Here is a 144,179-nt window from a genome sequence, read left to right as displayed (position 1 = left end):
GGTATAGTAGAAACATACATATATTTGATTGTGTTAATATTAATTGGTGGTCTGTTGTGATTTCAAAAGTTGTTTGTCTAGGCTCATCAGTTCATGTGCCTAATGATCCTTGCATTAAGGAGATGGTTGGCAGTCACATCTTTAATTAGGTCATGTGTAGTAAAATTTAAGAAAAAAGTTAATGAATTTGAAATAATATAAGTTGAAAAATAAAAATATTACTTTGACCTAAGAAAATTGCATGAAATACGAATGACATCCACAATCTAAAATTTAAGATAAAAAAAATTAAACAAATGACATTAAAAAACTAATTAAGTAATCATCATAATGTTGAAACTTTCAGTGAAGCCTATGTTGGGTTGTATTATCGCATTAGACTAAGTGAAAACACACAAATAAAATTGACATCACATTTTCATCCAATATCTTGGTACATGTTTGTTGCTCATCTCACTTATATGTTATTCAACATATACATCATATTTGACGTTAACATCTGTCTCACAAGTTGTCTAACTAATGTGCAACTCTCTGCAACTGTAATCATGTGATATTGTCGAAATAAGGTTAAATAAATGCACAACATGGTCAAAAGGTGGGTTGGTGGTGATTTTAGCGTTTGTAGAAAGAGTTATAGATTTTTGGTCGATTAATTTACCAACAAATTAGACTTAATTTATTAAAATACCTCAACATATAAAAATTATAATAAACACATATTTGCCAACTCATCATCATACACACAAAAATTATATCGTTAAATCCCAATAAAAAGTGAAGGAATTTGAAATAATACATATTGAATAAAAAATGTCGCATGAAATCAAACGACATTCAAAAACTTATATAAAAAAAATGAAACAAATGACATCCAAAACATTTCATCACAATGTTCAGACTTCCGGGGGAGCAAAGAATGAGTTGGATCATCACATTAGACTAAGAGCGACCAAAAAAGTGAGATTGACGCCATATCATCTCCCAAAATCTTAAGACATTATGTAGATTGGTCATTTCACTAATATGTTTCTCAACATGTATTTTTGCGTTCAATGTAGAACTTTAAGTCACAATTGACAAATTAACACATCTCCCATAAGTCAGAAACTCTCAGCGTCTGTGATATGATGACACATACAAACAGGGTTAGACAAAGGCACAACAAAGTTAAAAAGGTTGGTTAATGATGGTTTCATGGTGGAGATTTATGTTTCAATCTTTCACGAAAACAGAGAAAGAAATATAGGAAAAAAAAAATTGAAAAGGAAATTTGAACATAACAGAAATGATTAGAACAAAAATTAGTGGGTATTTTGTCCGATTTATGAGTAATTATTTCAGAAGAAAAAAAGACTCAATAAAAAACGTCACTTCATTTAAAATATCTAATAAGCATGTACTTTGTCAATTCAACATAACACATCTGCATATTTTCATTGTCGGATCCCACCAAAGACAAAACTTAAAGGTATTTGAATCAATAGAAGTTGTATAAAATAAATTACATGAAAGAGAATGACATCAAAAACTTATATTTAACATAAAAGAATTAAGCAAATGACATCCAAAAAGAAAATAAAAAAGTGTTCATCATAATGTTATGAAGGAACCTACAATAGATTTGATCATCACATTTGACTAAAAGAAACATCACAAGTGAGATCAACACCACTTCTTCATCCAAAACCTCAGCATATTAGGTATATTGGCCATCTCACATATATTTTTCTCAGTATACTCTTGCATTTAATGTAAAAATTTAACTCACACATGACACATTAACATTTTCTCTTAAGGGTGAGACTCTCTGGCAAACACTTATTTTTTGAATGTGAATTTGCAAGTCAACTTTGGTATTGAATTACTTCCATTTCCAAATAATGATAAATTTGCAAGATAAAACAATAAATTTTTTTAAGGAAGATAAACAAATAATATTGAAGTTGTTTGTTCACATATTGTTAATTATTTGAAGAAAAAATTCAATGTAAACTAATTTTATAATAACATTCAACAAAAGTATGGTATTTGATTTAAAAATAAATGGATACGAAATATGTCTATATAGCATGATGATGAATTATCATTGAATAATCGTGTAAAAATATTTTACACCATAAGAATCTAACAAACATTTGTATTTTGAATGTGACTTTGCAGGTCAACTTCGGGTTGGATTACTTTCATTTTTAATATGTAGATGAACACCAGTAATGTGCATATTGTGATTAAAACTTGTAATAAATCTTGATCACCGTAATATAAAGTGGGTGTCATTGCAACCATTATCAATGTGATTAATACGATATGGTATTGTAGAAACATACATATATTTGATTGTGTCAATATTAATTGGTGGACTGCTGTGATTTCAAAAGTTGTTTGTCTAGGCTCATCAGTTCATGTTCCTAATGATCCTTGCATTAAGGAGATGGTTGGCAGTCCCATCTTTAATTAGGTCATGTGTAGTATATATGGTACTGCAAAGGATTGTACAAGTAGTGCAATTTGTGGATCAATTTTTAGAGATAAAATTCTAATTGTTTAGGTGGATATGTGGTCGATATATAATACAACTACTACTTTTCAAGCTGAGCTTCATGGAGTTACGAATACTATTGAGATGACATCTAAGAAGAAATGGAGTAGACTTTGGTTAGAGACCGACTCCTAGCTAGTTATCATGACTTTATGAAATTTTAGTATTGTTCCTTGGCACATGTTTATGCCTAAAAATATTTATCTTGTTAGTTGGACTTGGCAAATAGGAGATTGAACAACTAGGCGAGGAGGCCCTTCAACCAAGTGAAGAATAAGTGATGCTTGAGTAGCAGAGCGAGAGAGCTGATTCTTTCCCAAGGCCACTAACCTAGAACGTGGATCGTCAAAGACTTAAAACTGAGTCAAAAGCACGGTGAGATTGGACAATGAAGTATCACCCACGATCTCTTCTCTCAATGCCAATAACCGCTCTAAGGAATTTGGGAGTTGTGCATAAAAGAACATTATTGACAAATCAAGTCAAGGAGACGAGACTGAAGCCGAATGTGGGGCATCACCATCCCATCACCAAGGGAGTTATCACGCAACATCCTCAAAAATCAGCCGAATATGGGCTACACACCGGAGGCAACACTGTTTGGCCAATAGGTAATATACACATCCAATCAAACAAGCTTATTATCACAAATTTATCTTTTTATATTTGTGCTTTTATTTATGCATTTCTTATTGTAACATAAACCCAAAACAATTGTACCTAAAACTCCACTGGAGTAGTTAGATAACCCACAACCGAAGGACAAAGTTCATCCCTCAACATGATCGCTTGAAGTAAAGAGAATCACAGTTGAGAAAATTCAGCCAACCTTAATTAATTTCAGTTTCCAGCAATAACACCTAAGAAATATATGGTTGAATTGTATGTAGCTAATGAAAAAAATGTAGTTTTGCATTTCTCACAATTTTAGATAGGACAACCAGTGTGCAAACAAAATTACTTCTATTGGCCTCTAACATGATAGACTGCTTTGAATGGATTCTACTACGATGTGCATTTTTTATTGTATAAATGATAATAGATTAGAGTTTACTAAATTTAGATATTTTGTTAACTTTGATCTTTGTCAATTGTTCTCTTCATTGTTATTTATATTGTTTGCTCTGTACTCTTTTTTCCTTGTCAATTTCATCTCTTTGTATTTTCTTGGGAAAGATTTTAATGAGACATATGTTGATTTTTCCTTGTTATTCTATCTTTGGTTTTTGTCTAGTTTGTATCTTTAGTTTTTATTTTAATAATATTTTTAGAGTGATTCAAATGATAGATGGCGACTAAAGAGTGCCAACATTGTCATTAAATCATAAAAGATGGTGCTTGCAATTCACTTTCGATCACATATTTTTCAACACTCTCTTTTATTTGGTGAAACTAATACGAGTCTTTTCTCATCATGTGTCGTATATACGATTGAATAGATTCCATGTAAATTTTAACCAGTAAAAGAATGTTCCCTTTAAAAACTAAACTAATAAAAGAATGTTAAAAAGTGTATATGCAAGATTAGTATTATTAAAAAATGAAACAGTGTGGACAAAGAGCTGACCTAATTTATAAAAAAAAATTACAGCTTGCAGTGTCGGAGATCAACTCGATTAAACTTTTTATTATAAGAAATACAATATGAAATACATGTAAAAATTATCTTCATTTATCCTTTCCATTTATTTTCTCTATTATTATAGTTTTTAAATGTTTTAAGATGTGTGATAAAAATTTAGACATATTTCATATCACACTTTTGAATTTATATTTCTAAAACCATAAAAACACCGTGTGGCATGGAAAGAAAGAACCGCCCAATCACAAGTTTGTCATACAATTTCGGTGGACGCGTTTCTGATCATTTTTGTAAAAACCAGAAGGGGTCCCACGGTTTCAAATTTTAGTTGTCTTCTTGAATGTTTTGTTACCGTTACTGCTGGAGGGTATTCAAATATAAAGGGCAATTATGAACTGTACGCGGAGAAGTCCTTTTTAACCCACACACTAATCAAGGTTTTATCCCTAGTAAGGTACCTACAAATTAGAATCTTAGACTCTTTAAAAGTTGATAGCAAAATATATCATACATTATTCCAACTAACTGATTTAAGTTCACGGGACGTCATCAACTCTTATAGCAATATATTGGTATGAACAAGTTTTATCTCCTAATCCTTCATAAAATAAAATAAAAAAATTATCTTAAAGATCCTTTTTTTTTTGTGCGGATTTAGTTAATAATTTCTCTGTGGTAAATAATAATAACCGCTCGAATAAGGAAATTAATACTTTTTTTTACTAAAGAAATTGAATGATAGTTTTTACCGAAAGGCTTAGTTAAGATAAAAAAAAATAATGCTCTAAGTGAACAATATTGAATATTTGGGATATTACTAGTATAAGGTTTTTACCCGTTACCAAAGGCTTAGTTAAGATTAATTTCTTTCTTTCCTTCCCTTGCTTCCTATATTTCCATAGCCCAAGACTTTATCTTTATAAAATAAATGAATTATACAACATCTTATTAATGTCCTTGTATGTTTTCAATCTTTTATCGTTTATTTTGACCAACTTAAATGCTTCATACCTTCAAAGTAGGCCAAAATCAGATTTTCTTTGACTCTCTATCGTATGTCCATTTGCCAAGTTAATGAATGAGTCAAAGGTAGCCTTCATTTTATTATGTTCATGAATTTGTTTCTCTTCAATTAGGCTTCAATAAATAGAATAGAATAATCTATAAAAAAAAAAATATATATAATAAATAATAATGTAAAAAAAGTTAATGAAAAAGGGGGAGGTCTAATCAATATCGACATATATTTTTCTTGAAAAACAATACAAGGACAATATTGTAAATCCAAATTACTTTATTTAATATATAAAGCCTAGATTCTAGAGAGAGGAGAACAGAGAAAAACAGAGTACAAGAAACAAAATTTGAAAACAAAAGCTCAAAGTTCTAAGAAACATGGGAGAAGTTGTTTTGTTGGTTGATGATTTGAAATCAATATCTGGATTTTCTCGTTGTAGAATATGCCATGAAGAAGAATTTGAAAGCTTCAAAAGCTTAGAAGCTCCTTGTGCATGTTCTGGTACAGTTAAGGTAAAACCATAAATTCTTTAAGCTTTTTTTGACTTCTCTTTTTTCATTATGATTTTGGAAATTTTCTCATGATCATATATATATATATATTTGTGTAGTTTGCTCATAGAGATTGCATTCAAACATGGTGCAATGAAAAAGGAAATACAACTTGTGAAATTTGTCTACAGGTATGGAATGTTAATTATACAATAAAACTTGTTAAATTTAAATTCTTCTTTAATTTTTTGTTGGTAAAAATGTTAAATTCTTTCTGCTTCTGGAATGCTTATTTGTTTCTCCAAAAGACAAAACTAGTTTTCATTTTAATTCGTTTCAATCTCTATTTCCATTTTATATTTCAGGAACATGGGGTCTATGGAATAATAATAATAATATTATTAATATAATTATTTTTATTATTAAACATGATGTACCCTTTTCATTATCCTAAGGGATGAGTAATATATTTGATAAGCAAAAACTAATTAATTTTTTTTATCAATATATTATTGTTTTTGCAGCAATATGAACCTGGATATACAACACCCCCACCAAAGAAATCACTAAAACCTGAAGAAGCAATGACCATTGGCATTAGGTGATTCCCCGTTATAGTATAGTCAAATATATGTCACATGCTTAAGTTGAATGTAATGTAACGCAATTTTAATTTTCTTGGGTGCAAATTTCTCAATATTACTCAACATTCCAACGTGGAATTCAATCAAAGTGAAGTCATGTGGCTTGCAATTAATTATTTAGCCTTGACTATTCCTTAATTCTAAAATGTAACACCTTTACTAAGCTAACGGGCACTTTTTTTTTGCTTAAATTAAATTTTTGGTAACACATGTTTATAATTATAATTAATTTTTGAATGGTTAAGAAATAGTATTAATATTAAATTTGAGTGTGAATGAATATACATTACAGAGATAGCCTTGAAATATCAAGGAGGGAGGAAGAAGAGTTAAACAGAAGAATAGTTGGTATAGTTGAAGGTGTAACAAGACAAAACAATTACTCTCAATGCACCTATGCTGCAGATAGAAGTGCCTCTTGCTGCAGATCACTGGCTTTAGCAGTAAGCATTTTCTTTTAATTTAATCCGTCTACACCGTTAAATATTTTTACACATACATTCGATCAAAGCATTACGTGTTAATACTAATTGAGATATTTTAAGAACTAACCTATGAAAATGGTACTATGATATATAATTCGATTAGATGCAAATATAAACTTTTGTTTTTCCCGATACACGCTCACCACTATTACGAACAATTTTAAGAGAATTGATTAGCATTGTGGTACGGTATATGCCGTTTTGTGATATTAAAATGAAAACGTAGGAGTAATTATATACTAGTTTGGAGTTGGAAAAGAATTTATGGGTCAAAGAAACCAATGTTGATTGCAATTATTGCCTTGCCAATTCAATGGATTTGGGATTTGGATTCTCTGTAGTGTAGAAATTAATTTAACCTAGCTTCTTTTGGTTATGCAGTTTACTCTCATATTGCTTCTAAGACATCTTTTTGCTTTGCTTACAAATGGAATGGAAGATTATCCATTTACAATTCTTACAGTAAGTACTGCTTAATTGGCTTCTAGTTGCCTTGTAAATCATTGATTGATTTTCTAACTTTATGATGTATTTTGTTTGTAGATCTTTATACTAAGGGCCAGTGGAATTATTATACCTATGTGCATAATTATTAGGACTATGGGAGCCATTCATAAAAGTATCCAGCGTCATTATCATCAGGTTCATCTAGTTTTATTTGGACAGATTAATACTTAGATTTTGAGTTTGATTTGCAATTTCAACCATAAAACTAATCAATGATTTGTTGCTCTATATATCAGTATTCTGAAGATGACTCATTGATGTCTGATGGAGATGATGAAGAAAATGGGACACCACATATTGCAATTTTAAGACATTCACATTATTAGTTTTGTTTATAAGAGCATTATGCTGATGCTCTATCAAATTCCAACATTTTGAGTATAAATTTATTTGTTATTATTAAAAATGAATGGAATTTACATTGAAATGCATATATTCCCTTGCCGTATTAATGATAGTGTGTCCCCTATCTACCACACAATAACCCAAATAGATGGAACAACTAACTTCATCTATATGTATTCACTTGTACATTATCATGTCAATCCAAAACATGTACAATGTGACAACCTTAAATTTTTTAGTACTAGAATTAAAGGATTATATTTATTGTACATTAGCATGGCTTTAAAGCATTATCAATGCTTTTTAAAAGAATAGATTCGTGGAATTTTAGTCATGTTAAAAAAACTATTTTCGAGTATAGAAAAAACATGATAGTAACTAATTTAAGTTAAATGCATATAGTCAGTTACGGATCCAGAAATTTCAATCGATAAGGCAAGATTTTATATTGTAATTTTTTTTTATTAAAAACACATTAGTGTGTAAGTGTTAAAAATAATAGCATAATTATTACAAAGCAAAATTTAGACTAAGAAATTTATGCTATTTTATATCTAAAAAATTAAAGACATCTAAATATCTATGAAATATAATTCTCTCCATGTATTTATATTTTAAAATTATTTTATAATTTTTTTTTTTATTTTCAGCACTATCAAATACATTTTTTGTAATCATGTAACCAAATAATCATTGAACTCTTTACAACAATATCTATAAATAAGTGTTTTCAAGTTCAGCACCATCCAATTTTCCACTCAGCAAAATGTCTCTCTTTAATTTGGGGAGGAGGCTTAGATAAGAATAAGGTAAGTTGGTGTAAATTAAGAAAAGGCGCTGCTAGAAAAAGAAAAATTAGCGACATAAAAAACGAATTTTCTCATCACAAAATTTAACAATAGAATAGAGAGGGATTTCACGTTTTCCCTCTCTAAAATTCCCTAGCTATTTTTTTTAGTACATACTATAAGAAAAAGGGCTTGGAGTGAAAAATATGAAAATATTCAAGTTGAATATTTTGATTTTGGGTTTCTCATACGAAACTTTTATTTTATTTTATTAGCATCTTAATGATAGTGTGATTGGCTAAGAATATATAACCAACAGCCATGAAGAGCGAAAATGAGCAGCAAATATCAGCGGCAAGTCGGAAGGAGCAGCGACTGGACGGTGGGAAATCGTTGGGACGCGGTGGTGGTCATGAGTTGGTTGGGAATGAGAGAGAGCGGGGGGGGGGGGGGGGGGGGGGGGGGATACGGTACAACCACATCTACCATAAACTAGCTCTCATACAGTAGGCGATATGTAACAATTGTGCACCCTAGAGGACGTCATATTGTGATGCGTACATTTGTAATATTATGTTCTAAATAACACTCAAAGAAATTTTGTTAGAAAATAAAATACATCAGAATCACAATTGATCTTTGTTGTAATAAGCTTGTTGTCATTAAAACATCTAAAACAGAATTTTGTGATTTTCCTCAACAATCTCTCCTTTTTCGATGATGACAAAATTATTAAATTGAGGATCATATTTTAGATTTTGATCTTATCTCTCAATATATTCCGTAATTATTTTTTAAAATTTTCGAAATATCCCCCTCAATTTAGGCATGTATGCAATATTAAATTGAGATAAAAGATAAACAATTATTAATTGAAGGCCAAATGCACATTGCGATCCTTTAAGTCTTACGTTTGTGCCAAATTATTCCTTTACGTTTTTTTAATACCAAATTGGTCTTTGAAGTCATACGACCTTTGCATCGTTACCCTTTTCCATCCAATTACGTTAAAGGATGCTTACATGACAATTAAACGTTGATATGGTAAGTAACACCAGAAAAAAAAAAATTACTTTTTATTTAAAAAAAAACTCAATTTTTTTTTTCATATCTTCACCCTCTCTACTTTCAACCCTAAAACGAAAATTAAAAACTCAAACTTATAAAAAAATAAAAACCAACGTCGAATTTTTTTTTCCTTCTCATTCCACCCCATCTCCCCCTCCCACAATCTCTCTACATCATGTTCTCGTTTCAACTCTTCATATCTACATATTTAACAAATCAATTAAGAAATTCTTTATCATTAATAAAGTTTAGCCTTGGCATGTATGCATGGATTGAATGGAATATTTGAGCACTGAGATTGATAAACTCCTTGGTCTTAGAAGACATTCTTTGATGTAGCTTAAAATGCCCTTTCGAGAGAGGTCGTAATTCATTGTCTTTTCTCAAACCACACATTTGTATTAAAGGAATGCTAGCAACACTCACTTTTCAACACTCTTTTTAGCACTCACTCTTTTATTGGATGAAATCAAGTTAGTTTTATTCATAACAACATGATGCATTCAAATTCTCCGGAGTATAACATGCATTCTATCTTTGTGTTGTTCTCCAAGTACATTTGGATGGTGCTTATAATTTTTATAATGGCTCTTCGACTCATAGAAGTATTTTTAGAGATTATGATTGAGCTTTCATAAAATATTTCTTCAGCAAAGGTGACTTCTAGCAATAGTCCCTTAGAAGTGGTATCGTTCTTGCTCGCGACCTTCGTCTCTTGAAAGTAGTGTTTGAAATTGTTTCGGACCGGCTATAAAGCCCAAATCAGACTAGCTCACGACGGCGATGGAGCATGTCAAGCTCCGCGTGGAACACCGCACTAGAGCACGCTTCAGCCCATCTGAGTTGTTAAGGTCATCTTTAGCCGTCTCCTACAGAGGCGCCACATTTTATAAGGGCGACACTTCGTCGCCTCCAAGGTGATTTACTTTTACCCCATTTCGCACATATCCACCTCATTTCTCTCACTAACTTGGGCGTCAAAGTGCTAACGCGCTTGCAGACATAATTCTCTTCGGTCGTGAAGACGACCGTAGAAGATCAATGTCCACTGCAACGAAACGTCAAACACAGCTGTATTATTTCTCGATCTTCATTGGACAGATCTGAAACCGACTTCCTTGTGTTATTTAATATGGTTAAGAAAGATCATACTGAGTTCGCTCCTCTCTAATTGCTTCTCAGGGAAATCATGTCCCTTATTCATCGTAATGATTGGACAAATTCTCTTCTTTCTTTTTTGCTAAATAATCTTCTATGTTTGATGTAGGAAGTTTCAATTCTCAGCTAGCTTTCGTTTTAGTTAATGCAATCTTTATTCATAAGAAAAAAAATATGTTTATTTGATAAGATTTTTTTTTTGAAAAATATTATCATTTTAAATAAGATATGATAGTAATCTTATATCTTTCAAAAAAAACAAAAAGTACATAAAGAAATAATAAAATAAATAAATATATATTAACTTTAAAACAAATCAAATTACAAGAAAAATGCTATTTTTTATGATGTAAGACTGTATCTTTAAAAAAAATGATGTAAGACTATCTATTACCATAAAATAAATTCTCCCTTTAAGACCAGTATCACATGACGACGCTGTATTCATTCCGTTCTTATATTAAGTAAAATTTAATTTTTTTACTTATATTTTATCAACTTTTTTTAAAACCGGTGTACACAATTATGAAGACAAATTTATGAAGACTAATTTCGACTCTTGTCAAACCAAAATGAACAACAAATCTAAAATTAACGTTGTTATATCTTATATGTTTAAGTTTCGAGTTGAACCTTGAACCTATTTCTATCAATTCTAATCAGGACGGTTTAAATTATAAATATCAAATTTCTTCAAAAAAAAAATTATAAATATCAATGAATCAATCAAACATTGATAGTCAACCGAGATATATAATTTCCCTAAAAAAAAACCAATATTTATAATCGACTTCATTATAAATTGTATACTCTAATCAGGTGGCGTTCACTTATAGCTACCATGATTGGTGGAATCACCCCATTCTTTGAATGGGTGTTCTTCTGTAGTTTATTTTTTGCTTTTGGATTGCTGCTTTTTGGGGGCACAATGATCTTGTAAATACTTTATTCTTGGTTTCGGTGTTCCTTCTTTGCACACCTTGTACGGGAGGATTCATCGTTGGTTAATATATCTCATTTCGATTTGTTCAAAAAAAATTATGAATTGTATACTAGTATACAAAGATGAATTTGTTTAGTTTTATCAACAAAAAAAAAATGAATTTGTTTAGCGTGCACATGCATCATACATATTTTTTATCATTAGATTAGAAAGTCATATCACACTTCATATTTAATGGTAAGACCACTCTTTAACACTGAAATCATATGAACATTCTATTATGGTATTATGGCCATTAAATATGGTGTTATATCACCATTTTAAATTTTAATATCTCCAAATGTGAATATAGTATTTCAACCACTTAAATATGGTGCTACCACCATTTTAATATCTAACTTCTGCAGGAATTGAAAAAAAAAATTTAAGATCATTCTTATTATACCAAAAAAAGGATTATGATCTTAAAATATTATTTATTTCGAAGGGACATAATTCATAAAAGCGACTATGCTCTTAACATCATTCTTAATTTCGAATGGACATCTAAAAAGTCTCTATGATCTTAAGAACACTCTTAATTCTGAAGAGATAAAAAAAAGTAGATGAAGAGAAGAGATTAATTCTGAAGGGATAAAAAAAGGAGATGTAAAGAAGAGAAACTTGTCAACCCAAGTCAAATGGGGGAAGAAGAAGAAAATCATTCGAAATTTCAGAATACTTTTTTGTTGTGTAGCATAAACTATGTGAGCTCTGGCATTTATAGAGAAAATTCACAACTAATATGTGAGAAAATATCTCAAATAGAGTACCAAAATATATCATATTGTATAGAAAAATATATTATTGAGTACAAAAATATATTATTGAGTGTCAAAATATATTTCAGATCACGTGCCAAAATATATTAGACTGCATACCAAAATATTTTAGATTGTGCACCAAAATATTTCAGTAAAATGTATCATATAGTGTAGAAAAATGTTATTGTACAAAAATATATGATTGAGTGTCAAAATATATTTCAGATCATGTACTAAAATATATTAGATTGCATACCAAAATATTTCAGATTAAGTTCCAAAATATTTTACCAAAATATTATTTAATTTAACATTTCCACTAGTGCTTTCTGTTCACATAATTTATGCACCCCCTTAGACGCATGTCTCCCCTATATAAACACTATTAATGTGTGTGATCAAACTTCTATTTTTTTTCAATTCACCCTACACTAGTTTTATCCAATATAAAAATTTGTTTTAGTCTTTTTCAAATATATATATATATATATATATATATATATGTATGTATGTATGTATGTACCCTTTATTGTGGTTTTCCTACCAAGTTTTTGAGTTTGGCTCATATAAAATGAGTAGTTAGTAAAGTAATATGTCAATTGACATTTTATTCACCTATAATATATTGTTATGCATCTACATATAATATCAAAATTTTGGAAAATTTATTAGTTCTTTTTTTTTAATGCAAAAGGGCTAAAACTTAAAGGCAAAAAGAAAAAAGAAGTTAAAAAAAAAAAATCAGAGAGCTATTAAGCCATGTAGGGATTGACACCTCGAAGAGCCTACTCATAGCAAATCAAAGATTTGATAAATTTGAGTTGAAACAGGGTGTGCTGGTTTTCTAGTCTATTTATAGAAATAAAAAAACCAGTAGTACTTTAATAAAAAGGAAACAAGTATTTTTTTCTATTGTAAACAAAAAAAAAAGGCAATTTTTTTTTTTTAGAAGAAGGTAATCCTTTAAATGCACACATGTAAAGTAACATAATATTTATATGACTTCTAATTTTTTATTTATTTATTTCTTTTAATAATTTTTCTTTTTTGTGCTGAAAAAAAGTGATAAATCTCGGAATCGTGAAAATCACGGAAACACGCATCTCGGAATCGCGAAAATCACGGAAACACACGTGTAAGACTTTCAAAACAAACGAGGAAATTCTGAGTTAATAATTTAAATGGCTTTGACGCAACACATAGGTCAACGGCTAATGAAATTTTTTTCGTTTTGCTTATTGATGGTATCTTTCAATATATCAGGCAATTTCCATCGCAATATGTAATGATAACATGCGACAGGAATTTATACGAGAATTATAATGAAACATGTGTGTCAGACTTTCAAAACAAATGAGGAAATTTTGAGTTAATTTCAAGGTTTTGACGCAACATACATGTCAACGACTAATGATATTTTTTTTTTTGTTTTTCTTAGTGATAATATCTTTCGCTATATCAAGCAATTTCGATTGCAATATGTAACGATAATCTACAATAGTTATATACGGGAATTATAACTTGCTTGAATTTATTGCGCGTTTGATAAAATGACCATGAACTACCGTGATTTTACAAAAATTAGATTTAAAATGTTAACAATATCATAGTATCACTTTAGTTTCAAAGATAAACTAGTTCAAACTTTAGAAAAAAGAATTTAGCTAATTTGGAGAAAAAAACCAGAAATTCAAAACCGCACACTGTTTTATTTAAAAAGAAAAAGAATAATGAAATGTGCTTAAGAGAAAAGTAAAAAGGCATGGGTGTTAAACACTACTTATCGACAATAAAATCGAGCAGATGAATTTTTTCTATGCTCATTGTGTGCATTTTTCATATGATATAAGAGATTGCATTGTTTTTTTTGTTTTTTTGACAAAAGAGATTACATTGTTATACAGTTCATTATTTCATAGATTGACATCTATTGCAATTTCAGGTTGATAAATCATTTGCGCCAACAAATTAATATTAGTTTCATGTATAATTTTAATTGTTTTCATTTTTATTTGATTAGATGATATATAGAATATATGTTTTTTTTCCACTAATCTTGAAACCAGAAACACAATATCTGTTGATCTTCTTCCTTGGCTCATATATTCATAATTTTTTTATTATGTATTTAAATATTGTTATATCAAGGGAAATTTTGAAGTTACGATAATATTAGTAAATATCAAATGAAATTGTATTATTTTTTGGTAGATGTGAGTAATGAACAAGATTGAGTTCTGATTTTGTCAAAAAAAAAAAAAAAATATTGAGTTCTGATTATGAAGAATATATGGGCAAAGAAAATCAAATATTATCTTAGAGATATTTTCTCCTAATGCCTCGCCTTGTATAATTATGATATAGATATGCATAAAAAATAAAACTATACACTGCAATTTTTGTTGTGAAGAGTATTTTGGACAAAAATTCTCTATATCTCTCTATTTGTTCTTTCTCTCATCTTTCTCTCTTCATTCTAAACCCATGTTATCATAATTTGACCTAAAATTACTATAAATTTTGCAGTCCAAGGGTAGACAACCCTAAATCCTATAGTATTTTCACTATTATTCAATATATGAACTTGATTTTATGGAGTTTCCAATGCAGAAATATTACAAAGATCAAGTTGATTATCACATCCAGCATACTCAATGAATACTGGTTTATCAATGGCATTACTTCGACCTTCATCTTTCATGATTTTGCTGGTACGTCTTTATATGTATACATACGTTCATGCTATTTTTTTTCATGTTCCTCAGCACTCTTTATTTTCTTTGATTTGATTTGTAACAAAGATTAAGAAACAATTGAGATTTGTTATTGATGTCTTCAACTAGAAGTATACATAGCTACACATAAATTTACGATATTATTTGTTGTGTTATTGTAGGCATATGGTGCATTAATTGTCCTTGCTTCTTTGACACCATGCTGGTATCTCATGGTCACACATATTGAGAAAAGTGTGAATTTGCACTCAGCAAATATTGTGTCACAATTGCAATCAGAAATTGAGTACTCAGCTGAACTATTGCATCCAATGAAATCATCATCAACAAATTTATCTACATTATTGAGCTCAACCCTTAATTCTACTAATATCACCTTCTCTGATGTTCACACCAAGGTATACCCACTTCTTGTATAATTTCCCTTCAAAACCATATATATTTTGTTTGATTATTTTTTATTGCCCAACTGTCGTGGTCGAAGTGGTAAGTAGTTCGAGATCGCGAAGGAAATTCACTTTTTTGGAGCGAAAACTCTTAAATGTACTCCAGATTTGCGAAGGAATTAATTAAGTTTTCGCGCCAGCGCGAAAAGAAAAAAAAAATCTTTGTAGCTTTAATGGTTTAATTTATTTGCGTTTTGCAGGTGGCTCCGTTATTATTTCAAGCTTTGAAGACAATTCCTCACTTGACACAAATCTCATACATAGGAATGGAAGGTCTTTTTTTCACACACTACAATGATGGTGATCAAGTTCTAGCAATGTACTCTAACTCATCAAGTGGGGGTGCTTCAAATAAAACCTTATACTATATCCAACATGTGAACCATGACACTGGAATGGTTTTTGGGGAAGCCATAATATCTAACAACACTATCAATATTGATGCAAGTTGGATAAATGGAACAAATAATAATATTTCACATGAATTTGCATCATTGGGAACAAAGTTGAACAATGTTAGTGATCTTTTGTTCATGAATTCAGCTAGAATCAACAAAATAGGAGGGATCTCTCTTGGATTTTCGACGAAAGTAATAACCGATTATATCACTCGCATTGTCGATCGTCAAGGGACAAAATCATATTTGGCTACCAAAGATGGAAAAGTTATTGTAAAAGGAATTCAAAATATTCGTTTGATGATTTTTAATGATAGTGTTTCAATACAAGCTGTTAATGGTAATGGAGATCTAATAAGGAATGAGGGAGCTGTATCTTGCAAGGATCAAGCTGTTGGTTCAAGTTTGAATATTCATGATACTCCATATTTGATTCATTGCTACCCCATTGATATTATGGGAATAGAATCGGTACGTTTTTATATTTTTTGCATATTAGTTTGTTTGATTATGGTGCAATTTTTTTCAATTGATTCCAATAGTATATTAACTAACTAAGAAAAAAAGACTGTACTTTTGTACCTGAAAATACCAAATAGTACATTGTACCCAAAAAATAATATTACTACTTTCACAATACAATTTGCATTAGTAGCATATGACTCACTTTAATATTTTTATACTATTTTCACAAAATTTCTCTCTTGGTCTTGTATCTTATAATTGTTTTCTAATTTTATTTTTTATGCTACATTTTTCTCACTCTATTTCATTATTTATTTAAATACACACCGTTTATAAACACATTCCATAAAATAAATAAAAAATCAAATACACATTGTTTAAAACATTTATTTTAGATAAGTGTTAGCAACATTATTTCTAACTCATACGTGAAATTGATGTGGTTTCATAATTTGAAAATTTAACACATATGAAGTGGTGATAACCACATGAATTTCACTCAATAAGAAAATGAACATTGTGTTTTTATTGTCGAACATAACCTTAATAGTTTTAATTCAAAGAAGAAGAAAAAAATCTAGTAATAATGACTTGAATTAACATGTGTTTAATTATCCAAATATGTTGACAAATGTCATGTATGTATCAATTAACATGTAACTGAATATTTTTCTTATCTCTAACTAATTTTATTAAATATCAGGTGCATGTGTTAGCTGTCCCACAAAATGGATCTCTCATCTTTAATCCAAGTCATAAAGGAAAGGGATTGACACTCTTGATTGTAATGATGGTGATGATATTTATTGCTATCTTGAGTTTTCTATTCTTGAATCTTGGAGTGACAAAGAGAGAAATGCATTTGTGTGCATCACTCATGCAACAAAAGGAAGCCACAGAACAAGCTGAGAGAAAGAATACCAATAAGAGCCTTGCTTTTGCTACTGCTAGCCATGATCTTCGTGCTTATCTTGCTGGCCTTATTGGTTTGATTGAAATGTCTTCTAAATTAGTTGTTACTAATTCAAAATTGGAGACCAATTTGAAACCAAGTTCAGAATTGGAGACCAATTTAAAACAAATGGATAATTGTGCCCAAGATTTGCTTGGTAAATCATCATAGGTTCATGCTACCAATGTTGTTACAAATGGTTTGATTGATTTTTGTCTATAATTTATGGTATCATTAACTCATTTTTTATTTTGTTACAATCTTAGGACTGTTAAATTCTATACTGGACACAAGCAAGATTGAGGCAGGAAAAATGCAACTAGAGGAAGAGGAATTTGATTTATCCAATCTCCTTGAGGATGTAGTTGATTTGTACCATCCAATGGCAATGAAGAAAGGTGTAGAAGTTGTATTGGACTCTTGTAATGGCTCAGTGATCAAACATTCACGTGTGAAAGGTGATAGGAGAAAATTGAAGCAAGTTTTGTGTAACTTGCTAAGCAATGCTGTTAAATTTACTGATGAAGGGCACATAACAGTTAGGGCATGGACTCAGAAGGCCAAATTGCAGAACTCAAAAACCAAGACTAACCACAAGAGTGTTATGAAACATTTGTCTTGGTTGTTTAATAAGAAAGACAAAGAATGTGAAGACATAGAAGCTGTGAATTTAGCCCAACAAGATCCATGTCTTATGGATTTTGTATTTGAAGTGGATGATACAGGGAAAGGAATTCCTAAAGAGAATCACAAGTCAGTGTTTGAGAATTATGTTCAAGTCAAAGAGAATTCTGTTGGTCAAGTAGGAACTGGCTTGGGACTTGGGATTGTGCAGTCATTGGTAAGCATATTTTTTTTTATCTATTATTCTAAAATAATTGTGAGAAAATTGAGTTTATAGTTCACTTAGTTGTCAATTCATTTAGAGGTTTTACTAAATTGAATACAATATGTTAGAGAGCCCGAGGAGAGTCGGGAGCATTATTGGGTGAATGTTTTAGGACCATAAGAGAGAGACGTCACATCTCGATATATGTATCACATCTCTTATATATCAAACATTTTACCTATTTATAGACGATGAGAGTCTTAACCACTCACACATGTTACCTATTTATAGGTGACGTGAGACTTAACAACTCACACTTAAAACCCAACAATCTCTCCCTCAAGCGAGTTCCCACCTCCTATACTTGATACAAACACTAGAAAAATCACACTTCCACTCTTGCACCGAGTCGAAGCAGGACATTGATACCACTTGTTGGGTAGCCTGGGGGAGCCCCATAAAAGCCAACATTCTCCACCTCAAGCGAGTTTCCACCTCCTATATACTTAATCCAAACACTAGAATCACACTTCCACTCTTCCACCAAGTTGAACTAGGGCACTGGTACCACTTATTGGGAGAGTCTTGGGGAGCGTCGGGAACAACATGACCAATGTTCCACGACCACAGGAGACTCAAGACACCACATCTCCACCTAAAACCTTAAGACATTCTCCACCTCAAGTGAGTTCCCACCTCCTATATACTTAATCCAAACACTAGAATCACACTTCCACAGGGCACCGGTACCACTTATTGGGAGAGTCTTGGGGAGCGTCGGGAACAACATGACCAATATTCCACGACCACAGGAGACTCAAACACCACATCTCCACCTAAAACCTTAAGACATTCTCCACCTCAAGTGAGTTCCCACCTCCTATATACTTAATCCAAACACTAGAATCACACTTCCACTCTTCCACCAAGTTGAACTAGGGCACCGGTACCACTTATTGGGAGTCTTGGGGAGCGTCGGGAACAACATGACCAATGTTCCACGACCAAAGGAGACTCAGACACCACATCTCCACCTAAAACCTTAAGACATTAGGTATATGGGACACCTCTTTTATATATATATATATATTCAACATTTAACCTATTCATAAGCGATGTGGGACTTCATCACTCCTACCAGAAACCCAACACAATCAATATGATTATCTAATATGTATCTGTTTGAATATTGAATCTCAATTTATTATGATGAACATGATGAACCTTGATTCATTCTAATGAATCATTACTAAACTTAATGTAGTCAACCACTTTTTGGTCAAATTTGTACAAACCTAAGACTCGATTCACATTTCGAAAACAATATCTTCCAATTCATGATTTGAATCTTAATAGTTTGCATACATTAGTCCTCCCTTTTAGTTTGAAAAATTTCATTTAATAAAAATGTTAAATGATTTTCTCTAGGTTCGTTTGATGCATGGAGACATTGGTATTGTGGACAAGGAAGTTGGCAAAAGAGGAACATGCTTCAAGTTCAATGTGCTTCTCACCTTATGTGAGAATGAGACAGTGAATTATGAGTATGGATCAACCGCAGGTGACAAAAGCCAAACTCTAGAGAAAAAGTTAACAATTCGCACTGCTAGTTCTGGTTCAAGCATTTGTTCTTTGAGTCCAAAACTCCATGTTAGCCCCTCTCAGAGGCCCGAGCCTTCACATGTCATTCTTTACATTACTGATGAGGAAAGAAGAAGAACTTCGCAGTTGTTCATAGAAAGCTTAGGGATTAAAGTCAAGGTTGTGAAGAGTAGAAACCATCTAGTTCATACTCTCAAGAAGATCAAAAAAGAAAAGGGTGACCATCTCAGTGATCAAAGTTCACCGGAGTCTTCGGAGATGAGTTCTAGGTGTACATCTTATAGCTCTTCTTGTAGTAGAAGAGTTCCTTTCAAAGCTATGGATCATGGAAATGAATATCTATCTTCGATGTTCAAGAAAAACAATGGAGCTGCACCAAGTTTTGTTCTGATTATCATTGATGCAAATGCAGGACCATTTTCTAAGCTTTGTAAGATTGTGTCAAACTTCAAGAAAGATCTTCTCAATCCTAGTAAAGTTGTTTGGTTGGAAAAGCCTTTTGAGAGTAGTGTTGATTACCAAGCAATTGATCAAGATGATAATGTGATATCAAAACCATTTCATGGTAGTAGATTGTTCCAAGTTATTAAGCTTCTTCCTGAGTTTGGTGGTAGTTGGATAAGCAATTCTAGTAAACCAAGAAATGAATTGAGATCACAAGAACCAACCAATGATGAAAGTGTGTGTCTAAGTGTGGGACAATGCTGGAAGGGAACACAAAAATCCTATGTTAAAATGGGAAGAAAAGGTTCTGTTCATCAAGGTGAAATAGAAGAATCTGGAGGAGAATCAAGCAATCCTGAACCATTAAGTGGAAAGAAGTTTTTGGTTGTTGATGATAGTCCTATGCTGAGAAAGATTTGTATGGCTACTTTGAGATCTCTTGGTGTGACTACTATTGACCAATGTGAGAATGGTGAAGAGGCTGTGAGAACTGTTCAAGAGGGTTTAACCAAGGATTTTACTAATCCTCCTTATGATTATATCTTAATGGATTGTCAGGTAATTAATGATTATACAATATGGTTTCCACTTCTCATTAGTCATTTTACTAATCCTCCTTATGATAATTTATTTTTCATTGTAATATAACTTTAGCTTTATTTTTTGGTCAATGTGCTTAACTTAATCCACAATGAATTGGACAGATGCCAGTGAAGGATGGGTTTGAGGCAACAAGGGAGATAAGAGAGATGGAGAAACAGTATGGTCTTCACATTTCTATCATTGCATTATCTGCTGAAATTGACAAGCTGACCACAGAGACTGGAATGGACTTCCACATTACCAAACCTATCAAGAAAGAGCATTTACTTAAAGCTATTACATACATAGAGAATAGTGACATATTGTAAGGTTTTTTTTTTTATACTCTAGGATAAAGGAAGCCTTTTAACCATTTTGGTTTTCTTCTTTTTTTTTTTTTTTTTAATAAGGAAGGCTTTCCTTTGTAAAACTGCAGAATTAGGATGATTTATTATTACAAAGTTACAATGATGACTTCCAATTCATCAATTATGAATTATAGAAATAAATTCTACTATTATGATTATCATATGATAATATATAAATCTAATTACTATGGATTGAGTCTAATGGAGTTAGATTTCCACAACCCAACATACCAAGATTCAATCTTAGCATGGAGATGTGTTCACAATTAAAATCTAAGAGTAGCTTCAATAGAAGGAACCTGTGAAAAAAAAAAATGTATAAATCAATTAAAACCATATATAAGTTTGATGGATTGAATTTTTTTTTTTAGAACAAAGTTTGATGGATTGAATTGACCTTTTGACAAAAAGTTGACATTAAGCGTAAGAAATAAAAGTATACGATGATAGGATCATAATGTTCAACAAACAAATCATCAATTAAGGCTTAAATATGGAAATGGTCCCTGCAAATATTTGATATTTTAGTTTTAGTCCTTATAAAATATTTTTTTTGATTTTAGTCTTTGCAAATATAGAATATTTGGTTTTAGTCCTTGGTATTTTGTTAAAACAAAATACCAAGGATCAAAACCAAATTTTTTATATTTGCAGGGACTAAAACCAAAAAAATATTTTTACAGGGACTAAAAGCAAAATGTCAGATATTTCCGGGGACTATTTTCACATTTAAGCTCTACAATTAACAACAACAAAAAAAAACAAAGAGTATTTTATCATAAAAAAAATAAAGAGAAATTTTATTAACATGGTGTCAACACAAAATTTTAACATCAGATTCCACAATAAATTAGTATGTTACTATTGCAATTTTTTGGTCAAAAAAAAAAACTATTGCAATTTAAATATATGGTTAAAGCACTTTGGATTAGGGATGGCAATTGGACCCAGACTCTATGGGCACCCGCAAAAAATACCCGCTATGGGTAGGGTAAAACCCCGCTTTCATGGGTCCGGACTTGGGTATGGGTAATTACTCGCAAATTTATATGGGTATGGGCACGGGTATGGGCACTGTTCTACCCAGCCCCGCAACCCGATTTATATAATATTATAAATATTTTTTTTATAATTAATTAATAAATTTAACTATTTAAGCCTAACCTTAAACCTAAAACAGATTAATAAAAACTTTAGTAACAATTTATTATGATTTTAACATGCAACTACAACTTTTTAACGTATAACTGATGTAAGATATCTATTTTTTTTTCTTTCCAGGAATAATTTGGATGTTTTTTTATTTGGTTAAATATTACGATTCATATTATTTTGTAAGTTGATTTAAAAAAATTTGGATCATAGTTTTATTTCATGTGTGGTGATTTTTATTATCTTTCCATGGCTAAAGTGCGGGTAATGGGTGCGGGTATGGGCACTTAAGTGCCCATAGGGTATGGGGAAGGGCACTAAAGTTGTTGCCCACGAGAGTACGGACTCGGGTACGGGCATTTTTTACAAACGTGGGTATGGCGATGGATACTATAGTACCCTATCCATTGGGTACCCATTGCCATCCCTAGTTTGGATGATGATTAGTGAATATAAAAGGATGTCCCAATTCATTAATTATCTACCGTAGACAATTAAGCACGATTTTGAATGTCAATGACCATGATTTTTAAGTATACTTCATCCGTCTTAAAATATAAGCAAAAAAATTTCATTTTTTTGTCTCAAAATATAAGCAAAAAAGACCAACTTTTATGCTATTTTTATGTTTTTTCAAATAAATCATATTTTCCAATGTAAAATTAAATGCAAGTTGCATTTAATTTATTCTCCTTTTTATTTTCTCCATAATTTTTAACCAATAAGAATTATTTTTACATCTTTCCATGAAACTTATTTCAAGAAGAACACAAAAAATTATACATCAAATCACCAAGTGTTAGTTTTCTTAATAAATGTGAATTAGTGTTTTTTTGCTTATAAATTAGGACGGAGGGAGTATATCAGAACACATATCGTGGTTGATAAATATTTAAATACCCAAAAATCATGAATATTTGAACATAATTTTGATGATTTATAAATATGTATACATTGAAACACTTTTTTTTTACCTGTGTATACTAAAACAGTTAAAAGAATATTTGAAAATAAAATTGTCAATATTTAAAAAAAACTTTAAAAATATTTGAACATAATTCAGATTTTTTTTAAAAGAAAAAACTTTAAAAATTAAAATTTTCGAAAACTTATTTTTTTGATAAAAAAAACTGTTAAATTAAATTTTTTGAAAATTAAAATTTTTTAATTTAAAAATGATATATTAATTTTTTTTAGAATACTGACAATTATATTGTCAAAAGTTATGATTGTTGAGATTATATAATTTTTAAAAAATTTCTTATCATATTTTAATTTTCAAAATTTTATTTCTAGATTTTTAAAAAATACTAATTTCAATTTTTTTCCATATTTTAAACAAAATATATATTTTAAAATTATATGATCGAAAAAAATATTTGGAATTTTTTATGATTTTTTTAATTTATTTTTAGTTTTTTTATTTTTAAAAACTATTTTCAAAATTTAAATAATATTTTTTATGTTTTTTTATTATGAGGCATGCCATGTCATTGCCACGTGGCAAAAGTTGCACAGTCAGCAACTGCCACGTGGGTAAAACCATGCCAACTCAATGATGAAGTGTGGCCAGGGACCTTTTTCAAACAAAAAAATTTTTGCAGGGATGTATTTCAAAGTTTTTTTTTTACAGGGACGAAAATCAAAATTGGACCAAATTACAGGGATAATTATCATATGGCTAAAATATGGTTTTGGTCCCTGCAAAATGCCTCGTTTTGGTTTTAGTCCCTATAAAAAAAATTGTTGTTTTTGGTCCCTGCAAGATATTTTGTTTTTGAAAATAGTCCCTCCAGGGACTATTTTCAAAAGTAAAATATTTTGCAGGGACTATTTTTCTAATAAATGGGTTCGGTCATCATGTGTCACGAGTGCAAATCATCACAAAAGTGGGGCCATGGACGAAAATCAAAACGAGACATATTTGCAGGGACCAAAACCATATTTTAACCTTATCATATTTAAGCCTAAATTTAATATTGAATTTTGTCAACCATCTAATGCATTTTCAAAATTTAATATTAAATTTATGTCAAAAATAACACAATCTTAATAAATATATCATGTGTTATACTTCTCATGTACAATTAACTAAGAAAAGAACAATGATATAATCATATATATATACGTTAAAATAAGTCATATAAATACGTTATAATTCATAAAATTAAAAAATATATCGTGAACAATTAATCAAGGAAAGTTCCCCTCAAGAAAAATTAATCAAGAAAAGTTCCCCTCAAGAAAAATTAATCAAGAAAAGTTACACAACATTAACTAATTAAGAACAATGATTCTTTTGAGGATTTAAGAAAAGTGATATATCCGTTTACACATAGATTTTTTTTTTTTTGGTAAACACAGAATATTTTCTATATCAAAACACAAAAATTTTAAAACTAAAAGGCACGCATTGTTTAAAAAAAAAAAAAAAAAACTAAAAGGCACACATGAGACGAATTTAATAACTCAGGTTATTTAAAATCCATATTTGGTGATTATTCCAATGTGTTTTTTCAGTACAAATCTTAGAATCACAATATGATAGATTTTATCTCTATTTTCTTTTGTTAGCTTTAACTATTTTCCTATTAGTGTCTTAAAAAGGAAACATTTTGGGACTCTCAATACAATGAGTTATTACAATAGTCTCTCACTGTATTAAAATTCGAAAACAATTCATGATTATGCAATACGTTGGTCAAAATGATCTCTGAAGTTACAATGTTCCGCTGTCATATCAGTCCCTTAATATATTTACTGTCATTTCAGCCACTGTAAATACTTACTGTCGTATTAGTCCGTATAAAAAATATTTACTATCAGGACTAATTTGAAATGATTTTTTGTAAACATGTATAAATTATTATAACAATCTCACCAGCAAAAAGTTGAAACTTTATAGCTAAAGATAAATTAAATATGAATTGTTATGCTGCAAATGCTTTTTTTTCATATTTAATTCATCACTTGTTAAAAACATCTAAAATTTTGAGAGATTTATGTAATGTCATAAACAAGACTGCAGAAAATCATTCAAAGATTAGAATGTTACACAAGAGTTGGCATAAAATATAAAATAAAAAATGCTAACGGAAAACATTTGAAAAACTATTGTTTGAAGAAAATGTTAAATACAATGTATAAGATAAGATTACCATGCACTTTAACCCATATGAATTGCTCCACTGTCCAGCAAATGCATCAATCTCAAACTCAAAGTAACTTGAATACAGTGACAAGTAGAAAATGAATGATTTTATTGATTCGAAAATATTTTTCTATTGAAACTTAGGATGCTAAAACCACCAAGTCCAACACTTTCAGATTTGAAACCACCATTATAAAGCCGATTAGCCATGTACTGAACTGAATACAACACTTTCTTTTTTTATTGTAACTGAGTACAACACTTGTAGTATTCAAAAGGATGATCTGTATATAATAATATACACAGGTAACAACTAATATTTACCACCACCTATGGCCTTGTGCATTCTACAAAACCATTGCATAAAGACCAATTAATTTTTCAAAATTGGATAAAAGAATGGAAACCAATGTTAGAAGAAACCTATATATAACCCATTTTGGGCTTCTATATCCTTTCAAGTTTTCTTCCAAGCCATTCTGATATTCGCTCGACCTTGCGCTGCAACTTTCCATTTTTTATAACTCTAAAGAACTCTTCAGCATTTGATAGCATTACCATGATATCATGCTTGACGCCTTCCACGTTCCGATAGTAGTCATTTTGTAACCTTAGCTGAATCAGTCCAGGATAAAATGGAACAGGAAACCTGTAGCACAAATCCAAAGACACATTATTAGAAGTTTGAAATTTAAACTGTCGCTTTATTGCTGTCATTTCTTTTTGCTTAATTTACTTTTCCAGAGAGAAATATGAATCAGATGAGTTTTGCCAAGTTGCAAACTTGTTTTAGTACCTGTTACAAAAGTCCGTCCTCTCAGCTACTTGGTTCAGTGCCTGGAAATCATACTTCTCCTGGATTAAGAGAGAAAAATAATGAGGTTAACATCTGATTTCCTCCAGCCTCCAAAAGTTGATTTCAACATACATGTCAATCTTGTATTCTTGAAATAAAAAATGAATGGCAAACTTTTTCACACGCGCACACGCGCATCCACACACACACACACTAAACAAGCCTAGTTTAAGGAGGAAAACAAGTAGGTTAGGAGAAATGGAACTTCATGTCTACTCACCCTGTGGTATAATTTAGTGAAATAAGATAGCAGCTTATCTCTGATCTCATGATCAATGTGGGGGTGCTCCCATTGAACCTCAGGATCGTTTAGTTCCCAAGGACTATGAAAATGATCTTCTGTTGGATCATCAGTATCGTACTCAATCTTAAACCTATCCCAAGGACTGTCAGGGAATTCATCAGATTTGGCCTTCAACGCAACGATTTGACCATACCACCAACTTCCACCTTTCCCGTCTTCATTCCGCCACCATACTCTACATCTTTCTTCTGGAGACCAATTTCTTTTCATGGCAGCATCATAGAATGTTTTCTCAATAACAAAATCGCAGAAGTTGATCAACTCAGGTAAAATTAATTTGAATGATTTTCGAAACGCACGTGAAGAAGGATCCACAAATTTAAGCCAGAGCTTGCAGCAGCTATCCCCAGAACCTGGGAGCTCTGCATACTCAAGCTTTTCAACCTTGCAAATTTCAACAGCCCTTAGTCCTTGAAATGATATCCATGGACCCTGTTCAGACATCGTACACGACTCTACGTATTCTTCATGACCCTGACAACAAAAAATGCTCAAGAATATAAACCAAGAAACATATTGCAGAAACTTACATTCCAAAACAAAGTGGATAGCATGATTTATAATGAAAAAAAATCATAACAACATAAGCTACCTGTCTCAAGTATACAACTTCATCCCCAAGTTGAGGAATATAACGGTAACCCTCCTCATGCTCTTCTGACAGCATTAGCCATGACAGCTTTTTGACATGGTGATTTGGCATTCTTCGAATTAAAGTACCAGGATCATTGGCAATATATTCATCAGACCTGTTTCTAGCAGACCTTGTGCTTTGATGAAGTTCATCAGACACTTTGATAGAAGAATCTTCCCGACTGGATGTGCCCCTTGAACTTTGGCCCCCTCGAATTTTAACCCTTGTGTTGAAAGCATTTGGCTCCTCAGAAGTTGTTTTCATCCTAATTGAACGTGGTCGACGAATAGGATCGCTGACAACATTAGATAAATCAACTCCTAAGTCGCGCTGATTGCTGTAAATGGAAGCATTTTCTCCCAGATCAAACCCAAAACCATTAGGATTTGGTTCGCTTTTATGTGATTTATTCCTTTCATGGACATGATTATAACTTCTCTGGTCAAAATATGAATTCAGTAGCTGCGGGGAACTTGTACTAGTGCCATTTCCCCCTTCTACTGCTTCTGTTAATCGATCAGGCCCTGTAAAAGCGGGATTTCCAGAGACTACATCACTTCTAGCACCAATTGAATCTGCCTTGGGAATTCCAACTTTCAGTTTTAAGGGATTTGCAATGTCTTCTGGAGGCTGCTTCTTTTTTATAATTATTTTTGTTGGTTTAAAGGGTGCTTTCATTTTGACTTCTTGAGTGTGGTTTGAGTGAACAACTTCATTGTTTTCCTGTGAGTCCTCCGTGCATTTATCAGATCTAGATCGGCCTTTATCACCATCATTCAACCTATCATAACCGGATGCTATGGGGCCATCAGCAATTTGTTGACGGTTGTCCATCCCCCAAGATTCAAGCGATGAAAATTTAGCTGTATTATCAAAATCAGATAGCTCTATATTAACCATGCTACTGTCAGCCTCTAACTTGTTGGTCATATGTGATTTCCTGCAAAACATGGTAGAAAAAACATTTGATGAGTTTGATGAAGTTACTAAATAACTAAAATGAAGCAGTGTCATAAATATATTTTTAACACTTTTATCAGGCTTTGCATACCCAATGGAATTGAATTCAGGATGGCCATTAACTTCAGTATCAGTCAGCAAAGCATCCCCTGATCTTGAAAATTCATACTTGTGTCTTCTCTGATCTATGCGCCCCTCATGACATACGGATGTATCCAGATAACTTATAGCATTTTCATTTCTGTTGTGGCATTCCGGAAGGTTAGCATTAGTATCATCTGACATAACATTAGTGTCTGGGCCCGTAAAACTTTTTTCTGGCGAAGTTTTTTGAACACGTTCTAGGGGTTGGGGTCTAGAAGACTGACATACGATATCAGCCTGATTCTCACATGCAAATCTTCTATCCTCTAAAGGCACATTCTTCTTAGAATCACGAAGTGATAACTTTAGAACCAGTCTCGGTCTACTTTCAAGATTTGCCTGAGATTCGGAATATGGAGGTGTATTGGATATATCGGCAGACTCTTCCAATAGGGGTTTTTTAAGTTCTTCGTGCTTATTATGGATTTTCCTCTCAGGTTCACTGAAATTTTCTGAATCTTGAAAACTGTCTGATGATTCATCATCAGAATCATCGTCTTCCCCATCAGTTGATGTTTCGCCAATTTGAACAAACATATTACGAGCATTATGCGCAGCAGTTCTCTGAGGTCTCGATGTCTTAGCTTTGGAAGATTTCTTTTTTCTTGATTTTGAGCTTCCTTTGGATTTCTTAATTCTGTTATTTCCAGAAGTATTACCATTACACTCTTCAAAATTCCTTTTCCTAACACGCCTTCCAGAAGAAATCATTCCCTCAACCTGAGAAACACTACGATTAGATGACAAGTTATAAATTAAAGATTAAACAACAAAAATAAATACACTACTTACTCCAACACCATGGTTTGTCCTTCTTGATCTTCTAAAACCATCCCTATTATTAGAGTCACCTTCGCTATATTCTAAATCACTAGAAGAGATGGCGCTAACAGCCCCTTGCTCAGCTGCACTAGAGTTATCCTCATTCACATTGTATTCGGAGTCATTATCATCACTGACGTTGTCATGTTCTGGCTCCCAGAAGATGGAAGCATCCAAGAACTCAGGTTGTGGATCAAGCATTCCTTCTAAATCAACCAAAGGTATCTCCTGGAAATCCTGATCAACACTAAAAACTGGACCAACAGTATATTTTATCAATGAAGGATTCCATTCGATGCCAAGAGCACCGAGACGACGTTGCTGGAATTGACTCTGATAAGGTTCAGGATATGGCAGCATAGCTGGTAATTAAATTATTTATGATAAGAGACATTTCCATCCAAATAAAGCAGCAAGAAATTAAGAATAATATCCACGAGTAGTGCTAGCAACACTCTCTTTTGAACACTTTCTCTAATACTCACTCTCTAAATTGGCTTCAATCAATGTGGGTCCTACGTTTTGAAAATGAAACCCACAGTGGTGGGACATACATTGATTTCACCCAATAAGAGTGTTTGAGAGAGTGTTGAAAAGAGAGTGTTGCTAGCATTCCTCTGTCCACAACATACTAGAATCACATAGAGGTTCCTGGACGTGTCTACGGTTTGGTGGAAGTTGAGTCTCCTACAGCAGTGTAACATCAGTTTAGATTTAGATTGTATGGAAATGCCAATAAATAGATATTAGATTTATCAATTAACCTAGGATGGCAAAATAAAAAAAAGTAAAAAGAGCACAATGATGATTCCCAACCTGATCAAGAACATTTCCCTGAGCATCCCTAATGAGGGGTCGGTAATCACCAAGGAAAAACTGCCGTAAAAATCAAAGAGACAACAGCATAAATTAATTTGTTGCAGATACAACTCACCCCCCCCTCCCTCTCTCTCTCTCTCTCTCTCTCTATATATATATATATATATATATATATATATGTGTGTGTGTGTGTTTGTGTGCGCTATTTGACCACCTGATCATATTTTGCATCCTTCTGAGACTCGCCTTGACCTGTACTCAGAAAATATATCTGTCCAACATCATCTGAAAGCACGATTGATGTTCCATCCCTAAAATGAACACAAAAGTATATTTTCAACATTCTATTAAATGTTCAGAACTCTTGATTCATCAAAGATGGACACTATAAAGCATAAAATCTATGACATGGAACACTCATCGTCGGCAAGGTAAGTGTAAAGCCTACAGAATATCTTCATCAACACACAAAGCAGCAAATATAATGTGATTATTTTGAACCAATCAATATGCACATCAAAGAGGATCTTGACTGAGTAAATATCCAAGTTTATCTCTGAAGAGGGGTGCTAGCAACACACTCTTCTATTGATTGAAATTCAAATGGATTCCACTAAATCATTTAGGCCCCACATGAATTTAGTAGGACCCACATGAATATCAACAAATAAAAAGAGTGTGTTGATAGTATAATCCTTTCTTAAACAATAGCACTACATCAACCTAGCTCCCACATTATCAATATTTCAAAATACTCTCTAGAATTGCAAAATGCTATCATGTTCGTCCCTCTATCTGGATCTTTTATTAAATTCATATCTGACATTATTAACTTGGTTTCATATTCATCTCTGACATTGCTAACTTAATTTAAGGGTTAAATATGTTTTAAGCCCATAATTTAATTATAGTCCCTGCAAATACAAACGGAGGGACAAACCTATATTGCAATATCATATATCATTTTTTAATACTGATAATACGGAGGGACAAGGTTGATGTAGTTCTACAATTTCAGGGACTAAATTGGATATTTATTCGATCTCAACTGCACAAAGGTAGCTCACTGTTGGTATGGATCTACACAACTAGACTACTATTCATGACAACAAAGTAAGAATATTTGTTAGCCAAACTGATGAACAAGGGACAAGCTACATATTTTATATGACAAGATTCATAATCATCACGCATTTATTAAAGATAGGAGCGACAGTTAAAGGTCTTTCTAAGATGAGAATGAGATATATCAAACATAGTCCAATACAACAGAATTCATAAGTCTTCACATGGTATCAAAGGCAGTGCGATTAAGTGGTCAAGAAGTTACTACTTACAACCCTAATTGCAAGTTGAATTTATGCACAAGCTAGAGGGCCCATTCGGTTTAGATTTGTATAAGCATTCATATTATATTAGTGTTGGGATGCACTTTTTCCACATTCCGATTAATAGTATAACTTTCCAAATTCACTTTTGCACATATATGGGAGATTGAATGAACCCAATGCGGATCATATATATGCATCCTCACATTGCGCTAACATGGCAAAGACTTCGAAGTCAAAAGATAGTTTGGTACAATTGTGTTTGGATAGTTAAGTACGATTACTTTTGAAATATAATTATAGGCAATAGACATATAATTTAAAATTACTCCCTCCGGCTTACATTATGTGTCGTTTCAAACCTCTAAAGAAATTATTAGATGTAGCAGTTTCCAAGATGAAATAATTTTTCTTGGCTAAAAACCTAATTAATTAGTGAGTGGAGCAGTTAGTTAGAAAGACAAATTAATGCATGGGTGGCTGAAATGGGTACTGTTGGAAAAAGTAATTGATACTTTCTTCATACTCTAAAGTGACAAGTAGTTTGAGACAAACAAATATTCTAAAGAGGACACTTAATAAGAGATGGAGGGAGTATGTGAATCTACAAGAAAGTAATTAGCCCCACAAAGATAGGAACGCTGTGATGGATGAATGAGGACATGAGACAAGATAGGATTAGAAGTACAATTGGGGCAGCCCGTCATTATCGAAAAAAAGATAGAATTTTGACTTAGGGTTAGGACATGCACCAAGAAAACCTGTAAAAGCACCAGTAACGATGCTTGATTAAATGGAGGATGGTCCAATAGTTAGAGCTAGATGAGTAACAAGGAAAAACATGTCAAACCATCAACAAAGATATGGTAAATGGTCTATCTTCGGAACTAATAGATTGGTTGATCCATGCATATGCCCCCTTTACCTACCTAGTGGGAAAGACGTGGCTGTTGTTCACATCTAGAATCAATTCTATTAACCTAAAAAGAAGAACAAAGTAACCAAACATGCTGGTTACTACTGAGCATCATTCCATTGCCAACAACATGTGTCTAGTTGGCATTTGACCAAACAGCTCGAAGTGGGCTCATGAATTGCATACCCAAAGCTCAAAAGCTTCTTGCATGAAGGACAGTCTTAGATTGAAAAGAAAAAAATATATAAATCTTTGACTAACAAACTAAGCATACTTTCTTGACAGGATATCAATCAAAACAATTACATACAACCAATTTAGAGTTATATAATCTCATTGCCAAAGACAAATCCCGCAATATGTGAAAGGAAAATACTGAAGAATTCATTAAGTGTTACCGAAGTATGTAACAAATCAAAATCTCAGTGCATAAAAAGATAAAGATAAACGCGGAATCATTAGATGTATATTGTATAATAATAGGCAACTGAAATTTTCTATTTTATAAAACCACTTACGGAGAAAACTTCCCATCAACCAATCTAATGCGTCCAATTTCGTATGTTCGAATAGGTATGCCCTCCCATATCTAGAAAAGGAACGTACCAAAAAGCATAAATTAGAAAATGTTTTACAACGAACATTATAATGTTTTTCATAAAACACCCAAAAAACAAATAATGTTTTACAAAGAACATGCTAACATATACCTAGAAAAAGAATATGCCAAAACGCATTAACTGATTTAGTTTTACAAAGAAATTGTTAGTACATGTTATTCAGGATCTAAAGACATGCAAGAAGATAAGCTTACATCCCACACAATGGTTCGACCATCATACCCAGCACTCATAGCTATCCGAGGGTTGAAAGGATGAACATCCAAAACGTAAGACTGTCAACCAATAAAAACTCAGCATTCAGTAACATCACAATAGAATGATGAGTATCCCAATTGCGACAGAAAATGAGAAGAGGCTTAAATTTAATCCAACCAGAAAAGTACGAGTGTGTGACCATATTTCAATTTTATGTTGGTCCAGCAAAAACAATAAAATATTTAGTATGTTTACTGATGGAGCAAATTAGCAGAGCATGATAGGGTGTTTGTCTAAGATTTCTATAAGGAAAGTAAACTTAGGAATATGACATTCTCATGTTCGGTACAGAGTTTACAATTATTAGCAAATATTATTTATTCTTGGGATATTAAAATTTATACATAATTAATCTATCTAACCCTCCCATAATAGAGGGTGGGAATCTTTTCTTCCCATAGAAATCAAAATAACTTGCAATAACTCCCCGTTTATCTCCATTTTATTTTGTATTTCTAAACTAAACAAATTTCAAAAAGATTCCTAGGAATATCAATTGCAATTATGATTTGTTCCCGAAAATAATGTTACCCTATACTCCCTTTGTTGCCAATTATAAGCAAATTTTTATTTTTATTTTTAGGTTCATTCAATTAATGATGTATGTGGTTCATAATATTGACCACATACATCATTAATTGAATGAACCTAAAAAGTCAAATTTGTTTATAATTGGCAACGGAGGGAGTATATATTTATGGGGATTGCTGACTTACTCCCACCCAAAATCATGAAGGAGTAAGTTAGCAAGTCTACTCCCACTTTGGGAGTAAGTTAGCAAGCACACTCTCACTTTTTTTTACCAAAAAACCAATTCTATCTCTCCAAAAGTAAAAAAACACAGTAATAGATTTTAATTAAAGACAAAAGGTAAAAATATCAATTGAATTTTCTTTAGGAAAAAAATATGCATTTACTTTGTATGGTTCTTAACTTAAAATACACTTTTTGTGGTTATAACGAACTTTGAGAAAATTATGGATTTGAAGAAATCATGGTTAGTTAATTAAAGAACCATACGAAAGACATTTACAGGAATGCACCTTAATTTTGTCCTTTTCTTTCATAAAAATATATGTCGGGCAATCCCAAAAAGCCCACAGCACAAATAAGGTTGGACGTGGGCACTATTTTGAGAACCCATATTTAACCTGGGTTATTAGCCTGGTCCGATAAAACCCAACCATTTCGGGCTGGCCCGAAGCCAGCCAGTCGGGTGGCCCATTTTACCACCTCTAGGAAGGACACAGAGAAGGGGGGGGGGGGGGAAGTAAGAGAGGACAGGGCTTACAGATTCAGTATGGCCGGTCAAAGAGTGCACTAAGCTGCCATCAACTGCATTCCAAACACATATTCTGCAATCTTTGAGATGAAAAGACAAGTCCTCAGCTAAAGCAAGCCTCCACTATGAAATAACTTAAATTATCTATAAAATTATGGAAAGGTGCTGCTAAGTTGCAAATGGATGCAAAATCAGAATCAAACAAATAAAGATGCGTTATCATGACAATTATAAGAACATAATGATGATGAGTTATGTAATGTACAATGACAATTGCATACTAAATCAAGGACCCATGAAGCAAAATAATGTGTTGCCATATAAGCAACAGCATCAACCAGTGCTACAAATTTAGCAAAATATATATTACATGGCAGTGCTACTTGACAGCTTTAGTTTATGGAAAAATTGATTTTCAAACAGTGTACTTAAACAACCTTGATCCATGAACAACTAATTAATTCTATAGTATGTTTTTCAAGAAATGGAAGTGATAATAATCGACATGTCGAGGACAAATCTGTAACAAAAATGAGTAGATGTTCTCAAAGAATGTGAAAAAATAAAAATCAGATTGTAATAATCACAGTAGAAGTTCAACTTGACTTTAGATATAAGGTGTCATCAATTTGACAATCTAAGTAATACAAAAAAATACGATATAATATAGTGGTGTAAATTCATACAGAAGCAACATGCCTCTTTCCACTGATGGGATTGACTGTTTGGATCATATAACATCACAATGCCCCATTATATCTATTAATTTGAACAAGAACATTACCCATAATAGCTGCCAGTACAAAGCGGTTGTCTAGACTCCACACAATCATATTGACGCCGCGAGGAGTAGGTAGCAATCTCTTCCTTGGACCCCCTCTTGGAGGTTGAGGAGGCAGGGGTGGTGGCGGCACTTTTAGATGATATGCACGAATCCAACGTCCTACTTTTCCCTGGAATGGCATGGGGGCATGTCACTAAGATGCCCAAGGATTTGTGGAAAAGATATAATGGAGAAAAATGTCTTCAAGGACGAAATAGACCATAGTTCAATGGTAAAATAATACTATAAAGGAGCTCACATGAGATCTACGAGATCTTGGAACCCAAATAATTGCACTTCCATCGCGAGAGCAGGTAACTATGTTATCATGAGAATACCTGAAAATATACAATGTCAGCATGCTTCCATGAGGTGCTAGTTTAGTGATAAGAGTTTGGTCTTGTAAGCTCAAGGGACAGAGTGTAAATGCCCTCAGGGACAGTTGTAAAATGGTCACAAATGACTCTTCAATTAATTATGATTTTTCCATTCCCCAATTTTTATTTTAAACAAAAAAAAGGACACAATATCAGCATGCAAAGTGATTAGGAATGAGAACAGGGTATAATAGTTATATTAAATGAACACCTAATAAGTTTGGTAAAAAATATAAAAGCTCAAGGGACGGAGTGGAGTGCAAATGCTGTCATGGACGGTTGTAAAATGGTCATTAATGCCACTTTCATTAATAATGATTTTCCCATTCCCCAGTTTTTAATTAAAAAAAAAAAAAAAAAGCACAAAATATCAGCATCTAAAGTGATTAGGAAATTAGATGAACCCCTAACAAGTTTGTTAAAAACATAATAACTAAAGGAAATGATCATTAAGATGGTACTGACCGGAAATTTCTGAACTTCTGTGTATTTTCTTCTTTCCAAGAGTCAGATGTCATAACTTTCGAAGACACGGCACAACCACTGCAAATAGAGGTACCAATGCGAAGACAATGAGAATCATTACAAAAGAAAAAATAAAACAAAATGAGAAAAGATATAACAGCAATGACTAACCTGAATTGTACATAATTAACATCATTCTCATGACCAGATAATAAATCCATCTCATGAATTGGTGGTTGCTCTGAGTTGTCAGTGTTGGGCTTACAAGCACTCCATACCTGTTAAATAGCAGTATTTTTCTCGAATCTTAATAGATGTGATATTTGAACAAGAAAAGACCAATTATATTATTGGAAGACTAGGAAATATCTGAAGAGTGCATCGGTAAGCATACCCTGGCAAAAGTATCAGAGCTACCAGTAACAAAAACAGTTCCATTTGCATTAAATGCACAACAAAGTATTTGAAGGCCTCGTTGAGCATTACTTGAAGATGGTAGATTAGCTGGTGGAGCATTTCCCTTCCCTGCAAAAAATTTATAATTCCTCAAGCAATCCTATAATGAATCAGATTAACCTAATATCACAAAAAGATGGCAGCGAGCAGGTCAAACTATTGATCTAGCAGGCTTAAGCAACTTGCATGTCCACACATCAATAAATTTTGGTTTGAACCAAACATGGTAAACTCCATTCATGGTTCTAAAATGTAATATTCATTTAAACTAATATGTTTCAAAGTAAAATGATCTTTTATACTGTATTTAGATTTTATTAGAATCTAATCTATTTAGATTGCCAAGGTTTTTTTTTTAAACCAGGTATCCGGCCCAAGGATCGACGAATCCAAGGGGTCCAATCCCACCTTCCACTTGAAGGCAGGGGGGCATTTAAAGCCAGAGATGGACTAGCCCACCGAAATTGGCACCGAGGGGAATCAAACCTAAGACCTTGAGAAGAGCACACTCCAAGGTCCCAAGCCAACACCACTAGGCCAACCAAAGTGGGTTTTGTTCTATTGACAAAGTTAGAATCGTTAATCTGACCGTTAATAGCATCTGAAGGCCGCGGTACGTATATGCATGGATTTTGTGAACTTCTTGCATCCCATATTCTACATGTTCCGTCATCCGATGCCCTATATATCACATAAATCATAAAAATCAAGTGACAGAATAAGAACTGATATTATTGCAGACTATGAGGACTAGAATGGAAATTACACAACACACATGTACCCAGGGGATCGATTTTAAAACCAGTGTAAAATTTTATAAGATGATTTTATGCAGACTGTTAGATTGCAAGTTTCTATAATACATATAGATCGTATCTATAAGATTTAGATTAGTAAAAATTATTCAGCACTTCCTATATGCATAAAAAAAAAAAAACAATATGATATACACATTTAAAATATATGAAAATAAGAACCAATTGTTTTTAATTATATCGTTGTTCAAGATTTGACACACAACCAAGGTTTACATGCGATCGATAAAAATCACTAAGTTATTGAATGGTGTAAGTGTAACAGAGTTAAAATAGAGAATGGATAATCTTAGGATCTGGATTGGGCTTAATTCAACCCTTGTAAGGTAAGGGATTCCTCGTTACTTTCCACTTATATAAACACATTTTCAAGCCATATCTCACCCAACATGGGACTCTCAACACATCCACCTAACCCCAGAACTGGAGATCTAGTGCTTGAACCCAGTGGCCCATTAGCGAGTGGGCCAACAAATCGTAGATAGCTCTCATACCATCTTCGAATTTGGGTGGTGACTAATTCAATCCTACCAGTCGCAGCAGAAAGAAGGAAACAGAAAAAGCAATCACGGAAATTTAGGGTTCGCGTAGAAAGAGGTAAGAGAAGAAGGGAGTGTTTTGCATGCAAAATGTCAAGATTACCCCCTTTAAAGCCACAAGATTACCCCCTCGGTCAGCGGCCGATTCGCTCCAGCACGATAGGCTACTGTTGCCTACCTAGACAGGTACAGGTATTGAAGTTGCTACCCATGTGGGTACAGGTATTTTTCCGAAATGCGGGTATGTCAATGGGTAATTTGATCCGCTGTTGACCCCACTTAGTTGGAAATGGTTTGGTTGTTGATGTTGCGGGTATGCAAATGGGTACTATAGTATCCTACCCAGACTCTACCCATTGCCATCCCTACATAAATGACAGAAGATCCACAGCCGGATACTGTACTTTTCTTTGAGGAAACTTAGTAACATGGAGTGAGCATGATTCATAACGTTTTTGCACGATCAAGTGCAGAACTCGGGGATATAGTATTAGAGTAGTGTTATTTGAACAACCATATGAGACAACTTTTGTGACAACTTATTTTTTCTCTCTTTTCATTGGTCAAAAACAATGGAGAGAGAAAAAGGAAGAGGGAGAATAAGAGGATAATGTGAGTATGAGAGAGAAAGTTGTCAAAAAGTTGTGAGAAAGTGGCTGTACAAATATCATTTCTCATAGTATTAAGAATTTGCAAACTCCTAAAGCGGATAATAATTTTGGTTGACCTAAAAATCGAGTGGGGTAGACCTATGAGGCTATACCGCAACAATAAACATTGCACATAATCCAATGGAACATGATAGGATTAAGCATGTTGAGGTAGGTAAACACTATATCAAGAAAAAGTTAAGAGGATGATGGGATAATTTGTACACCATATGTATCCACAGGAAATCAGCTAGCTGATGTTCTAACAGGAGATTGGATTATCTGTATATATTGTATTTGTGAAAAGGGGTCACTGACCCTTAATTGTAGGTCCAATAATTAGCATTAGTTTGTATTTCCTTTTTCAGATTACCTTGTATTCTATTTCAGAACACCTGCTCTTCTATCAAACATATCAAAATAACCTGATAATGACAAGTAAATAACTGGAGCGTTAAGTTCATGACTTCATGGCCAACAAGGGTGCAAATATTTGTTTTTGCAGCTACAGATTCCATCATGGCATATCAACAGTCAGGATGGATTCAGTTTATTGGAGCTGTGTTAAGGGGTTGATCTCTCCATTAGGTTTATTTTGACTACAACTACTTACTACGTTTTTTAATTTAATTGTAGGACAAAATAAGGATTGCAGTGAATAGTTAATTTGTAAATCAAAATCTTTATAAAAAATCTGTATCCAAATTCAGATAAAATATTTTATATAGTAGGAATCTCACAACATTATTGTACTCTTCTTTTTATTATCATTGCCACTACTATGTTACCCATGAATCTCGCACAACATTAGTGTACTCTTCTTTTTATTACAATAAATCTAACTACTTTTACTCTATTTAATAATGTCATTCCTAAAATACTCTTCAATTGATATAAGTTCTATTTTTTAATGACTCGCTCTTGTATTTACATGAAACAACTTCCTATGAATTGTACTTTTGAGAGCACACTTGTTTTTTTATAAGATAAAAAATAATAATTACACTGGACTAAATTTCTTAATAAGTTTGAAATCAGTTGTTTTTTCTCATAATCAAGACCGGACAGAGTAAGCCAGTACTCTTATAATTACAGAATATGTTTGTCACACGACTGGTAAGGAGAAAAAACACCTAGACTCTGTAACTGTAAGCCACTGGATTAGTGCAAAGTGATCCAACGGCAAGCAAAAGAGCATTTAAATTCATCAAATGAGCATTTGTTACATTATTGAAGTTTAGTTTTACATGTACGCACAAAAAAAAAAAAACAGGTTTGCAAGTAAAAATTTAAACTATGGTGCGACACCTGACATTTGCAAAATATTTAGGATTCAATTATCCATGCACAAAATAGATTAAGGATGAGACATTCAAGCTCCAAGAATCATATATATAAAGGCAATAATGGGGACCAGCAGCTTTTAAAATGAACTTACGATAGCAGATGGTATACAGCATTGGGCCTCGGACTAAACGCAATGGTATTCACGGCTGCATCATGCCCACGCAAAACTGATACTGACATCCCATCAGGTAAGCGCCACTGTTGTGATGCAAATATCAATTTAATACCCGAAGGTTTACATGATTGAATTGAACATACAGATTAAAAAACACTACTTACAACTCGAATAACAAAATCATTTGAAGCAGATGCCACCAAAACATTGTTTGAGCTTACTGCCAAGTCAGTAATGTCCCCCTTTGTTTTATGTAATGATGACAAGAGAAGATCAGATGAAATTGAAAGAAACACAAACATATCAAAATTAGTTCCATAATTCATAATCATGACTCACTCGATGCCCACGACAACTAGCCAAACAAAATGCAGTTTCCATAGACCAAATCTTGACAAGACGATCATCTGAACCACTGATAACATACCGCCCTGATCCATCAAATATGGCTGCGAGATAGCACCATTTTTCAAATATCACCAATCGTAATTTAGCTATTGAAGTAATTGGTTGTATGTGTTTTAGAGGAATCGGTATTTAACTTCAGAACAAAACTACACGAAGAGAAAGCAACATTTATAAAGCAAAAAGCATTGGAGGCAACTTATGTTGATGTCATGTGGCTTTTACATCTAATCAATGGCTTTAATGAGAACAACTGAAGATGAACTCATATAAATGTATGCCCATTAAGCCACCATGTTAATAGCAAATTTAGCACATGAGTAAATCATACCACAATAGACAGCCACACGGTGACCCCTTAGCTTTTTAATATTTTGCATCTTTTGCACCATGGTAGACGGTTTGGCAATAGCATAACATGCACTGCGAACAGATGGAGCACGATGATGCTTTGTGAAACCACCTCCAATTTCCCTTAAACTTAGCCCCTGAACCTGATTAGCCTTCAAGTGTGGCCAACGCATGTAAAGTGGAGGTAGCTTCACCTGCTTAACAGTCGTTTTTCTATCAACTGTAAAAACACAAGGATTAAGATAAACAGATATCAATATCACATTATTCCATAAATATGTTTTTAGTTTTTTTTTTTTTTTGAAGAAGAAATATGTTTTTAGTTAATGACAGAGTATACAAAATTTAATCACTGTAAAAAGTGTATTCTACAGAAGCAAAGTTCATTTTGGGGTGTTTATATATATTCAATTGTCAATTCTTACAAAAGCAGAAACTGAAACAAGGATTGATATAACCATTTCAGAACTAGTAGTATACAGCTAGCCCTAACATATTAATACATCCCTTTCCGAATTTATAGAGAACGAGAAAAGAAAATCTTTTATAGATACGGAATATAAATAAATCACAAAACTCACAGCATTTGTATGCTAACCTAAGATCGCAAGACATTATTAAGATTTTTTTTTAGTGTATCTAAGTTAAAAATTATAGATCTTAGCTTGAATGATCAACTATAGAAAGAAGATTACTGTAGCATATCACATACCATCAAGAAGCGAAAATGAACCATCTCCGAGTAAAGTGGGAACATCCGCTGCATTAGGACTATTTACTTTTCCATTCAAAGGATGGGCTGTACTCAGCATTAATTGCTTCAGAAGCTTTACCAGGTGATCCTTAGCTACATGAGGATACCTTAAGTTACAAAAAATGACCAATATTAGTCCCCATGCATGTAATATCAATAAGCAGCCATCACTAGCTTGAGAGAAAAGTTTTTGAAACCAAATAACATATATTTGGATTAAAATTTGAAGCATCCTCCATTTCAATGTAATATAATCGCCAGATGAAGATACGGTGAAGATTCCACCCGCTTATAAATTTATTTTCAGACCTTATCTCATACAACGTGGGACTCTTAGCACACCTCTCACACCCATAACTGGACATCTGGAGCGTGAACTGAGTGGTTCAATAATGATGACCTGATAACAGGTGGCCCAACGGATATTGGATAGGCTTTAATACCATCTTAGAAATTGGATTGGGTCTAACTTAACCCTTACAAAACCGGTTGGTAAGGTGAGGACTGCCTCTACTTATAAACATATGTTCAGGTCATATTTCATTCAATGTGGGACTCTTGAAACAGTCCTCTCGCCCAGGATTGAACATCTGGAGCGTGACCCGAGAGCGGTGACCTGGTAGCAGGTGGTCCAACTGATCATAAATAGGCTCCGATACCATCTTAGAATTTGGGTAGGTCCTAACTCAACATTTACAAAACCAGCATGTAAGATGAGGATTGCCCGCCCTTATAAACATATTGGATGAGATATGGGAACATGTGTTTATAAGTGAGGACAGTCCTCACCTTGCAAGCTGGTTTTTGTAAGGGTTAAGTTAGGCCCAACCCAATTTCTAAGCATTTTTTCCCTTTTCTTAACTGAAAAAGGTAAAAACATTTCCAATACTAAACTCCAAGTAAATAAATAAAAACCGCCACTAAATGTTTAATAAATAAATAACAAGAAACTTTCAAGCGTAATAGCATTGACTAAAGCTACCCTCTTTCAAATATTAGTTTAGTCCCTTGTAGACACTTAAAGGTCGAGTTTGTTGATAGTTCATCTGATTAAGAGTAGAAGAACCACTCATAGATGATTAAACCACAAAGAACAACCAATACTTGTACCTATATGTTGACATTCAACAACCTGACCAGTAAAACTTAAATAAAGCATATGTTGAGAGATAGCGAGTGATGAAATTTCTAAAATAGTGGATGTTGGAGCTCTACTAAACAGCCTACATAATGAACCAAATGGAAAGGAAAAAGAAGTTTTCAGGCTGATTCAGTATGTATTTCTGCTTGCATTTAAGAAGAATAGTTCACAAACGTGCTAAATGGCCACTATTTTCAAAACTATAATGAACATACGAAATTGAATGGCTGCACCTAAAACTCTAACCTTATTTACAATAATAAAATGGCAACAAAAATACCTGTCCATTAAATTGTTGTAATGTAAAGGTAAAGAGATGCCGTCATCATCGCCAGCATCATCTTCACTGGGCTCACCACTTCTTGAAAACCAAGCATGATATCTTCTAGGTAGAAGCCGGTGCTCTAAAAGTTCACTCCTTAGCTGATCAAAAGACCTCTTGCATGGCCCGGTAGACAAAAAATGCATAATTAAAAAGTAAACTTCCTTGAGGTCTATATCCACATCAGTCTTGACAGGCACCGTATCCTTGAGGGACCGGGCCATCTCATCCTCCTGATTCGGAACACTCAAAGGCACACCATTCATCGAAGATGCAACACCAGTACAAGGCTTGCACATCTTCGAATCCATGTTCGAAAAACACCCTACAACAAACCAACAAACTAAAACTACAGCACACAAACAAAAACAACAAAAAAAAAAACTATTTACTGCACCACAAATTCAAAAGGACAAAAGCAACCCCTTAAAAACAGCCCCCAATACAACTCATTTCCAAGTATATCTAAATCATATTCTTCATCATATCATATAACACAATTTGCAAAACTACTTATAGATTTCGCAATTAAGATCCATATTCAGTTCTAATTGCATCAAATTCAAAACATGCTCCCTTCTTTTTGTTCTTTTAAAAAACAAAATATCAGTATCCAGCCCAAGGACCGACTAATCCTAGGGACAGATCCCACTGTCCACTTACAGGGGCTCAATGAAGCCAAAGCAAAGCTCTGTGTGGATTGCCCCGACATAGGAATCGTTGGCACCTGATGGATTCGAACCTGAGACCTCTCGCTTCTAGGTTTTAAGCCTTCACCCTCAGAACTTATTAAAAAACAATAAATTAAACTAAAACAGAACTTGTCACTTCCAACCGAAATTAAAACATAAAGTAAAAACCAAGATCTCTCTATAACAGAAATCCCAAACGAATTAAAACATAAAAGCAAAAACCAATATCTCTCTATAACAGAAATCAAGCTAACAACTTTCCAACAGAATTAAACAAAGTAAATGAAAATAACAACAGAAAACACAGAAAGGGGCAAAAGGGTCGTTAAAAAAATACCTGAGAAAACAATTGAGTTGAAGATAGTGAAGCAGCAACTACAATGATAGGTTTAACAGCAAAGAAACCAATTTCCATTCGAAATGAAACATTAATAGGGAACAATGCAATGAATCAAAAAAACCAAAATTGGTAATTAGGGTTTGAAATGGAATCCAATTAAAAATTTAATTTTCAAAGAAAATATCTTTAACTGGGCCAAAATTAAGTGCGTTCTTATCACTAATTAAATTGGGTTTCTAGATTATATAGATGTGGAAAAAATAAAATAAAAAAATTCCTTTTCTGGAAAAGGGGTTTTGATTCTGAACAACGGTGGAATGTAACGGTGTTTGGTTGGTTTTCACGACGGAGCTATGGATGAAATTTGGAATGGATTTAATTTTTGGGTTACATATAAATTTATTTATTGCAATTAATCTGAAATTTTTTCAACTATATGGTAAAAATATAAAATCGATTATTTAACATATCGAACAAAATTTAGATGTCCTTCAAAAAAAAAAAACAATTAGATGGAAATGACAAATTTGCCACTAAAAGTGGTTTGTAATTCACTTTGATATATAAACAAATATTTTGTGACAATATTTTGGAAAAAACTTGATTGTGGTTGGCTTTTGGTGTGATTGGCTTTTGGTTTTCGTGTTATTGGTGTCTTTAGTTTGTTTTAGATAAGAAATAATGACCGTGAATGATTAAAATAAATTATTTAGATGAGACTAAATGAGTGGTTAAAAGAATACTCATAAGTTATCATACAAATTGTTGTATCATAAGTTGTCATACAGATTATTAAAATAAATTATTCGTATCAATACCTACTTTTTTTATAAATCTTTGGTTATATCATAACTTGTCATACAAATGGTTGTACAAATAAAAATCATCATAAAAAAATACTATTGTTTAATGTGACAATAATTATTATTTTATAATTGTCTTTGCCGTGGTTTAAGCTTCGGTCTTTGAAGTTGCGACACTAAACTCTTGAATTGAGTTAAGTCAACGTCTCATAGAATAAAAGTATGTAATAAAAGCATACATTCAAATAATAATATAGGGAGCGTTTTAACACTCTCTTTCTAACACTTGATATATTATTGGATGAACTATGTGTAGGTACCACACTTTAAAAATAATTCTCACATAAATTGATAAGACTCAGGTAAAAGAGCGGGTGTTATAGAGATCATTACTAACATATATGTGTCTACGTAGACATGCATTCTAATACTAGATATTACTTTTAAAAAAAAAAAAGTTGGTATTACTCATCACCACGATATTAAATATTGCTTTGACTCTAATTAATTCTAAAAATGTAAATCAAAATATATTTCTTATTGCTGTTTAAAATTTCAATTTTTATTAGTAATATTAAAAACTTTGACATAATAATTGTTGTCATTATAACTACTATATTGTATCAGATATTAAGTTAATTCTAATTTTAAAATTCATAAATTCAAATTCCATTTTTTAACAATTATTAATTATAAATAAATATTTTGTTTTCGATATCAATATACAATAAAATAGTAAGAAAAAAAAAGTAAAATTAAAATTTATAAAGGCTGGTACGAAAGTTCAAACATTACTATTGGAGTATCAACACAGTATTATATAAGTGGTAGATGTTTTGATCTTTTAATTATTTGATCCAAATGTTTAATCTATAATTGGTGCATAGAGAAAAACACATTTTAAGAGATGATAACTCTTTAAATGGACCTAACTTTAAAAATAAATAAAAACTCTATAAATAGATCTTAGTTACATTGAATGATTAATATTCAAATCAGCTTCCAAGAGATATCTTAGTTTACCTAATAAAAATATGCAGACCATCAATGAATATATAAATTAAATTAATATAGCTTATAAGACTAAAATTCAACAAGCAATGGATTAATGCAATATATAATATTTCTGTTCTGGGTCGGTCAGAAGACCAATCTTGTGACAATACGTGGACAAAACTCTTAAGACCAAGTCAACAACAGTGTGTACCACCGCACTCTCTGCACCGTACATGTGCCCTCCAACGGCTCCCTAATGAGGCACCGCATTTCGCAGAAGATGTTAGCACCTCCTCCTCGATCTTATATAAGGGTGATTCCGCATCACCCTCAAGGTACGATTAATTTCCCACACACTTTTACACATTCAACTTCATTTCCTACACTGATTTGAGTGTTGGACTGCTAACGTGCCTACATGCACCCTAACGGATATCGAACTTTTAAGGACCGGGCTAAAAAGCCCTATTAAAATTCGGGCTCAATATTTTAGGCCCAAGCCCTATATTTATTCGGGCTAAACGGACCGGCCCGTTTTGACAGCTCTACCTACTAGTTCACTTAAAATAAAATGAACATAATGTTTAGAGATAAATAATATATCACCCTAGAAGGAGACCGAACATGACCAGTAGTGGAAAAAGAAACAAACAAACTCATTAACCAACACAACTAGGCAACAAATTGACTAATAGATAGATATCCATGCCATTCTTTTCTTTATTTACTTTTCAGAAAGAACACTCACGAAGATTAAAGTATGTCTGACTAACATTTCAGGAAATAAAGATTTAAATTGGCGAGAATTCGTATGTCTAACTAACATTTTAGAGAGTCAAAATCAATTCCAAAATCCCAATTACGATAAATAAAGATGTGTGACTTCAATGCTTGACATGTATGTCATACTAATAAAACAGACAAAACTCCATTTCTCGACTAGCCGCTGAGTTGGTGAGGGTAATGTATCACCCACCTAGAACCAAGTATTCACTTAGGAACAGGAAAACATACATCTTGGCCAAGGAGTTCTTTCCCAAAGGTGATAGCAACAACTATGTTGAGGATCCACCTCCGACCAACATGAAAGGGACGACATACATACACTTGGAAGGATCCAATGCATGGTATAGTGTGGCCATAGACACACTAAATTTTTCTCAAAAATGTTTTACATACGACGGATGTATATTAAAACAAGTGAATGATGGGCATTTTTTCAGAGCAATAGGAAGAATAAGCACGGTTTTGAATGAGAGATAGAAGTGAGGAATCCTCTTTTCGACTCTGACTCTCCGACTCCAGTCGTTGCATTTCTTTCTGTTACTTCGAAAGTAGCTGCTTCAGCTTCAGCCACTCGAATTTTCGATATTCCTTTTCTTTTTTCTCATCAAACGAATGACATCTGAGCCTGTTTGAAACACTTCCCAAAAACTCTTGTTTAGTTTTTAAAAGCTTGAAAATTAAAAACTTTTTTGCTAAACTATTTTTAAAATTATAATTTTTGGAAAATGTTTTGAATTTTTTTAACTTTGGGGACTAAAACTAAAACATGTAAAAGGATAACTATTGCAAAAAGAGGACTTGTATATTTCAAAAACTGAAAACAAAAACTATTTCAAACAGGCTATTAAGTGTTTGAGGAGATTGACAGCTCGTTTTGTTTCAATTAGAAATCGTTAAGGTTACAAATGAATTATGGGTAATAAAACTAGTGATAAGTGCTCAAAATGATCTAATTCATGTGTTAGTTTAGGCATTTTTGATGAGTTGTTTTACAAATTATTGATGGAAAAGCTTCAATTATGTGCCTAAATGCCATTTATGTTTTGCATGCCTTACTTTACCCTTTTTGTGCAGGAAAATACAAGCAAGGACCAAAAATATTAGTTTTGACCGGAGACAACACGCCATAAGCGTGTTCCAAGCCATAAGCCTAGAAGCCAGAATACAAGCAACTCGCCATTGGCGAGTTTTCTCCAGAGGCTACACGCCATAAGCGTGTTCATGGCGAGTTCAAGAGATCCAACAGGATAAGGGGCACGTGGAGCATAACCATTGGAGAAGAAGCTGATTTCGTGCATCTCGCTTATGGCGAGTTATTTTGGCCATAAGCGAGTTTTCCAAACACAGCCCATATAAATAGTTTTTCCTTCTCTCTCTTGCTATTCTATTACATTTTTATTCATATTTTTCTGGTTTTAGAGAGAGACTAGGGCTTTTCTAGAGAGAGAAACACAAAGCAAGGTAGTTAGGAGTAGATTCAAGCCAAGATTTGTTGAGACATCATGGATCTTGTCATGGAATCTTCACCCTTTCTTCATCCTTTGCAAAGCTATCATAGACATATGTAGCTACATCTACTCTTGTAGTTTTAAGGTATTCAAACAAGCTATTATGTAATCTTTTGATCTTTTAATATATGGTTCTAGCTTATTTATTCAATATTGTTGTTATTCTTGCTTTTATTGTTTTATTGAGATTCAAAATGATATGGACACATACTTTTGAATCTAGAAATAGAATAACAATCTATCTTAAGTTATCACTCTAGACATGGATGTCAATATTTGATAATCACTTTTAATCTAGAACTTAATGCTTTTGGGTAATTTAATCGGTTGGGAAATCGTCGATTAAACTACCCAATCGACTTTGTGATTGTTTAAATGTTTGGGAAATCGATGTTTAAACGATCGCTTAGAAATAACGATATCATTTGGACACGAATGATATTGTCGAGTGATTGTGATAATATAGTTTAAAAAGCTAGAATCCGTAAATCGATCGAAAGATTGCAGCTGTTACGCTTGGTTGATGTCTCTGACCGCAAGCGGAATAGTCCTATCTCTTCTTGTTTTACTTTTATGTCGATTAGGAAAATAGTTTTACACAAACAAACAATTTATACCCAAACACTTAACGTGACAAATATTGTGAAAATGCTTATGAAATACGCAACTCCCTGTGGACACGATCCTATTATACTTACGTGTAAATAGTTTTATGAGAGGTAAAAATCCTTCATCAACTAGCACAAATAAAACTACTAAAACTATTACTTTTGTGGTTCCTCTATTGTTTTTGGTGTGGTTCCTCCCACCAAAAACAATCCCACCAAAAACAATAGAGGAACCACAAATGAACTAACTATACTAAAATCATTTGATATGTGCTTGTGTTTTGTTACATAACTTTTTTTTTTGTGGTTCCTCTATTGTTTTTGGTGTGGTTATGTAATTGTTTATAGAAACTTGAGTTCTATCTTTGCACTCCTTATGTTGGGTGGGATTTGTCGTTGGATTTTGAATATTCCATTTTGGCCATTTCACAAAAAAAAAAAAAAAGAAAGTTTGTGTTTTTATTGAACATCGTTGACCTTGACAAACCTCAAAATATATCAAATGATTTTAGATTTGTATGCTATTAACTTACAAATTACAATCTAACGGTCAAATTAATTAAAATATGTATCTAACAAAATTATATTGAACGGTGTACCATTATCCCGGTGTAATTTAATGCCAATACACATCCCCTAAAAAAATTAGTGTATTAGAATGATACACCTAAAGTTATGTGGAGTTAGTTAATGTAGTTAAAATTCGTTAAGTGTTAGGTAGGTGGTTATGGTTAGTTAACTACTTTAGTTAACGTCATAGAAGACTATAAATAAGAACTAGTATGTACTCATTTATCATCTTTTATCAAAATGTTTCTATATGAACCTCTTTCTCAATCAAAGCCTCATGGCTCTCTTGTTTCCGATACTCCGAACCCTCAATTTCTCAACATTGGACAAAAAGGCAGATTTTCCGCTAGTCAATGAACTGAAGTCTCGACACAAGATCGGATGAAACTATCTAGTTTCCATACTGTCAAAAAATAATAATATGCAATGTGATATATGTTACAAGTTACAAGGATTTACAAATTGAACAGAAAAGTAACCAAGTTAACAATCAACTGCCAAACCATCACTAATTCTACATGAGATGACGAATACAACAAAGGCATCCTTATCTTAGCTCTTTTTTATGTTCTTAACATTAAACGTGTATTTATATCAGCAGATAGGGAAGGTCACATGAACCCAAAAAAAAAAAATTATGAAGAGATTGTTGTGTTTTGTTCCTTGGTTTTAGCCAACTTTGCTTGTACAAGTTTGTCCAGTATGGGAGGCTCCAATGGAATTGGATCAAGACACCGCTCTGCAGTAGCGACAATCACCTGTGCCCAAAGAATATAAAAATCAAATAGCCATAGGAGAAGCATAGAGAAGACAAGGAGAAGAAGGGGCCTAGGGATGAGGTTGCAACAAAAAAATCAGTAAAACTATAACATCAATTTGAAAAATTAAAACCACAGAAACACTGTTTCTCCTAACCTCATCAAGCAAGAAGTCAACTGCAGCTTCATCTTCAACTATTTCCCTTATAGGGGTTCTTAAGAACTGGATATCCAGTTGAATTTGTTGGAATCCACTTCGATTAAAAGTTTGGAGACGGACAAATTCTTGTACACTTTTCAGGCAGAATTTCACTATTGTAGTAACAACAGACTCCTGCAGTTTGTCAGCAAAAATGATATGATGGCTTGCAACCAATTGTTTATATTTAAATCACGAATATGTTCATATTCAAATCACCAATATGATGCCACTCAATACCTGTGTATATTCTATTTTTGTGAAAATTTCAACTTTTTGCTTAAACAGTTTTGCTAGATGTGTTTCCAGAAGCTGGCTCCTTGCCCTTTGAGTATTTGACCTACCCAACTTCTCCTCCCGCAAGGGATTGCTCCTTGATGAAACACTGCTTCCGTTACTATCAGTCCTGCGGTGCTTACGTATACCTTGAGGCAAAATCTGCTTCACTTCATTATGTATAACTTCAAGCTGGAACAGAAAATAAGATATGTCAAAATTATCCTCCAGTTTACAGCAATTAAATATCATACTATGATCTTCAAGTAAAGATATTCAAGACTTCATGTCCGTGCATTGTATTTCAATTTCAAATATGTAACATTAGCAAGACTGATAATTAATGAAAGAAAACAGAGCGGTTGATACGAAAACACAGATATACCAACCTCTTGAAGAAAAAAATCAACAAACATGTGCACTTCTCTCGGCTCCTTATGCTGTATAAAATAAATAATAATCTTTAGACTGCTCTTTCAAAGATAATCACCATTCTGTTTTTAAGAAGAGCATATAACAGGCTGACCTTAACCCAATTCGGTGTTGTAAACCTCTTCTTCAGGATAAGTGAAATCCTCTGGGTTCTCATATTTATGTACTGAAAAGAATCAAACAGTATATGTAAATGATGCGTAAACAGTAGAATGTGATTAAATATTATCCAAAACCAAAACCAAAGCAAGAGCACTGCAAAACAAAAAACAGAGAAGTGAAGCTTGCTAGTTCCTTTGGAAATCAAGCTAGACGAGTACCTTAAGAGAAATTACACTTGTGAACATTTCAGCTAAATTGTTCTTCCCTACCATCCTTTCACTACCCATTTAAGAATGAATTAAACCTTTATTTCCATTTCTATTGACTATGAACTTCGGTTGCTAGCAAGCACATCTAGTACTATATACATAGAGTTATCACATGAACTGCAATTCCATTGAAAGGAAAATATGAACTTGAAAGCATACCAGGTGCAGGAATTTTTCACCAGCTGACCGGAATTTTCTACAGATTTCTCCCGGAGCAAATGCAGGTCTAGATTCATAGCCTCTAACACTACCACCAGAAAAGGAAGCAGCTATTTCCTGAAGATTACAAGGAAAATTATGAGGAATGCAGTGAGGATATGGAAGGAAAAATAACCACACAAATTTATCCACTTTCAGAAATCAAATCCAAGTCTACAAGTGGATCCTTGCCTCAGTGATTTTTGGGATGACAGTTTGTTCAATAAAAGCCGACAATTGTGCCAGCACTAGGACAAGGCCAGGAAAAGCTTTTTCATCAATAGCTCCTTCTGCCAAACCATGTAATTGAATAGCTGAGGAATTATTTCTTCCTGAAAATAGGAGGAACTGATCTTCAAGTTGCTTAAAAAAAGTTTGAAATCCTTCTTGAACCAAATCAACAAATAACTCTCTTTGTCGAACTAAGATCCCGGAGTCATCATCTAAAATTTTGCGGAAGCCCTGAAGGGAGAGAGATAAAATGTAAATGAAACACAATTAAACAGAAATAACAAAAAGTTTAAACAATAGCATTACATGCATGCACATGCTTACATGATTACGCATAAATCAATTAGACTAGTCTGAGCTTACAGAGTGCTTACCAGCAAGACGTTCATGCCTCCTTGCAGAACTGCTTTTGTACTGGAATCAAGAACAGCTTCTAGGGAGTACTGCTCTGCTCCATCCTTTTTCAGGACTTGTAAGAAAGAATCTATCAAACAGAAGCTAACTCAGCATTGTTATAATTTAGAAATACTACTTTCCACCAGATTTTTCCAAGAGAAATCATGTGATTACGTGTTAAACGTCAAACGAGAATTAGTGACAACATAATCAATAGCATTTTGTGATTTCGGTCATTTTCAAAAACAAGCAGTCAGCTAGGTTCAAATCAACAAACTCATTTTTCCAGTTTCAACATTCTGTAATTCTCCTATGGCGTGGTGCAGTAAATATTTCAAACTTAAAGCTAAAAGCAAATACTGGCAGCTTTCTTAATCATAGAACAAACCTGAAATGTCTTGCAGAAGATGAGAAAATGCACTTCTAACATACAACTTGACAACAACATTTGCAGCCTACAAATATTCAGAGGATGAAAATCTATTTTCTAACAATAGGAGGAATTGAAAAACAACAGCTAAGGTCAGAATCAAATTTGAGCCAATGGCATCAATGAATAACCTCAAGAGAATGGTTAGAGAGAGCTGCTTCTGGTAAGACTTCATCTATCAGGAGTACATCATCCCAGACAACTCCTGTAAATATCATTCAAAGATATCATAGTCAAGGCCACAGAAGGAAATTTGATTTAACAACGAAATAATACACAACAGGAGTTATAAGTTCAAGGAAAAAATGGCTTGGCAACAAAATATTGAAAACTTACACATGGATAAATCTATAAAAGAAAAAATCACTAAAAGAAGTTAAAATATTTCAACTGCATGAAGTATCAGACAGGGCAAATTAAATTATCTTTTGTCCAGGCATCACATTTTCAGATGATAATTTTGTATTTTATCACTGAAAAACGAGTTTGATAAATTGTGGCCAATATGTTTAAAAGGAAGTGTACTGATTAAAATTTTGAAATATTTCAAGAAACACATTCATTAATAGTTGAGTAATTATTTCAATGCATTAAATATTGAAAGAAAAATCCCAGTTTAGCATAAATGGTGCCTATATAACAGCAATAAATGGGGATAAAGATGATATTTTTTTATGGTCCTAATAAATCATCAAAGACACATATTAAACAAACACCACATTGCAATAAAGACATCCAGAAAGACAAGCAAAAACCAAATGGATGCATATAATCAGGAGAACAGGGTGGTGCATTCATGGAAAGTATAGGTCACTTTCAACACATTCAGACCTATAAGAAATTGATTTAGATTGCGTGATATTAAAACAAAAAAAATATTAAATAAAGTCTTGGGCTTTTTCTTAAAAAAAATAAATCTGCCAAAGTTAAATTGGACTAAAAGTAAGATTATTTTTCATATAAACAAAACTTGCATATTATATAACAAACATAGGATTCAAAGATCACTGTGCCACATCTACTTAATGTGGAACTAAAATTAACTAAAAAGCAAACAAGCATAAGAAATCAAGCATATGTCCAGAAATTGGGAAAGTAGCAAAGGTTTACTCCTTACGAAGAACACCGAGTAAATCTTCTGGGTGAATCCGTGTCTTCACGTACTCCTCCGCGGTTGCAAAATTCCTGGCAAACATTGAAAAAGTAAGCATGATACATATACTTTTTACCAGCAATAGATAAAATGGCTTCCTATGGTAGATAAAAATACTTACTTGGTAACCAAATCTTGAGCAAATTTGACCAACTGCTTTTCTGAATCCGGAAATATCACTAGAAGAGCACGGACTGCCTCCATAAATTCATGAGTTGCTGCCTATAATAGGAAGTGGAAGAGAAACAATTTTGATGTATCAGTCTCGTAGTATTAGATATCAAATAAAAAAATTGTACTAGTGAAGGTGAATTAAGCTACGTGTAAAAAGAAAGGAATTTTGGATAGAATCAGAATTCAGAATAGTCATCCTATAATTATAAATATTCCCATATCATCCATTTTGTTGTAGATAATTAGACAAAATCACATAAATACTGTACTCAGTGACACTATCTTTTAAAATTCCTGTTATTAGCCAAGTCAGCAATTTTCAAATTCATCATATGAACCTCAACAGTTTAAGAACCACAAATCATCTTCTCATAGAGTGGAATGATCTATCTTCTATAAGGATGACCCAACCTAAGATAGGCATCCGGAGTTGTTCAGATCAGAGCCGTACATTACTTCACAGAATCATCACCATCTTGATTGAAATGATGTATGAAGATACATATTTTAATGCTGTTTGCTGTCAACATCTTAAAGGGGCGAGGGAGGAGGACATTAAACAAGACATACTGCTTCACTACTGGTTACCTTGTGAGAAGATGCTGAAGGAGAAAGGTCTCCTGAACCATTGTTTATTTCCTCGGGGCTCAGCTGAATGTCTGTAATGGATTGTTCTAATTTCTCAAGTAATTTTGTCTTCAAATTGTTCACCTGCCAACAAATAGAAAACTTCCTCTCAGGAAAAAAGAAAATAAAAACAGAAAACTTACTATCATATGAACTAAATCAATAACACCAAAAGAAACAATGTTCATTCTCTCTATTAAAAGGAGGGCACACGAAGGACCCAAAACTAACCATACAGGGCAATAAAAAGAAGTATTTCACATCATAAGGCTGGCTCTTTAAAATTAAATATTCAGAAAATATTTACTAGCTACTAGTACAAAATGAAATTCCATAAATAAATAAAAAACAGTACAAACCGGAAAATCCAACTGCTTAAGGAGCACAGCAGCCTCTGCTCTCACTTGTATTGATTCAGAATCTGAGAATAGCTTCCCCTGGTTAGAGAGAAGAAAAAAGTCAGATCACAATACCAATGATAATAAACTAACTATTTGATTTTAGCATAACATTGATTTTAAGTTGACTGTCATCCTATAAAGCAAGGACACCTCTCCAAACTGCTGTGTTGGGTGACATCCCAAACACCCCTTGAACATGCATTGAACAAGTGTCATACACCCCTTAGTAATGCCCAATTAAAAAACTTTTTTTTTTTTTAGCTCAGACATAGCTTGCAGACAGACCAAGGGATTGAGAGCCGACACCTACTCTCGGTAGGACACTTCTATCATTAAAGAAATAAAGATTTTTTAAAAAAATCAACTTATATTATATGTAAGAATATTAACAAATTGAGATCAATTAAAATAAATGAAACACAACCTTTATTCATTGAAATGTAAAGTCATAAAATGATCCTAGTAATTTTAAGAGACACGGTTCATCTTATTTTGGGATTATTTCTATAAGGGTTGGTTACATTATTGAACGAACCTTCTTAGTCTTAGTATTCTTTTTGCATGGGTCATATATATATAGGGAGTGTATCTAGTGAGAAAGCCTATTCTTATGTGAGAGTGAGAGGGTCAATTATCAGCCCTTGGAATAAAATTCATGGTTGAGATTAAATCATCTTACTAAATGAGTTCAGTGAGTCACATGACACTTAATCTCTCCCCTGTTTTCCTCTTACACACCGTTTTCTCCCTTCACCCTTTGTGAACTGCAGCTCCTTATCTTCTACAATCATGGTTGACGATGCTACTTCTATTCTTCCTTGAGCATTAAAATCTCAAATCAAAGACCAACGGGTTTGCTGTAAAAAACATTATGTTTGTGTATTGGATTGAAATTGATTTTCGTTTGTTTTCCCCCTTCTCTCAATGTGTTGGATTGGATTGAATTGAATTACATGAATTGGGAATTTTTTACATGTTTTGCAGGTTTCGATTACAGGAGGTAAGTAAATTAGTCAAAAAGAATTAAAAAAAAAAAAAAAAACTTCAATCTTTCCTCGTACCTAACGTCAATGCAAAGTTGCAATCAAAAGACAAAAAATATTCACTTATGTGCCATTCAAAAAAAAAAATCCCTTATGTAGATGAACATGTAATTGTCAACTATTTCTACTAAAATTATAGATATTATGAAAGACGGTGGCATGGTAGTAGCTGGTGCTTGCTGGTATTTTCCATGTTGATCGTTACTGGTGGAAAGATGAAAAGGCATGAGTGACTATGGACTTGAACAGTTGTGAGAGGTCGTGTGCAAATAAGTTACACGATTATGTTAATTGAGTATTTTGATCTCAACCATTAATTTGAATCCAAGGGCTGATACTCCATATTTCCCCTGGCTTGAAATAATGTTGACTGATAAACCCATTTCTGAAGAGCACGATAAGATGATAGAAGTATACCTGCAAGTTTTTTATTACATTAGCTATTGCTTCTTCAGATGCTTGCTTACAGTCCTTGAATGATGAATCTCCATATGCCTGATAGAGAGAGGATATAACCAAGATATTTCATCTGAGACCTAGATTGATATGTTGCGTGTAAAAGTAATAATCAAAGGATTGAATTAGAAACCATATAAGGAAAAAGCAACCTTAAAAATCGGCATTGCTCCGGTGTAAAACCTGACTGCGTCTGCATATGCCTCTGACTTGATGCACTTGCCAAGTCTATCAGGAAGATCATATATAAACTACTCTTCGACAAGGGTAAAAAGTGTGTCAGTCATATCATATCACAGAAACACTTGTTAAAAGGTAAAACTATCATGCATTATAAAGATGTAGAAAGATTATTCAACACAGGGGCCACACTAAAAGAATAAGTTTTTCATTGTTAGGTCCATTCAGCAAAAATCCAACTTGCATCGGATTTGATATGTGGAAACACAACCATACAATGAACAATGACATGGACAATTGCTTTGATACCTGAACTTTGCGAAGAAGATTACAAGTCCTATGCAGTTTCTCAATATGCTCCCTTTTGTCAAATAGAGAAGTGTTCACATTGTCACTCCTTGACTGAACAGACATTATCTACATTGCAAGAAAAATGCGAATCCTATCAAATTCAACCCTTATCTTCCTTTTTTCATTTCACTTTTCAATAAAAAAGCGCGCATGCGCAAACACACACACACAGTCAAAATGAAATTGAATTCCATAAATCTAATACTACAGTTACCTTGTCGAGAAGCTGTTCCATATTAGTTTCCATCCCTGAAATGTTACTTTTCATCCTGTTTAACAAAACCCAAATACAACGGTTCTTTCACAAAACACACTCTAAATAAAGCAAGAGAAAAAATAGCTATGAAGCACCGACACAAGACACCGAACACAACACTAACACGCCGATAATTATTTGAAATGCAATCGCATGTGTCAGTGTCAGACACACACCGGATACACCTTTGATCAGAAATGTCGGTGTCTACATACCTCTTTATAGTATCCGTGGCGCTGATGAACTTGTTGTAATTCTCATAAACAAGCATTTGCAAATCAGTATCAAGATTCTTAATTTCAGCTGCCATTTCAACATGTCGTTGAAGTAAACCTTCCAAATTCGATTTATAAACCTTCATAATAATCAATTAATTAATCAATCAACCAATTCAGTTCAATTTAATAAAAATTCAATGAAATGCAATGAAACTAATGTTACCAGAATGTTCATGTATTGATCGGGATCGAATTCGGAGGAGTTAATGTCATCGAGAGAAGCGTATTTAGGGGAAGTGATCGCAGAGTTGGAGGAATTGGAAGGGTCTGGAGAGTAGAAACTGGAAAGCAGATCGCGCATTCTCTTTGCTTTATCGTCCAATTGTACTTCATCTGATGTACCCATTTTGAACACTGTTTTTGATGTGTTAAGCGAATTTGATTTCTCTTGCTATGATCTGTGAAATGATGAATTGAAGGTAAACTGGTTTTTGAGATTTGGGGAAGACGATGCTTTTTTTTTTTTTGTTAAGTGAAAATGGACTCGTATTTTAGGTTTGGCCAGTTTTTCTAGTTAGAGTGAATTAATTTCTTTTTCCACCCTAAGCACATCTCGCGCCCCCCTCTAATTTGATTAAAATATCTTTATTGTTATGAATATAAGTAAATAGAGACAGTAATAGAGAGAAGGAGAAGAAGAGAGAAATATTCTTATTCACTAGTGTGTATCAATGTTACAAATGAGCTCTATTTATAGGGAAATAGAGTAGCTTATGAACTAAGCCCAAAACCTAGTAGTATGGCCCACTAACACATTTGCTATTTGGACATCCAATATTAATATTTATAACACTCCCCCTTGGATGTCCATCGAGGATATGCCTCATTAAAACTTACTAAAATAAAACCCCGTGGGAAAAAAAATCTAGTGAAGGAAAAAGAGTACAATATCCTTTTGAGTTTGAATTGCCTCGTTAAAAACCTTACCAGGAAAACCCAATGGGATAAAACCTTGGTGAAGGGAAAAAGAGCGCAGAACACATTTATTTCTCCCCCTCATGAAGACAAATATCTCTTAGACGGCGAAGACCAATTCTTAGTACAAGTTTCTCAAAAACTTTACTTGGGAGCGACTTTGTAAAAACATCTGCAAGATTATCACACGACCGAATTTGTTGAATGCTGATATCACCATCCTTCTGAAGATCATGAGTGAAAAAGAATTTTGGAGAAATGTGTTTTGTTCGGTCTCCTTTAATGTATCCTTCTTTCAACTGAGCGATGCATGCTGTATTATCTTCGTAAATTATTGTTGCATCCATTCTTCCGGAGGATAAACCACAATTCTTTTGGATGTGCTGAATCATGGATCTTAACCAAACACATTCTCTACTTGCCTCATGTAATGCTAAAAGTTCCGCGTGATTTGATGATGTTGCTGTTATTGTCTGTTTCACAGATCTCCATGAAATTGTTGTATTTCCACTTGTAAACAAATAACCTGTTTGTGATCTACCATGATGAGGATCTGATAAATAACCTGCATCTGCATAACCAATTAATTCTAGTTTGGGTACTTTAGGATAAAACAAACCCATATCCATTGTACCTCGAAGATAACGAAGTACATGCTTGACCCCATTCCAATGTCTTTGTGTAGGTGAAGAACTGTATCTTGATAATAGGTTAACAGAAAATGATATATCTGGACGCGTATAATTAGCAAGGTACATTAATGCTCCTATTGCACTAAGATATGGTACTTCAGGACCAAGTAGTTCTTCACCTTCTTCTCGAGGTCTGAAAGGATCTTTCTCCACATCTAGTGATCTAACAACCATTGGAGTAGGCAATGGATGAGATTTGTCCATGTAGAAACGTTTTAACACTTTTGCTATGTAAGTTTCTTGATGCAGAAAAATTCCATTATTTAAATGTTCGATTTGCAATCCGAGACAAAACTTTGTCTTTCCCAAATCTTTCATTTCGAATTCTTTCTTCAGGCAATCTATGGCTTTTGGAAGCTCTTCGGGAGTCCCAATAATGTTTATGTCATCAACATAGACAGCAATTATAGCAAATTTATTTTCAGATCTTTTCATAAAAATACATGGACAAACAGAGTCATTTTTGTATCCCTCCTTTAGCAAATATTCACTGAGGCGATTATACCACATGCGTCCAGATTGTTTTAGCCCATAGAGAGACTTATTTAATTTTATGGAGTAGTCTTCCCTAGATCCTGAACTATTTGTATCAGGTAAGTTAAATCCTTCAGGGATCTTCATGTAGATGTCACTATCAAGTGAGCCATACAAGTAGGCAGTAACCACATCCATCATATGCAAATTTAGCCCTTCATAAGCTATAAGACTAATTAAGTATCTAAAAGTAGTTGTGTCAACTACAGGTGAATATGTCTCATTAAAGTCAATCCCAGGTCTTTGCGAAAATCCTTGAGCAACGAGTCTTGCTTTATATCTTGCAATTTCACCATTTTCATTACGTTTTCGCACAAACACCCATTTATACCCAACTGGTTTCACTCCTTTAGGTGTTCGGACGACAGGTCCAAAGACTTTTCTCTTGTTGAGCGAGTATAATTCTGCTTTAATTGCATCTTTCCATTTTGGCCAATTCTCGCTTTGTTTACAATCTTTAATAGACCTTGGTTCATGATCCTCGTTATCATTCATTACATTTAGCGCTATATTATATGCAAAAATATCGTCAACGTTGACTTCATGTCGGTTCCATTGTATTCCATTAGTGACATAATTTATTGAGATCTCTTGATTTTCATGTATGTCAGGTACCTGATCAGCTTCTTCTGGAACTGAAATATTGATTATGTCAGAAGGGTCTGTTGAAGTTTCTATATCCTCATTTGGGCCGTCTTTTCTTCTAGCTCCTTTTCTTGCACGAGGATTTTTATCTTTGCAACCGATTGGTCTGCCACGCTTCATGCGTGGTTGAGACTCGTTTGCAATATGAGATAGTCCAACAGGAACATTCAATTTTATTGGAGCATTAGCAGCTGGTATGTATGATTTAGTCACACTTTTTGGATCAGTGAATGCATTTGGCAGTTGGTTTGCTAAACTTTGCAAATGAATTATCTTTTGAACTTCCAGTTCACATTGTTTAGTTCGAGGATCAAGATGAGACAATGAAGGTTCATTCCAACTGATCTCCTTTTTCAGCTGCATTTTCTCTCCCCTAATGTTGGGAAATTTGATTCATCAAAGTGACAATCAGCAAATCGAGCTGTAAATAAATCTCCTGTCGTGGGTTCGAGATACTTTATAATAGATGGAGATTCATATCCAACATATATTCCCAACCTTCTTTGAGGACCCATCTTAGTGCGTTGTGGTGGAGAAATTGGAACATACACCGCACATCCAAATATTCGCAGATGGAAAATATTAGGTTCTTGACCAAAAACCAATTTCAAAGGGGAAGAGTCATGATAACTGGTTGGCCGGATGCGAATCAATGTTGCAGCATGCAGAATTGCATGTCCCCAAGTGGAAATTGGGAGTTTACATCTCATGAGAAGTGGTCTTGCAATTAACTGTATACGCTTAATAAATGATTCTGCAAGTCCATTTTGTGTATGAACATGTGCTACAGGATGTTCAATGTCAATTCCAATGGACATGCAATAATCATTGAATGTTTGAGATGAAAACTCAGCAGCATTATCAAGACGTATTTTCTTTACAGGATAATCAGGGAAGTGAGCTCTTATTCTAATTAATTGAGCTAGCAATCTCGCAAACGCCTGGTTGCGAGTTGACAATAAACAAACGTGTGACCATCTTGTTGATGCATCGATTAAAACCATAAAATATCTAAATGGTCCGCACGGTGGGTGTATTGGCCCACAAATATCACCATGTATGCGTTCTAAAAAATTTAGAGATTCACTTCCAATATTTGTTGGTGATGGTCGAGTTATTAACTTCCCTTGTGAACAAGAAGTGCATGAAAATTTATTAGATTGAAGAATCTCCCGGCTCTTCAATTGATGACCACATGAATGTTCAATTATTTTTCGCATCATTATAGATCCGGGATGGCCCAACCGTTCATGCCAAACCACAAAATTATCATGATTTGTAAACTTCTGGTTTACAATTACATTTGCTTCAATTGTACTAATGTAGGTGTAGTACAATCCAGAGGAAAAAGTAGGTAGTTTTTCCAATACACATTTTCTATCTAAGTCATGTTTTGTGATGCAAAGATATTCAACACTTACTTCGTTTCTTGTTTCGAGATGGTATCCGTTTAGGCGAATATCTTTGAAACTTAATAAATTTCTATGAGACTTAGGTGAGTACAACGCATTCTTAATATATAATTTTGTCCCTCCACATAATGATATATTAGCTCTTCCGGAGCCTTCAATTATCTTTATAGTACCAGATATGGTATTAACGGTTGATTCTCCTTTTAATAGGTAAGAAAAATATTTTTTATCTTTGAGAATTGTGTGGGTAGTTGCACTATCAGCGAGACACATTTCTCCATAGCTACTCATTCTATAAAAAAAAAAAAAAGAATAAGAATGATAAGAAATTGTTTAAACGACGAGGAAATAACATTTATTGTCAATAATATTGAGAAATTCAAAGACACACTTAACATGGAGAAATTCAAAACTTTCTAAAACATAAGACTTTATTACTATCATAAAAAAAAACTACTTCTTCACGGTTCCATCTCCAATAAGGTGATCAATTTTTCCATTTGGATCTTCAAAGAAATCACCAATATCCAAAGGAGTAGTATCCAGGTCACCATAAATATCATAATCAGCATCATCACCATCATTATAAGCATAATGAGTTTCAACCTTTTTTCCTTTGTTTTTCAGTGATTGCTGATAAAGGTCAACCAAATGCTTTGGAGTACGACATGTACGAGACCAATGACCTTTGCCACCACATCGATAGCATATATTTTCATTTGTTTTGCTATTTTGTCCACCTTTTTCCTTTTCAATCTTTTCATTATTTTTCCACTTCTGGTGGAAAAATGGGGTTTTGAATTTTCCATTAGGATTGTGGGCATGACCACGACCATGACCACGACCGCGACCACGAGCTTTTCCAAAATGGTTGTGTTGTGATGCATTCGCTTCAGGGAATGGAGCTACACCAGCAGGCCGAGCTTCATGATTTTTCATTAGAAGCTCATTGTTTTGTTCAGCAACCAAAAGACAAGAAATTAAATCAGAGTATTTTTGAAACCCCTTTTCACGGTATTGCTGCTGCAGGAGCATGTTGGATGCATGAAAGGTTGAAAATGTTTTTTTTTAACAGATCCGCATCTGTTACCTTTTCACCACACAATTCTAATTGAGAAGTAATTTTGTATACTTCAGAATTATAGGCAGTTACAAATTTATAGTCCTGTAAGCGCAAATGCATCCAATTATAAAATGGAGTTTTGACAGATTTGACATTCTTACTATCATCAAATTATAAAATTAATCAAGTTAGATAAAATATAACAGAGTTAGAAAAAAAAATAGAAGAGACTATTATGTAGATTGATCATGTGAAAAATAATTAAGACATAACTAATAAAACATTAAGGAGCATGACTATTATGAAATATAAAAACTTAATTTGTTTCGTAAAATAGAATTTATTTTGATAGACAATTTTCCGAAAAAAATAGGCTTTAAGAAAATTCCCTCCGTCCTAAAGTGATTATCTGATGCAACAACGTCTCCGGATTTAAAGTCCCTTATTCCATAAGCTCTAAGTATTATAACTAACTAGGACTATCTCTTAATACGTGTCTAATATTATGACTATCCAATCTTAGAGAATCCTAGTTATGTGTTATAATTTGTTACGAAAAATTACGCATGACCCTTTTGATACTACAAATTTGAGAGATATTAAAGAAAAAAATTGAAGAGATACTATTTTTTATTCACAAGCCTACAGAACAGTGCCTTCCACGGGGGCATAAATTTCACAATAGTATTGTAAACTATCTATAAAAATTGATATGTTAGACTCACGTGTTGTTTGTTAAAATAGTAGCATTCATGTACGTTCATATATTATGCATCACGAAATTAAAATATAACTAAAATGAACATTAAGAACAAGCGTACGATAATGATAATGAAAATTGTAGTATTTTTACAATCCTTCAGGGATGTATACTTATTAAATTCTTGAGTTCTGCAAGAAATACATATTAATTTTGATAAATTATTTGTGCAATTCTTCGGGATGTTTAAAATTCATCAGGAATTTATTAGAAAAATATTTAATTTTAGCGATCCTTCGGGGATGCAGTAGTGTCTTTAAGAATTCATTAATAAATTTTATTTGTGCAATCCTTCAGGGATGCATTAGTACTAGTGTTGAACTCTTCAAGAATTCATTAAAAAAAATTTGTTTGTGCAATCCATCAGGGATGCATTAGTACTACCGTTGAATTCTTCAGGAATTCATTAAGAAAATTATGTGCAATCCTTCCGGGATGCATTAGTATTGAATTCTTCAAGAATTCATTAGAGTTTCTTTATTTACTTTTAAGCGGTCCTTCAAGGATGCATGTATGTTGAATTAAAATAAATAAACACTATATTATTTGCAAAATAACAATGATGTGTATCTATTAGGTCCTGATTCCAATTGATGGAATTGTAACAGTGACCTAAAATCATCGATACAAAAGTATAATTATCATAACAATTAAATAGGCACAACAAAAAAAATATCTAATGATCCTATTCACGTTTGAATTAGGGAAATATATTATATTAATACCTTTTTAGTGATTAGAGCGTGCTGATAACGTGTTATGAATATAAGTAAATAGAGACAGTAATAGAGAGAAGGAGAAGAAGAGAGAAATATTCTTATTCACTAGTGTGTATCAATGTTACAAATGAGCTCTATTTATAGGGAAATAGAGTAGCTTATGAACTAAGCCCAAAACCTAGTAGTATGGCCCACTAACACATTTGCTATTTGGACATCCAATATTAATATTTATAACATTTATTGATTTGTTTCGGATTTTTATAATTTGAACAATTTTTGTAAGTTTCTAAGATTATATAATTTGAATCCTCTCAAAAGTAGTAAAAAATAAGAATTATATATTGAAAGGCGTCGACCTCCAATTGAAGTTTCAAAGACCAATTACAATTATATAATTTAAATTTGTAAAATACATGTTATGAATAAATTATTCAAATTGTATCTTTATACTAACAATTTAGAGTTTTTAGAAACAGCCTATTTCAAAATCCTCTCCTCTAAAGATGTCCACATCATCATAATCCTACTTGGCATTTGTTCCAAAGATTTCTCCTAATTTTTAATACAAGCTTAATAATTATAATTATTATTAAAAACTGTTTTTTATTAATCATTAAATTCTACATAAAATACATAGTTGGTTACAATCAAATAATTATTAATATAATAATTGTTTTTATTAAAATTTATATGTTACATTAAAAATTTGTACGTTACAACCAAATAATTATTAATATAATTATTATTCGATTAACATTTATATGGTACATTAAAAATTTGGTAGGTTACAAAATTATAATAAATAACTTGAATAAATTATATTTTGAATTTTGGTCCGTTACACTATGACAGTAACCTACTAATTAAAAATTTAATTGTAGTAATTAGTTTTTAAGGTTATATAATTAATTTTTATTCGTTACAAAATTATATTACATAATATTTAATAAGATATTATTAAATTTCAAATGTTATGAAGTTAATTTTTTTTAGGTTACATCAAATATAATCTAATCGTTTAATGCATATTTTATAATTTTAAATACGTTGATAATATTAATTTTAAAACGATCAAATTAATGATTAATAGATATTAACCGTTATGGTACTATTTTTCTATATAAATAGTAGCACTTTTGGGTAGAAGTACACAACAATCACAAAATATAGTTCTTCTTTTTCTGTTCTTTGGTTCTCTAATATCTATATTCTAAGTAATTTCTGTAATTTTTTCTATTGCAAAGAAAAATGTCTACGAAACACAACTTCATCTCTGATGTTTCGCCAAGAAAATAATCCTCGACATTGGTAGTGAGGGTTGTTCGTGCTTGGTTTGTTCAAGACTACAAAAATAAAAAACTACCATTTTCTATGGAGTTGGTTCTAATGGATCGAATGATACTTTTTTCATACCGTTTTTGTTTTTTGTTTTTTTTGTTTGTTTAAAGTATAATATTTTAATCTTTGTTATCTAGGGTGATCGAATAGGTGTGTTTATTCGAAGAACATTGATTTACAAGTTCAAGGAGCAGCTCCAAGAGGGAATGGTGTTCACGATTTCCTCATTTGATTTTGCTAGCAACAGTGGTTCGTATAGACCATCACACAACGAATACAAACTGAATTTTACAATTAACACAAAAATTAATATATTTAAATCTTCTTTGGTCCCTACAAACATGTACTCGTTTACACTGCATATGATGTTTTTAATGATTCTTACGACATGAAATGTAATTTGAATCATATTTTTATCATGAAACTAATTTCAAACCCCCATCCCTTTCTAACAACATGCAATAAATTATATATTGATGTAGTTGGTTTCTTGACTGGGGTGGATTTTGTTTGTATGAAGACCTCAGATCAATTATATTAAAAACCTTTCAAGCACAAGATCCGCCCAATAAAGGAAAATACAAAGTTCAAGATGCATAGATACAAAAGAACCAAATCATGAGGTAGAATAAACAAGACAAGTAGAAAGATTATTCCACCAACATTTCAACTCAAAATACATACATGATTTCTTAGCATTTTGTATCCAGTAAACGAGAAATGTATATTATCTAACAACACCATAAACTGGTTCTTGTGACAAAAATGTAAGAATTTTTGTCTTTCCAAATAATCCAAATGCAAGTCAGCAAAATCAACTGAAAACTAAAACAAACTTTTTTTGGAACAATTGAGAACCACTGAAATGAAGAGTACCCTCACAATAATTAATTGGAAGAACACAATAATTTCAACCACTTTAGAATATTATGTCATATGCTGCAAAAGAATTCACATTAGCATACAAAAAAAGATAATTCTCCTCTTTTTCACATCTGCCAGAACATAAAAATAAGTTCATATTTTAAACACTCCATCAAGCTAAGTTGCCATTTATTAGAATTCAGATATTCAAGAGCCTCCACGAAAAGATAGAGACATTTAAAGGAGCTACTTTGTTCCTAATGAGATTTTTTAGAGCCATAGGTTCATCATGTTCCACTTGCAACTAGATGATATACCCCTTTGTCAGGGTACCTTTCACCATAATCAACTTTAAAGAAACTTATCAAAAACGCTAGCCTTAAAAATAATGTTGTCCAATAAATAACAACAATATATCCCCTGCACCTCATTCCAAGAAAAATTCTATGACATCGTCTCCACCCCATCCAACCCTAACCAACGTATCTCCTTAAATGGCATAAAGTTATTTTGATATAACTCAAAAGTTCCTCTAGATATATAACACAAAGGACCACTCTACAACCACGAATCATTATAAAAAATGAGTATTTTTCTCATTACTCTCCACTATCATCAAGTTGTCATCAAATCAATTTCCACATTAGCATACCAGAAGAATTTTTTAACCTTACTCTTAGGATCACCATTGAGGAGTTGATGAACTTGCATGAAATTGAGTGGGTTGACATAGATCTCCTACCTTTTTCTTCCCCATGTTTGATGGAGGTTTTAGTTTGTGGATTTCGGTTAGGAACATTAAGAAAGAGGAAGTGTTTGCTTGGAAAAAAGGGGAAACGATGAATTCGAAATTATAACTACACTAAAACATAACGAAATTAGGTTAGATTGTTTTAATTTGTGACATTGATCTCTAATTAAAAAAATGAAGAAAGGAGATTAAATAAAATTGTTTTCTCAAATTTTTCTCACTAGAGATGATTTGCTTTCGAGAGAAATACTCTCTCCAATATTTTTTTTAGGGACTCTCTCCAATCTTAGATGTAAAAAATAAACAACTACCTTTAAAATAGAGTCAAAGTAAATTATATATTTTTTTAATTTAAGATTTATTTTTTATTTTTTTTTATCTTAAATTAAAAAGAATATATAACATACTTTGACTCTATTTAAAAGGTAGTTGTCCTAATATACATTTTAATTCATGTAAGTTTTATTTTTAATATTTTTTTATTCTCATGAAACAAGTTCCAATAGATGGTACTTTTCATAATTTTATATTTTTTTAGAAAACATTCGAGAAAACTAATTGCATATAAGTAAATTTTTGAACTTAAATATTTTTTTATAATTGAAATCCGAGAGAGAATTGTGATTAAATAAAAAAAGTAATAGCTTTATTCAAAGTGGTAGATTTTTTATTATATTTTTATAAGACAAGAGCAAAAAGAATAATCTCAATTAAGTTGGTACCCTATTTTAATCGATTTTCAGTTGTTCATATATATTATTAAAAAAAGGAAAAAAAATATATAAAACATGGAGGACAAAAAATCTGATCCAGTCAATCCAAGTGGATCCACCCTAACGGGTAATACATCAAAAAAAGATCAACAAAGTGGATTCGAGCCTAATTAATTCTAACAAACGAATACCATCAACGATACACGTTTGTCAACGCAAAATCGGATCACGTGCCATCAACCCCATGCAACAACGGCAACAAGCATTAATGACTCTTTCAAGTCCATACAGTCTCATGTCAATCAAGGATTGATGGGTTGCAAAAGACATACATATTCTTGAGAGTGGGGAGTAGATTCAACCGCCAACACGTTAATTAACAAATCCACATGCACTAACTGTTTACTGCTATGATCAACATCAAATTAACAGTCATTTTTGGCCCAACATAGAACCGCAACCACTTCCAAAGAAAGGGAGGAGACGGCGGATTCGAATGAACCACCATAACCAATCCACACGGTGGCGAAAAAGGTCTAAAACGGTGGCAAAATAGAGGATAAAGAACGGACCCTTTTGGGTTTCTACCAAACCAACGCGGGATTCTGCCATTGAGAAGCCAACACACAGAACCAAACAAGATCGCTAGTGACAGCCAACAATTTACGAATACCAACAACTCAGCAACCACCACCCGTAGCAGATGCGGTATTGGTTGAATCTGAAACCAACGACACAAATTGTTGTGGGAACCGGAAAAAGGGTGGTGGGGGGGGGACGACGCCACTCATCGCACCATCGTTGCATGTTGGTACATCATAAGTGATAAAGGTTTCGAAAAAAAGGGGGTGAGGTTGCAGAAGATTTCTAAAGAGAGGGCAAAGCCATAATGGTAGATTATAACAGAGGTAATCATGCCTCCTATTAATTAGATATATTTTTAAGAATATAGTAATTATTTATAGTATTTTATATTTTAAGCATAGTTGTACTTTTTCTCACTATTTTAAGCAGAGTATCAAAATTCTAAATAAAATCAAACTAAAAAAGTCAAAATAATATCTAAAAAAACTTATTTATGGGTAAACTCTGTTAAAAAATTTAAATAAAATATATCCCGTGCTTGACACGGGGCGTTACACTAGTATCACACAAAATAGAGTATCTATTTATTAGTTTACAATTTTTTATTTTTTTTTTACAAATTGAGATTGCTTAAAACATGCATCAAAATAAATTAAACAAAAGTTTAATGGAAACATGTGAAACTTTACGAATTAAACATAAATTAAAAAAAGTAGCACCAATGTCCAAAGGCTACAACACAAAATCCAAACATAAATTAAAACCATAAATTATCAAAATGTTAGGCTTAAATGCTCTTTTGGTCCCTTAACTATTTAATTGGTATCGCTTTGGTCCCTTAACTAAAAAAAAGATTGTTTGAGGATTTTAAGTTTTTTTTTAGTCTCGTTTTGGTCCCTTCTGTTAGGTTTCCGTTAGTTTTAATAAAAAACGTTAAGTGTGGACACGTGTCACCTTGTCATTGGCTCTGAGATTTTTTTTTTTACAAAAAAATATATATTTTAAAAAAAAAATAATTTTTTTTGCAAAAAAAAAAACTCAGAGCCAATGGCAAGGTGACACGTGTCCAGGAGTTAACTTTTTTTTAAAACCCTAACGGAAACCTAACAGAAGGGACCAAAACGAGTCTAAAAAAAAACTTAAAATCCTCAAACAATCTTTTTTTTAGTTAAGGGACCAAAGCGATACCAATGAAATAGTTAAGGGACCAAAAGAGCATTTAAGCCAAAATGTTACAAGATATAAACAACACTACCCGGTTGTATGTCCAACCTTACCACCCCTACCTCCAACGACAAATCAAGCCTCCGTGAACCTCATCCATGTATGCTCGAAACTTTGCCAAATCAAGCCTTCCATGCTTCAGTTGTCGACAATCCATTACACCCTCCCCCCAATATAGTCTCGAATGCCCCTCCCCCCAATATAGTCTCGGATGCAGCCTAATTGTGTGTCATATCCTATTGTTGCATGTCCTTCTGATCAGTAGTAGTCTCATCAAGTGGCTCATGCTTAGGTCGTCTTAGAGTCTTTACCTCCCATGGAGGCAGGGCGTATAGATTTGAAATTAAAAAAATACCACCTCATGTATCAATAAACTCATCCAATCACGACAACCTGACCCAAGTCCTGGAGTGATAACACGCGATCAAGTTTGCAGTGTTGAGACACTTCCTACAGGTCACATGGAAGAAGCATACTCACATGGATGCGTAGGAATGGTCTGCATGTATTCATACTGAAGAATCACACACCCTAAAAGATAACATATCATGCAAGATCCATATCTGAACCATCCTGAGTAGACACTTTGGAATGAGCATGTCTGATGGGGCGCCTAGTACGAGTGTAAGAAACCGTCAATATCGATGATGTGATAACCCATTTGGGTTGGCCTAGTGGTATTGACTTGAGACCTAGGAGTGTGCTTTCCACAAGGTCTCATGTTCAACTCTCTCCAGTGCCAATTTGAACGGGCTAATTTAGCCTCTTAAAAAAAATATTGATGATGTGATCTAGGTGCATCCTGTAAGGATTTGTGACAGCTAGGCCATTCCTTAAAACAAACATCATGGTTCCTCTTGTAAGCATCTCAATAATCCCTGCCATAATTTCCGCAAGGTGCTGTGATATCAAGGTCTGCATCAACATATACCAATCAGTAAAGAACGATTAAAAAAAGCATGTTTAACGGCTAACAAAACACCAAATTCTTTGTTATACGTGAAGTAGGGTCGTGTATCAAACCAATTGGGTGGTCTCAAAACGGCATAAGAGTGACATTTTAAGAGATATCAATCTAAAATGTAATTTAGTTTAAAATTGATTTAAAGGGGCCAAATTCCTCTACCCATTAAAAACAAATATAATTAATTCAAGGTGAACATTATAGTACCTAACACTTGGTTCAACATGAGTAACGATGAATCTTTTACCATATATAATATCCTAAATTACATCAGATGTCCTTTAAATTATTTAATTATAATATGTCGGTTTTTAAGTTTTTTTGTACCATTTACATATAAGTTAGTATTTGTAACCAAAAAAAAAATATAAGTTAGTATTTAATAGTAACTTTTAAACGTTAAATAACTTATATTTTAGATTTTTTTTTTGAGAGAAACTTACATTTTAGATTTGAAACTCTCTAAATTGTTATAGTTAATTTTTTTTGGTACCAATCCCACCTACAATTTCAAAAGAGAAAGAGTTTTGTTAAGGAGTTGTCGAGATATTCTTTAAGCATTCATAATGAAGAAATTATTCTTTAAAAAATTTAAAGAGTTAAATTTTCAATTCAATAAACATACAAACTTTCTTAAAACCTCACCATTTTTGCTTTTATAAAACCTCACCATTTTGGGTGTCGTGCCCGGTGGCCGATCAAATAACAGAACTCATTTCAAAACCGCTTCAGCATATTTGATTCCAAAAATTGTTATTCTCTTGTTCTCTCATTATTACAAGCCTGATTCCAAATTGATTTGGGATTCCCGTGATTCAAGAGTTCGTTCACTTCGTGAGTTTGTTCGCTTTCGTGATTATCCAATTCTCACTCTGTTAATCACACTTGAATGTTAAAATTGCGAAAATGTTGATACATGAAATTGTGTGATGAGATTAACATTCCCTTATTATTTGCACTTACAAGGTGTTTGTTAAAATGCTCAATAAGGATTTATGTTTTCGATGATGGAAAATCTATCTTAAAGTTTAGCATGCTCAAATTAACAGATCAATAATTCAAATCAATGGCTACGGCGGAGTTAGGCCAACAGACGGTGGAGTTATCCACCCTCGTTACTCGTGCTGCTCAGGATTCATACAATTCACTTAAAGACCTTGTTCATAAATGCAGCTGCTCCACCGAATTATCCGATACCGATAAGAAGATTAGCATGCTCAAATTTCTCACCAAGACTCGGCAACGTATGATCCGTCTCAATGTCCTATCCAAATGGTGTCAACAGCTTCCATTGATACAGCATTGTCAGCAATTGTCTTCCACAGTTTCCAATCACGACATGTGTTTTACTCAGGCCGCGGATTCATTGTTTTTCATGCACGAGGGTCTTCTGCAAGCCCGTGCTCCGGTTTATGATATTCCATCCGCCATTGAAATTCTTCTCACCGGGAGTTACGAGTGTTTGCCAAAGTGTATAGATGATGTTGGTTCTCAGTATGCTTTGACTCAAGATAAGCAAAAGCCTGCTTTGAAGAAGTTGGACATGCTCGTTCGGTCCAAATTGCTTGAAGTTTCTCTTCCCAAAGAACTTTCTGATATAAGGGTTTCTGATGGTACTGCAATGGTTAAGGTGGATGGAGAGTTTCAGGTATTATTGACACTTGGGTACCGAGGACACATGTCATTGTGGAGAATATTGCATTTGGAGCTGCTTGTTGCTGAAAAAAATAAGCCTGTGAAATTGGAAGAACTGCGGCGACATGTGCTTGGAGACGATCTAGAGAGACGAATGGCAGCGGCTGAAAACCCGTTTTCAATATTGTACTCAGTTCTTCACGAGCTGTGTGTTGTACTTGTCATGGACACAGTAATAAGGCAAGTGCAATTCCTTCGACATGGAAGATGGAAAGATGCAATTCGGTTTGAGCTCATATCTGGGTCACGGGGCAAGTTCTAGCTCTGTGCAGAACCCTGATGGGGAATCTGATTCATCTGGTCTACGAACTCCGGGGTTAAAAATTATATATTGGTTAGATTTTGATAAAAATGCTGATGTGGCTGATTCAGGTGCTTGCCCATTTATAAAAATTGAACCTGGATCAGACCTTCAGATAAAATGCACCCACAGTATCTTTGTCATAGATCCGTTAACCGGCAAGGAGGCAGAGTTTCTCTTAGACCAGAATTGTATTGATGTTGAGAGGCTGCTGTTAAGAGCTATTTGTTGCAATAGATATACCCGGTTGCTGGAGATTAAAACAGAACTGTTAAAAAATGTTCAGGTCTTTAGAACAGCAGATGACGTTGTGCTCCAGTCTCGTATGGGTGAACCTGATATTGAACATAAGCAGGTTAGATTTATTGAAGAAATTTCAAAGTGGGAATTTTTCATTAGGCTTTCTGTTATATGACTCTTTTGAGGTTTTTTTAATGTCCTTGTTTGTTGTCACAGTTTTTGGGGTTTAACTTCACATTCTTTCCGTGTTTCATAGAACTCTACGAGAGTTCTAATTCTGAAAGTTCGTAATATTGTCATTTTCTTTCTTGTTTAGCATTATTGCATACTAGCACTGCAATTACTTTGCTTCATAATTGCTCATTAAGGAAATATTTGTAGTTTTGTAAATTGTGAATCTGGTATTTTTTTATCTGTGGAAGTTCTTTGCTCAAAAAACATTTTTTCCTGCTTTCTGTGCGGCTTAAAGAAAGAAGGTTTTACACGTTCTGGCTAAAATTATACTAATCTTATTTCTGCATTATCAGCCAATGGTTTGGGGTTTACTTTGTTGATATGTATGTGTTTTTCAGTGCAATATTGTTCACCACTTGACCATTAATTTATGCCATGCTATAACTGCTGTTGCTATTTTATGTTTTCATTCATCACCTTATGGATTTTCCATGGGTAATCTTGTGCATACCTTCTTTATTTAATCTTGATGGGTTTTAAAATAAAGATATGTTCTGTCTGTAGAAGGATGATAAGAGATGCAATAAGGATTCTGAGGCGCACGAGGTGCTGCATGTGCATGCTTATGGCTCTTCTTTTTTTACTCTTGGAATTAGTATCAGGTACTTTATTTCACTCGTTTCTTTCCCTAATCTCTTGCATTTTAATCTAGGCATTTTCCAATTTCCCTGTTTTAAATTCAGGAATGGCCGATTCCTTCTTCAATCATCACAAAATATAGCTGTTTCTTCTGCCTTGTTAGAATGCGAAGAAGCTTTAAATCAGGGATCTATGACGGCAGCTGAGGTCTTCCTAAGCTTGAGAAGCAAAAGCATGTTGCACTTATTTGCATCTATTGGAAGGGTTTTGGGCCTTGAGGTATATTTTCCTGTCACTCTCCATTTATTTTTCAAAGAAAAATCTCTAAATCAGTTTGGATTGTCTTTGAGCTTACTTTTATTCAGATCACCGGCTTCCCTGAGACTTATGGATTATGGGCCACCCTTGCAGGTTTATGAGCATGGATTGAACACAGTCAAAAATCCCAAAACCTTTTTTAATGGTTCAACTATGCTGATGATGGGATTTCCAGACTCTGGAAGTTCTTACTTCCTTCTTATGCAACTTGATAAAAAATTTAATCCCTTGTTTAAGTTGTTAGAGACTGAACCAGATCCATCTGGAAAAGACAATATATTTGGTGACCTTAATCAGGTGTTGCGGTTCAAGAAAATTGATATAGCACAGATGCAGGTGCTTGAAGATGAAATGAATTTAAGCCTGGTGGACTGGGAAAAGTTACATTCCATTTTGTCCAATACTGCCTGTCCAAATCAGATGTCTGGGCATGGGCTTTATTCTGATATCCGCCTTCAGAATTCCATACACACTGCTAGAGGCCATCATGCATCAGGTTTTTCATCACTAGTTGATGATGTTTTTGGACTTGAGAAAGGGTCTTCTGTGCCACCATTCCCTGTTCAAAATATTTCTTCACCGTTGAATACATCACTTCCTTTTCATTATGGTTCTCTCCCAAAGGCTGGAAATATCCAATATAATGGTTCCTTGTTCTCGTCAGGCGGTGTGAAGGGTCTAGTTCAATCCAGTTCTGTTGGCTCACTTCTCACCGGACAAGGAAGGAGCACTGTTGGGAAAAAGCTACCTGCCTTAAAGTCTGAACAGGATTTGACTTCTGTTAAATCTCCGCATTCAGTTGACATTAGTTCCTATACTGCAATGGATGAAGATACTGCTAATGATGCTTTATCTGGAAGTCGTCCATCTCTATTATCTCCTCCCTGGCCGATTAGCTCTCAAATGTCCTCACCTAGTTCCAGACCTAATGCTACAACTCCCGTATGTAAGATACTTTCTTTGTGTCTTAATCTATATTGTGTTGAGTATATCCATGCTGTTACATTTTTCTACCTTTCTTTAAACCATATACGACTAATAAATTGAATGTTTGCAGCCCAGGGACCGGACACAGTTAATTTTAGCAGTAGCGAAGATGTTATCTCCGAACATGATAAAAGATCTCGTAAGCGAACGACATCAGATATGTTGAATTTGATTCCATCTCTTCAAGGTTTTGTCAAAAATCAAGGAATCTGCAAAAGAAGAAAGATTTCAGATCCATGTGGCTCTCAATTGGCTTTGCGACAGGGCAGTATAACCCCAGAAATGATTCCTAGAGCTGAAGGGTGCAGTTATGGAAGTTTAATTGCAGAAGCAAATAAGGGAAATGCTCCTTCTAGCATTTATGTAGCGGCTCTTCTTCATGTGGTCAGGCATTGTTCACTATGCATTAAGCATGCTAGGCTAACCAGCCAGATGGATGCATTAGAGATATCATATGTTGAAGAAGTGGGTTTACGAAGGGAATCCTTTAACATTTGGTTTCGACTTCCATTTGCCAGAGGTGATTCATGGCAACACATATTTCTGCGGCTTGGCAGACCTGGTTGCATGTATTGGGATGTTAAAATCGATGATCAGCATTTCAGGGATTTATGGGAGCTTCAGAAAGGGAGCAGTAACACACCATGGGGTTCTGGTGTTCGAATTGTTAATACATCTGATATAGATTCACATATACGTTATGATCCAGATGGTGTTGTTTTGAGTTATCAATCTGTTGAGGAAGATAGCGTAAAGAAATTAGTGGCTGATATCCAAAGACTTGCCAATGCAAGAACATTTTCCATTGGTATCCGGAAATTGCTTGTCATAAGGGCTGATGAGAAGTCAGAAGAGTTCCATACACATTCTGATGTCAAAATATCTGGTGTCAAGACCGCTTCAGATTCTGCAGACAAACTACAGATGAGAAGGGCATTTAGAATTGAGGCAGTTGGACTGATGAGCTTGTGGTTTAGCTTTAGTTCAGGTGTCCTTGCTCGTTTTGTTGTTGAGTGGGAATCCAGTAAAGAGGGTTGCACAATGCATGTATCTCCTGATCAACTTTGGCCTCATACCAAGGTTTGTTAATTTTGCTTCAACTAATTGCTATTTGATTGTTGTTCTCCCCAGTTTCCCCCAAAAAATCTGTATTCCTTGGGCCAGTAATAGATACTCATATTCTTCTGTCATGCTTCAGATTATGTGAAATTATAAGAATTTATGAATGCTACAATAACCTGTCATGATTGTTCCCTCCCTCCCAACCCACCCTACACTATTTTTCTTGTGTTTCCCCCCTTTCATCAGATTCAATATCCACAATCCTGCAAGGTATTGTTCTCCTTTGACTGTGCTTCGCCCATTTCATGCTTACTCTGCATATGTATACTGCCTTTAAGTAAACTACCATGGAAAATGTTCACCTGTTGACCTGTTTATGCAGTATAAACTAGAATGTGCTGTGCATCAGTTTTTTATGGTTATGTTGGCTGATATCAGCTTGATGCAATTTGATTCGTGATATTTCAGTGGTAATAACTAATATAGTAATAATAAAGCAGTAACTTTATGGAAAGTTGTCTTTTGTATAGAATAGATTTATGAAATATTGTCCAATGTGATTCCCGACCAATCCCAAAAAAATCCCAGGCCTATATATTTACTACATTGCTTGCATTCTGTACAGTTTCTAGAAGACTTCATAAATGGAGCTGAAGTTTCATTGCTTCTGGATTGCATTCGACTGACTGCAGGACCATTGCATGCTCTCGCAGCGGCAACCAGGCTAGCAAGAGCTGGTCCTGTTCCAGGTGTCGCAGCCGCTTTATCTTCTTTCCCCAAACAGGCCGGTTATATATCATTGCAAGGACTTCTTCTTGGTAGTTTAAGTTCAACCGCTAATGTTGGTCACCCTGCTTCTGGTCTTGGAGCAAATACTGCCGTGTCTAATGCTAGTGGTATCGCTAACCAAACCCTTTCAATGTTAGCTGCTGCTGGCCGGGGTGGCCCAGGCATTGTTCCAAGTTCACTATCGCCCTTTGACGTCTCTGTTGTGCACCGTGGTCCTTACTGGATACGAATTATGTACCGGAAACAGTTTGCAGTTGACATGCGTTGCTTTGCAGGAGATCAGGTGTGGTTGCAACCTGCCACACCTCCTAAAGAGGGTCGTCCTTCTGGAGGGTCATTACCATGCCCCCAGTTTCGGCCTTTTATCATGGAACATGTGGCCCAGGAATTGAATGGATTAGATCCCAGTTTTACTGGACAACAGGCAGGTGGGCGGACAAGTTCAAACAGTCCAAATTCAGGGACCCAGTCAATGGCTGCAAACGGTAACAGAATAAACTCTGCCGCAATGTCTAGGACAGGAAACCAAGTAGCTAGTTTAAACAGTATGGGAAATGCTTTAGCAGGCTCTTCAACCTTAGCTTTGACGACATCAGCAGTACCTCTTCGAAGGCCACCTGGAACAGTTGTCCCGGCTCATGTCAAAGGCGGGTTGAACACTGCCATTATCGGCCTCGGTGACGATGGAGGTTATGGAGGTGGTTGGGTTCCTCTTGATGCCCTCAAAAAGGTTTTGAGAGGCATTCTCAAGTATCTTGGAGTGCTATGGCTATTCGCCCAGTTACCAGATCTTTTGAAAGAGATCCTAGGATCCATCTTGAAGGACAATGAAGGTGCCCTTTTGAGCTTGGACCCTGAGCAGCCTGCATTGCGTTTTTTTGTTGGGTAAGTCTTTTTGTACCTCTCTCAATGTGATTATGCCCTCCCCCCCTCACTCACACACACACACACACAAAAAAAAACTTCTTTAAACATCTCTTTTATATTTTTTGATAGAGGGACTTATATTTTCTCTTTTCCCTTTCCTACTAAATGAAGGGAAGATAAGTGAAATAAAAACCATCAATCTTATTATTGGTACTGGGTTGTCTGCCAATCTTTTCCATCTGATATCTTTTCAAATTGTTTCTTATATGATGACATGATCCATTGACTTATTCACTTAACTGGTAAATTCTTGTAACAGTATTTGAATTTTGGGTACGGATATAAAATAAATGCCTTTTGATCATTTTTTTTCTTTAACTTTAGTTTGAACATGATACATATTGATATTTTATATGACTTATTAGTTCTAGTTGGCCAAAAATAATAATTTTGATCCTTTATTATTACAAGTCCAATCTTGTTCCTTAGTTTTGATTACAACATGTCCAGTTTTCAGTTGATTCAGCATCCCTCTTGCCTACCAGCTGTTGGAGTGTTTGTCGTTTTAAGTTGATTCAGTGTCCCTCTTATTCCAGTTATCAGAATCTAAATAGGAATGCTGTCTTTTCATCTATCTGCAGGGGATATGTATTTGCTGTTAGTGTCCACAGAGTTCAGCTTCTTCTGCAGGTGTTAAGTGTAAAACGCTTTCACCAACAGCAGCAGCAGCAGCAACAAAACTCCAATCCTGCCCCAGAGGAACTAAGTTCATCTGAAATAAGTGAAATATGTGAATACTTCAGCCGCCGAGTGGCATCTGAGCCCTACGATGCTTCACGTGTTGCTTCGTTCATAACCATGCTCACCTTACCTATACCGGTTTTGAGAGAATTCTTGAAACTAATTGCTTGGAAGAAGGGATTATCTCAGGCACAAGTTGGAGATGTTGTTTCAGCTCAAAAACCACGAATTGAATTATGTCTTGAAAATCATGCTGGGTTGAACGCGGACGAGAACTCAAAGAGCTCGTCTGCATTTAGAAGCAACATCCATTACAATCGTCTGCATAATTCTGTTGATTTTGCACTTACTGTCGTTCTTAATTCTGCTCACATCCCGCACGTCAATGCTGCTGGTGGTGCTGCCTGGTTACCTTACTGTGTTTCAGTAAGCTTGAGATATTCATTTGGTGAAAGTCTTAATGTATCCTTTCTTGGCATGAGTGGTAGCCATGGCGGTAGGGCATGTTGGCCGCGTGTTGATGATTGGGAGAAATGCAAACGGAGGGTGGCACGGATAGTGGAGGTTAGTGCGAGCTCAACAGCCGATGTAAGTCAAGGTAGGTTGAAACTAGTTGCAGATAGTGTGCAAAGAAATTTGCATATGTGCATTCAAGGGCTTAGAGATGGTAGTGGGGCCACGACCAGCTCTGGAGCAACATGATTTTGTTAATTGTTGCAGTGGTTATATATGTAGATATATTGTGTTAGTGCTGTCAATATACATAGTTTAGTATGGTATGGAAACCATGCCATGCTCTGTTAAGCAAAGCACTGTAATAATGGAGTAGAAGCACCGGTGATTACAATTGATTTTGATAGAACTTGTAAGATTGGCATTTGAAATTCGAGCTTAGATTTGAGGGCACCAATTTTAGATTACTGACATATTTAAAATGAGCATTTGACGGTTCTCGGATCATAAGATTTGACATAGGCTGTACAATGTTTTGCTGAGAGTGTAGCATATAAGTTTTAACTTCTGGTTGGTGGATTTTTTGTTGTTGTTATAATGTTGGTGGATCTTGTACATATCACATCTCAAATGAGGAAATCAGTTAAAGAAATTTGTTATGCTCGTCTTCTATACCCCAACTTGCACTTGAACCCTACTCTCATTTTGAAGGAACAGCAAACCATTAATTTCATTCAACAAAAACTAGTATGTTTCTGTTTATTTCCGCTACAGATATTATTGCTTTCACTTTACTTTCCAGCAATTATTCGTAGCCGTTGTAGTAACTGATCATCACTCTCCCTCCACCAAAAAATTCAACAAAGCAACAATGAAGGAAGAAAAAAAAAAAGTTCAAATTCTCCTTAAATAAATTGTACACTTGCATGTAAGATGCATTCTCATGTTAAAGAGAATAACTGATAAATTAATAGATATTGGTTAGAGAAAGATGTTTTTTTTAATATATATTGTCATGGTAAAAATTTGATACCTACTTATCATATCACATCTATTACAAATGTCATACACTCTCCTTAGAACTAGTTACCTCTGTGTCTTGCTTCTCCTCTTCGCTCACAGTAGATTTCTCAGATGGCTCCTCTCCTGTGGAATCTGGGTCATTTTTAAGCTCAGACTCAAACTCCTTTGCTGCCTACATGATTTACAAGCAATTAGTTTTTTTGCTTGTAAAAGAAGGAAAATGAGATAGGGGAGTCTAGCCATTGTTCAGTTATTAGAATGAGCTCACCTTAGCTTCGCTAGCAAAATTAAGTTTCTTCATGAGGTACTTTTGAATAAACCAGACGGGCACAGTACCATCCCTTTGATGAGATAAGAAAAGAGTGATTACACCTTATGAGCTATTATATTACCACAATCTTATTAGTTATCATTCAAAGAGGAATAAATTTAACAGGTTTAGTTGAGAAAGGAAAACGTAAAGAAAAATGCATGAAACAATACATTTGATTCAACATTTTCCTTAGGAAAAAATGTGACTTAGACAATGAATACCGATCAGAGAAATAATGTGTGCTCATGAAGTATGTGAGAAAAGTGTTAACAATTAAAAACCATATCAAGTGAAAATATGTTTCCCTTACACACGTCAACATCTTAAGTTCTTAATTGAAATAATTGGAACTAAAGATATTTCAAGGTAGCTGAAGGATTAAAAAACTGTAAATAGCTCAAACATGTTGTACCTGATGCGACAGTAATATTGATTTGAACGATAACAGCAACAGCAACTTCAAATAACTACAAAGCAACCGCAACTTCAAATAACAACGAACCGGATTCTGCAAGATTAACTAGAAAGTAAACCTGCAAATTGAACATGTTAGTATTAACCTGAGGCGTCACGAAGACTGTCCTTAAAATTTATCCGCCTCAGTGTGCGTAAACTATCTAGGATTCAACAGATACTTCTCTTAGTTATGGAGGTAACAGAGCAACAAGAATCACAAATTTCAAGAAATTCCAGGAGTAAACAAATGTTTGGCAGTTTAAAGAGAATAAGAAAAGGAAGCTACGAAGATAAAGAAAAAAAACAGAAACTATATTCTCTGTACCTATGTCCCTTGTCAGCAAATTGTTTCACATTTTAGTTTTAACGAATCGCATCCGACAGCATTAGCTGCCAGAAGAAGAATGGACTGATGCATGGGAGTGTTTTTCACTATTGCTGCCGTCAGTTACATCATAGAGATCCGCCATACAGGGCAGTTATTTGTTTGTGATAGCAGAGTTATGGGGAAATGCACATAATATGTTCGAGGAGAGGAACATAACTATCCAACTTCCATAAACAAAATCCTAGTAAGGAGTAATTTTTTCTTGCTTCTCTTACAATCTTGGATTAGGCCTAACTCATTCCATTGTTCGCTTCATTCAGCAAAACTCAAAGTTGCAACATTTGATATGTAGAAAGTGGAAACATAAATATACAGTGAACAATGATGTGACCAATTGCTTTAATACCTGAACTTTGCGAAGAAGATTGCAAGTGCTATGTGGTTTCTCAATATGCTCTCTTTTGTCAAATAGAGAAGTGTTCACATTCTCACTCCTTGACTGCACAGACATTATCTACATTGGGGGAAAAAGGTGAATTCCTATCAAATTCAAACCTTCTTATCTTCCTCTTTTCATTTTGCTTCTTTTCAATAAAAGCACACAGAAACAGAAACAAAACAAATTAAATTAAACTCCATAAAACTAATGCTACAGTTACCTTGTCAAGAAGCTGTTCCGTATTTTGCTTCTTTTGCAGTTAAGGGTCTGTTTGGGAAAACAAAAAAAGAGCTTTTAGCTTATAGCTTATAAGCTCGTTTGACAAAAAAGCTCTGTTTGGTAACACTTTTTCACCATGAGCTTATAGCTTATTTCACGAGCTTATAAGCTATTTTTCAGAAGCTATTCCAAGTAGCGTTTGAGCTTATAGCTTCTCACTTTTTCTTCCAATTTTACCCTTATTATTTCATTTAAATTGTATTTTTATCCATTATAATTTTTATAATAAGCTACGTAATAAAGACTACTATCCCTTTATTCCAATTTTTGTATATATATCAGCTGGCCTCTTTTTTTTTTTTTTTTGAAAAAATATATACCTTCGTTTTTTTTTTTACGGAACAAAATACTATTATTCTATTAGTGTTACTTTTTATTTTTATTTTTTTGAGGTAAGTAAGTATTATTTTCTTTATTCTCTGTTATTAGTATTACTCTATTAGTGCTACCTTTTTTTTTTGTTTTTGAGGTAAATGTTATTTTCTTTATAAAGTAGAAACACTTAAATGATAATAAATATAAGATAAAATTTTAGTGAATAAAATTTAATTTAATTTATAATACATAGGATATATTAAATTAATAAATTTAAAGTATTTTTTTAAAGAAAAATTAGTTTACAAAATTACAAATACTTAAATTAATGATATAATTTTTATTATGAATTAAGAATACCTTTTATGTCATTTTACATTTATCAGCTAGTTGAACAGCTATTTTTACCAAACACTTCAGTTAGCTTATCAGCTATCCGCTATTTTTACCAAACAGAGCCAAAGTATATTATACAAATTTTTTTGTAAAGTCTTAGAATTTTTAAAAATTGATGAATTTAATATAATTTTTTTATGTTTTTGACGCTTTCACTGTTTAAATTTTAAAAAAAAAAAGTTAGAAAAATTCTTATGCTATTCTAGACATTCTTGAAAAAATTTATTTAAAAATATGATTGATACACATGAATGAACTTAAAAGAATATATCAAAAGTGGTGACTGAATATATTTTGAGGATCAGAAATTGAAGAAATTTTTTATAAAAAATAAATAGAAATTTAAAAAACTTTATGGTCCAAAAATATATTTAACTATATTTAAAAAAAAATCTAGAAGCGTACCGGTTAAAATATTAAAAAAGAGGCAATAAAGTTAACTCAATTGTTTACACCCAGTTGATGTAAAAAATCTATTAAAAAAAGATTAGCTCAATTATCAATATCGATATTGTAAAGTTGTACACATTTATTAGGGTTCAAATGTAAAATCATATGCGTGAGTTTTCTAAACATTGTGCATTCCTTCACCCACAGACAAATTAAATTAAAGAAATCATTTTATATAGTAAATGATGTGTTTATTATTCAACACATGTTTATTTTTTTTCAAGATTCAACACATATTTAACTTGTTTTAAGATAAATTTTTCTTTCGTCGATTTTTTAAATGCACTATATAAACATTTAAAAAATTTATCTTAAAACAAGTTAAACATGTGTTGAATCTTGACAAAAAAAAAAACCTTTTTAATTGATAATTGAGCTAACCTTTTTTTAATAGATTTTTTACATCAATCGGGTGTAAACAATTGAGTTAACTTTATTGCCTCTTTTTTAATTTTTTAACTGGTATTCTTGTAGATTTTTCTTAAATATAGTTAAATATATTTTTAGACCCTAAAGTTTTTAAATTTCTATTTATTTTTTATAAATTTTTTTTCTATTTCTGATCCTAAAAAATATATTCGGTCACCGCTTTTGATATATTCTTTCAAGTTCATTCATATGTATCAATCATATTTTTAAATGAATTTTTTCAAGAATGTCTAGAATAGTATAAGAATTTTTCTAACTTTTTTTTAAAATTTAAACAAAAAAGTGAAAGCGTCAAAAACATAAAAAAATTATATTAAATTCATCAATTTTTAAAAATTCTAAGACTTTACAAAAAAATTTGTATAAACTAAACTTAACTGCAAAAAAAAATTCAAAGAAATTAAAAGCAAAATTTTAATTCAAAATTTATTTAGTACAAAAAAATAAATAAAATAATTTGTATACAACCTTTTGGGATAACCCTCTCTCATACACTCATTATATCTTTATTTTCTCTCTTTATTGTTTTAATTTTCGTGTCAATAGATACATTTCTTTCTATATTTTTTGTTGTTCTATAAATTGTACATAAAGTGGTTGTTCAAATAACATACTAAAAAAATATTGGCTTAATTGATCCACCGATTCTTTAACTTAATTGTTTGTTTCAAAATGGTCTCATAACTTAAAAAATATTTCAAAGCGGTCCTTTAAGTTTCTTGCCGTCACGGTTTTTGGTCATCTCCATTATCACTTTAATCTTAAATGTATAAGGTAGACCAATATTAAAAGTGGTCTACCATAAACCTTATTAATTTTATGAATAATGACTACACCATCATTAAAGAGTAGGTTTAATTTTATTTTTTAAAATTTTCTGAATTTTTTTTGGATTTTTTTATGATAGTTGATGCAGTTGTTGCTGAAGATGGTGAGGAGATCAAGTAAGAAGATGAAGAAAAGGAAAAAATAAAAATAAAGTGTTGGGGTGTGTTTGTTTTAAGTTTACCAAATTTATTCCTAGGAATAACATTCCTTGGAATATAAAGATGGGAATTTTATTCCAAGGAATTTAGGAAATATATCTTTGGATAGCTTTATAATATTCCTAATAACCATAAAAATAGGGATTATAATAGGTAAATTATTTATGAATTTATTCCAATCTCCATGGGAACTTTATTCCCACCCTTTCTCTTGGGAAATTTTTTCTATTCCCAGGAACATTTTATACCAAGGAATAAATTTTTGTAAACTTGTAACAAACATAAGCATATACATTTCTATCATTTTATTCCCGGGAATCAACAATTATAACTTGAAACAAACACCCCCTTGGTAGTTTAATATAACATAAATAGACTTTCACGATTCACTTTTAAAAAGAAAATAAAATCAAAGCTTAACATTTATAGAATTATTAAGGTATATGGTGGACAATTTTTAATGTTGGTTCACTTTACATATTTTTTTTTTTTGTACAAATTCACTTTATATATTTAAAGTTAAGAAGTTATGGAATCATTTTAAAACAAACAATTAAATTAAGGAATATGTGGATCGATTAAGCAAAAAAAAATATACTACTTTCAAACACTCCCACATGGAGGAAAAAAAAGTAAAATAAAAGGAAAGTTTGCTAAGGAAAAAGCTGTCTTTCACTAGTCGTCACTCTGCCGCCAGCTGTGACGCGTTATGAATCACAAATCAAGCCTTCGAAAATTGATTTTCAACTTTCAAAAAGTCTTTTTTCTTTTTCAATTAAAATTAAAAGGGTTAATTAAATTTTTAGTCCCTATAAATATTTCCAATTTTATTTTTAATTCTTATAAAATAAAATCACAATTTTTAGTCTCTATAAAAATTTTCATTAGCATTTTTAGTTTCTATAAATTTTTCCATTAACACTTTTAATCTTGTAAAAAATTTCATCAACAGTTTTGGTCCTTAAAATGCTTAAGAAAAATGTCACAAAAACTAAAAAGTGTAATTTTATTTTGCAGGACTAAAAACAAAACTGTCAATATTTATAGGGACTAAAATTAATTAACCCAAATTAAAATACTAGCCAACCAATAACGTGGTTATAATAAATATGTAAAGATAAGCATGTTTGTTGAAAAAAAGAGATAAAATCCATAAAAAAGTATAGAATATTATTCCTAATCCAGTTACACCATGGCACGTTTTCCATATCCACCCCCAATCTTTTTTCTCTATAAAACCTACCTCTCTTATCCCTTCAAAACCTTCTTCGCATAAACTTTTCACCAACCCTAATCCTCTAATCCTAAATCCTAATCCTAATCTCTTTTTCTCTCTTTTCTTCAATCTCTTCTATTTCCCCTCAAAACTCTGTCTCTCTGTTTTTCGATCTAAGCTTTTCTGATTTGATTTAATTGCAAAAATCTTCAATGTTTACGGAATTTCTATGACGTTGGCAAACCTTCTCCGTCGTATCCGTCTTCGTCATTCTTTCTCCGTCGCGTTTCTTTACTGGTTCTACGTTTTCTCATGAATATTCTTTCATCTCTGTAATCTCGTTAATCTCTATAATCTCTTTTCATCTTTTCTCACTTTTTTTAACAAAACAAACTAGATCTGCATAAACATAATCCTATTTTCACCAATTTTGACAAATTTACCGATTCAAATCCGGAATCCGATAATCAATGGCTTCGATTCAACGTCCTGTAAGTTCATGCTCTGCTTCAGGAGGTTCAGACGGTATGGATCTACAAATCGACGAGCGAAAACGCAAGAGGATGCTGTCAAACCGTGAATCTGCGAGACGATCCAGACTGAGGAAGCAGCAACAGGTTGAAGATCTAACCGGAGAAGCCGGTAAATTGAAAATCGAGAATGACCGTCTCGCGAGGAGCATAAAGGCAACGGAGGAAGCGTATCTGAAGATGGAAGCTGCTAATGATGTTATCAGAGCGCAGACTAGGGAATTGGAGGCTCAGTTTCGCTTTTTGAATTCTGTTATTGATGCTGCTGCTGCTGAAGAGGCTAATAGTTTCTCCGTTGATGATGTGCCTTTGATTGATGATCCTCTTCTCAAACCTTGGTTCATACCTTATCCAAATTATTCTATGGCATCGCATGAAATGATGCTGCGTTGATCTCTCAAATCTTGTTGTTTATTAAGTAGTTTAATTATGTTTCTGTTTTTTGTTTTTGTTAATTTAGTTATGTGTGTGTTTTATTTTATGTCATTGAATAAACAAAGACTTGTTCTTGTGTTGGTTTAGTCTAGTGAAGATTGTTAATGTAATGCACTTTTTTATTTATATAAAAAAGTTATTATTAGTGTGAATGTTAAAAGGCATTGTTTTCATCGGTGTGAATGCGGCTTGTGTGAACAAATATCTACTCCCTCCGTCGCGTTATATAAACATCCTTTTATTAGAGGCAAAAAAATCCTTACATATAAGGACGCATGGTGTAATTCGGGTTGTGGTTGTTCCAAGTTTGTTGTGTAAAGAGTTTGATCATCAAAATTTGGACAACCAACTTATATGACAATTTATAAAACCACATATGGAAAAAAACAACTTAACGAGATTTTTTTGTAATAATTTTTAAAATCACGGTGGAAGCATGCTTCGCGTGGGTTTGTAACCTGACGCCTAACGAATCCGACATTAAAATGATTCTTGTGCGATTTTGGTCTTCTTGAATATTGAAGATACGCGTATTTGCAGGATTTATGTAATAAAATTCTTTTTCTGGTAAATTTATAAGCGATTTTTGTATTGGTCGATGTAATGGACTCCGTCAATCGTGATTTATACAAGGTTTTTTTTTTGTTGTTGTGAAGGAATTTATTGTGTACAAGGTTGAAGCGTAGGTTGTGGTGGAACAAGAATATACCAACGAATATTTGGATCCCACGTGATTTTAATGATTTTTTTGGCTAAATTACTTTTTTATCCCTTAACTATTTAATTGATTTCGGTTTGGTCATTTAACTAAATTTTGATTTATTTTAGTTCCTTAACTTTATCTCTATTAAACGTTTTGATCATTTCCGTTAAATTTAATTAAAAACGTTAGGGTTTAATAAAAAAAATATTAACTGTTGTACACATGTCATTATAACATTGGCTCTGGAAATTTTTATTATATTTTTTCCATATCTTCAACTTCTTCATTAAAATTACAGCAAAAAAAAATATCTTTTCTTCTCTTCTCTTTTCAACAACCACAAATACCCAATCTCAATTTCAACAACAACAATTCCATCAAATCATTTCAACAAATCATTTAAGCAACAACAATTCCAACAATTCCAACAATTTCTTTCTCAAATCATAAATTGTTGAATTCGTTTTCCCCAATTCTGGAACCCTAACCGTTTTTTCATTTTCCCCAATTTAAGAACCATAATCGATTTCGTTTTCCCCAATTGATATGTTTGCTGTGTTATGATTATCGAGAGTGTGATTTGTGTGCGGTTTGCTATGTTTGTTGTTTTCCTGTGTTTGCTGTCATGGATGTGGTGCGATTTGTGTGCCTCATTTGTTATTCTTCTATTTGGTCTTTGGACTTATGGTTATTATTATTGAGAGTTGAAAGATGATGATGATTATGATTTTTGTTTATGCTTTTGGAATTTGTGTGGAAAAGATAATTGGAAGATGTGTTAGAAATGATTTTTCTTGTTTATGGTTTTTGTTATAAAATTTAGATTTCTTTTTGTTTATGAAGTTTTGGGTTTGTGTATGAATTTTATGAGTTTCTGGGTTTTTTTCTTGTTGTTATTGATGCTGTTGTTGCTAAGTTATAAACTCTAACGTTTTTTAATTAAATTTAACGGAAATGACCAAAATGTATAACGGAGAGAAAGTTAAGGGACCAAAATAATTTAAAAGAGAAAGTTAAAGGACCAAAATAAATCAAAATTTAGTTAAGGGGCCAAAAAGGTAATTTAGCCTTTTTTTTGTGTTAAACCATGTCCCGGGGCACTAGTTAAGGAACTAAAACTAGAAAATAAATTTAAGTTTTGCATTTGGAATAAATTGTCTGATCAAAATTCTCCATGTCAATGAGTTTTTGCTTATCTACTAATCTTTTTCCTCTAAATTGCTATGGATCTAGATTATTTGCCGTAGAATTTGTACGCTGTAACAGTTCATGACCGTTGATATGAGATCCGACGGTTTAGATATCAAACTCAGTTTATTCTGTAAAACAATATCATATGTTGATTTTAATAGACAATTGAAAACTGTAACCGTGTCACGCAATTACAACAGAAAATCTAAATCGTATTTTGCATACGCATCAACATGAAAAAATAACTTATTTTTAATGAAATAGTTGGTAAACTTTTTAAAGTTAATCATAAAACAAATATCATAAATATTGCATAAAAGAAATTTCTACAGATTTTTTTAATTGCTATTTCACAAATTCTAAGAAGATATTCAAGTCGACTTATAATTTTAAGAAGGTGATTGACTGACTATTCACAAAAGAAATTTCTTTTTCAACCTACCTATCTCATAGACGGTCAAGTAAGAGTTATTAACTCGTACTCCACATTAGTTCAAAATATACATGTCTGCTTAGACAACATTTTTTACAAGAGACAATTTTAATCCACTTGTTCCTTAATTTTTTTTTTAATCCACTTGTAAATTTGTTATAGAAGCATACATGTGGCTTCTAAGAAACAATTTTTATCCACGTATGCATGAAGAATTGCACAAATAACATATTTATTTCCCTAAAAAAAAAAACATATTTATATTTAACAGAGACGTAATTGCTTATTAAATACTCTCTATAGGACTCTGATATTAAATATAAGTAGAAATGTGCATATATTTTGTCTAAATTTAAAACAAATACATGTATTATTTTGTTTATATTTAGGACACAACATATTTAGCTAACCTGTGTATCTAACCACCCCATAAAACCATTTGAATATAGTTGTACTTGCAAGTTAATTTTGCAAAAAAAAAGGATAGCCATATCTACAAATTTTATATAGATAAAAACAGCTATATTATAAACAAAAGTAATAGGATGAGCTAGAATTATAACTAGTTTTTTTTTTTTTACTTGTAAAGATGGTATATATGGATTATTCAATCATGCTTAAATGAAAATTAATTAATACACAACAGAAATGATAATAAAAAGGGAGATTTGATTTGATAGTATCATTCAGTTATCATATGTGCGACACTCATCAGTCTCCGGATTGTCCTTGCAGTATTCCTCGAGAGGGTCCGACGTCTTTTTCTTATCCCTTGCATGGCTTGCCGCTGCACTCAATTCCTCCACCTCATCCCACGCCGCCACACATTCACCGCTAGTGGCGTCTCCTGCACACGCCTCTTCCGCACTCTTTATGCTCTCTTCCACCTTCCCGGTTATGTCCGGTGATGCTTGCACTGGTCGAATGCTTACCATCCTACCGGAACTGACTGCACCGGTCCATCTTTGGTTGAGCATGAACACCGGTCCGGACCTGATGGCCTGAGACTTTTGAAGAGACTCTGGTCCCTTGAAAATTACTCTAGGGCTTGAAAGACTCACACCAGCCATTGTTGCTGCCATAACTGCAGCTATTGTTTTTTTTTTTTTTTGTTGGTGTGATAAAGATGAGGTTTAATTTAATGGGGTTAGGGAATGTAATGGCGGGATATATAACCAATGTTGGTGAATATTTCTGGACGCATACTTCTTATCTTTTCACAACCTCTTGTTATCTTCCACGTTGGACCCATCTTAAGATATTATTTTTATTACTTTCTAATTATTTCAAGAGAAATTTCATTTTTGTTAGAAACCTTTCTAGCTCACTTGAATTTAGTCATGCAAATATTCTTGTATATTTTGTATCATTAGTTTAATAGTCATAATAAAATCTTGATATTTTGGTAGTCTTAAAGAAAAATGTTTGTTTGGAAGTGAAAATATCAGCCGTCTATTAATACGGTCTCTTATTTTAGCCAACCAGATGTTCTGATATTTGTCATAGAATAATACAATACAAACAAAATATATCATCTCAAATTGTTGCGTATCTATTCGTTAACTTCAATCTGTAAACATTGGGCAACAAGGCAAAAGTTATTGGCCTGAGACTGTACTAATGTTAAGAAGCATGCCGCAGGAGTTTACCACTCACGGCTTGAGAATTAATCCACAAAACTCACTTGAATTACATAACCGAAAAGGGTCATCAAATAACCAAACGAGAGTTCTTATCTACTCACTGGTTCTTCTAGGACAGACAATCCTTTCATAAGCTTTCTACACATTCAAATTAAGAACCACGTATTGAAAGCCTCAACTCAATCTCCTGTAACCTTGTTAAATTATACGTAAATGTAGAGAACAAAGTCATGTCCCCAAGTTGGCAACAATTTTTGTAAAAACATAAACTAATGGGAAACAATTTTTGTACTTCATTGTATTCCTAACAAGAAAAGGCTACTAAATAATATGTAGGTTATAAATTGGTTGATAAATAAGCAAACTGAAGGGTTATCAGACATAAGGCTGACCTTTCCTGCCATAGAGGTAGCAAAAATATCCCATTCACAAAACAGTAAATCAAACTTAAGTGAGAGGGGTCACAATAAATACGAGTGAAGGAGCACCCTAGGCTATGGCGGGAAGGTTGACGGGAAAATGAGGGAAGTGCTTTGGAAAAAAACATGATCAAATGGAAGAAATAGAAGACTTTAAAAGAGGAAGAATTAGGGGGTTTATTTTTCTTCGGACTACAAAACCTTCGTAATTTGGGGGAAACTCAATTGGCTTAAAAGATGATTTTGGATGGTTTATATTAATTATTCAAATTCAATTTAGGCTGGTATCATATAATTAAGATTAAAAAATATATTAATCATAAGCAGTAATTTATCATTTTTAAAAAAAATACTCTTTCAAAAAATGTGAAAGACTTCTTCATTTTTCTTATATTTCCGACCCCTCAAAGTCAGCCCCTCCCTTCCAAACTCCCAAACAACACCTTAGAGAATTTTTGAAGATAGAAAGAAACATTCGAAGACTTTGGGAGTTGAGACTTGAATGAGGGAGTAGCAAGGGTGGTTAAACTCCCACTTTGTTTCAATGTCAGGGTAGGGTGGTTGGACTTGAGAAAAATGGAAATAGTAAGAATAAACTCTTGATCACTGATTCAAGGAAAATCTAATAACATTTCATAGCCCAACTGTCCTAAAATCCTAACCGTTTGTTGAAGGGGTAGGAATAGCTTTATCATATCCTTAATATTCCCCAACACCAAAACAAAGCATTGAAATATTGTCCCAGAAGTAGCTGGTCAAATATCGTAACAATTTGGGTAACCTTCTGCTATTTATTTTCCATCCCTATCAGCCGATTGCCTTTTCTTTTTGCACAAACAATGGTTAGCATGACCCAAAAGAAAGGAGGATACACCACAATTGGGAAGGATTTTTTTACATCCTAAGTGAGGTATCCAGCCTAAGGACCGACTAATCCTGGCGAGACATCCCACCATCCCGGGCGAACATATGCATGTTCAAATATTTCAGGCAGTGTTTATCAGTATTTTTCCGTCCTAGTATCCCACCACCCCAGGCGAACATATGCATATTCAAATGTTCCAGGCAGTGCTCAGCAGTATTCTTCCCTCCTAGTACTAAACTCTACACTTGTAAAGTTGTATAATTTGAAATTTATGGATTAGATGAAAAGGTTACCAAAGATTATATGTCAGCAACAGTCTCTTAATATTTGTCATGTGGTGATATAACATGCTGACCCAATACACATTAATTCTAATACTGCAACAAGCCCATCCTAATAATACACACTCATCCTAATAATACACACTCATCCTAACAGTCTTAATAGTAATTATTATATATATTCCCATCATTCAGACACACAGAGACGACTAGTGTAATTGCAAAAAAAACAAGCTACCAATATCAATACTGCTGAAATAACACAAACATGTAATATAACATTGCTTCATGAAATTTCTACAAGACAACATAATCCAAAATCAGAGCAAGAACTTATTATTTGCAATGTATAAGTAGCTCGGCTCATTTACACGAGCCAATTGAATATAGCAACAAACAAAAGGCTTGAATAGAGTTCAGTCTACAGAAGGAAAGCATCGCAACATCATTTTACTCTTCATCTACAACAACACTAATCTCACCCTTTTCGAGTAAATCGTAAAAGGTCCTGGTTTTTCTCTGTTCATTCCAATGATGCATCTTCCATACACCACCAGCAACTAAACCAAGTGTGATTCCAATTATTATCTCCTTAACGACACTTGGACCCTTCAAGGTAGCGTGAGCAATCCTAGGACCAGACATTTTCTTCTTTGTCTTGAAGGTTGTAATTACTGCAAGTTACAAACAAATATACAAAAAATGAATAGAGTTCAAGATAGACTGAACAATCTAAATAACGAATCTGATCTGACAGTGTGTTGAACACAAGAGAATGAAAGGAAACATAAAGCAAAGGGAAAGACAGGAGAAGTGACATTCCATTTTTTCAAACATTCTCTTGGATCAAAAAAAGGTAGAAAACACAAGGGAGCCATTGTCACTGTGAATTCATTTACCAATCAGCTCAACAAACCCTTAGCAGATCTTGTTAGCCCACCAAACAAATAAAACATGCTACAAGTTGCATTCTCATTGAAATGAAACTGGGCGATAAATATTAGCTCTACACATTCTCAAAAGCATGCAGTATAATGTCTGTATACTCTTTCCATCTCATATTAAATGTCATGATTGGAATATTTGTTTGTGGCATGTTACTTGCCATTTTAGAATGCCAATGAAGCATTGATTAAATTTTTCCACTCATATACACTTATATATTGTATCTAGCCTGCTAAGAATGAGCTTAGTTTATAAGAGAAATTGGTTCACTCAATCATTTTCTTAAGAACTGCACATAACCTTAAGCTATCAAGCAGACTCAGACATGACCCGGACACGTCGACGCCAATAATAAGTTTGAAAATGACATAATTCAATGTAATCAATCATATGTCTAGGTGTCGTGAGTAGCTTCTTATTCTTCTAGACTACTAAATTTACAGAAGACGCAGCACATACAACCCAAAACCTAAATAGAAAACTAACACAAAAATTGTTTCCCTATAAACACGTGAGAGTAAAACATTTCTAAGACTTCTTCATCACCAGATTCGATCATGATAGTTGTCTAGAACTTGATCTGACAAACATTTGAAGCTAGATATAAATCGTGAATGGGGTCAAGTATTTAATGTTTTGTAATTAAAAATTAAATTTCACTATTCAAAGAGAAAAATTCAATTCGAATCTGACCCTAATTAATCATTTTTTTTCTTCACAAAATTGCAATTAAATCAAAGAAATCAACATTATGAACAATAAAAACGGTATTAGGATGCTAGGGTTTGAAGATCGTAATAAGATTGAAAAAGGAGAGAGAAGAGAACTCACCAGAGAGAGAGAGAGAGGCACACACGAAGACGAAGCTGTCGACAGGATTTCGGACACAGCAATCCACCCACCTAGTATGCAAAATACAGGCCGAAGATTCTCGTCAGCCCAAACTAAGATAGGTTTGCTCTAAACTTCTTCTATTCGCACTACACATATTTATTAATACACCCTCTTTCTCTCATATTTTCCAATGTTGTCCAAAGGTATGTCTAATTCTTGAAAGGGTTAAATATGTTTTCGTTCTTTATAAATATTTAAATGTTTCGTTTTAATCTTTCTTACATTTTTCTTTGAATTTTAGTTCTCATAAAGTATTATGCTCATATTTTAGGTATATGCATCCTTTATATTTTTTAAGGAATGTTTATAAGATTATGAGTGTCTCTTCTGACATAAATTATAATTTCTAATAAAATATGATCTAAGTATGAATTTTTAAGCATAAAAACAAAATGTAAAAATTTAAATTTAATTCATCAATTGTTAAAAAATATTAAATTCTTGCAAGAGAGAATTTTATAATGTACTACACATGAATACAAATAAAATTTCAAATAATACATATAAATTGACTTAAAAAAAAAAAAAAAATGGTGATAGAAAACGTTTGAAGGACTAAAACTCAGAAATTTTTTTAAAAAGCTAAAACAAAAATCGAAATATTTATACGGAACGAAAACATATATAACACTCCTTTAAATTACTTTAAACGTCTCAACTTTACAACTTTAATATTTTTATACAAAAAAAAAAAAAACGAAAAGACTGGACACCTTAATTTCCACCTCGTCGCTTGTATCGGTAATGGTACAACTTTAAAATTCTCTGTTCAACCAAATAAATTATGGTTGGAAAAATGTTTAATTAAAATCTTAAAATTCTAAAATAAAGTTTAATTAAAAAGCTAAATATCAAGATGTATATGATGATTACTAAACTTTTTAAACTGAGTTTTTTTTTTTTTGGGAAGCTGAGTTTTTATTTATGTGTACCGGCTTGGTTGAGCTCCAAACATAATTGTTGTCATTTTAATGCTAAGTAGAAGCAGGAGATTGTCATTTCTTTTGCTTCATTGTTTTAAAGATATAAATGTCCTATGTTTTGCAAGTGATTGTGCTTATTTTTAAGTTATTTGTAATTGCAATGTCGTACAGAGAATGGTGTATATTATTTCCTTTGTGCATGGTGTGATGTGTAAATACTAATAAACAATAGAGTTAATAGACTCAGGAAATGAAAATTTGTTAGTACTTTGGTTGGTTCCCCTCTTACTGCGTGTAACGTGTTCCTCGCGGTAGTGTACTCGAGTTTCATTCCTTTATTTATTTCTTTCTTACACAATTGAATTGAATGTGGTGTATCAAGTAGGTCCATTTTAATCGTAAAAAATAAAATAAAGGGTCCATTTGACAGACACACGATAAATGGCTAATCCATCTCATTGAAAATTAAAACATAATACATGCTGGAATATCATAATAAAGGTGAAAATTACTTCACATAAGATTGTTAAAATGAGAAGTAAAGATAAATCTACTTATTAAGAATGTTGCCAAGCTCAGTGCGATCAACAACTCTAGAATGAGGTGGGTTTTTCGAATCACAATCTTACTAGAACTAGTCCAATGCAAACATGTATCACAAGCTTGTAGCAACTCCTCCAACAAACATTCTGCTGCAATGAACAAATTCAGCTGGTCTATCCGTTTGATTTCCCACGTTGTCGCACTTCTGCTCTTCCAAATACTCCATATAAACACAAGCAACACTTCCTCATTCTCTGATGAAAAAACCTCAAAAAGATAGAACATGACCTCCTTAAAACTGGGATTAGGATTTGCTGCTGTAAATTTACACGCAGTTGCACGCTGTAGCACATCTCAGCCGTAAATATGAGATCCGTCGGTCCAGATTTAATCACAGTTTCACACAGTAAAATAATCTCAGCCATCAATTTAAAATTGAATGGCCTGGATCATTTACATCACCCTGCTGTAACAGCAAGGAATCTGATTCCCTTAAAACCATCACAAGCTCGGATTGTATCACACATGAGCTAGTAACGAAATATGTGATAAATGGTCTCAGATTGCTCCTCACACCACAAATATTGAGTACCAACCGCGGTACATTTGCTACTCAAGCGAGCTTGAACCCGGAAACAATTTCTAGCCCCCATCCACACCACATCAAATGTCATTTAACTACCGTCAACTAACTAGTATCCAACACTTCATCCAAACATAAATGATATGATCAAAATGATATGCTGATCAGACCGTATACTATCGACACGAGTTTGTTCTCCAAGATGCATCGTCTTCCTGAACCACTTCCAACATAAGTCTATTAATAATTGACATTATGGACTATGGTTCCACCAACTTAGGGATAACATTCAAATTTCATCTTCTGTTCTCAATCTTGCATCGTCACCTCACTATTGACATTAGCATACGAGGCTGGTTGAACTAAGATAGTTTCGGGAGTGAAATAATCGTGAAAAATTTTCACTTTATCGCGGACTCGTTTTCTCATAATCGGAATGCTTCAATAAAGATTCCTCCCAACAATAATTGCATTACACCCCTTCGAGGCATTTGGAATTTTTTTTAAGGAAAGTAACGAGCATTGAAAATCTTAGCCATGAACATGTGTCTGATTGAGTCATTATGCGCCATCCTTGGTTTCCCAACAAAGATAGGTTGGAAGTGTATAAATTGCAAAAACCCATTCCTCCATGTGATCCCAAGACATCCATCTAATGCCTTTACTATCATTAGATTTGTCGCCCCCAAAAAGGAATGCATGAAAATTTCAATATCATCCAAGGGAAGAAGGAAGATATTCGTAAAGTAGATTTGTATAGATTGCAAGACCAATTTTATCGTCGACTCTTTATCAACTTTTGATATAGATCACCATCATCGCTAGTTGTGCAACCTTATATGGACAACTTTCATATATATATATATTTTTTTTTTTGGTTTGCAAAGTCCCCCTTCTCTCAGCCCCTTTTCCTATATAGTGTTCTAGGAGTAATGGGTTAGTGTTTCATTTTTGCGAGAATGGGTGCGTCACAAATTGGTTTTCGCGAGAAATAAACACATAAATTTCAGTTTAGTTAAAAAAAAATTACGTTCATTGAATTTACTCGATCCATTTACACCCATAATTCATTTAGCATAAACAAAAACGGGCCATATTTGAAAACAAGAAATAAGTGGGAAATCAAACTTCGACAAAAATTGCATAAACTAAATTTATACAATACATATATTTTAGTAACTAAAAATATATTTAACCTTTAATTTTGTATTTTATTTTTGTAGAAGAATATTTAACCTTTAATGTACGCTTGAATTAATAATTACGGGGACAAGGAGAAAAGATGACTTGTTTTTATCTAGAGTAATGATAGATAGACAACCTTAAAGTATACACCTCTTTGTATCACTCTGAAAAATTTCAGTTAACAAAATGTATGGTATATGTGACCATATTTTTTTAGTTGCTTGACCACTATTTCTCCAAAATTTATTTGGTTAACTAAGTAGAAAAATAGTGGTCAGACGCATTTTAGTTGCGTGACTATATTTTTTTCAGTTTCTAAATAGTGGTCACGCAGCTGAAAAAAATGTGGTTTCATAGACCATATATTTGGTTAACTTAAATTTTCGAGAGTGGTACAAATAAAACTATAAATGTTTTTCTAAAGCAAATAAACCGTTTTTTTATACTTAATTTTTTTTTAAAATCTTAAATAAATATAAAAATTTATACACAACTCTTCAAATTCCTCCACCCAAACATATCCAGTAAACTTCCCTTCCAAACAATTATATTTTAGAACATTTTTAGTAATAAAAACTTCCTTAAGAATTGATATAGATTTGCAACGTAGATATACATTGGATCAAACCATTTTATATGTATATTTCTATATTTAAAAAAAAGAGAGTATATATCTGTATGATTAAGAAGTATAAATAATTTTTTTATGAAATTTAAATGGTAGTCATTAATTGAAATAAAAATAAAATTATTTAATATTATTCAAAACATTATTATGGTAATCAAATAAATAATTCAACCTGAATTTTGTATTAATATTTTCCCCAGTTTTGCGTGTACCAATACAGTGTAATTGATAAAACTAAAAGACTATAAATCTTGTTTTTGTTATCAAAAACTAAAATAAATGTAATAAGGCTGGTTTATTCTATTATAATTTTTTTTTTATTAAAAACAATTGAATAATTTTATTTGCTAAATTACATGTATAATCTTAAAATTTAAACATGTAGAGTTATTTTGCTCTCTAATTTAATAACAAGTAGTCGCAATAATTCTTCAATGTATCAAAATTTTAAAATAATATCTGCATTTCATTAGTTAAAATAGTCATTCAATGCTGATATTAACTATTTTAATATAGCGACTTTTTTTTTTTTAAACAGCAAATTTATTAAGTTAAGCCTGTGAATATAATTGAAGAAACACATAGCTTGCACAGAAGTAAAATTACAAAACCACCAAAACAAAACAGAACCCAAAGAGCATGACAGTAACCGCCCCCCACTGTTATTAGAGTGTTACTTTTTCCACCTTGTTGATTTTTCGCGCGCTCTGTAAAATTTTTAAAAATGTCCATTTACAGTTTGGATTACGTAATCCGAATTGCATCAGCACCATGAAAAAATTGCAAGAGATACAAACCGTTATCACCATTTTAAAGATGAGTTTTGCTCATGTAATGATGCTTTACTTTGTCTTTTGTTTATCAATAACATGGATCATTTAACAGGGATTGGAAGAAAGATTTAGGAAGCAACAAAGAGAAAGAAAGATTAGAGCAGAATATATACAACAGTAAAAAAGGAAGGAAAAAAAAAACAGAATAATGTGCTACAAAGTGGTAAAGGGGACAATACAAGTTTAAATCCAACACTTCTTTACGTATAATTTTAATGGCTTCTAGACGCATTTTAATTTTTGCAGAACTTTTAAGGACTCAATACTTCTAGAAAGAAATGCAATTGGAAGGAGTGGTTACAGTTGGAATGACAGTGGCAACAGTAGCAACAACAGCTGCCTTAGCTCCAGCCATCACACCCTCTGTTTACACAAGTGATGCTGCTGTCTGGATTACGTAATCCGAATTGCATCAACACCATGAAAAAAAGAGTGTTTAGGGAGTTTTCGGATTATGTAATCTGAAAAAATCATGTAACGCGCCCTATTTTTGGATTACAAAATCTGGAAAAATCCGTAACTCATTTTTCACTTTTAACAAAGGAAAATACCATTCCGAATTATAAAATCCGGAAACCTCAAAGACATTTTTGTAAAAAACGTAGGGCACGCGAGAATGCTATAAGATGGAAATAGTAATACTCCTATTATTATTACACCATCCAAAAACAAAAGCAAAACAATCCCCTAAGCCCACTATTATAACCAATCTCTACACAGCTGCCACCTATCAAAACAGCCAACCACACTAAGATGGCATCCAGCAGAAAAAGAAAACCGTAGCAGGCCATTCCATATCAAAACAGCAGCACCGGACCTCATTGTTACCGCAATAAGCAATCTTTTGGTTTTGGGTTCCAACACCGGAAGATGAACTAATATATAGAGAGTGATATGAGAATATGTAATATTTATAGAGATTAATATGATAATAAATAAGTACACTCATGACTCTAAAAAAAAAAAAAGTACACTCATGAACTAATATGATAATTATTAATGAAATATTTTAATGCAAGAGATTGTTTTAACTAACGTAGTGTACAGAGGATATTTTAAAAGACTATTACCTCTTAATTTTATCTTCAATGTATAATTTATTCAAAAAAAATTTCAATATACAATTATTTCACACATTCTTTAAAAAAATATATTTTGCACATTAATCAATGAATACGATAATAATGACATATATATGTATAAAATAATTTTATTTTAATTAAATGTGTTTTTTGTTTCAAAATAGATCTAAATGTCACACGAGGAATGCTTAAGAGAGTATCACGACTTTCAAACATGTAATTAAAATAGTTTAAAAGTTGAAAAGTGTTTACTTTGTCTTTGGAGTGTATTTAATAGGAAAGTTTAGCTTGTTTTTTTTTTTCTAGCTTTGGCTGCGTAAGTTTTATGTGGGTTAATATTACACGAGGAAGTTATAATGATTTGGAGCGAAAACGACTTTCAAACATGTATTTGAAATAGTTTGAAAGCTGAAAAGTATTTACTTCTGTGAAGTCCAGATACGAGATACGATACGGGTACGATACGGAAAATTTTCAAAAATTAAGATACGATACGGCTGGGATACGTTAATAAAAAAAAAAATTATATAATTAAATGTACTATATAATTATAACCATTTTTTTAATATGCAAGTATATTAACAAACACAAGAAACCATGCTCGTAGCACATTAATATAAATATAATATTGACGATTAAGAGAAAGAGAAAAATGCAATTGGTTGTGTGGTGTGGGTCGTACTGGCACCAAAGAAAGATAAAGGAAATGTATGTATATTATATATTATAGTAATATAATGTTTCTATTCTTATTTTTTATAAAAAAAAATCAAAATAATATAAAAAACACAAGTATCCGTGCGTATCGGGATGTATCGGAAAGTATCGTATAATTATTTTTTAAAAAAATAAAATTTAATATTTGGATATTCTTCGGATACGTATCGAGAAGTATTGGGCAGATATCGGTGCAGGATACGCAGGGGATACGGTACGTCATCCATTTTAAAGTATCGGAGCTTCACAGGTTTACTTTGTCTTTGGAGTGTATTTAATAGGAAAGTTTAGCCTGTTTTTTTTTTTCTAGCTTGTGGCTGCATAGGTTTTATGTGGGGTAATATTACACGAGGATGTTATAATGATTTGGAGCGAAATCCTAATGACTCTTTTTTTCAATTTCTTAGCATATTTTGGTATCTTGTTTGAATTGGGGGCTATTAGTGGTTTATTGGTGTTCGAGTTTTTATATTCTTATAGAAGTTCTATGGCTTTCTTGTTGTTGTATTTGATGTTGGTAAGGGGTTATGTCCTCTAAACACATTCTTGTTATTTTTGGACATTTTTTTAACATTTCTTGTGCTCATAAATGTTCTTCACAAATCTTATTTTTGCTCTTAAAAAAAATATGAGGAAGTTATATGTGGGGAAAGGCTTTATAAAAGGTGGTTAAGGAAGCTTCTATTGTGTATGAAAAACTTTTTGAGCAATATTATAATATTTAGAGAAATGTTAGCAACATATTCTAACACACACTTTTTAACACACTCTCTTTGATTTGTTAGAATTCATATGGAACCCATCAAAATTATATCGGACCCATATAATTTGGTGAGACTCGTATAAATTTTAATTAATAAAAAAGAATGTATTGAAAAGTGTGTGTTAAAATGCATGTTTCTAATATTTCTCATTTATTTAACTTTAATTGTGATGCATTTGTAAGGCTAGTTCTGCCTATCTATGGTGATTTTTTTTTAAGAGAATTGTATAAGAGTTTGGATTTCACATTCTTTTAAAAAAAATATTTTACACACAAATCAATGAATATGATAATTAACGTATATCCATATTTATTAAACTGACATATATGTATAAAATAATTATTTTTTTTCCTTCAAAAAATTTTTTTTTTTTAAAAAAAGTACTCAATCCGTTTTAAAATAAATGTCGTTTAATGTTTTCACACACCTATTAAGAAATGTATAATTAAAAGAAAGAGAGATATTATTTTACCAAATTACCATAATTAACCATTGATTTTTTTTCATTAAAGAAAAAATATTATTGCATTGGATACTGAAAGTGACATTCATTTTAAAACAATTTTTTTTTCTAAAGCGACCATATGTTTAAAACAGAGGGAGCATATGTCTAAAATAATTTTATTTTAATTACAATCTTTAAATTGGATGTGTTTTATTTGTTGTTGAAAATAGATCTAAATGTCACACTAAAGGTATTGACTTGGGAGTGTGCTCCTCCTCAAGGTCTCAGGTTCGATTCTTCCCAGCAAGAGGAACTTGCAAAGAGAGAAATAGGAGAGAGAGAAATAAAAGAGAGACAACAATGTTATCCTGTTTGGTTTAACATAGAAAAAGGAAAGAGAGATAAAAACTGGTAGGGTCCAATTACTTTTAATTTCTCCTCTGGCCTGCGAAGAAAGTGGAAGAATAACACACTTTTTTCTCAAACTTTCACTTTTACCCTCGTTTTATCACGAGTCCTCACTTTTTGTAACGTTTTTTTTCATCTTAATATTACAATGTATTTTGCATTTAAGAAAATAAATGGGTTAGTAACTTTTTTTTATAAGTCTAGTTGCAGATAAAAATAATTGATTATGTAATTAAATAATTGAATAATGATAAAAATAAATTTGACTGTTCTTTTTTTATTTAAGGGTATTCTTGTACTTTTAAAAAATTAATACACTTTTCTCTTTTCTATTTCTCTTCTTATTCTTTTATACCAAACAATACCTTAAATCTATTCTATTTCTCACCTCTTTCTCTCTTTCCATACTCTCTCTCACCTATTTATCACTTCACAATTTCTCTCAAACCAAAAATAGTGTAAATGTCACACGAGGAACATGCTCACAAGAGTATCACGACTTTCAAACATGTATGGGTAGTGGGGTCTATTTATTTAAACAATTCCATACTCAATTGCCACCTAACAAGGATCGAATACCCATTTTCATTTTTCTCTTGGAAATCTTTTTTCACAAAAACCCAAACTCTCTCTCTCTCTCATGGCTTGTTCATGTCTCTGTTCTCCAAAATTCCTCGCCATTCTCTTCCTTCTCACAGCCATACCCATCGGCATAATCATATCTCTCGAACGAACTCAACCCTCAACTCACGTTTACCACTATCACAGCAAAGGCTTTTTCAGAGAATGTGCAAAGTGGGATTCCGATAACCACCGTTTCATAAACTCTTTCTTTGAAGGTGGTATCGGTCAAATTTCTGTGCCGGAGAAGGAATCAGAAGCTGGAACAGTGTTTGAGGAAGCGACTGTTCTGAAAGAAACGGAGTTGGCCGGTAATGCGTCGTTGGGGATGACGATTGACCGGAGTCGGAATCGGATTTTGGTTGTAAACGCTGATGTTAGAGGAAATCGTTACAGTGCGCTTGTTGCTTATGATCTTTCTACGTGGAAACGCCTCTTTCTTACTCAACTCTCGGGTCCTAGTAAGTATTTTTCTTCTTTATTTTACTATTATTATTTCTTCATGTTCATGTTCTTTTTTCCTTTTTTTTTTTTTTTGATTCGATTTTCTATCATATTCATAAACTCGTGTACGTGAGTGCGTAAATCCGAATATATTCATGTTTTTAGGGAAATATGTTTGTTAATTACTCTTCCGTCCCAATTTATAAAACAAACTTGATGTAATGGAGAGTTTAGTTGGTATACGTATTTAACTATCATCAAATATTTCAATGTCATCATGCATTTGTATTTTGTATTAGTTTAACTTTTACCCTCTCTTATTTTCAATTCACTAAATTTTGTATTAATTTTTTAAAAAAGAAATTAACTATATTTTATTAATACGTTTGGAATTGTCAAATGACTTATAATTTAATACATAGACAGAGTATTTTGCTAAAAAAAAAAAAGAAAGATAGAGAGAGTATATTAATAATTTTATGTTAGGAATAACTAATTCAAGTTCTTACCGAAATAAATAACTAATTCAAGTCTCTAAGAATAAATAGCTCAATTGATAAATGCTAATATTGTTATATTGAACATTCAGAACTTTAAAGTGTGTGTAAGTAGCATGTGGTGATTATCGTTTTACATAGAGATAAAAAATAAATTAACCCATTCAACGGTTTAATTTTGTTTATAGATCTAATCATTTAATATAATGTTTAAAATGTTAATACATGGACCATGTTACATGATTGAGTCCAGTAAAAGATGTTATACTCCTACCTACAACGTAACAAGAGTTAACTAGAAAAATAGTAGTACAAAATTACTTTTTTATTTGTTGGAATCGAGCTCAATGTCCAAGATATACAATACAACGTTCACACACTCTATGCACCAATCACTTGCACCCTGGGATACTGGCCACTTGATCTATTCTTTGTTATTTGAAATTTAATATTGTATATGCATGGTTGGTTTGTTATGTTTGGAACGTAGTAAAGGTCGAGGATACGAAGAACAAAGGTTAGATGTTTGTTGTGTGTCCTTATTCACAATTTTTAATATTTCAATATAATTATTCCAACCATGCATGACCTGCACGTTTATTGTTCTCTTTGTTTTTATCGATGGATTATTTTTCGTTTTGATTCATGATAACTCTGTAGGTAGACACGTTATACCTCATATCTAGATGTCGAGTTGCTCACCAAATTTTGACAATCAACCTTAATTGCTCAGTTTTCACATCTTGATACTCGGTAACTTTTTCGTTTCAAGCACCATTGTAGTGGAAAAGACAATTAGTAAATTTTATGGTAAAATGTGAAAACAATTGGAACATTAAAAAAATATGGTTTGAAAAAGTTGAGTTGAATTCTGACTAAGACAATCCTTAACTAGATTTTATTTACGAAAAAGTTGAGTCAATAGAAGTTGATATCTACTTCTTCTGTTGACCAAACTTTATACTATAGGATTGGAGGTAGTACCTATTGGTTGAACTTTGGAAGTTCAAAGATATTAATTACTAATTTATGGTGATATTGTTGGGATTATTAAATTTGCCGCTATATTGAAATGTGCTAGCTAGTGTTGAAAGTTGTAACAACTCTATCCAATTTTTGACTCAATTATTTAATATTGGTTCCCCATTCAATGCAGGTGATGAGAAAGCCTTAGCAGACGATGTTGCAGTTGATGCAGAAGGCAATGCATATGTTACTGATGTAAAAGCAAGTAAAATATGGAAAGTTGGGGTTGGTGGAAACCTTATATCAATCATTAGAAACCCACTATTCACTCCAAAAGAGTGGCACAAAACATTGGTTGGCCTTAATGGAATTGTTTACCACCCAGATGGATTCTTAATAGTAATTCACACTTTTAGTGGTAATTTGTTCAAGATTGATTTAACAAAAGGAGAGGAAGTGAAGATTATAAATGTTGTTGGAGGGCCACTTTATTTTGGAGATGGTTTAGAGTTATTGTCTCCTAATAAGGTGGTAGTTGCTGGAAATCCTTCAGGGAGATTAGTGGAGAGTTTAGATGGATGGAATACAGCTTCTGTTGTTGCAAAATTCTCAGGGCCTAAACATCGTTTGGCTACATCAGCTACTGTGAAGGATGGGAAAGTGTACCTAAACCATATGGTTGGTATTGGATACCCTAAAAAGAAGCATGCTATTGTTGAGGCTGTGTTTTAATTCATAGCACTTTCCATAAATCTAAACAGATTTGGTTGAAATTTGGTGTTCCTTTGGTTTTTTATGTTTGGTTTCGTAGCATTTATTGATACTATCTAGAAAGATAAACTCTGGTGGAAATTTGGTGTAACTGTAAGTTCATAAATGCTGTAGTCCTTGTTTTTGTCTCTGTCGGTATAATGCTCAATGTCAATGGTAGGATAACATGTTTTCTTTCATCGTGAAATAATCTACTACCTCCCACTCCCTTCGATTTTGTTAGTCTGTTCCACACTCTTCACATATTACTACATTAATAAAAGTTACCTATTGACCTATGTCTGGTAGGTTATGTCATAATCCTTCAACAAGTAAGACATTATTGATAGATGGAAGAGATTCACTACCCATTTAACCAAAGCCAATGACCTTACCTTTATGGTTCCGTTTGTGGTAGGATCACTCCACCAATTTTCTCTTTTGCTCCAATTCCGAACAATGAGGTTCTTACTCTCCCATATTTATCTTCTTCGTTACTCTCTTGTTCGCCTTTTTGCTCAATCAATCAGATCGTAGGGTTTCCAATTAGACAACAAATTAATAATTGAAACAGTCAAATCACAATATCAAATTAGATCGAATTTAATTTTCATGCACATTGTAAAACATCACAACCAATTATGTGTACCACTTTAAACATTATTATGATATAAGAAAAAAAGTCAAACGTTTATAATGATCTAAAAATTACAAAATATAATTTATTTTTTACATTGACGGTGCATATAAATTAAATCATTAAAACACACTCAATATAATGATACCTTATCTTTTAATAATTTTGATAGTTAATATTGCAATTTCCTCCTGATGTCTTCCTTTTATCATGATTCAGCAAAAAAAAAAAAGTTGTAGTTTCTGTCTCTCTAGCCAGTCATGAAATTGGTCTATTTTAAAATCTCCCAATTTTAGTCCAACTATTTTAAAATCTCTCAATTTTAGCCCCTCCCTCAAATTTTGTTTGAACTAAAAAAAGACACTTTATAAGGAACTCAGTTTAAACTTAAAAAAAATTCATTTTTGAATTTTTAATTAATGACATGTTAAATTCATACGAATGATTCTACATTGTCAAAGCATATGTCTGTGTGATTAGAATATGTCCCCATATTTTGAGTTTAGGAATTTGAAGAAGAAACCAAAATTTAGATTTTAAAAGGGAAGACCAATTCTATGAACAGGTAAAAATAGGGAAAAAAAAAATGTAATTAAACCTTACGTGTATATTATTTAAAGGGGTATGTTAACTTGCGTCCTTAAGACACATGTTAAGCATTAATGTCATTCCATTAATAGTAAGAACTTACTGAAAAAGAATTAATATTAAACATTTTGAGCTACTCCCTCCGTCCTAAAATATAAGCAAAAAAATCTCATTTTCTTTGTCTCAAAATATAAGCAAAAAAGATCAACTTTTATGCTATTATTATGTTTTTTCAAACAAATCATTTTTTCCAATGTAAAATTAAATGCAAGTTGCATTCAATTTGTTCTCCTTTTTATTTTCTCCATAATTTTTAACCAATGAAAATTATTTTTACATCTTTCCATGAAACTTATTCCAAGGAGAACACAAAAAATTATACCTCAAATCACTAAGTGTTAGTTTTCTTAATAAGTGTGAATTAATGTTTTTTTGCTTATAAAATAGAACGGAGGAAGTATAAATTAACACAATTTTCAATATATAATTTCTATTAGTGCATACATGTGCCCTTAGTTAGCATTTCGCTTATTCTCATAAAAAGAGTTCAAAGTTCTAATAACAAATTGGGAAATCAGCGCTGATTTTATTTGTATTGTAGCTGCTCACACAACTTTTGGCAGAATTGGTAATTGGGAATTAACCCCCCAATCTAGTTCTCTAGTTTCAAAATTTGCAAACTCCTCGGTAGAAAGTCCTTGATCCAATTCATCCTGAAAAATAAAACCCTTAGAGGAGGTCATATCACTACTTCTATCTATCAGCAATGAGCAAAATTGACTCATGTAGAAGGATAAGAGTGGAATTCCCTCAAAGAAAGATTTATCTATTTCTCTATTAGGAATATTTATCTTATGAAAAATTATGCCAAATAAGCAAACATGTTTGTAGAATAATATGTGCAGGGCATCCAAAAGGAAATTTTCTACTCAGGATACCAACTGCTAGCCTAATTTCTAGCTTATTGCTCTCAACATTGATCTGCTTCATCTCTTGCCCATTTTATTTTCTAACTATACCCTACCCATAATTTAGGGCATATTAGCATCTACAAATTAATTATTAGTTTCCTTTTCAGTGACAGTTGCTCGAGTCTTTCCCATGAGATGTCACAAGTTTGTCTCTGTTGAGAATATACTGGTAGAAGCCACAAGTTTATACAAGCTGGACATTGGCCATGGCTCATCAATGGGATTGGTGTTTCTTTGCTCTACCTTGTGGAACTGCTGATTCGTCTCTCTTGGAACCCTCAGGTTTCCGAGCCCATGGAGGTGCTTGATCTGGACCATAGCAATAATCATAGAAGAGCTCCTCACCGGCATCAATGTGTTCCTTGGCGAATATGCCAACTCGATGATCTCCAGCAACCAACATAACCTATAGCAGCAGTGCAAGAGGGTAATCATTGTGACAGTTCAAAGATCACGTTCAAGCTACAAAGTCCAAAATGGAAGGACCCGTTTACTTTGCGAAAACATTATTATTATTTTTTTAAATTTGTGATAACTTTACTTGTTAACAATGGGAAGAGAGACTCTTTGAAGTGAAAAATTGTTTTGCATTTCCATAAAATGCTTCATCTTTAGCTAACATTTTATCATCTCTCTATCGCAATCACTCACTTTAAAAGTCTATTTTCTCCTTGTTAACAAGGTAAACTAACACATATTTTAGGAAATGAAAATAGAAAATGTTTTCACAACATAAATGGGGTACAAGTTTTAAACCTCCCAACAATCTGATTTTCTGGACTCACCTTTGCATAGCAGTTGGGGTTTGATGAGTGGTTTGCAAATTTCAACTTGTCTCCTTTACGATAAGCATCAAGAACATACTGGTGAAGAAACAGAAAGCAGATTTAAATTCTAAAATAATCAGTTTGAAATCCAAATGTTATAGCTTGCCAAGAAAGAAATGTGAGGGAAGGGACTATAGATTGACGAAACCCAACAGAAATACAGCAAAACAGTGTATGATCAGACTCATAAAATACAAGGAACTCAAGTCAATGACGAACCAAGAGCAGCTCAAGTTAAGAGAATGCAGATCATGTGAGACACATACCTGCTCATTCAAATCGAAAAGGAAAGATGAATTCGCGCGATCATATATTTTCCCACGCTTATCGGCTTCTCTGTGCGAGATCAGTTCACCTGTGTACTCTCCTAGGTAATCATTTTTGTTAACAGGATTCTGAAATGTAATCATCAGTTAGTTAGCAGAAGAAGCTAACGTAATTAGAAAACAAAGAAATCCATTAATCATAACCTTTAAGAAGGCTCCCCATCCAGAAACATCAGATTTCCCTAAGATAATCTGACAAAAAAATAAAAACAATGCGAGACAAATCACATGCATTAGGTACTCATCACTTTGATTTATGACGATGGCGTGCAGATAATTATAAATCAACTCAGAACTACTAACCCTCTGTTGTTGCCTTAAAAGAAGTCTCATATTTCCGCATTGACCTTCTCCACGCCGATGTGGCTCCCCCAGTGTACCATCCCCACAGCTGTACAAAAAGTGTGATCTTTAAAGGCATTTGCGATGATTTAACGTGGATAGTGGAATTCAAAGTCCAAGAAAATCGTAAAAGTTAGACAAAAGTGGTGTCAAACTACAAGATAAAGGTGAAGTGGAGATCATCATTTCATGATTAACGAGGGAAGAGAAAAAATAGACTTTAAATTATGAATATAATTTGATATTTCGAAAGTTATTATTTGATACAAAAAGAGTAAACACTAACCTTTATCTATGCTTATACAAGACCACATATCCTAATTGATTAGGGAAATAAACCAATCCTAAGAATACATCAAGATACTTTCGAAAAATGAAAGATATTATCAAAGATAATATAAAATATTTTTATATATTCTAACACTCAATATAAAAGCTTACTAAGCTTGTTATAAATATGCCATTTGAAAGGGAAAATAAAACTAGTAGTGTAATTTGATATTCAAAGTAGGTAGAGCCGGATCACGTATGGAACATGAATCGAGACAAATTGCAGTCGGGACAAAAGCTAGGGCCATACTGCAATTGGGGGAAAAAGTCTTGCTAAACTGCAATAGAGACAAAATTGAAGTCAGACTGCAACCAAAATAAAACCAGTGTCAAACCATATCTAAAACAGAACTGGTGTCAGGTTACAACTGAGACAAAACCAATGCAAAACCGAAATTAAGACAGGTCAGGGATAAAATGGCAGAGGAGAGCTTCAAAACATGTCAAAATGATGATATGGAGGAGGAAGAGCGCTTCAAGACACGCTAAAAAGATGACAGACATAATGTAGGAAAGAGAAAAATGGTTGGAATTTGAGTATGGTTAATAATATGATTTAAGTTCCAACTCTGAATGGAGTTTCATACTTTGGGGAATTCTATATAAAAATAGTTACAAGACAGGTCAGGGAAGAGGGTACCGCTCTGATAGATTGATAACATATTGAAGTTATAGGGTTTTACATAAAGAGCGGAAGGTAAATGTTAAAGACTCTGAATTACGAATATAATTTTTTTTTTTTTTGAAGAAGCCAAACTAGCCCACCGAAATTGACATTGGGGAGAATCAAACCAGAGACCTTGAGAGGAGCACACTCCAAGGTCCCAAGCCAACCCAAGTGGATATAATTATGAATATAATTTGATATAATGATATTTATGATTTGATGATACAAAAAATATTAAATGTTGATCATTATTTGTACTAATAGTCAATACAAGACAAATTTCAATAAAATATGGAAATAAATTATCGTAATAACAAAAAAATATGAAAAATAATCTTAATAAAAAAGATAGGCTAACAGGCAATGTGTGCAGTAATCTTCAATGGGGTTAGCAAGATAAGAAAAACCACAAAGGATTGACATGATATATCTAAACAAGCAGTAGATGCTCTCCAATTATTGGGGTAAAAATATTACTAATGAATAATGAATCCCTAAATCAGGTGATGTAATAGAATCATGACATGTAATTCAAAAACCGAAGAGGCATAACATCAGGTTTAAAGTAAAAATATTTGGTACATTACCTAACCCAACAATTTCGACAGACATCTGGATCACATTCACGTCCAGCAGCAAAACATGGGCATTGTCGACTTCTACATTGACTCTTGGCACAATGGCAACCTCTGAACCGGTTCTTGCAGCTCTTTGAACAACTGAAGGTAGGAGAAATTGTTATATTTAAATTATAATTCGTTAACACTTACATTACTTAATTTAGGATAATAGTTCAAAAATCACGTTGGAAAAGCATTGTATAGAAACTTTGCAAACATGAACAAAAGTATTGAATCAATAGCTTTATTTTGACAGTTTGAAATAAATGATCGTTTATAGTTTAATGAGTTCAAAATCTTATCTAAACAGGTAAAACCTGTTTTGTAGAAACCTAAGTCAGGATAATAGTTCACAAATCAAGTTGGAAAAGCATTCTATAGAAACTTTGCGAACACGAAAAGAAGCATTGAGTCAATAGCTTTATTTTAACAGTTTGAAATAAATGTTCGTTTACAGTTAGTTCAAAATTTTATCTAAACAGGTAAAACCATACTTGGCCATCTTATCCAGACCAACCTTGTCAAAGTTCATCCATAGCCCATAATTTTCTAACAATATTATTCAAACGACCAACACACGGCCATTGAGAATTATGAAATATGCAATTTTCGCCTTCATTGCATTGCTAAGATACACGATTAAATGAAAAGCTACGTACCCACAATATTTTTCACAGCATGTTCCACCATTAAGACAAGAACAATCCTTTCCACACATTGATTGACACCCACATGGAGTATACTGCATGCAAGATTGGTTTTTGCCATCAGCAATTCTTTTCCATATTGTTGGGTGACCAGCAGACTTCCAAGAATATTTGAACTTCCTTGTTTTGCCTCTTTTTCTCAGCAACCTCGGTCTAGATGGCATGTCTTGGTCCTAGCACAAACATTCACATTCAAAACGACTTTTGTGGCAAGTAAAGAGTAGGGTACTCCGTACTAGTATAAGTTGCTAGAAGTTGAGAGGAAAAAGGGTGCAAAAGATATAATAATGTTCTATAGTTAAAACAAAACTGAAGAACTCATTGTACAAAACAGGAGGATTAGGGAATCTTCCCAATGCTACAAAAAACCAGAGGTAAGAAAAAAGAAAAAAATATACATTGGCTCAAATATACAACTCAGTCACTATGCATGTAAAACCCAGACAACACCCTTTTTATTATGCAACTAAATATAAAATGACGGAAAATCTAAAATCAGAGATAACATTACGGGATTGAGAACCAAAATGCCTCTGCATTAGCCGAAGCCCTAACCCAAGGCCTTGTGAGTGCATTCTTGAAGGCCTAATACACCTACGGTTGATTGGAAAGTACAGAAACTAAAGTGTGGGATGTAATAGAGTTAGTTAGTTTGAGAAGATAAAAGATGAATCTGATGTATAAGGGATGGAGTGATTTACATGGGATTAACAAGTTTTTTCTGCTTTTCTCTAACCTAAGAAGTAAGAGAGAGATCCTCCATAGCTTGGAGCATTATGCTCGTTTCTCTGTATCTCTTTCCAGTTTTCCATTAAATAAAATTGTTCCCATCCCATCCCAAGCATAATAACAATTTATCTTTTTTAAAGTTTGATACCTAACCAGACAATTGACATACAATTTCCCTATGTGTTATATCACCGAGTGAGGCCTTTTCGTACATAATAAAATATGGAAAATTTTATTTTCTGTCTTCAGAAAGTCTCACCCCAAACCCCCAAAAGAAAATAACAGAAAAAAACTCAAGACAACAAGACATGAGAATGCAGGGTAAAAGATGGGAACATGGAAGCTTGTAATCTTACCGTGCACTCTGTGTCAAATTTTCCTTTGTCGTCCATGATTGAACCAGCTGAAATAATAGACCTGTGGGGCATTGACATGCCTCCATCGTGCATATAACTAGATATTTCCATGCAAGTCTTCGAACCAGAAAGTAAGTTCCTAGCTATGAGGCAACTGCAGAGCATAAGTTGCACATGACATAAGCACACACTTAAGCAAATTAAGACCTCTACGTGGAGTACAATATTTATGACAAGAAAATGAAATATGCTTTTGTTTCATTCGCTTATGAACCATTGGTCACATTCCAGATAGTTTACTACAAAGAGTTTTCAAAGTTTACATATTTTCCTTTTTTTCCCATAATTATTCATGCATTCAAGAAGACTAATTGAAATTGAAGCTAAAAAAGAGGACGGAATTGTAGGATTTATGGAGAAATAAAGGATTAGTTCCAATACAAAGCAAAATAAGAAGTAATAAAAACTTTAATTAAAAAAAACAATCTGCCTTATTATTTACAAAATGGGAAACATAAAACATATACTGTAAACAAGAAAGTGTCGCCACACAGTTCAAACTAAATTTGATGCCACCCTAGCATTTCTCAACATAATCCTGTGAGGTGAACACAGAAAGATACATACCTGTTTCTGCCAAACATTTCCACTCCCTTCAAGTATAACTCTTTCTCTAGAGGTTTCCAATCTGAGAAACCAAGAATTCCATCAACTTGTTCTTCCATTGAATTCAACGAATTTTTAAGTTCTGTCACATTTGTGACAGCTTTTGGTCCATCCAAATGTAAGCTCTGGCTATTATCAGTAATTACAGTAACTACATCTGAGATTCTTTTCAGCTTTTTACAAGAATCCTGAGAATCAGGAAGCGATCTTGAGTCACATTGTGCCGTGTCAGACTGATTTGTGACTTTCCGTTTACTCAAGTTTTCCGAGTCAGGGTCATTTAAATTGATATATCCATGACAATCAGTTCTTGTCGGAAGTGTAGTACTCTGACTGCCAGGTTCTTCTGCACTGGATGGTGACAATATCCCATCTGTCTCCTCTACAATTGTAGTTTTCTTATCCCTAAAAGACCCGGGAGTTGAATCTTTTGAAAAACTTTTAACAACCTTGAACTGCTTGAAAATGAAATAGCAGTCAGTCTTTACTCTACACACTTTCGTATCAAATATATAAGAAGGAAGCACTGAAAAAGTGAACTTGTAACTGGGTGCAAAAGATATAGTATACACACAGAAAAGTGGAAGCAAGTTTTGTTAAAGCTACATGCTTCATACAATTTTTTTTTGCGTAGAATTAATTCCATCTTTAATAAACAGAAGATAGAAAAGCCACCATTTATATTGTATATTGGTTCCAACGTCAATGAAAACGTTAAACAAAATAGCAGCAGAGTAAAAAATATATATATAATTTGAATAAACCCATTTTCATCTCCCAAAAATTCTCGCCCACCTCAAATATAAAAAATACTTGCAATCTCAAACAAAGAAGAATACCTGAAGGTAGCACTGATCACCACATGGTTTTCTATCACCTACAGGCTCAGACCAAACTGTCTTTTTTTCACTCTGAAATAAACATCAAATTAAATTTATTGATGAAGTAACATAGATTAATTTTGAAAATAACTTAGGGCATTGTTCCTTACGGGATATATCAAAGGTTGAGAACAGCCATGCAGTCGACAGTCAAAAATCTGCCGCAGGAAAGCAGAAAGGTACGCATTCACTAAGACAATGATGACAATGTTAAAAAAATGATGATTTTGTACATACCAGGCACCGACGACAGAAAAGGTTATCAAGAGAATCTAATGCATCACTCAGGTTTTTCTCTAGATACATGCTCATAGGAAATTCATGTTCTCCTGAGCTTTTAGGATGCTGGTCCAACCTACCAATATTACTTCCTCTGATGCTTTTGTACCTCTCCTGTGTTTTTTATGAAAGCAATTTCTCGAAGAAATGAAAATGGTTTCTGATAAAGAAATTTCCATGGTGCAATATATTGTTTTTTATATTCATTCCCACAAGTTATTTTGGATTACCTGGATTTCTAAACTGGTGCCCCCAACATACTTGCTAACAACATTCAAAACCTCCTCATTTAACCCATGTTCCTCAAATGCCATACTAGAAATTCAATAGTCAAGACATTAATTCTAGAAAGAAGAAATGCTGAACGTTTGAATGAAGTTGGGATTCATGGTTTATAAGTTAAAATCTGGTATTAAAAGTTGTGTGGTCATGACTCGTGATACAAGTCTTATTTCTCAAAGGCGTGGCAAGAAAATCCGTGTTTGCGCCAACAGAGCATCTATATGACTCATTAACTAAACATGTTAATCAATGATTCATATAGCTAACCACAATAATTGAAACCCAGATCGATTGGTCTTGTTTCGTTGAATCTTTCTTCGCAAATGTAGCATTTCTACATCTTCATACTAACTTACCATAAAATACGGTCTTCAGCATCACAAAATTCATGTTTTTCTCCGTCAGGTTCTGTTAATTCTTCCTCACTGTCACTACATATCAATGCCTCACTTCCACGTTGATCATAATAGATCCGTCTTCTTCCAACGACTGATTGATCGTCAGCCATTCTCTGATTCCTGATGCGTGTGAAAGATTTTAAAATAGAAGAAAATATATTATTGAACTTGCATACTCATTGATCAATAAGGTTTAAATCCCATTTTCTCTTATAAAATGGATAAAGCAGTGAGTAACTCAACATAGGAAATTAAATATTTGTAAGTCAAAACACCTGTCCAAAAATATCCAAGATGTATATGGTGGTAATCTTTCCATACGTGGAATCTTGATGCTTGTAGCAGATGACATGTCTTGATTGCCCTGGTTTCTGTCTCCTGGACCCTGGGTAAAACCATAGAATTTACATAAAGGACGGTCCATTCTTGAGGAAAGAATTGAACGTGTCGTATTTTCCTCCGTTTGTGAAGAGTCCCTGGTTGATACTGCTGACATTATTCCTGAAGTATGACATTGCAGCTTCTTCTGGTTCCTCTGAAGTTTTTCCTACAGAAAATAATTACAATTAATCACAAGTCATCCAGCATGGTGTGTAAAAAGAAGCTATCTCAACCTTGAATTTTCAATTGACACTTAAGTTTACTTTAACAGTCATAACATAAAGTTCAACCGATAAACACGGCTAAATAAAAAACATTGCCGAAAGTGACACCCATATAACCAAAACAGATCAGAACAACTAGCAGTTCAGCTCAATGTAGAAGCAAACAGAAATCGAAAGATTTTGTGTGGCACCCTTATAGCATGCTCTAGATTTTGTGTGGCACCCTTCAGCTTTAAAAAAGAAAAGACTGTTATAAAAAATCTAGAGATTTAAAAAAAAAAAACTGAAGTTATTTCTGTTTGTTTACTACCCATAAAATTCACTTTTTTTTTAAAAAAAAAAAAAAAAAAGATTATTTTTAGCTTGTTCATGTTTGAAAAAAAAATAGATTTTAGGGAAAGTTAACCCTAACAGCTTTTCATCTTAGAGTTAAAAATGAATTTTTTAAAATTATAAACAAAGTAACAAACACTATTAAAATAACAAAAGCGACTTTTATAAAAAATAAAAAATAAAAAAAAACCAAAACAAACACACCCTAACTCTAGCTATTAAATTCCAGTTATCCACATATATGGCTGAACTGGTGTTTCTACAAAATGAAGTTTGCAAGGAATAATAATTAAATGTTTGGAATCAGGACGAGTTTGACAAAAAAATTGTGACATCTTGATTTTGTTGAAGCTCTAAAGTGTAACTTTGGTCATAATCACGATGTCACACTTTGATTTGGCCAAACACACTATCAATCCAAACATACACTAAATGTCAGTATGCTAACGCCAGTTTCCACAATTAGCCATGATAAAACAAAAACATCCTGCCAGCAAACAAACAAACAAACAAACTACAGAAAGCTGAACCCATTCCAAGAACGAAATCACAAACTTACCTTAATGGATTGAATTCTCTCGGCCTGGATTTGCTTTTTCAACTGATTTATCTTGTTGGACAAGGTTCCCACATCATCATTTGGCGGCTCTTCAACTAATTCCTGTCAATATTACAGTTACCGCCATAAAAATAATAATAATAAAATAAAATAAACAATCACATAGACACCGAATTTTCCTTGCTCACACGACAATCACAAATAAAATTGCGGTTAGGTGAAATTGTGGTTAAAATGAAACTTGGTGTTTATGATAGGGAATAGTGAAAGTTGAATTGAATAAATAGAGAGAAATGAAAGAGACTCGATGGAGATTGTGAGGAGAATCGGAAACCATGGATGCTCGTTGTTGTGATCTTGTATGCTGAGTTGAGCGAGTTGATCAACGATTGAGAGAGAGTAACTGTGGACGCACGGTTTTAGAAATGAAATTGGGTGGACGCATCTTCCACTTTGGATTATGTACCTTTTTTGAGTGGGGTCATCTCTTTACAGTATTATTCCTTCTTTCTTGGCTATCCCTCATTCCTTTGCTTCCCTCATTTTTCCAAATGCTGTAGTACTACTACTACTGAAGGGACTTGTCTCGTGCCAACTGCCAATCATAGTTGCCCTGCTTTTTTATTTATTAAACTTTAAATAAATTAACTGCAAACTATGCTATTTTTTTTTAAATGTTTTCTAAATTTTGATCTCGTTTGTAAGCGTGTTTGATGATATTATTTCCACTCTTTTTCTATGGAATGATAGACATCTATGAAAATGGAACCATATTTTGACGGGGCAATATGTTAAAGAAGTGGTGGCATTTAGCATGGGAAAAGGAAGTTGTTTTCCACCATAGGAAAGTCATTTTTAACCATTAGATCTACAATCTTGTCATACACTCTCAACACTATATTTTTGTCACTATCTTCCACTACCATCTCTTTCATTCATCCTCCACAAACCCATAACCAGCAACTCATCAAAACCACCGTCCCAACTCTTTATTGTTAATTTATTTAATTTCCCTTGTCTCTCCTTCATCCTTATTTTATTTTCTTTGATGCAATGTATTAATCCAAATCTAAAACATTTCTCATGGTTTTGATTGTTTATTATTATATATGAAGTGGATATCAGATTTGGAGCAATCTAAGCTTCCCTTCCATTATTAGACCACAAATCTAACCTCTGCATTTGTATTTGTGTTGAGTGCTGAGGCAACTAACCTAACCTGACTGCACGAATACATATTTTTTTCTTCCAAAAGAAATTAATCACAATAGTGTGTGAATTTGTATGCTAACTTGTGTAAATTTTTATATGTTCCTTCTATTATTCAAGACCCAACTGTTCCGTCAGCCAGAGGTTGAGAATATATTTTCCTCAAATCAAACAATTTGTTCCTATATAGTGTCCTGCAAGGATTGATTACTTTGAATTGCAAAAAGTAAGTTCATGGAATATTGATTGTTAAAATTTTGAATCTGATTGGTAAAAACTATAGTTCTCATGGTGTTGCTGGTGGTGGGTTGGTGGGGATGAAGGAGAGAGATGGTAGTGGAAGATAGTGACAAAAATATAGTGTTGAGAGTGTATGATAAGATTGTAGATCTAATGGTTCAAATTGACTTTCCCATGGTGGGAAACAATTCCCCTTTCTCATGCTAAACCCCACCTAAAGAAGTTAGTAACTAGATGCCATTTAATTTGGGAAAGAAGAGTTCTTTTCTACCATGGGAAAGTTGATCATATCCATTAAATTAAATAAGAAACATATTTCTATCATACTCTCTCAACCACTATATTATTTTTTTTATATTATCTTTCACACTCTCTCTTTCATGTCCCCACACACCCATACCACCACCACTAAATCACAAATTCAACAACCACTTTGACCACCACTGCACCACCACACACCACCATGGTTGCTGCCGGAAAACTTGTTAGCGTACGATTTTTAAAATAGGAAGACCAAAACATCATTTTCTTTTTAAATAGAAAGACCAAAAATGCATTTAAACCTTACTTTTTTAACATTTTTTCTTTTCTTTTCTTTTTTATGCTTCCATGAACCCATTTGTTTTTTTATAAAAAAAAAAAACAGAAGAAAAATAATATAATTCAAAATTATATAATACAATCATTTTACCCGGAGAGAAACGGATTAATTGGATAAAAAAAACACGATCACAAACAGGTATAGTTTATGCGATGGCGGTTGGAATTCGAACAACAAGATAATTATGCATCCCTCTAAAATAAACTATGAACAAAATAATATTGCATCCCTCTAAAAAAATATAATATTGCATCGTTAGGTTAATTTAGATTCTTTATAGGAAAATTTGCAGGTACCCTTGAGTTTTGATTAAAATGATGGTGCCATTTAATTTGGGAAAGGAGAGTTCTTTCCGGCAGCAACCATGGTGGTGTGTGGTGGTGCAGTGGTGGTGTGTGGTGGTGCAATGGTGGTCAAAGTGGTTGTTGAATTTGTGATTTAGTGGTGGTGGTATGGGTGTGTGGGAACATGAAAGAGAGAGTGTGAAAGATAGTATAAAAAAATAATCTAGTGGTTGAGAGAGTATGATAGGAATATGTTCCTTATTTAATTTAATGGATATGATCAACTTTCCCATGGTGAAAAAGAACTTTCCTTTCCCAAATTAAATGACACCAATAATTAGTATGAGACGTAACTGGATCAATCATCCATATTTTGAGGACCAAAAATGATAGAGGCTCAATTACCCACTCGCAAATGAGTGGAAACTTTATTTCTCAATAGTACAAACTTCTCACAACCAAAACTTTTTAGCAACCAACTTAGCTTGGTACGTTGATAACTTGCCCAATACAATTTCCACCATATTTGTTAAAGTGTCGGTGTTTTTTTTTTGTTTTTCTTTTCCGAAAGGATTAAAGTGTGAGTGTAAAATTTCATACAGGTTCCTTAAATTGGTGGATAATTTTTGTTCCGACATTCAATGTCTCTTAGAAACATAAGTAAATAACTAAAAAATTCAATGGCAGGTAACTGCTGCCGGTTTTATAGTTATAAGTCAACGGCAATTAACTACCGTTAAGATATTTTAGGATTTTACTTGTGTTTAGGAACTATTGAATGTTAAAAAAGCAATTGTCAAAGAGGTGATATAGATTTCTAATTTCTTAAAATTTAGATTAATAAAAGTGTGGTATCAAAGGTTTTTTTGCCTTGAATTATTAGTCTCCCCAACACTCCAGCACCTTTTGAGTACTTTATTAGTCTCCTAAAAAGGTCCACAACTTTAATCGCAAGCATTTTTAAGTCAAATTTATGGTTTAGTAAATTATCCATTCATCCCCACAACTTGTAAGAGTCGAGCATTCACACCTCTAAAATTTGCGAATATGCAAAATTGATCCTCTAACATAGAATTTTGTCAAACAACTTGATCCTTATATTAACTGGCATCTAATATTATGTTAAACTACTCGCTAAATTTACCACTTACTAGAAAATTAGTTCTTGAATCAATATCACTCAGTAGCAACGGAGTCCTTAATTATATCATCTATTGCCATTAAAAAAATTGTCCTTACAAGTTATCCGATGTCATTTAAAATCAAAGTATTTTTCGGTTGTTCGCAAATATTATAGGGGGTGTAAGTTACTACTCCCTCCGGTCTCAAATGTAGGGAAAAAGAAAAAAAAAAGTACACCAATTAAGAAAATGAATTGATTACATTGAAGTCATGTTAAAAAAGTACAACTTTTCAATTTTGCCTTGTCATGTTTTAGTAATAATTAATGAAAGTGACTCTTGAACTCATGGAGATGGGGTAAAATTGGAATAGTAGCATTTATTAGGTTGCTTTTACTATACTTTTTCTTACATTTGAGACCACAATTTTTTTTTATTTTTTTCCCTACATTTGAGACCGGAGGGAGTATCTTGTAGGCTAAGTTACAACCCAAAGCTGCCTTGTCGACTAAATTATAAACTTCCATATCAGCATCCACATCCTTCATCGCCTTATTATTAAGAGAATAAATCTTCATACATGTTCTGGACTTAACTAGCTAATATCTGGCTGATATGGCTGAGTTGAGGGCATAATTGTGTATGGTTGATTGCTCGATCGTCATTTACCTATGTTCTACACATTATTCCTATCTTTAAGAAATGAATGTCTAATTAACCATGCTATGTCATTAAAATCAACCTTGGGGTCAGTTTATCTTTTCTCTTTGCATAACCATTACTTTATCATGCCACATATATAGGAAAATTGTAATATGACCTTTTGACTTAGTCAAGTCAATGTTGGAGTCTTTTAGACTAATTAAACATTATCCAATTCCTATTTAAATTTGATAGTCATCTCTTCTATCAATCGGCAGCTTATTCGGCTATCATTCGATTTTGCATAAGTTGTTAGTGAATTTTACATTAACTAATTCTAATGTGAGTCGATTGTGATGCGAAAAATACACCAACTTCATCCTATTAGCGAATCCACCACCTATATAATTCCTTAACAAATTCAAATATGAAACTAACAAATGAAATATACGATTTTTTTTGTCAAAAATATGAAACATACTATTTGTAACAAAAAAAAAAAAAAAAAAAAAAAAAAAAACACACACACACCGCATAGTCATCTAGAACAATTGGAATTCCAATGTCTTATCCGTAACATTCCATCAAACATTTTCATTCAACGCCATAATTAGCCACGTTGGACAGAACTTCTTAAGAACACCTATATATGGTAAAATATTCCATATACTACACCATTGTTTGTTTCGACTCTCCCATTTGTTTCAACAACGACAAACAAATTATGGAATTACGGCTACATTTTAAGAAAAACATCGAAACATATATCATCCCATGATTCCTCCAATGTTAAGATTCCATACCGTAAACATGCTGAACCATTCTTTTTCTCTCACACCTTTCAATATCAATATATTCCAAGACGGTTATACAAGAGAATTTTACTATATAATCTTCCACGTAGAACACAGTTTCTTTGCAATAACAACAATGGAGCAAGAAAATCAAGCTATAATATCAATTCCAACTCTTAAGCAGGTGCAAAAGCCACCACCATCTTCATTAGCATCACTTGAGCTATTGAAAAATTATGGAAGCAAGTTCAATAAGCAAAAAAACAAAAGCAATGTTGAAACTTGTGCAAGTCCTCAAAAGTTGTCAACAGAAGATATAATAACACTTGCAGGAACGAAGTATATCCAGAACTCATCACAGTGGCATGATAATAATCTTTACATTCCTTATGGAACTGTTCTTGGAAGCTTGTTGTCGGAGGAAGAAAATAAACAAGTTGAACTAGCTCAGTTTGTTCTAGCAGCAGCTGAGAGAGTAGGTTGTCAACAATTTGAACGTGCAAACATGTTACTTTCACATTTTCATCTCATGAATGAAAGTGGAAATATTGGAAGCACAGTTCAGAGACTTCTTTTCCATTTCTCTCAAGCCCTTCAAGAGAGAATCAACAGAGAAACCGGACGAGGAAAGATGAAACTGCATAGATCAAATGAGAGAAACAAGGAGACGGAATTGATTGATAAAATGGAATTAGATACTAACATAGTAGTTAAATGTCATCAAAAAATTCCTTTCAATCAAGTAATGCAATTTGCTGGTGTACAAGCTATAGTGGAACATGTTGCATCACAAACAAAAATCCATTTGATTCATCTTAATATTGGATGTGGAGTGATGAGTACATGTTTCATGCAAGCATTAGTAGACCGCAAGGAAAAGCCGGTTGAAATTCTGAAGATCACAGCTATTGGATTTTCTAACAAGGCTAAGTTAGAAGAAATTGGCAAAAGTTTAATGAGTTTTGCTGAATCCTTGAACATACCCTTTTTATATAACATAGTTTTTGTTGAGGATGCTATGGAGATTAAGTTAGATCAATTTGACATTGAATATGATGAAGCTGTTGCTATTTACTCTCCATGTTCACTTAGGACTATGGTATCAAATTCTGATGGCTTGGAGAATTTGATGAAGGTGATAAGAAAAATGAAACCGTTTATTATGATAGTACTTGAACTTGAAGCAAACCATAATTCACCTTTGTTTGCGAATAGGTTTGTTGAAGCATTGTTCTTTTACTCAGCATTTTTTGACTGTGTTGATACTTGTATAAAAGAGGATTATGAGTGTAGAGTAATGATGGAAGCAATATTATCTGAAGGGATAAGAAACATTGTTGGTTTGGAAGATGAAGAAAGGAAGGTTAGGAATGTGAAGATTGATGTTTGGAGAAGGTTCTTTGCAAGGTATAGAATGGTGGAAACTGGATTCAGTGAGTCTTCAATTTATCAAGCTAATTTGGTTACTAAAAAGTTTGACTGTGGGAAGTTTTGTACTATAGACAAAAATGGGAAGTGTTTAATAATTGGATGGAAAGGGACTCCAATTCATTCAATCTCAGCTTGGAAGTTTCTTTGAGATAAATATATGTAAAAGAAATTTTAAACACTCAATTACAATGTATATGTATACATTCCTTTAAAATTCCCCAAAATGGGTTGTTTGATCATATTAGGGAAAATGCATGTTTGAGTTGACGGATATATTGAGAACTTACTACGACATCATGATTTTGTTAAAGCTCTAAAGTATATGAAATTAGAGAGGCACACTCATTCTGTCAAATCCATACATATGGGTCGAATCCTTTGTGAAAATAATTAGATGACTCAAGTATTTATCACTTGTGTTACACCATGTTATTAAGTCTTAGATTAATTATACTCACATGTTTTTATTATTGATTAAATTAATTAAACACGCAATCCTTTGCACTCACTTTCTTTTCCATTTATGATTGAACTCGCAGATTATTTTCTTTGTACTCACTTTCTTTTAGTTAAAGATGCCACAAAGTGTACGGCAGGTGCATGTGCCTGGTGCACAATTTGTGAGTGTTAAAAACTCCAAAATACCAATTTCAATTCATATGAGAGTTAACTTAAAATCAGGTTCCGCAGAAATCGTGGTACGATGGCTGGGCAACGTGGCACGATTGGAGGTTTCAGTTTTGAGACAAGTTACTGGATTTTTTGTGGCACGATGGGGCGTTGGCAGCGAACAACAGAAGTGTATTTTTGGGTGCAGATTTATTCCAAATTTTAAGCGATACTTTTACTATAAATATAGACCTTGTATCAGAGTAAACTTTGAGATAGAGGGGGCTGAAACAAGAGTTCAGAAAGGCAACAACAAAACTAGGGTTTGTATAGAGTTTGTCTCTTTGGAACAAACACTAGGGTTTGAGGGTTGATTCACCTTGGAAAACACTATTAGGATTGAGTCTCTTGGTTACGGGAAGAGATTGAGACTTTGGGTAGAATTAGGCTGGAGACTTATTCTTGTAACCCATTGATATCTCTTTTGTAACGTTACTCATCATAGTAAAACGGAGGGCTGCTCTCTCCCCAGACTAGGTCAATTTGGACCGAACTGAGTCAACAAATTCTTTTGTGTTCTCTCTTCTTTTCTCTCATTGTTTTCTACTTTTGGCTTGTGTTTATAAATGTTCCATACACTTTGATTTTTGGTTGCCTGATTATCACTTACTCCACACATCAAGTTTATTATTGGTGTGTTTTCTCATCAAATTCACAACAATACACTTCAAAAAAAAATCATGGAATCGAGATTAGTTAAACAATAAACACTAAATAAATATCATTCTGTAAGTTTAGATTCTAATCAAACTAGTCAATTATACTCAAAATTTTAAATTGTGGTAAAATGACAAAGATATTATTTCAGTTGTAATTGTGTTGCAATTAGAAAAACAAACCATGCAATGCAACCTCTATATTGATATTAGTAACATCATAAAAAAAGCAAAAATATCAACAAGCCCATTTTGTCTTTCCTTGAAATAAAAAAGAAGATCAATAAGCCTTATTAAAGAAGTGATTATCAACAAGTTGAGCAATAATACATCATCATTACAATATTGGCCACGGGTTTATCACAATTCTGCCAAAAGTATACAATATTGCAATATCCCTAACCATAGAATAAAATGACAAAAAAAAGATAGAGTAAGAAACAAGTAAAGAACCAAAACCAAAACTTGTCAAATTTACACCTTGTCATCATTCTGACTCAGTTCCAATTCCACCTCATTAATCTGTGTTACCCTTCTTCTACATAGAGAAATCATGAAAATCCACATAAGACCTTTCACAATCCTCACCATACCAATTGTAACAGTTAAATAATACAACCACCAACCAACAAATTCTTCTATTCCCACCTCCATCATTTCATCTTTCTTTGTTTCAGCCATAACACCTAAATTCTCAACTTCCTCTCTCAACTTCCACCACCACAATGTTCCTAAACTACCTGCCACAACCACTTTCTCAATCCATAATCTTTCTGTTTTTCCAACACCAAATATAGTGTCATCAACCACTGGTCTCACAACAACTCTTGACCAAATTTGTGTTGTTTCATGTAGTCCCAAAAGAAATATCATTCTACTTATGAAGCTTCTTTCAACACCAAAACTACTAGAACCATCATCAAAAACATCGTTGTCGGAGTCGAAAACTCCAGCTGCAATGCTTGCTTCAATTCCTAAACCAACACATATTTGAAAAGTGAAAAGAAGAATCCATTTCCATGACATGTAAAGACGAGTTTGGAGAAGAATAGAATTGGATGAATCATTCATAAGGTTGATTTTTCCCATCAAACCATTGATCAAAGTAGCTACACTTACAATGGAGACAAGAACGTAGAGAATACATGGGGAGGTGTGTATAGCAAAAGAGAAAAGATAAGGTAAGGGTTGTTGTGAATGAATTTGAAGGTAGAATTTTGCACCAGAGAGACTAGCTAAGAGAAGAAAAGATAGAGGGAGGAGAAGGGTGAGGATTGTGATGGTGAGGAGGTGGAAAATCCTTGTAGGGGTGTAGATAGCAATATAGTTGAAGAAGAACTCTTTGGATTTTTTCTGCCAATCCATTTTGTGTAGAATGAAAACAATTAGTGTTGAATTGAAGAAACACGTTGTTCTTTATTTACAAGCTAAGGGAAGTTCAAGATTAAGTAAAGGTGTTTCTTTATGTATGTGACTTGACAACTATTTTTTATGAAATGAAATTTAATAAGTGGTTACCACGTCCATTGGTTACTTAGTTGACATTTTATAGGACATGGTGTTGATTCTTTATATCTCTATAATAATAGTATTTAATTTAGCTCAATCTCAACGTCCATTGTCACATTGGTTTGGTACGAAAAAAAAGAATATATTGGCATGGTTTGAATTTTGAATAATGCGGATGTTTAATTGGGTGCCAAATTTAATTGATGAGAGTGGAAACAGTTCGAAATTTTGAGGAAACCTCTTTGGCTGTTCACTCGCTCTTCGTTGACGAAACATCATTGAATTTATTTGTCTGCATTAGAAAATGAATTGTGTTATTTAACCACAAATTAGATAACGCATGATATATAAAAAGCATGAGTTCTTTATGTTACTAGTATGCAGGTCTCTTTGATGAATGATATGTAAAAATCTTGTTAGCGTTTGTGATTTAGATAGCCATCAATTAATCCAAGTCTTATAAACAAAAAAAAATTCCAGTCTTATTAACAATTAATTATCACGAAGAAGAGTTTTAGATTATGGGTTTAAACTTGGACGAAGAAGTAAATATTAATTTAACAATTGAAAGATTACTTATTCATCCAAATTATTAAGTTGTTTCTTTCTCTTACCCAAAAGTTGAGTTGAACGGATCTTAGTTTGTATTGCTATATAACAATCATTTTGGCATATTACGTATGATTTTTGTTGCTAAATAGTCATTGATTTTAACTGGTATAACTATTCAGTTATAATAGAGTACTTTTATTAATACTCATCTCAGTTGATAAGGACAATGCATAAAATATACAGGGTGTGGGGTTCAAATCCTTGACACCACAAAAAAAGTACTTTTACTAATAGAGTGATTTGTATTGAGTATTTTTCAAACCCTTATAATCTTACTTTTCATATACAACCGGAGCTGGAAATGTACATTTTCCATGACTAAATGTATCCTTTTTAATATACTGCTATGAAACAAATTTTTAATATTGTCTGTCTTTGTTGCTGGTATGCGTGGTATCGTTATCTTGGTTTTTATTATGTGTATGAAAAAATGGACGTCGTCATATGAATTGTACTTTACGCCGTAAGCTACCTAACATAATTACGAATTATCAAACTCTAGCCTTTTCCTTTGGCTTAAATTAGATATAGTTGCTATTATAAATATATATATATATATATATATATATATATATATGGATATAGTTGCGGTTGAAGTAGCTAAATCTAATTGGATTAGGAAGATTTTCATTTAGATGTTTAGTTGGAAGTAGGGGATCTACACATATATTTTAGGCCATTCGGTACAAAAATAAATTGGAGGCTTCAGAACAGCGCAAGATAATTAAACTTAGGTAAATAAAAAGGTTTCATTAGTCTCGTGAACATAATTCAGGGTTGACAGAAACATTGCAGGATGCAAATTCTGGAGTTCATAATTATGGGCATCCGAAACCTTTAAGAGATGAATGTATTATCAATAGGTTATTTAACAAAAACAAAAAAAAAATTATTAATAGATAGAGTCTGACGAAATAGGTCATATAATGTGACAAACAAGATCCGTACTTCGAATGAAAGATGTACCTATATTTAGTGTCTGATATGCATGAAATAAGGTTACATCAAGTGAAAGGAACCTATGAAAAATCAAAAGAAAAATGTTATGCTATGCTTGTCAATGTTAACGTCCCCATAGTGCCAAATAAACTAACTCAGAAGTGGATTTATAATCAAACATCCAAATGATCTTCCTCTTACCAAATTTCTTTCATGGATGCAAATGTAACAGTTGATGGTTGACGATGATGAGTGACTGTCTAAAGTAGGTGATACTTAAATCTTAACTACCAATGATTAATTTAGACTTGGAATGACTTTGGTAGTGAGAAAAAAGCAAATGTAGAAAGTTCTTGTAAATTGAAATTGATCAAATTGTGTTCAAACTAAAAAAATTTGATATCCAAAATATACTTTTTTTTTTTTGACAAGATCCAAAATATACTTGTTACCTAAAAAATTTCTGATGTACTAACCGATGTAAATTGTACATAGATATCTAATCAGACATCACCATATAGATATGTGATTATATTATTTTCTCAAATACATACACATATATCTACGTGGTAAGATTTAAATGTGTAAAATTATTTTACTATAGGTTAAAATTAAATTCTATAAAATTTATGAATTGAATATATACTTTTATGTAAAACATTATATAATTTTTTTGAGATTTAATGTCTATCGCTTTATTTATATAGATACCATAAAAAAAATTATTATAAATTACAAAATAAATGTATGAAAGAATCTTCAACCCTAACTATCAAAACTAAGAAATGACATTTCTTTTATTTCTGCTGAACCACCCAGTCATTCCTTTATATTTTTGGTCTATAACAATTTGGTATGGCATCCGTCGAGTATGAAGTGAATCACATGTCTAAGGGATGCAACATATGAGGCCATATCATCAGTTATCACAATATTGAATACAATGCTAGAAGGAAAAACGCAAATCCAGGATCCGCGTTAAGGAAGCTTTTTTGAATTATAACAGTATAAACTCTAAGGCAATACAACATCACTAGGTATCATTTTGGCCTCATTTGTTGGTACACCGTTATACAGATATCAACATCTGTGAAAAATTCAGCTATACTAAGCAACCAACCAAAAACAACATCCTTGTTTTTCGTACCTACGAAATTAGGAGTACAACAGTGTCGAGTTCAAAGAATAGCCCGATCTTTACCCTCCTCTGCAGTTGCTAAAGGCTGAAGAGCTTTGAGAGGATTCATGATGACACCATCGATGAGTCCATATTCTTTGGCTTCTTTTGCACTCATGAAAAAATCACGGTCTGTATCCTGGTTAATTTTCTCTAAACTTTGCCCAGTTTGATAGGACAGATACCCATTCAGGTTTGCCTTGTGATGCAGCATTTCATTAGCCTGAGAGGATTATGAATCATAATTATGAATTTATAATACTTGTGCAAAAAAATTAACTGTAAAAGTTAACCAATCATGTCATGTCTTCCTTGGCACATGGATGATATCCCTTATTGTATAGGTGTTCAAAATCAACTAATCAAATCCAATCCAAAAACCAACTAAAGCCAAAAAGTATGACATGGAATGGAATACAATAGAACGGTATAGGAAAGGAAAAATAGGAATGTAAGAGTATGGAACACTTGTAGGGAATTTAATGTTATCATGGTTTAAGGATAACTCATTAGACTTCAAGTGCTACCTGTGATAGCCTTTAATTTTCTATGAAAAAGATATACTCCCTCCGTCCCTAAATATAGGAGCCTTTTGCTAAAATTGCGGAGATTAAGAAAGTTGGTTGTAGTATTAAATTTTTATATAATTACTATTGTTTTTACAATTTTATCCTTAAGAGAGAGAGTAAATTTATGTTTTCAATATAATATTTATCGTTGATTGAAGAAAAATGCAAAATAAATAAGGGTATGTTGGTAAAGAAATAATTAATGTACTTGAAAACACCAAAGGGGTATAAAAAGGGACAAATGATTTTTTCAAAAGGGTCTTATAATTAGGGACGGAGGGAGTATGATTTTATCAGAAGAAACAAGAGGTTTGTGCCATCAAATGAGGGGGGAAGAAAACAGGGACTATATATACCTGAATATCTATGTCAGTTTGCCCTCCTTGGAAACCACCAAGTGGTTGATGAATCATTATCCTTGAGTTTGGCAAGCTGAATCGTTTTCCTTCAAAAATGACAGAGGCGGGAATATAAAGTTAGACATAGTCATTTTCCCCTTTTGCAAATGTGGACCAAGAAAAGAAGAAAAATGGATACAGTCATTGCAAGTTAAAGGAATCATTACCTTTGGTCCCCGCGCTAAGCAGAAAAGCTCCCATACTGCTCATGAACAGATCAATATATAAGTACAGGAATTAAAAATTTCTTCAACAAATTAAAAGATAAAAAGTTACAAGCATACAATCACCTATCAATTAGTTTTCAGTGTGAAATTACTAATAATATTGGACATTTCCGGTGATATGTCAAGATACAAATATGTATCAAACTTGTGTTTAATTGCAACTTTGATCCCTCAAATATAGCTGATGTGCTATTTTGGTCTCTCTAGTTTTTGGTTCTCGGTCTCAGTCCGCTTATTCTTAAAATTGAACAAGCTTAGTCAATCTGTTCATTTAAGGTCCGATATCTGATGGATGTGTTAGAGTTAAGTTGGACATGATGGAAATTATCCAGACTTGCATTGGGGGGGTTTCGTATACTCAGACAAGAAGCTGTGATTGGTCGAGAGGCTACTCATCCTTCCAACCACCATGCTTTAAAGAGGGAATGAACTTGATTTCTAACTCCATACTTGGTCAGAAAGGTAAAGGTAAATAGTACCATCTCCCTGCTCCGGAGAAATGTCGAACTCAGCTCTCAATCGAGAAGGTACATAACCCAAAGCTCAGAGATGTTTCAGTTATGCAACTAAACTCAGTTGGCGTCGATGAGAATACTTGACCAAGAGGGTACACAGCTCCATGCATCAGATGCCATGTTAGCACAACTTCCGTATACTGTTAGATCAGCGTAGACTAAGAAGCTGAATTAACCAGTTGGACGAAACTCGGTTTAATGAACCACATTTGTTTTAAAATAATAGGACTAAAATCAAGCAAAAAATAGGAGAACTGGAATTTTCAGGCACTAAATTAAAAGGAAATTAACAGAGTAATTAAGGTTATATATTAATGGTATCAGTTAAAATAGACTGTCTTAAGGCTTAACCACTGAGAAGAACTAGGCTAACGGTAGACCACAAATCCATAACATAAACAGGTATGACATATATTGGAAATAGAGTGCACTCTTGAGTTTCTAGCTGCAAATGGTGGACCTCTCATATCTTGTGTTCAGCATATTTTACAAAGGCGTAGCCTAAGAAGCTCTTAAGCTTTTTGTTCAAAAGTTCTTTCTTGGTTAAGGGTAAATATATAATTTTTGTAAATAATTAAAGACAATATGAGACAGCCATTTAGTCCAAAACACCAAATAGCCAAAATATAGTGCACTAGTCTGAGTGACTAATGCAAATGGTGGACCTTACATATCTTGTGTTCAGCATATTTTGCAAAGATATAGCCTAAGAAGCTCTTAGGTTTTAAGTTCAAAAGTTCTTATTTAAAGAAAATATCAAAAATTTTATATAATTAAAGAAAATATGAGACAACAATTTAGCCCAAATAGCCTAAATAAAATAACATTCCTTAAAAGTTTATCAGTAATGCAGATAAAAATAAAAAAATTAAAACAAAAATCATATCAAAGTTTAATGCTTAATTATACAATAATGCATACATAATACATGGCTATTTAAAAGAAACTCATTCCGTACATAAACTATGGTGACAATTCAATGCTCTTGCGCAACCCTGTTTAAATTCATCAATTACTATTCAATCTAGGTTTTTATTAAAATCTTCTATTTTCCATATGAAGACCCGATCTCATATCTAGTGTTTATTGACTTTTTTCTGTAAAAACAATAAAACATGTATATCTATGTAAATATAATGTATGCTCAATATAGGGTATGTTGGTAAAAATATGCTTGCTTTTATCCTGTTATAAAAGTGTAAGTCATTATAAAATGTAAGATAGTATTGTCTTGTATAATATACTTGTACGGTGTCATATCAAACACCACATAGTATTAAAATATCCGGTTTTATACTATTACAGTCAAGTTTGATCTAATATGCATATGAAACGGACCAATTAGTGGCGTAAAGTACGGACCCTTAGCTGACAATTATGGTTTAACACTTAAAAATAAGAACACTTATAAAAAAATGTTATGTCTCTAACAATATCACTTCATTTGGAATATTTTTCTTTCCCCCTTGCCCTCACACGTGTATGTATTCAGCATGTGCATGCATAATCATGCCAAAAGATATATAATCATATAACCACACATGATTGGTTGAGACTAACTCCTCTCATGATCTCAAGTCTCAACAAATCCCGGTGTCCTATATTTTAAATTTTGTTCATATCGATGTGTCTGTGTCAATGTCCTGTATCCCTATCTATGTTGGGCTTTCATAGTCTACTAGTGACAGGAAACACAGAAAATGAGAAAAGGGGTGTGTATGAGGGCGACCAATCACGCTAAATAAATACACACAAATAGAAAAGAAATATTTATCTAAAATAAGATAGGCTTAATAGACAGTGCGCAAGTGAGGGTCTTAATTCATCTTAAATTCTCCTAGCACTCAGTAAAAAAAAAAAGTGAATAAGTTTTGCGTGTGTACATGAAAGTTAGGATATACTTTTACCCTTTTACTGATAGTGAGTGGTAACTTATCAGCAATTATGTATTATTAACCGGAGGAAGAATGAAATATTACCTAGCCGCCAATCCAACACAGACAGTGGACACATCAGGTCTGATATGCTTCATTGTATCAAATATTGCCATACCTAAGAACAAAAACAAAGAAAGTGTATTACTTTTTGAATGAAATGATATTTTCTTAGCCTATGTTTAGAGTACATGTAATAAAAATAAACATACAAACAAGTACAAGATAGTTGCATAAGAAATTATTACCAGCTGTAACCGACCCTCCGGGAGAATTTACATACATGACAATATCCTGTTCAACATAGTAGATAAAGATAAACTCAAAATCATAGCCATATCAAAATGTATGTGTTTGATGACATCTCTAGAAATGCAAAGGATCACTTTATATAGATGAAGGCATATGTAACCACGAGCTTTGATCAACTAAAAAACGAAGGACAAACCTTGTTTGGGTCAACAGCATCAAGATAAAGGAGCTGAGAAACTATGATATTTGCCATATCATCGTCAACTGCTCCACCACAACGGATTATTCTCTAAATACCAAAACAGATTATTAATACTCGAAGGACTAAACACTCAACATTAAGCAACGCCAAGCGTAAAAAATCCTTACATATTGGAAAAGCTGACTTATAACACTCTGGAAACGCTCCTGCACCATTGGGGGTGGCCCTTGTCCTTGTGCATAGGTAGGAAAATAAGGCGAAGATGGAACTCCCAAATCCTCCCTAGAAGAACACATAATTCAAGTCAATAAATAAGACTAAAGTTAACAGATTAAACAAATTAACAAGCAAAATCTACCTTATGGACCAAATACCCTGACGTGAACTCCTCTCATGTCCCCAAAATTGATCACCATAGACCGCTTTCACGGCAGATTTTCGGGTAATCTTTCTAAATTCTACAGGTTTCCTCAATTTCCTGCAAATCACAGCATGGTTTTATTCTGTTGGTAGAAGTAAAATATAAAGAATAACATAGAATATTCTATTGGAAGGGGGTCCTTCAGGCCCCGAGGGAGGAAGCCACGGTAATTAACCAGAAAGTAAGTAAAGTCTGACCAATAATTGTTTTAACCACGATTTGAACTCGGATTCTCATAAAAGATTTGTCCTAACTAGAGCTAATTAATCACTTGGTTAATTTGAGCTTAAACTAGTAAAAATTGAAAGACTTTTACACCAACCCAGATTATTCATTTGTCTCAAGAATAAGCCAGTTCCAATTTATCATAATATTTGCATCATTTTTCAGTTGACACGTACAACACAAAAATGAATTCCAAAAAATTTCAATTTCACCCTAACCCCACTAGCAAAAATATGAAAAGGGGCAATTTTCTATGAACCTAATAACCTAACACAAAGAATCAAGTAAACAAACAACAAAAACTCAATACCCACAAATTGGAAGAAGAAAAAAATCTCGAAATTATAGAAATGAAACAAAAATAAGAACTTTACGAGGAATTAAAATTGAGTTAAAAGAAAGGGTTCGGAATAAGTTCAAGGGTTGTTATAAAAAATTGAAATTGAAGAAAAGATAAAGAAAGAAAAAGATACATACCCGGAGAGAAAAGGGTGGGAGGGAAGAGAAAGACTGTGAGAAGAAGAACCAGTGGTGGGGGAAAGAAGAGGAGAGTTGAGTGTAAGAGAGGAAGAGGGGGTGAGAAGAGAAGAATGAGACATTGTTGTTTGTTGGAAGAAGAAGAAGAAGAAGTTATCTGTAATAATCTCTAATCTTCGATATTGTAGGAAAGTGAGTGGAGTGTTAATGCGAAACTTGTTCAAAGGAAACTATTACAAAACAACAAATTTCATTTTAGGAATATCTTGAAGTCTTTTTCGATGGAGTAGTGTTATTTGAACAATCATCTTCTTATATATTAAAGTTAACAAGTAAGCCCTAATTTTAACCTAAACCCTATTGCATAATTTTACTGTTTTAACCCTAATGTTTACACCTAATCTCCTATCTTCTTATCTTCTTATATATTAAAGTTAACAAGTAAGCCCTAATTTTAACCTAAACCCTATTGCATAATTTTACTGTTTTAACCCTAATGTTCACACCTAATCTCCTATTTTCATGAACATTCCTAATGCTCTCTCCTAATCTTCTTATCTTCTTATATATTAAAGTTAACAAGTAAGCCCTAATTTTAACCTAAACCCTATTGCATAATTTTACTGTTTTAACCCTAATGTTCACACCTAATCTCCTATTTTCATGAACAATCTTAATGCTCTCTCCTAATCTTCTTATATATTAAAGTTAACAAGTAAGCCCTAATTTTAACCTAAACCCTGTTGCATAATTTTACTGTTTTAACCCTAATGTTCATACCTAATCTACTATTTTCATGAACAATATTCTTATATATTAAAGTTAACAAGTAAGCCCTAATTTTAACCTAAACCCTATTGCATAATTTTACTGTTTTAACCCTAATGTTCACACCTAATCTCCTATTTTCATGAACAATCCTAATGCTCTCTCCTAATCTTCTTATATATTAAAGTTAACAAGTAAGCCCTAATTTTAACCTAAACCCTGTTGCATAATTTTACTGTTTTAACCCTAATGTTCACACCTAATCTACTATTTTCATGAACAATATTCTTATATATTAAAGTTAACAAGTAAGCCCTAATTTTAACCTAAACCCTATTGCATAATTTTACTGTTTTAACCCTAATGTTCACACCTAATCTCCTATTTTCATGAACAATCCTAATGCTCTCTCCTAATCTTCTTATATATTAAAGTTAACAAGTAAGCCCTAATTTTAACCTAAACCCTGTTGCATAATTTTACTGTTTTAACCCTAATGTTCACACCTAATCTACTATTTTCATGAACAATATTCTTATATATTAAAGTTAACATGTAATCACTAATTTAAACCTAAACCCTATTGCATAATTTTACTGTTTTAACCCTAATGTTCACACCTAATCTCCTATTTTCATGAACAATCCTAATGCTCTCTCCTAATCTTCTTATATATTAAAGTTAACAAGTAAGCCCTAATTTTAACCTAAACCCTATTGCATAATTTTACTGTTTTAACCCTAATGTTCACACCTAATCTCCTATTTTCATGAACAATCCTAATGCTCTCTCCTAATCTTCTTATATATTAAAGTTAACAAGTAAGCCCTAATTTTAACCTAAACCCTATTGCATAATTTTACTGTTTTAACCCTAATGTTCACACCTAATCTCCTATTTTCATGAACAATCCTAATGCTCTCTCCTAATCTTCTTATATATTAAAGTTAACATGTAAGCCCTAATTTTAACCTAAACCCTATTGCATAATTTTACTGTTTTAACCCTAATGTTCACACCTAATCTCCTATTTTCATGAACAATCCTAATGCTCTCTCCTAATCTTCTTATATATTAAAGTTAACAAGTAAGCCCTAATTTTAACCTAAACCCTATTGCATAATTTTACTGTTTTAACCCTAATGTTCACACCTAATCTCCTATTTTCATGAACAATCCTATTGCTCTCACCTAATCTTCTTATATATTAAAGGTAACCCGTAAGCCCTAATTTTAACCTAAATCCTATTGCATAATTTTACCGTTTTAACCCTAATGCTCTCACCTAATCTTATATTTTCATGAACAACCTAATGCTCACACCTAATCTCATATTTTCATGAGCCCCAATTTTAACCTAAACCCTGTTGCATAATTTTACCGTTTTAACCCTAATGCTCACACCTAATCTTATATTTTCATGAACAACCCTAATGCTACCTAATCTCATATTTTCATGAGCCCTAATTTTAACCTAAACCCTGTTGCATAATTTTACCGTTTTAACCCTAATGCTCACACCTAATCTTCTATTTTCATGAACAATGCTAATGCTCACACCTAATCTCCTATTTTCATGAACAAAGCAAATCGGCATCGCTTTATTTCCCCTATTTCTTCAAAACAAATCGCCCTATTTCTTCAACAAAACAAATCGCCCTATTGGAATAAAAGGGTTTTGAAAGATTATAGCAACATTTTTTTTTGTTAATATTACACTTTTCATCCAAATTAGAACTGAACTCTCTTTGTTAAATATTTAACACAAAATGCACCTGAATTTCGCAATCTATATAAACAGGTGGAAGAAACATTTCAACAAACAGTTAAAGGGTATCATTTACGGTAAAAGCCAAATATTCGATAAAAGGAAAATTATTTAAATAAAACATTTTACATGTTGAGGTTAAGAATGAACTATTTTTAGGTACATAATATAACATTAACATATAATTTTTACAAAAGAATGAAGTAACATTTTTTCAAAAAAAAAAAAGAAAAATATGAAGTAACATACCAATAATATAATATTGACATATAATTTTAACAAAAGAATGAAGTAACACACGATTGATAAAAATTAATATTTTTTTGGTGAATAAGCGTGGTGTCTGAGGTTCGAATTTCAACATCTGCATATATTTGGGACCACATATTTCATTCTCTTTGATATGCATTGAGATTTGTTTTTGTCTATTATATCTACAATGTATATGACCCGTGCGGCAGCACGGGTGGAAAGTCTAGTTATATATTAAAGTTAACATGTAAGCCCTAATTTTAACCTAAACCCTATTGCATAATTTTACTGTTTTAACCCTAATGTTCACACCTAATCTCCTATTTTCATGAACAATCTTCTTATATATTAAAGTTAACATGTAAGCCCTAATTTAAACCTAAACCCTATTGCATAATTTTACTGTTTTAACCCTAATGTTCACACCTAATCTCCTATTTTCATGAACAATCCTAATGCTCTCTCCTAATCTTCTTATATATTAAAGTTAACATGTAAGCCCTAATTTTAACCTAAACCCTATTGCATAATTTTACTGTTTTAACCCTAATGTTCACATCTAATCTCCTATTTTCATGAACAATCTTCTTATATATTAAAGTTAACATGTAAGCCCTAATTTAAACCTAAACCCTATTGCATAATTTTACTGTTTTAACCCTAATGTTCACACCTAATCTCCTATTTTCATGAACAATCCTAATGCTCTCTCCTAATCTTCTTATTATATATTAAAGTTAACAAGTAAGCCGTAATTTTAACCTAAACCCTATTGCATAATTTTACTGTTTTAACTCTAATTTTCACACCTAATCTCCTATTTTCATGAACAATCCTAATGCTCTCTCCTAATCTTCTTATATATTAAAGTTAACAAGTAAGCCCTAATTTTAACCTAAACCCTATTGCATAATTTTACTGTTTTAACCCTAATGTTCACACATAATCTCATATTTTCATGAACAATCTTCTTATATATTAAAGTTAACATGTAAGCCCTAATTTAAACCTAAACCCTATTGCATAATTTTACTGTTTTAACCCTAATGTTCACACCTAATCTCCTATTTTCATGAACAATCCTAATGCTCTCTCCTAATCTTCTTATATATTAAAGTTAACAAGTAAGCCCTAATTTTAACCTAAACCCTATTGCATAATTTTACTGTTTTAACCCTAATGTTCACACCTAATCTCCTATTTTCATGAACAATCCTAATGCTCTCTCCTAATCTTCTTATATATTAAAGTTAACAAGTAAGCCCTAATTTTAACCTAAATCCTATTGCATAATTTTATTGTTTTAACCCTAATGTTCACACCTAATCTCCTATTTTCATGAACAATCTTCTTATATATTAAAGTTAACATGTAAGCCCTAATTTAAACCTAAACCCTATTGCATAATTTTACTGTTTTAACCCTAATGTTCACACCTAATCTCCTATTTTCATGAACAATCCTAATGCTCTCTCCTAATCTTCTTATATATTAAAGTTAACAAGTAAGCCCTAATTTTAACCTAAACCCTATTGCATAATTTTACTGTTTTAACCCTAATGTTCACACCTAATCTCCTATTTTCATGAACAATCTTAATGCTCTCTCCTAATCTTCTTATATATTAAAGTTAACAAGTAAGCCCTAATTTTAACCTAAACCCTGTTGCATAATTTTACTGTTTTAACCCTAATGTTCATACCTAATCTACTATTTTCATGAACAATATTCTTATATATTAAAGTTAACAAGTAAGCCCTAATTTTAACCTAAACCCTATTGCATAATTTTACTGTTTTAACCCTAATGTTCACACCTAATCTCCTATTTTCATGAACAATCCTAATGCTCTCTCCTAATCTTCTTATATATTAAAGTTAACAAGTAAGCCCTAATTTTAACCTAAACCCTGTTGCATAATTTTACTGTTTTAACCCTAATGTTCACACCTAATCTACTATTTTCATGAACAATATTCTTATATATTAAAGTTAACAAGTAAGCCCTAATTTTAACCTAAACCCTATTGCATAATTTTACTGTTTTAACCCTAATGTTCACACCTAATCTCCTATTTTCATGAACAATCCTAATGCTCTCTCCTAATCTTCTTATATATTAAAGTTAACAAGTAAGCCCTAATTTTAACCTAAACCCTGTTGCATAATTTTACTGTTTTAACCCTAATGTTCACACCTAATCTACTATTTTCATGAACAATATTCTTATATATTAAAGTTAACATGTAATCACTAATTTAAACCTAAACCCTATTGCATAATTTTACTGTTTTAACCCTAATGTTCACACCTAATCTCCTATTTTCATGAACAATCCTAATGCTCTCTCCTAATCTTCTTATATATTAAAGTTAACAAGTAAGCCCTAATTTTAACCTAAACCCTATTGCATAATTTTACTGTTTTAACCCTAATGTTCACACCTAATCTCCTATTTTCATGAACAATCCTAATGCTCTCTCCTAATCTTCTTATATATTAAAGTTAACAAGTAAGCCCTATTTTTAACCTAAACCCTATTGCATAATTTTACTGTTTTAACCCTAATGTTCACACCTAATCTCCTATTTTCATGAACAATCCTAATGCTCTCTCCTAATCTTCTTATATATTAAAGTTAACATGTAAGCCCTAATTTTAACCTAAACCCTATTGCATAATTTTACTATTTTAACCCTAATGTTCACACCTAATCTCCTATTTTCATGAACAATCCTAATGCTCTCTCCTAATCTTCTTATATATTAAAGTTAACAAGTAAGCCCTAATTTTAACCTAAACCCTATTGCATAATTTTACTGTTTTAACCCTAATGTTCACACCTAATCTCCTATTTTCATGAACAATCCTATTGCTCTCACCTAATCTTCTTATATATTAAAGGTAACCCGTAAGCCCTAATTTTAACCTAAATCCTATTGCATAATTTTACCGTTTTAACCCTAATGCTCTCACCTAATCTTATATTTTCATGAACAACCTAATGCTCACACCTAATCTCATATTTTCATGAGCCCCAATTTTAACCTAAACCCTGTTGCATAATTTTACCGTTTTAACCCTAATGCTCACACCTAATCTTATATTTTCATGAACAACCCTAATGCTACCTAATCTCATATTTTCATGAGCCCTAATTTTAACCTAAACCCTGTTGCATAATTTTACCGTTTTAACCCTAATGCTCACACCTAATCTTCTATTTTCATGAACAATGCTAATGCTCACACCTAATCTCCTATTTTCATGAACAAAGCAAATCGGCATCGCTTTATTTCCCCTATTTCTTCAAAACAAATCGCCCTATTTCTTCAACAAAACAAATCGCCCTATTGGAATAAAAGGGTTTTGAAAGATTATAGCAACATTTTTTTTTGTTAATATTACACTTTTCATCCAAATTAGAACTGAACTCTCTTTGTTAAATATTTAACACAAAATGCACCTGAATTTCGCAATCTATATAAACAGGTGGAAGAAACATTTCAACAAACAGTTAAAGGGTATCATTTACGGTAAAAGCCAAATATTCGATAAAAGGAAAATTATTTAAATAAAACATTTTACATGTTGAGGTTAAGAATGAACTATTTTTAGGTACATAATATAACATTAACATATAATTTTTACAAAAGAATGAAGTAACATTTTTTCAAAAAAAAAAAAGAAAAATATGAAGTAACATACCAATAATATAATATTGACATATAATTTTAACAAAAGAATGAAGTAACACACGATTGATAAAAATTAATATTTTTTTGGTGAATAAGCGTGGTGTCTGAGGTTCGAATTTCAACATCTGCATATATTTGGGACCACATATTTCATTCTCTTTGATATGCATTGAGATTTGTTTTTGTCTATTATATCTACAATGTATATGACCCGTGCGGCAGCACGGGTGGAAAGTCTAGTTATATATTAAAGTTAACATGTAAGCCCTAATTTTAACCTAAACCCTATTGCATAATTTTACTGTTTTAACCCTAATGTTCACACCTAATCTCCTATTTTCATGAACAATCTTCTTATATATTAAAGTTAACATGTAAGCCCTAATTTAAACCTAAACCCTATTGCATAATTTTACTGTTTTAACCCTAATGTTCACACCTAATCTCCTATTTTCATGAACAATCCTAATGCTCTCTCCTAATCTTCTTATATATTAAAGTTAACATGTAAGCCCTAATTTTAACCTAAACCCTATTGCATAATTTTACTGTTTTAACCCTAATGTTCACATCTAATCTCCTATTTTCATGAACAATCTTCTTATATATTAAAGTTAACATGTAAGCCCTAATTTAAACCTAAACCCTATTGCATAATTTTACTGTTTTAACCCTAATGTTCACACCTAATCTCCTATTTTCATGAACAATCCTAATGCTCTCTCCTAATCTTCTTATTATATATTAAAGTTAACAAGTAAGCCCTAATTTTAACCTAAACCCTATTGCATAATTTTACTGTTTTAACTCTAATTTTCACACCTAATCTCCTATTTTCATGAACAATCCTAATGCTCTCTCCTAATCTTCTTATATATTAAAGTTAACAAGTAAGCCCTAATTTTAACCTAAACCCTATTGCATAATTTTACTGTTTTAACCCTAATGTTCACACATAATCTCATATTTTCATGAACAATCTTCTTATATATTAAAGTTAACATGTAAGCCCTAATTTAAACCTAAACCCTATTGCATAATTTTACTGTTTTAACCCTAATGTTCACACCTAATCTCCTATTTTCATGAACAATCCTAATGCTCTCTCCTAATCTTCTTATATATTAAAGTTAACAAGTAAGCCCTAATTTTAACCTAAACCCTATTGCATAATTTTACTGTTTTAACCCTAATGTTCACACCTAATCTCCTATTTTCATGAACAATCCTAATGCTCTCTCCTAATCTTCTTATATATTAAAGTTAACAAGTAAGCCCTAATTTTAACCTAAATCCTATTGCATAATTTTATTGTTTTAACCCTAATGTTCACACCTAATCTCCTATTTTCATGAACAATCTTCTTATATATTAAAGTTAACATGTAAGCCCTAATTTAAACCTAAACCCTATTGCATAATTTTACTGTTTTAACCCTAATGTTCACACCTAATCTCCTATTTTCATGAACAATCCTAATGCTCTCTCCTAATCTTCTTATATATTAAAGTTAACAAGTAAGCCCTAATTTTAACCTAAACCCTATTGCATAATTTTACTGTTTTAACCCTAATGTTCACACCTAATCTCCTATTTTCATGAACAATCCTATTGCTCTCACCTAATCTTCTTATATATTAAAGGTAACCCGTAAGCCCTAATTTTAACCTAAATCCTATTGCATAATTTTACCGTTTTAACCCTAATGCTCACACCTAATCTTATATTTTCATGAACAACCCTAATGCTCACACCTAATCTCATATTTTCATGAGCCCTAATTTTAACCTAAACCCTGTTGCATAATTTTACCGTTTTAACCCTAATGCTCACACCTAATCTTATATTTTCATGAACAACCCTAATGCTCACACCTAATCTCATATTTTCATGAGCCCTAATTTTAACCTAAACCCTGTTGCATAATTTTACCGTTTTAACCCTAATGCTCACACCTAATCTTCTATTTTCATGAACAACGCTAATGCTCACACCTAATCTCCTATTTTCATGAACAAAGCAAATCGGCATCGCTTTATTTCCCCTATTTCTTCAAAACAAATCGCCCTATTTCTTCAACAAAACAAATCGCCCTATTGGAATAAAAGGGTTTTGAAAGATTATAACAACATTTTTTTTGTTAATATTACACTTTTCATCCAAATTAGAACTGAACTCTCTTTGTTAAATATTTACCACAAAATGCACCTGAATTTTGCAATCTATATAAACAGGTGGAAGAAACATTTCAACAAACAGTTAAAGGGTATCATTTACGGTAAAGGCCAAATATTCGATAAAAGGAAAATTATTTAAATAAAACATTTTACATGTTGAGGTTAAGAATGAACTATTTTTAGGTACATAATATAACATTAACATATAATTTTTACAAAAGAATGAAGTAACATTTTTTCAAAAAAAAGAAGAAAAATATGAAGTTACATACCAATAATATAATATTGACATATAATTTTAACAAAAGAATGAAGTAACACACGATTGATAAAAATTAATATTTTTTTGGTGAATAAGCGTGGTGTCTGAGGTTCGAATTCCAACATCTGCATATATTTGGGACCACATATTTCATTCTCTTTGATATGCATTGAGATTTGTTTTTGTCTACTATATCTACAATGTATATGACCCGTGCGGCAGCACGGGTGGAAAGTCTAGTATGAGATAATTTTTGTGATAACTTATTTTCTCTCTCTTTTCATTGGTCAAAAATAATAGAGAGAAATAAAAGAAAGAGGGAGAATAAGATGATAATGTAAGTATGAGAGAGAAAGTTGTGAGAAAGTGGTTGTACAGATATCATTTCTCTTCGATATGATCCTTCAAAATGAACAAAATTGAAATACTTGTTTTATTTTCTCACACACAAATAAAATTCAATTACTTAATTAATAATACGTGGTTAATTATCTTTAAAAAAATTGGTTAATTATGTTCATAATTTGGTTAATAAATACTGAATTTGGTCATCTACCGAAAAAAAAAAAAAAAAAAGAATTTGGTCCTATTTACAAGACATTAATGTATGGAGTAAAGAGCATTGTAATAAATTAAGAGTTAACATTGATGATTGTCATCAAATGTGATCTTGGCGAAGGCAAATGATTCGATTACTCTTATAAGATGATGTTTATTAAGAATGAGAGTTTCATCAAGCAATGTTTTTAATGCATCCTAATAAATACCCAAGTCTTGATGGGTATAACTCATATTTCTATCAACATTTTTGGAATTTGTGTAGTGATGATGTTTTCAATGAATATTGTGTTTGGCTTGATACGAGACAATTTCCGGCAACTCTAAACACAACGAATATAGCTCTCATTCACAAAGCTAACATTCAGACAACAATGAGAAACTAACACCCTATTGAACTTTGTAATGTCATGTATATGTTGATTTCTAAGGTATTTGCTAACAGATTGAAAGATGTTTCTCAAAGTGCATATCTGATAATCAATCAACTTTTGTCCCTGATCACTCCATTCTTGAAAACGCCATGGTGGCTATTGAGGTTATTCATTACATGAAGACAGAGATTAAAGGTAGCGACAATTGTATGGCCCTAAAGATCGACATTAGTAAAGCTTATGACATGATGGATTGGGAGTATATATTAGAGGTGATGAGTAAAATGTATTTTAGAGCGAGGTGAATTAAGTGGATGACTATGAGTGTGGAGTCTGTTGATTACTCGATTCTCGTTAACAACGAAGCGCCATGTCTAGTGATCCATGTTCATGGATTGCAACAATGGGTTCTTGTCTCCCCTTATATCTTCATTATCTGCAAAGAGGGTCACCTCACTAATTCGGTGCGCTAAAAAGCGTAGAGAAATTCGAGGTATGACAATTTTTAAGGGTGCCCCTTCAGTGACTTTTCTCATGTTTGCAGATGATTGCTTCATTTTATAAGTGGAGGAGAGCCAAACACAAGTCATGAAAAACATTATAACATCACATGAAGCAGCCTCGGGTCAAACTATTAGTCTTCCTAAGTCATAAATCTATTTTAGCAGGAATGTCAATAACACTTAAAATAATTCTATCATCAAAATTTTGGGTGTTCATGCGGAGCTTGGTACAGGCAAATATCTAGGTTTACCATCCATGATTGGTTGAGACAAGACATCAACTTTTGCTTTTA

The 144,179-nt window shown here is 32.8% G+C and overlaps 14 protein-coding genes and 1 long non-coding RNA gene across 21 annotated transcripts; 6 read left to right on the top strand and 9 right to left on the bottom strand.

Moving 5' to 3' along the window:
• The first annotated feature begins 5,443 nt into the window (after nucleotides 1-5,443).
• Nucleotides 5,444-7,845, top strand: LOC11416802 (uncharacterized). Its single transcript, XM_003591365.4, has 7 exons — nucleotides 5,444-5,654; nucleotides 5,753-5,824; nucleotides 6,158-6,234; nucleotides 6,570-6,720; nucleotides 7,144-7,224; nucleotides 7,306-7,404; nucleotides 7,506-7,845. The coding sequence occupies exons 1-7, from the start codon at nucleotides 5,520-5,522 to the stop codon at nucleotides 7,593-7,595; spliced, it is 705 nt and encodes a 234-aa protein (XP_003591413.1). The 5' UTR covers nucleotides 5,444-5,519; the 3' UTR covers nucleotides 7,596-7,845.
• An 8,408-nt stretch (nucleotides 7,846-16,253) lies between these two features.
• Nucleotides 16,254-21,156, top strand: LOC11417449 (histidine kinase CKI1). The gene is made up of 5 exons (XM_003591364.4): nucleotides 16,254-16,424; nucleotides 17,122-17,527; nucleotides 17,637-18,211; nucleotides 19,628-20,803; nucleotides 20,950-21,156. Exons 1-5 carry the CDS (start codon nucleotides 16,254-16,256, stop codon nucleotides 21,154-21,156), a joined length of 2,535 nt encoding a protein of 844 aa, XP_003591412.4.
• A 4,434-nt stretch (nucleotides 21,157-25,590) lies between these two features.
• Nucleotides 25,591-44,432, bottom strand: LOC11414887 (bromodomain and WD repeat-containing protein 3). The gene is made up of 25 exons (XM_024783501.2): nucleotides 44,031-44,432; nucleotides 42,960-43,326; nucleotides 41,497-41,645; nucleotides 40,765-41,004; nucleotides 40,368-40,477; nucleotides 40,193-40,270; nucleotides 40,005-40,111; nucleotides 37,152-37,243; nucleotides 36,501-36,631; nucleotides 36,278-36,384; nucleotides 36,107-36,184; nucleotides 35,524-35,602; nucleotides 35,226-35,394; nucleotides 34,451-34,521; nucleotides 33,096-33,176; nucleotides 32,800-32,870; nucleotides 30,252-30,348; nucleotides 30,035-30,094; nucleotides 29,851-29,905; nucleotides 29,189-29,580; nucleotides 28,344-29,116; nucleotides 27,251-28,232; nucleotides 26,575-27,132; nucleotides 26,295-26,353; nucleotides 25,591-26,147 (listed from the first exon to the last, which is right to left on the bottom strand). The coding sequence occupies exons 2-25, from the start codon at nucleotides 43,310-43,312 to the stop codon at nucleotides 25,946-25,948; spliced, it is 5,094 nt and encodes a 1,697-aa protein (XP_024639269.1). The 5' UTR covers nucleotides 43,313-43,326; nucleotides 44,031-44,432; the 3' UTR covers nucleotides 25,591-25,945.
• Nucleotides 44,433-49,681: 5,249 nt separating this feature from the next.
• On the bottom strand, nucleotides 49,682-58,009 carry LOC11412948 (vacuolar protein sorting-associated protein 51 homolog). Its single transcript, XM_003591359.4, has 20 exons — nucleotides 57,678-58,009; nucleotides 57,452-57,591; nucleotides 57,195-57,249; nucleotides 56,939-57,046; nucleotides 56,602-56,700; nucleotides 56,411-56,488; nucleotides 54,909-54,986; nucleotides 54,511-54,633; nucleotides 53,870-53,970; nucleotides 53,713-53,780; nucleotides 52,727-52,800; nucleotides 52,554-52,620; nucleotides 52,144-52,253; nucleotides 51,731-52,000; nucleotides 51,500-51,616; nucleotides 51,064-51,135; nucleotides 50,927-50,977; nucleotides 50,502-50,729; nucleotides 50,220-50,396; nucleotides 49,682-50,062 (listed from the first exon to the last, which is right to left on the bottom strand). The coding sequence occupies exons 1-20, from the start codon at nucleotides 57,858-57,860 to the stop codon at nucleotides 49,940-49,942; spliced, it is 2,322 nt and encodes a 773-aa protein (XP_003591407.1). The 5' UTR covers nucleotides 57,861-58,009; the 3' UTR covers nucleotides 49,682-49,939.
• Nucleotides 58,010-62,165: 4,156 nt separating this feature from the next.
• On the bottom strand, nucleotides 62,166-62,747 carry LOC120578957 (uncharacterized). The gene has a single exon (XM_039831157.1). It carries the CDS (start codon nucleotides 62,745-62,747, stop codon nucleotides 62,166-62,168), a length of 582 nt encoding a protein of 193 aa, XP_039687091.1.
• An 8,615-nt stretch (nucleotides 62,748-71,362) lies between these two features.
• Nucleotides 71,363-79,472, top strand: LOC11414438 (mediator of RNA polymerase II transcription subunit 14-like). Its single transcript, XM_024783481.2, is given in 8 exon segments — nucleotides 71,363-72,644; nucleotides 72,646-73,047; nucleotides 73,671-73,768; nucleotides 73,850-74,024; nucleotides 74,157-75,009; nucleotides 75,121-76,130; nucleotides 76,738-77,786; nucleotides 78,410-79,472. Coding segments are annotated over 8 exon segments (5,271 nt in total). The 5' UTR covers nucleotides 71,363-71,762; the 3' UTR covers nucleotides 79,212-79,472.
• LOC11414437 (uncharacterized) lies at nucleotides 72,901-81,854 on the bottom strand. 4 transcript variants are annotated; one of them, XR_003012051.2, is made up of 5 exons: nucleotides 81,489-81,713; nucleotides 80,711-80,831; nucleotides 80,254-80,326; nucleotides 80,053-80,157; nucleotides 72,901-73,027 (listed from the first exon to the last, which is right to left on the bottom strand). It is a non-coding gene; the product is annotated as an uncharacterized lncRNA (long non-coding RNA). The 4 variants fall into 4 exon arrangements; XR_003012052.2 differs by lacking the exon at nucleotides 72,901-73,027 and adding an exon at nucleotides 81,742-81,854 and having other exon boundaries at nucleotides 79,835-80,157; nucleotides 81,489-81,596; XR_003012047.2 differs by lacking the exon at nucleotides 72,901-73,027 and having other exon boundaries at nucleotides 79,835-80,157; nucleotides 80,254-80,365.
• Nucleotides 81,855-85,589: 3,735 nt separating this feature from the next.
• Nucleotides 85,590-86,709, top strand: LOC11414436 (bZIP transcription factor 53). Its single transcript, XM_003591354.4, has one exon. It carries the CDS (start codon nucleotides 86,063-86,065, stop codon nucleotides 86,513-86,515), a length of 453 nt encoding a protein of 150 aa, XP_003591402.1. The 5' UTR covers nucleotides 85,590-86,062; the 3' UTR covers nucleotides 86,516-86,709.
• Nucleotides 86,710-89,368: 2,659 nt separating this feature from the next.
• On the bottom strand, nucleotides 89,369-90,038 carry LOC11412272 (calvin cycle protein CP12-2, chloroplastic). Its single transcript, XM_003591353.3, has one exon. The coding sequence runs from the start codon at nucleotides 89,964-89,966 to the stop codon at nucleotides 89,571-89,573; it is 396 nt and encodes a 131-aa protein (XP_003591401.1). The 5' UTR covers nucleotides 89,967-90,038; the 3' UTR covers nucleotides 89,369-89,570.
• Nucleotides 90,039-92,345: 2,307 nt separating this feature from the next.
• On the bottom strand, nucleotides 92,346-94,020 carry LOC11414886 (cytochrome c oxidase subunit 5C). Of its 2 annotated transcripts, none has more exons than XM_003591352.4 (2): nucleotides 93,869-94,020; nucleotides 92,346-92,766 (listed from the first exon to the last, which is right to left on the bottom strand). In XM_003591352.4, the coding sequence occupies exon 2, from the start codon at nucleotides 92,735-92,737 to the stop codon at nucleotides 92,543-92,545; it is 195 nt and encodes a 64-aa protein (XP_003591400.1). In that variant the 5' UTR covers nucleotides 92,738-92,766; nucleotides 93,869-94,020; the 3' UTR covers nucleotides 92,346-92,542. The 2 variants fall into 2 exon arrangements, with proteins under 2 accessions (XP_003591400.1, XP_039685740.1); XM_039829806.1 differs by having other exon boundaries at nucleotides 92,346-92,769; nucleotides 93,870-94,012.
• Nucleotides 94,021-102,590: 8,570 nt separating this feature from the next.
• On the top strand, nucleotides 102,591-105,555 carry LOC11427648 (uncharacterized). The gene is made up of 2 exons (XM_003591349.4): nucleotides 102,591-103,124; nucleotides 104,761-105,555. The coding sequence occupies exons 1-2, from the start codon at nucleotides 102,683-102,685 to the stop codon at nucleotides 105,300-105,302; spliced, it is 984 nt and encodes a 327-aa protein (XP_003591397.1). The 5' UTR covers nucleotides 102,591-102,682; the 3' UTR covers nucleotides 105,303-105,555.
• Nucleotides 105,556-107,326: 1,771 nt separating this feature from the next.
• On the bottom strand, nucleotides 107,327-117,016 carry LOC11427647 (histone-lysine N-methyltransferase EZA1). Of its 3 annotated transcripts, none has more exons than XM_039829805.1 (17): nucleotides 116,890-117,016; nucleotides 116,424-116,525; nucleotides 115,202-115,473; nucleotides 114,885-115,046; nucleotides 114,477-114,561; nucleotides 114,205-114,360; nucleotides 114,078-114,125; nucleotides 113,926-113,997; nucleotides 113,048-113,541; nucleotides 112,421-112,574; nucleotides 111,288-111,508; nucleotides 110,596-110,727; nucleotides 108,973-109,060; nucleotides 108,814-108,861; nucleotides 108,610-108,738; nucleotides 108,302-108,379; nucleotides 107,327-107,922 (listed from the first exon to the last, which is right to left on the bottom strand). In XM_039829805.1, exons 3-17 carry the CDS (start codon nucleotides 115,420-115,422, stop codon nucleotides 107,731-107,733), a joined length of 2,280 nt encoding a protein of 759 aa, XP_039685739.1. In that variant the 5' UTR covers nucleotides 115,423-115,473; nucleotides 116,424-116,525; nucleotides 116,890-117,016; the 3' UTR covers nucleotides 107,327-107,730. The 3 variants fall into 3 exon arrangements, with proteins under 3 accessions (XP_039685739.1, XP_039685738.1, XP_013469164.1); XM_039829804.1 differs by having other exon boundaries at nucleotides 116,758-116,899; XM_013613710.3 differs by lacking the exon at nucleotides 116,890-117,016 and adding an exon at nucleotides 116,728-116,883.
• A 4,434-nt stretch (nucleotides 117,017-121,450) lies between these two features.
• LOC11427646 (GRAS family protein RAM1) lies at nucleotides 121,451-122,893 on the top strand. Its single transcript, XM_003591347.1, has one exon. The coding sequence runs from the start codon at nucleotides 121,451-121,453 to the stop codon at nucleotides 122,891-122,893; it is 1,443 nt and encodes a 480-aa protein (XP_003591395.1).
• A 1,415-nt stretch (nucleotides 122,894-124,308) lies between these two features.
• On the bottom strand, nucleotides 124,309-125,558 carry LOC11414884 (uncharacterized). The gene has a single exon (XM_003591345.4). The coding sequence runs from the start codon at nucleotides 125,433-125,435 to the stop codon at nucleotides 124,545-124,547; it is 891 nt and encodes a 296-aa protein (XP_003591393.1). The 5' UTR covers nucleotides 125,436-125,558; the 3' UTR covers nucleotides 124,309-124,544.
• A 2,519-nt stretch (nucleotides 125,559-128,077) lies between these two features.
• LOC11412270 (ATP-dependent Clp protease proteolytic subunit 5, chloroplastic) lies at nucleotides 128,078-133,750 on the bottom strand. The gene is made up of 9 exons (XM_003591344.4): nucleotides 133,528-133,750; nucleotides 132,763-132,882; nucleotides 132,572-132,686; nucleotides 132,399-132,491; nucleotides 132,199-132,244; nucleotides 131,996-132,068; nucleotides 129,442-129,476; nucleotides 129,233-129,321; nucleotides 128,078-128,530 (listed from the first exon to the last, which is right to left on the bottom strand). The coding sequence occupies exons 1-9, from the start codon at nucleotides 133,647-133,649 to the stop codon at nucleotides 128,309-128,311; spliced, it is 915 nt and encodes a 304-aa protein (XP_003591392.1). The 5' UTR covers nucleotides 133,650-133,750; the 3' UTR covers nucleotides 128,078-128,308.
• Nucleotides 133,751-144,179: the final 10,429 nt, after the last annotated feature.

Source organism: Medicago truncatula, chromosome 1, assembly GCF_003473485.1.
Source record: "Medicago truncatula cultivar Jemalong A17 chromosome 1, MtrunA17r5.0-ANR, whole genome shotgun sequence".
Classification (NCBI taxonomy): Eukaryota; Viridiplantae; Streptophyta; class Magnoliopsida; order Fabales; family Fabaceae; genus Medicago; species Medicago truncatula.
Note: the sequence above shows the minus strand (reverse complement) of the source record. Positions and strands in the feature narration are given on the sequence as shown.

Excerpts from the sequence above, each read along its gene's own strand:
- LOC11416802 (XM_003591365.4), top strand. The coding sequence starts at position 5,520 with ATGGGAGAAGTTGTTTTGTTGGTTGATGATTTGAAATCAATATCTGGA. Across the intron at positions 6,235-6,569 it reads GCAATGACCATTGGCATTAG|AGATAGCCTTGAAATATCAA; the intron begins GTGATTCCCCGT and ends TATACATTACAG. Across the intron at positions 6,721-7,143 it reads GCAGATCACTGGCTTTAGCA|TTTACTCTCATATTGCTTCT; the intron begins GTAAGCATTTTC and ends TTGGTTATGCAG.
- LOC11417449 (XM_003591364.4), top strand. The coding sequence starts at position 16,254 with ATGATTTTTAATGATAGTGTTTCAATACAAGCTGTTAATGGTAATGGA. Across the intron at positions 17,528-17,636 it reads TTGTGCCCAAGATTTGCTTG|GACTGTTAAATTCTATACTG; the intron begins GTAAATCATCAT and ends TTACAATCTTAG. Across the intron at positions 18,212-19,627 it reads TTGGGATTGTGCAGTCATTG|GTTCGTTTGATGCATGGAGA; the intron begins GTAAGCATATTT and ends GATTTTCTCTAG.
- LOC11414887 (XM_024783501.2), bottom strand. The coding sequence starts at position 43,312 with ATGGATTCGAAGATGTGCAAGCCTTGTACTGGTGTTGCATCTTCGATG. Across the intron at positions 36,385-36,500 it reads GCTCTGATACTTTTGCCAGG|GTATGGAGTGCTTGTAAGCC; the intron begins GTATGCTTACCG and ends GCTATTTAACAG. Across the intron at positions 29,906-30,034 it reads AGGGAAATGTTCTTGATCAG|GAGACTCAACTTCCACCAAA; the intron begins GTTGGGAATCAT and ends ACACTGCTGTAG.
- LOC11412948 (XM_003591359.4), bottom strand. The coding sequence starts at position 57,860 with ATGGGTACATCAGATGAAGTACAATTGGACGATAAAGCAAAGAGAATG. Across the intron at positions 52,801-53,712 it reads AGATTTACTCGGTGTTCTTC|GAGTTGTCTGGGATGATGTA; the intron begins GTAAGGAGTAAA and ends TGATATTTACAG. Across the intron at positions 51,617-51,730 it reads TCATCCCAAAAATCACTGAG|GAAATAGCTGCTTCCTTTTC; the intron begins GCAAGGATCCAC and ends TGTAATCTTCAG.
- LOC120578957 (XM_039831157.1), bottom strand. The coding sequence starts at position 62,747 with ATGCTCCTGCAGCAGCAATACCGTGAAAAGGGGTTTCAAAAATACTCT.
- LOC11414436 (XM_003591354.4), top strand. The coding sequence starts at position 86,063 with ATGGCTTCGATTCAACGTCCTGTAAGTTCATGCTCTGCTTCAGGAGGT.
- LOC11412272 (XM_003591353.3), bottom strand. The coding sequence starts at position 89,966 with ATGGCAGCAACAATGGCTGGTGTGAGTCTTTCAAGCCCTAGAGTAATT.
- LOC11414886 (XM_003591352.4), bottom strand. The coding sequence starts at position 92,737 with ATGTCTGGTCCTAGGATTGCTCACGCTACCTTGAAGGGTCCAAGTGTC.
- LOC11427648 (XM_003591349.4), top strand. The coding sequence starts at position 102,683 with ATGGCTTGTTCATGTCTCTGTTCTCCAAAATTCCTCGCCATTCTCTTC. Across the intron at positions 103,125-104,760 it reads TACTCAACTCTCGGGTCCTA|GTGATGAGAAAGCCTTAGCA; the intron begins GTAAGTATTTTT and ends CATTCAATGCAG.
- LOC11427647 (XM_013613710.3), bottom strand. The coding sequence starts at position 116,760 with ATGGTTTCCGATTCTCCTCACAATCTCCATCGA. Across the intron at positions 111,509-112,420 it reads AATTTGACACAGAGTGCACG|GACCAAGACATGCCATCTAG; the intron begins GTAAGATTACAA and ends TGTTTGTGCTAG. Across the intron at positions 108,380-108,609 it reads TTTTCGATTTGAATGAGCAG|TATGTTCTTGATGCTTATCG; the intron begins GTATGTGTCTCA and ends TTTCTTCACCAG.
- LOC11427646 (XM_003591347.1), top strand. The coding sequence starts at position 121,451 with ATGGAGCAAGAAAATCAAGCTATAATATCAATTCCAACTCTTAAGCAG.
- LOC11414884 (XM_003591345.4), bottom strand. The coding sequence starts at position 125,435 with ATGGATTGGCAGAAAAAATCCAAAGAGTTCTTCTTCAACTATATTGCT.
- LOC11412270 (XM_003591344.4), bottom strand. The coding sequence starts at position 133,649 with ATGTCTCATTCTTCTCTTCTCACCCCCTCTTCCTCTCTTACACTCAAC. Across the intron at positions 132,687-132,762 it reads CAGGGTATTTGGTCCATAAG|GGAGGATTTGGGAGTTCCAT; the intron begins GTAGATTTTGCT and ends GTGTTCTTCTAG. Across the intron at positions 132,245-132,398 it reads ATGCTGTTGACCCAAACAAG|GATATTGTCATGTATGTAAA; the intron begins GTTTGTCCTTCG and ends TATGTTGAACAG.